This window comes from Zootermopsis nevadensis, unplaced genomic scaffold (genome assembly GCF_977971745.1).
Source record: "Zootermopsis nevadensis isolate Lab colony 2312 unplaced genomic scaffold, Znev_1.0 Znev_ptg000025l, whole genome shotgun sequence".
Lineage (NCBI taxonomy): Eukaryota > Metazoa > Arthropoda > Insecta > Blattodea > Termopsidae > Zootermopsis > Zootermopsis nevadensis.
In genome coordinates this window covers 968,844-1,087,276 of record NW_028259157.1, presented here as the reverse complement: position 1 = coordinate 1,087,276, position 118,433 = coordinate 968,844, and the positions used below count along the sequence as shown (strand labels likewise).

The window sequence follows — 118,433 nt, the reverse complement described above, 5'->3', positions numbered from 1 at the left end:
CTACTTCCTTCATTTCTTCTCTTGTCCAAGCCACTCTTGTTTTTCTTGATTGATTTTCTTGTGAGCCTTGAGCTTGTTGGCTGTGCGTGTCCATGGTTGGCCTGCGTTGAGTTGCCTCGTTGCCTTAACCCACCTCAGCCCTTGGAGTACCTAGGCGACCTGTACTCCAGATCTTTGTCTTTCCATTCTTCGGTAGTAGCTGCTGATCATTTATATTTTTTGGTTTAAAATGATTTTGTTTCTCTTCCATCGTTGTCCCACGAGTAGCTAGGGATTCAATAGACTATTATTATTATTATTTTTACATCTGTCTGTCTCACTGTCAGTCACCATCTGGGAATTACAGAACCACTGCACGTTCCCCAACGGATAAAGGAAATCCAGGGGTCTGCACTATGAGGGCCTTCCCCCACTAGAGGCTTCCACCCTACAACATTCCCCCAGAACCCATTTTCCTCTCTTGACCTGTGCCCCATTTAACTTGCCCCGGAACTATGAGGATTCCCCCAGAAGGCCAGCCACTCAAGGAAGCAGGGCATATCTGGGGACTACCCTCAGTAGGGACACCGTCAGGTAATTCCCCAGGAAATTAACAATGGTCGAAGAATAGAGCCCTAAGGAACAACAGAGAGTACAATGGAAGACGACAAAAATTGCTATAAAACAAACGCAGCACTGCCTGTTACTTTGGTAGCTAGCTGCGGAACCAATTTACACAACCAGTGGACTAACCATAATTGCCAAGATTGTCTAAAAGTAAGACATCCAAAACCAAATCAAAAACACTACTTCATTCAAAACAGAATATAACATATTGAGAACACACAACTGTCAAGGTATGCCACCAAAATAACAACAGGATATTTTCACAGCATTATTAAACGTAAAAATGGTTTTTTGTGTGTTTGTTGTGAGCTGGCTCAGGATTGTTTCCTGTGCCAGGCGTTGTTAAAGTAGTGTTCAGTCTTCAGGCCGAACACCTGATAATAGTGTGACGAGTCGCCGTGGGTGCCGCGGACTCGCGCTCGAGGGGAGAGACCGCCTGACTTCCAGGCTTCCTGGTCTGGATCTTTCGACAGTTAGGAGGAGATTATAAGCACGGTCGCCTGCCTGGGTGCGACCGAGTTGTGATTAGCCCTTTATTGTCAACCCTGATTGCTGCCTCCATCATCAGGGTTGACAATAAAGGACGTAACTACCAACTTACGTCACAAAAGTTTTATTATGTTTTCCTCCATTCTGCTGATGCACCTTTGAAACCATAGGTTACGATACAAATTAATTTTTTTGTCAGTATTAGTGGTTTAAAATATCTCACATTTATGGAAATGTGCACGACTGATATTTCATCGCTTTTTGCAACATAGATGCAAAGTGATATATGTAAGTGATTCATCCTGAATACTGTAATGGATTGTTAATGCTGAAAATTTCAATGTAGAGCCCTTCTTTGGAGACCAGTAGCCGTTAACTTGTACAAAAATTTCCTGCCTTGTACGAGGTCCGATCGGAAAGTTTCAAGACTGCGCGTATAAAAACCCGTACACTTATCTCAGGTATTAAATTCATCTATCACCCTCGAAGTAGTTCTACTGGGAGTGAACACAACGATCCCAGCGCCGCTGCCAAGCCTGGAAGCATCCCTGGAAATCTTTCTTTATCAGCCTGTCAAGCACCATCTGCGATTCTGCCTGAATCTCTTGCCAAAGACTCGCCAAAACGGCTACGGAAACCTATGAAATGCTAAAGCAAGCATTTGGGGAGTCCGCAATGGGTCGTGCACAAACTTTTGTGTGGCATTCACGTTTTAAAAATGGCCGAACCTCTGTCGATAATGACGAGCGTTCTGGACGACTAATTTCGAGCACAACGCCCGAAAATGTTACGAAGATTCGGCAGGCCATTCACGAAGGTCGACGTCGTACCATCAACGACTTGTGCGACATTGTTGGGATAGGCTATGGGACCTGTCAGCTGGTTCTAAAGGAAGAACTCCACATGCGACGCATCATGACAACGCGCCAGTTCGGCAGTTTTTGGCCTCAAACACCATGGCCGTCATCCCGCACCCTCCTTATTCGCCGGATTTAGCTCCGTGTGACTTCTTCCTCTTCCCAAAGATGAAAATTCAGCTAAAGGGGAGGAGATTTGAGACGATAGAAGAGATTCAGACAGAATCGCAGATGGTGCTTGACAGGCTGACAAAGAAAGATTTCCAGGGATGCTTCCAGGCTTGGCAGCGGCGCTGGGATCGTTGTGTTTACTCCCAGGGGAACTACTTCGAGGGTGATGGATGAATTTAATACCTGAGATAAGTGTACGGGTTTTTATATGCGCAGTCTTGAAACTTTCCGATCGCACCTCGTATAAAAACTGAGCATGTTCATCACAGTCAGAAACCGGTCCCTATCCTGAACCATATGGATCCAGTCCTCATTCTTCAACTCTAGTTCTAGACACTTTTGTCTCATTCTTTTTGTACCATCGGGTCGGAGCCGACCTCTGGTGACATTATGAACAAGTTCCCTCTGATAGGGATTTATTCATATGTTTCCTTGGTAGATGATCCAGAAGTGGTTTGCCATTGCCTTCTTCTGTGTGTGAATGGAGTAATTGTTGGGATGCCACGGAGAAACCGGAGAAACCCCGGAGCAAAACTCCGTGTTACCTGGACTACGGCCTTGCCCAACACAAGTTATAAACCCGGGACCCCAGGATTACAAGCCCACCGTTCCAACCGCAAGACCACCGTGGATAATTACATTAATGAATAATGTCTATGTAATTGACACAAGTTATATTTTTAGGTCAATAAAGCAAAGCAGGTAAGAGAAACAACTCAACTCTGATGATGATTTGAAAGACAAAATTCTTCTGAACATATGAGGAGTCTAAAGCAAAGTAAGCAATCTCCAGTTTCCCAAAATTTGAGAAAAATGCAACAAAACCACTAACATCATTTAATTTAGAAGTTTCTTTTTTACTCAGCACAAAATTCGCTATATTTATCAGAAGATGCATATTTCAAATTTGGAATATTGATTATTTGCCTGAAACTAAGTTCTTAAATATGAACAATACTGTCCTTGTTTGCACTCAAGGATAAAGATGGGTTTGAATTGTTCACACAATTTATCATGAATAAGAGGCCAGACACTTTCCAATGATTGTAGAGTTCTTACTCTGACCATGGCATCCATCCACGAAAGGTGAACTGTTTTCTTATTGGCTAAGTTAGTTTTGATAAGTCTGTCATGAAGTGCAGAGGCTATTTAAAAATACTCTTTCACGGAATCGTCTGTCCAAAAAATCTGTAGCACTATCAGGTTGTTTTCTGTGGAAGAACCCTGAACAATGATAAAATTATACAAATATAGCTGGCAGCTGTAGTAAACCAAGCTTAAGAATCAAAATTGAGTGTAAAAGAAGTCTGGTCTTTGCTCTTTAACAAGAGAAAAAGTTGTCAGTGGAACGACGATTCCGGAGAATCAGACGTAAATACGTCTTTGTATTTAAATTATATTTAAGTAATAAATACAATTGAAGGGAGTTCATATATTAGGTTTATTCTAAATATTACCTTTATACATGCTGTACAATTGAGTAAATAGTTTGATTAAGACAATGATTATTTGACTATCCACGTTCATCATTGGTTTTTGGTATTTTTTTTGGAACTTCAGGTTCATTATTTAATACTTCAATTTTTTACGTTTTCTGTATTGTCTCATTTATTCTGCACTACGGACTATTTTAGCTTCAATGTCATCCATCTTGTTATGTCTACATAGTATGACGCAACACACAAACACAACAGTAGCGTGAAATGCGATGCGCCTTTATTTTTATAAATAAATGTTTGTAGAACCTAAACCATTTGTGGCATGTAAAATCTGAAAACAGATATGGAAAGCTCAAGAGGTAATACGTATTTCGTACGCGATATATCCGATCCATCTCTTACGGTTTTCGAGAGGCGGGCACTTAACGCGCCAGATGTGTTGAAAATTGTACACATTCCTTCATTAAAATTACAATAAATGTAAAACAATTATAATTACAATAAAATACATTAGATTCTTAAAGGTATTTATTTACTGATCTTACCATTCCTGAGAAATGAACGTTTAAAGGTGACTCGGCGCTGGATCTTACACAACTTCGTAACTAACGCTGTTTTGGCCGAATGACCCTTCCGTATAGACGTATTTAAGACTTGAGGTTCTCACAGCGGTGAGTATGAAGATTTCTGTCTTCTGGGCAATAACCCAGAAGACAGAAATCTTCAGACGTATTTACGTCAAAAAATAATCCTGTTTTAGTTAATCATCACATCTTTTGAAGATATTGAAAAAATCTTTGCTTCACTGACAATTTGGTACACTGAAAATCATCTCGTTTGTGGTTCATGGACTATCAGACCATATTCACAGCCCAAACATTCGCTATTTAACCTTCCCACACAACATTTTATGTCAGTGTAGGCTCAGAATCAAGTTCGTGGATACTGGCGACATCTTTCGTGCGTAGTGTTTACTTCATTCAAGTAACTCGACTCGTAGCTGGCGACATCTTTCGTGCGTAGTGTTTACTTCATTCAAGTAACTCGACTCGTAGCTGGCGACATCTTTCGTGCGTAGTGTTTACTTCGTTCAGTAACTCGACTCGTAACGGAACTATGCAGAGAATGCTCCGTAATTGTTAAGCTGTTGTGTCAACAACCGACACAAGATTTGTTGCTCTCAGCCATTGTTGATATCAACAACTTCGTTTCCATGGTGTGCGATGTGGTGCGAGAGCAGGAAGACGTTTCAAAAGTCAGAGTGAAAGATTCAATAGAACTGCATACAAAGAACAGAATAAAATATAATACGGTGCATAAAAGAATTCCATATATTGTGTGATGTATTGACGACGATGAACGCAGTAATCCATCCTTGTACGCCATCCCGCCGGATTCCCGTAAGTTATAATGAAAGAGCAGCCTTCTGTAGATTCTGTTAAGCTAGAAGTGCCTACAACATTGCTGCATTCACTCCTATAAATGAATTTTACAGCTCCTGTATTTATAACACGCTTATATGTGTCTGTATACATTCTCTTTGTGGCTATAACAGCTTCTGTATCATCAGACTGTACAACCACAAGGAAACAACAGAGAAGTGGGAGGAAAAATGTAAATATAAATTTTAGTATTTAACAAACTCTATTACAGTGATGGAATGGGCGGTGAATGTAGCACACTTGGGAGACCTAACTGAAAATTACAGATTATTATTAAAATGGGGCTTCAGTAGACAGAACGCTGGAATCATCAGACGTAGGATGGGAAGCAGTGACCAGATATTTTGAACTGAACATCGCCGTGAGTCAGCGGAACGAATCATGGGTTATGACAACAAATTTGAGTTACCTCCAAAGCTGTAATACTTAAAGCTAAGAGGAAATACGAATTAAATCTGGTTTCAGTTTCTCTAAACAATTTAAGTTCGGTACAATATTTTTGCATGATAAATGTTTATCGAGATACAATCGAGATTCGTATAGACATGTATGTACATATTCACGTGAAGTAGCCATTAATGTTGCCAGAATTTAACTAAATTTGGAATTATGTTCAGATATTTTAGTCAAGCTCATCACATTAAAGTCTAAGTAAATTTCCTACATCATGACTTACCTTCATGCATTGCTCTAGGACACAAAGCTCAGACGAATGCAGTAGCTTCACAACCATTCGCACACATAGGTAATTGTTATTTGCGAAGTTTTCTCAATTACCGTGTAGATAACAATCCCATGACATGAGAGCACATGTTTCAATAGCCCATCTACGGGTTAGCAATTAAACAAATTACAGCACAAAATGTGTCCTTCAAAGTGTGATCGTGGTTAGGTTTATTTCTTGTAGGTTATGTAACTTTATCGACATTTACATTCAAGTTTATTTATGAAAGTTAATATGGGACAAAATTGTCATTTATGAAAGATAACATGGAACAGAAGGTCGTTAATAAAACATGAAATGAAACAAACTGTGCGTTACTGCCTTGATATCGAAGATAAATGGCTTGTCGCTCAACAACAGAAATTAGTTTTTTTTTCTGCAACAATCGTAAATGTACAACTACGTTTACATGGATATAGCGACCAAACAACATAGAGCGAGAGCAGGAAGACATTTGAAACAGCAGCGCAAATATAAAACGAAATAAATCTTCCTTGAGTAGTGTCCATTATGTCCGTATATGCTTCGCGCATGCGCGTTCTTAGCGCCCCTAGTAGACTGAAAAAGAAATTACCGTGTCATATCATGTACTGCTCCACGTCAGCTTAGTAAAATAATTCAGACGATGTGTGAAGAGAAGTGTATGAATTTAACTACAGGCTTTGTATACGTAACATTGCCATATACAATTTCCCGTCTTCGCTAGGTTGTAATTATTTACCAAGAAATAATATTACATGTCGAATTAAAAGGCATGTTGTAATCGTATCTCCAGATAAACTTAACGCGTATCTTTCCATTTTGCATTGGTTTATTATTATTATTTATTATTGACTGCAAATTGGTTTTTACCCGGTGGCAGTGGCATTGGTTATGACAATCATACCGAATGCAGAATTTATGCAGAAATTATTACTTCTTTCAAATTCAACTAAAAAGAGGTTCCAAATAGTATTATAATAATAAATCAAGCAGGATAAGACGGGCAGAACATGCAGCATATACAGAAGAGATTATAAATGGGAGATCACTTGCGAGACGACGCACAAACTGGAGGGTAACATTAAAAATGATGTGTGGAGGGGATTCAGGTGGCTCAGGAGAGTTATTAGTGCTGGAAAATTTAGTGAACGTTGGACTTTCACTACAGCTAGGCGACTATTAACTTCTGAAGGAAGGCTGTACTGGACATTTCACACGCATTAGGGATAACGATGCTCTGCTGGGTATTGGCGCCATGTGAACTAGCCGGTGAATGCTAACGTTTCGTAAAACCCCTGAAGATGAAGACAGTACGCTTCTCCGAAACATCAGTATCTACTGACCAGTCCACACGGCGCCAGAACCCACCAAGTAACAAAATCAATATTGTCACCGCCGTGATAACCTCAAATCTTGCATGAAGGACTTCTTGTAGCGCGTCCCTGGATACGCAAGGACTCGAAGATGGCGGTCGTCCTATTTATCTGTTGTTTACAACTGTTGAACAGCCCAAACGTCACGGTTAGAGTTCCGTAACTCTGTCAGTGCGATAACTGCGCATGAGCCGTGTCTGTGGGTGACTAATGCCAGACATCCTCCTCTTTTCCAGGATCGCGCTAAGCCTGGCGACAAGAAGTTCCAGGACGCCGTCAAAGATGATCAGAAACACCGGGCACTGATAAAGCATCAAATCAACAAGAAACCATTGCAAAAAGGTGAAGAGGTCAAACTAATTAGACCCCCAGGTATGAGCGCTTCTAGGAAACGAGGTATTAATAAACCGCTGCGGCATGAATTGACTCATGAGAGACACGCAATAAGATGTTTGATATCGGGCCACTTCGTTCCTTGTGCCAACAAGACCTGAGCTAATTGGCTTTATAGTCTATTAGTATATTTGTCTATACACATACATTTGTGTTCTATGTAATGGGCAGTTCTCTGTAGCATAAAAGATTTAATTTTCGTTATATTGCATGAATTACGTGAACATGCTTACTACTAATTACGTGACGCACTTTGGGAACGTTTGCTATTGACTGAGTATCAACGAAATATATCAATGTGGGAGAACAGAGCAATATTTTCGTATTCATAATTCTTTATTTCTAAAGCATTCGTCTAGTATAAGAGGAATGGCTGTGAACTGAATTTGTTTATAAACAAACACTTGAGGAAAATGTTACTACAGGATAGTAACTTTCGACTGAAGCTATTTCTGGCTTGCTTAAATCTGCAAAATATTAATTTCACTCGCATTCTGTAGAGGCACCTTTAAACATTGTTTTAAAATATCCAGAAGTGCTGTAAACGTGCATGAATGTCTAATATTACATTGCTTTTGCACATTTAGATGCTAGAAATGTATATAAGGGAGACTACAAGAAGTTCCAGGACGCCGTCAAAGATGATCAGAAACACCGGGCACTGATCAAGCATCAAATGAACAAGAAACCATTGCAAGAAGGTAAAGAGGTCAAACTAATTAGACCCCCAGGTATGAGCGCTTCTAGGAAACGAGGTATTAATAAACCGCTGCGGCATGAATTGACTCATGAGAGACACGCAATAAGATGTTTGATATCGGGCCACTTCGTTCCTTGTGCCAACAAGACCTGAGCTAATTGGCTTTATAGTCTATTAGTATATTTGTCTATACACATACATTTGTGTTCTATGTAATGGGCAGTTCTCTGTAGCATAAAAGATTTAATTTTCGTTATATTGCATGAATTACGTGAACATGCTTACTACTAATTACGTGACGCACTTTGGGAACGTTTGCTATTGACTGAGTATCAACGAAATATATCAATGTGGGAGAACAGAGCAATATTTTCGTATTCATAATTCTTTATTTCTAAAGCATTCGTCTAGTATAAGAGGAATGGCTGTGAACTGAATTTGTTTATAAACAAACACTTGAGGAAAATGTTACTACAGGATAGTAACTTTCGACTGAAGCTATTTCTGGCTTGCTTAAATCTGCAAAATATTAATTTCACTCGCATTCTGTAGAGGCACCTTTAAACATTGTTTTAAAATATCCAGAAGTGCTGTAAACGTGCATGAATGTCTAATATTACATTGCTTTTGCACATTTAGATGCTAGAAATGTATATAAGGGAGACTACAAGAAGTTCCAGGACGCCGTCAAAGATGATCAGAAACACCGGGCACTGATCAAGCATCAAATGAACAAGAAACCATTGCAAGAAGGTAAAGAGGTCAAACTAATTAGACCCCCAGGTATGAGCGCTTCTAGGAAACGAGGTATTAATAAACCGCTGCGGCATGAATTGACTCATGAGAGACACGCAATAAGATGTTTGATATCGGGCCACTTCGTTCCTTGTGCCAACAAGACCTGAGCTAATTGGCTTTATAGTCTATTAGTATATTTGTCTATACACATACATTTGTGTTCTATGTAATGGGCAGTTCTCTGTAGCATAAAATATTTAATTTTCGTTATATTGCATGAATTACGTGAACATGCTTACTACTAATTACGTGACGCACTTTGGGAACGTTTGCTATTGACTGAGTATCAACGAAATATATCAGTGTGGGAGAACAGAGCAATATTTTCGTATTCATCATTCTTTATTTCTAAAGCATTCGTCTATTATAAGAGGAATGGCTGTGAACTGAATTTGTTTATAAACAAACACTTGAGGAAAATGTTACTACAGGATAGTAACTTTCGACTGAAGCTATTTCTGGCTTGCTTAAATCTGCAAAATATTAATTTCACTCGCATTCTGTAGAGGCACCTTTAAACATTGTTTTAAAATATCCAGAAGTGCTGTAAACGTGCATGAATGTCTAATATTACATTGCTTTTGCACATTTAGATGCTAGAAATGTATATAAGGGAGACTACAAGAAGTTCCAGGACGCCGTCAAAGATGATCAGAAACACCGGGCACTGATCAAGCATCAATTGAACAAGAAACCATTGCAAGAAAGTGAAGAGGTCAAACTAATTAGACCCTCAGGTATGAGCGCTTCTAGAAAACGAGGTATTAATAAACCGCTGAGGCATGATTTAACTCATGAGAGACACGCAATAAGATGTTTGATCAATTGAACAAAAATTTTCTTGGATATTATCCATCGTCTAGTAAATATAAAACGTAAAACGACGTTTCGGAGATGGGACTCTATCTCCGTCTTCAGGTTCCTACATAGTTGGGCCCACTAGATAGAGCTAATCCCTATCTCCGGAGATAGACAAATTTTTATTCAATTGGCTCTTCACCATCTTCAAGAAGTTTTAGATTTGATAAGATGTTTGATATCGGGCCACTTCGTTCCTTGTGCCATTAAGACCTTTGCGAATGGTAGAGATCACGAGCTAATTGGCTTTATGGTCTATTAGTATATTTGTCTATACACATAAATTTGTGTTCTATGTAATAGGCAGTTCTCTGTGGCATAAAAGATTTAATTTTCGTAATATTGCATGAATTACGTGAACATGCTTACCTCTAATTACGTGACGCACTTTGGGAACGTTTGCTATTGACTGAGTATCAACGAAATATGTCAGTGTGGGAGAACAGAGCAATATTTTCATATTCATCATTTTTTATTTCTAAATCATTCGTCTGTTATAAGAGGAATGACCGTGAACTGAATTTGTTTATAAACAAATACTTGAGGAAAATGTTTGTTCCTAAGAACAACGAATTAAGAAGGCAAAAAAACATAAATCTTGTCTGGTTATGAAGATCTCTTGGTATACTGGGGGGATTGAAAGGTAGGTTAGGTTAGTTTAGGTTATGTTACACCTGACCGGGCATGTAATTAGGACGTAAGACCGAGGTGGACGTCAGATAATAGAATAAATACGGATTTTAGGAAAATATTTATGTGAGCCTGTAACATGAATGCAACTGGTTCAAGATGGTTTCCTAAGGACGGCGTCACTACTAACGGTGTTCAATCTTCGGGCTGCAGGCTACTACAGGAGAGTTACTTTCAACTGAAGCTATATCTAGCTCTCTTAAAACTGCAAAAAGTACATTTTCACTCGCATTCTGTAGAGGCACCTTTGAACATTATTATAAAGTATCTAGAAGTACTGTAAACGTGGATGAATGTCTAATATTACATTGCTTTTGCGCATTTAGATGCTAGAAATGTATATAAGGGAGACTACAAGAAGTTCCAGGACGCCGTCAAAGATGATCAGAAACACCGGGCACTAATCAAGCATCAAATGAACAAGAAACCATTGCAAAAAGGTGAAGAGGTCAAACTAATTAGACCCCCAGGTATGAGCGCTTCTAGGAAACGAGGTATTAATAAACCGCTGAGGCATGAATTGACTCATGAGAGACACGCAATAAGATGTTTGATATCGGGCCACTTCGTTCCTTGTGCCAACAAGACCTGAGCTAATTGGCTTTATAGTCTATTAGTATATTTGTCTATACACATAAGTTTGTGTTCTATGTAATGGGCAGTTCTCTGTAGCATAAAAGATTTAATTTTAGTTATATTGCATAAATTACGTGAACATGCTTACTACTAATTACGTGACGCACTTTAGGAACGTTTGATATTGACTCAGTATCAACGAAATATGTCAGTGTGGGAGAACAGAGCAACATTTTCATATTCATCATTTTTTATTTCTAAAGCATTCGTCTATTATATATATATATATATATATATATATATATATTATATATCTATGAACTGAATTTGTTTATAAACAAACGCTTGAGGGAAATGTTACTACAGGACAGTAACTTTCGACTATAACTATCCTTCCTCACTACTTTTACCTTCTCTGTTCTTGCAGAAAGAGATAGTTATAACAAGGATCACCTCATGGTTGACGTGGTAATTTTTATGTACATCAATAAATACAGGAACAACAGATTTAAGAAACCGAACAATTTTATTTTGAAATTAAAGAAAATCTTATACACTATTTACCTAACTGGTACAAAAGTTTGGTTTACTGGCTGAAAGCCCGCTGTCGACTATATCCACTCGAGTAATGCCATGTGTTTTGACCTGCATACCAGATCCCTTGCTGGCGAGGGAACCACCACATATGGCTTGCTAGCGGGGGGGGGGGGCCCTTCACCCATGATCTTCTGGCCAGTTCAAATTTCAAGTCAAACAGTTACAGGGGTTCTGGATTGGTATACGACTGAAGCTATTTCAGGCTTGCTTAAAACTGCAAAAATTTCATTTTCACTCGCATTCTCTAGAGGCACCTTTGAACATTATTATAAAGTATCTAGAAGTACTGTAAACGTGGATGAATGTCTAATATTACATTGCTTTTGCGCATTTAGATGCTAGAAATGTATGTAAGGGAGACTACAAGAAGTTCCAGGACGCCGTCAAAGATGATCAGAAACATCGGGCACTGATCAAGCATCAAATGAACAAGAAACCATTGCAAGAAGGTGAAGAGGTCAAACTAATTAGACCCCCAGGTATGAGCGCTTCTAGGAAACGAGGTATTAATAAACCGCTGCGGCATGAATTGACTCATGAGAGACAGGCAATAAGATGTTTGATATCGGGCCACTTCGTTCCTTGTGCCAAAAAGACTTTTGCGAATGGTAGAGATCATGATCTAATTGGCTTTAAAGTCTATTCTCTTTTTATAAAGTAATTTGTGCTGTATACATTGAGCATTAAACTTCTCTGGTTACGTGGGTGCCTGTAATTTTTGCATAATGAAAGCACGTGGGTTAAAACGGGCTCGGCACTAAATTAGCATGTAGAGGCAAGGAAAGCACAGAGAATGTTTGTGAGAATTCCTGTGGTAAATAGCCACTTGGAAGACAAATGATAACATTAAGATGTGTTTTAGGGTCATACGTTATAAGCCTGTGTGGATTGGTAGTGACTGAGGATGGATTCTTTACGCAAGAGCTGTTATTAGGGACGTAGGCTACCGCCGGATTTTTAGTTGTAAATCAGGGAATTTATAGATCGTTTCATATTGTAAAAAAATATTTTTTCAGATTTTTGTTGAGTTACCTTCAGTGCTTTAAAGCAGTGGCAATCAACCTGAGGTACGCGTACTCCCGGGGGTTCACGGAGACATCTTAGGGGTACGTGAAATTTAAAAAAAAAATTATTTTATGATAAACCCTCATTAATCAGTAATGTAATTTATTTAACTTATTATAGATGTAGATTATATACTATGTATATGTTGAATTAAACACCAACAACTTTGGGGGTACAAGGTTGAAGAGAAATTATATCTCGGGGTATGCGAACAAAAAAGATTGAATACCACTGCTTTAAAGTATCTAGCAGTCTTATATATTTCATACATAATTTTTATTCCATTGCTCTTGGTACAATTGAATGCTTGATCGTGAGCGCTGTAAAGGGATGTTTAATTTGACAACTTCAGCGTAGCCCTTATCAGGAAGCTAGTAGTTGCTCAGCCAGCAGTGAAATATCCTGTGTTTCATAAAACTCGATCATTCATAGTCGTGTTCACCAAATCTAAATGCAGTCCCTGTCCTGCACCACACAACTCTCCTTCCTTAAGATCTGTATAATAATATCTTCCGCATCTACGCGTATGAGTCCATTTATCCCCTCAGGATTCCCAAAGAAAAACTTTAAATGCATTTCTTATAGTCCCATCTGTGCTACATGCTCCACACTCCTCATCCTATTTGATTTTGTAAGCCTAATATTAATTATTGAAAGTAATTATGAAGCTCCTCATTACGCAGTTTTCTCCAGTTCCAACGGCTTCATCCCTATCAGCTCCAAATATTTTCCCACGCACCCTGTTCTCAAACACCTCAATCTGTGTTCTTCTCTTTCTGAGAGAGACCAAGTTTCGCACCCACAGAACACAAATGTTCGTATGTTTCAGTAATTAGGTTTTCAGATAACAAACAGAGAGACAAAGAAGTTTCTGATTACAGTTAAACAAACCACGTGGAGATCCTATAGACTTTGATTTCATAGATCGGGATCGATACCACCATTTGAGGCGGTGTTCCTCCCTGATCAAAATGGACAATCCGTTCAGTGGCGAATTACGTCGTTTACTGCATAAATTGCTACATTCACTCATGAAGAACAAAGACAGGCCAATTAGATCATGTCTGTAACTGTGATGCTTTGTTACAGTCCGACTTTCTGGGCCTCACCTTCCGAAATTACGGGACTTCAAGCCGCTCATGCGTCTGGGAAAAGGAAGTGAGTACAAATTCTGCTAACTCTCGGCAAAAATGTTATGCATTTTTCTGTCTATAACCAACTAACTTACTCAGACTTAGAGGTTTAATTGGTGTAGACCCAAACGGTATTCAGTTGAAAAGAATTCTTTGTATCTGAATGTTAACTGAACCGCGTCCGCCTGAAGCCTGTTAACAATGAATTGTGTAGTGACAAAGTCGCTTATTAACGAAATCCTGAATAGAGTTCGTGTGACTTTGACACATAACCTCCAAAGAGGTTTCAAGTACAATTTGAGTTATAATTATGAATGAAATGTCGCAGAGTTAAGTGGGATTACGTCCTGTTCGTGTCACGCTCTAGAGCCGTTAATAGCAGCCTCAGAAAATTACGTGCTCTAATCAATTCGAACGTCAAATGCCATCACCTGTGGCGTGTGCTTCAACTGCCTCTTGAATACTGGGCCCACACGAAACGTGTATTGACAACTTTCTTTTAGAAGATGGCTGCCTTCTGGTTTGTTGCGCCGTGTAGTTTACCGACGTTTCAGAGGTATTTGCTCCCTCCATCATCAGGACAACAAACGAGACGACAGCAATCTTCAGTCTCTCCGCATTCAAAATCTTAAATCCTAAAAATTCTCTTTTAGTTATCAATCTCTGATAGTACAAACAATTCTAACCTTTGTTGAGGTAAAGTTTACAAATATTAGGGCCCTTTGTTAAGCAGATAGCAGCATGTAATATAACTGTGCACTGTAACACTGACGTCGAAATTTATTGAGCGACTGGTTTCAGTAATGTTGGAAGTGCCTTCCTGATCTTATGTCCAGTTCTAAATATATTTACATTTAATAACTGTATAATTTTATAGCGTTTGGAGAAGTTTACCTTGCTCAGAAGAACGGCGGTGTAGACAGCGGGGCACTATACGCCATGAAGATGATAAATATCTCCCGGAGCATGGGTGAAAGAAATGGTCCTCAAAAGTTTAGAACAGAATATGCTGTGCATGAAAGAGTTACGAACGTCCCGTTCCTAGTGGGACTCCACTACACCTTCCAGAGAGAATCAAATCTGTGGCTCGCAGTGGGTAAGTATGTTAGTAAGTAATCTTCCACGATATCTGAGAAACGAAGTAGAGAACAAAATTGCGGTGGTCGGTCAGTGCAACGGGAGAGGAGAGTTGCCGGAACAGAGCACATTGACAGTACTTTAATTGTTATGCATTGCTTGCACGAAGTGCATGGCGAGAACGAATTATGGATTAGTCATGTCTGTACTTCAGTCTATCTGTCAAGTTGATTCCACTCGAGAACCACCGGACAGATTGAGAAATTTTTTTATATAGATGCTGTGCCATTCTGCACGACCTCAAGATCGCACTTTTGAATATCCCACAAGCGGTGATAACAAAATTACAAATGAGGAAGGTCGTGAGGTGGACACTGAGTTGATGCCATCTCTTGCCAAAAGTGGGAACTATCAAAGTCCTAATTTGTTAAAGATGGTTGCTATGTTTAACATTGGCGGCCATTTCTATGAGTTCTTTGAATGTTTGTCATGGATACTATGATAATCGTGGTTCCTCTTGATGTAAGTGAAAAACAGCTGGTGTTCTGGGGTCAACTTCTTTTCTTACGTTGTTCTGTGATCTAGCAAAAGCAACTGACTAAGTAAATCATGAAGTCTTATTGTTTAAATTACATTTGAGCAGTATTCAAGGACAAACTGGAAACTGATTCAGCAAGCATTATTGCGAATAGCATTTACCAACTTTATTAATTTTTTTATGTAAACTTAGGAATAGATTTTTCACAGTATTCAATTTATTCTTATGAGAGAACCGAATTACTCAATGTATAGGAATCATCAAACTTTTATTAAGAAATATGGCACTAGTGACATCAATGAATATGATTGGTTCTGATAAGGTTTTAATTGTTCACGGAAGGTCCTTTATGTACGTTTTGAAAAGTGAAGTCCATGAAATTTAGAATTCCATGTGTCATTGCTCACCATTTGGAGTAGGAAGTTCAAGGTACAGTAGATGGTTTCCGTCTCACTTCTACTTTATTGCTTGTAAGATTTGATGTAGGCATTGGATGTAATGGAGAATGTACAGAACAGTCATCAAATAAAAATTCCTCGGCCTACAGAATAATAACAACCTACACTGGAAGAATAATATTGATTAAATGAGTCATATTAAGTAGGGCATGTTATATCATTGGACAAATGTTTCATATTATCACCATTTACACACTGCAATCAATGTAATTCACATTGATTCGCTCTATATTGAAGCATACAATCATTTTTGGAGATGATCCGTCTAACTACAAAACAATTTTCTTATAAAAGAAAATCTTTAGAATCATGGCCAGTCACAAAAACCAAGAAATTCGTCTAGAAGTCCATTTAAGGCTAGAAATGTTACCTCATCCTTGTGAATAAACATTCTGTTAAATTACCTAAAGGTTTCTCAGACAAATTGAAAAACAATCGATATTAACACAAGTTATAAAAACCATCTTCATAGACCAACTGCCAACCTAAACGTGCACAAATAATAATACACGTATTACCTGAATTTAATGGATTTATATCATAATCACTAACATTGGCATACCTACTCTATATCATTGGATTTAGTAAAACATATTTATGTTCAATAACATTTATTATTTGAGAAACGTAATTGGTGGTTAGCGCGCTCGCCAGTGGACCGAAGGTTCGCGGGTTCAATCCCGGCCGAGATCGATTAATTTTTAAGGGTGATAAAAATCCGTAGCACAACTTCCTTCGGAGGGAAAGTAAAGCCGGCGGTCCCATGTCGTAGATTTATGGCATGTAAAAGAACCTTACGAGCATGATACGAGATGTCTCGTGAGCAAAATTCAGCGGTCATTTCTCACCTAATTCTCTCCTGATTTACTGTTTAACTGATAGATGACTCTGGCAGTCAAATCAGGAGTAAATAGAATTCGTGCAGAGTCAGTGAGCTAGTCATTCACTATTCTTAAATGCACGCCTTAAAGACTGTAAAACGTACGGAATGAGGCCCTATGCTGCACTTAGGAGTTACAGGAAATATCTATCTATCTAATTGATATTTTAAATCATATTATCGATAGGACTTGCATTTTTATCCATTCCACTTTCTTTGGTCAATCTGATTTACTGTTGGATCCGTGAAAAGTAATTACAAAATGGTAATTTTATTCACCGTCTTTACACAAGCTTATAGATTTTTGTTAAAATCACATAAAATTATAACATTTCTTCATTTGATATTGTTACATTTTAAAATGACTCTTCATTTGATATTGTTACATTTTAAAATGAAGAAATGTTATAATTTTATGTGATTTTAACAAAAATCTATAAGCTTGTGTAAAGACGGTGAATAAAATTATTATATTGAAGAACACAAGCAAGACGCAATTAAGATATAAATTATACAAAATGGTGTCTAAACAGCTATTTGACTCGACTTCGAAAGAGATGTACCGACCTGCGCAGGCGCAGAGCCGTTCTTATGTGCAATATCGAAGCATCTGTTAGCACTTAGTTCGCCATTACTTTGCTAACTTTGTAATATTTCGTCTCATTCTGATTTTATTAGTCTGGGGGGAAAAATCCGTTGCTTCTTTGTGAACATTCTTTCAGTTTTCAGCCTTCTGCAGAGCGCCATTTTCAAGCAACACTGATGTCAAATCGAATATGCAACGCACTGATCTTCATTGACCTGTAGTAGCAGTAACAGTCCTTACTCTAATGAGGATTCATTATTATTGTTCCAGACTATTATCCAGGCGGCGATTTACGGGATCTGTTAAACTGGAAGAGAAAACTTACAGAGAGCACAACTAGACTCTACCTCGCTGAGATAGTCTTGGCCGTAGACCACCTGCATAAGGTAGGCACTCAAACTATCCCAATATAGTTATTTCCAACAAATTCCATAATATGTCTGTGTAAACCCAAGTACGTAAATTGTGCAGCCACAGAAATTTTCCATTTAATTCAGTACTTCATTTCTTCACTATAAGTAAAATCATTTTAATTTCTGTAAAATATGTCTAAAGTAATGACAAAGGATAATTGCATCTGTGTATCTGTGCGCTTTCTCTCCCTCGCTCTAACGCTGACGAAATTAAAACTCTGCGCAGGATGAGAGTACAGGGCTTCTCCCCGTGCTACCGCCGCTCCATCTGGGGCCTTTATATGAAAGATCTGATTGCAAATGGCAGCCGACAGCCAGGGAACTTAGATGGTTGTATTCGTTAAACATAATTAATAATTCCTTACGAGGTGTCTCAGAAATTCTTCCTGGGTGAGACAGCAGATTTTCTGTTCAGACGGCCACTCTTACCCACGCACAAAGTGAGTTATTGTCCGATTAAGGGAATTGAGATAAATCCAATAATTGACACTTTTGCTTTCCCTTTCGAAAGGCAACCGGGCACCGTGGTCGGGCGGTTAACTCTCCTGCAGCGTACGACAGCTTAGCTAGAGCGAGCGACACGTGACAGGAGAGCAAAATAGGGGAACCACATCTCAGTGCCACAGTAACAACGCCACATGTCCCAGTTCTTAAAACCCAATGCTTAAGGAGCTTGTTAATTTTTTCTTTTAGATTGGAGTAATCCATCGGGACCTTAAACCAGAAAATATACTGATCGACTCTGAAGGTCATATAGCGGTCACGGACTACGGACTGTGCAAAGAATTTCCACCCGACGCAAAGGTACATTTAATATCGACTTTGAATTTTGTTCAGTTTACTTACTTGATGTTTTTTGTATGTGGACCGCTGTCTGTCTGGCAGTGCCCTTCATTTGAGGAAAATCCAGGCACAAGAGAGGCCTCGTGTGCCTGAAATTAGACCACACATTTTCAGGCGTTTTCTTTTGTACCAACATTTCATTGAAAGTAAATCTCAATCACGTTCAATCAGGTTCTTAGAGTCTGACGGGGTGAACCGAGAAGTTCAGAACTCTAATAATTATAGTTTTTTAGGAGTTTCATAAACAGTTGCTATTCTTCAATTCAGAAACCATTAACATACTTTGGGGGAAGAATTTCAGTCACAAGTGTTAAAAAATGGCAATACTGGAATGTCAAGGGGATAAAACAAGGGGCAATGTCAGATATTATATTACGAGAAAATATGTAGTTTGTACAGCTCCACACTTATTGTTAGGGCAGTCAAGTTAAGGGCCAGATGTGTAAGGAGAGAAGTAAAGTTACAAAATATACGTGGGGAAAACCTATTGGAAAGTGTGAACTTGGAAAATCAAGAAGAAGAGGGTAATACAGCATTAAGAGATGGATGACAGAAGTAATTTGTGAAGAATGGGGATAATGCATCTGGCTCAGAGCTGTGTCCAGTGGTCGTCATTGTTATTGGCCATGCCCAAAGTTTTGTTTGTGTTTGCTGGAGAGATAATTTCTAGTTGCCTCGTGTCTCAAATTCCTGTAAAAGTTAAATAAAATCTTGCTTTCATCAACAGATTAAACGTGCTTATTCAGTGTGCGGCACAAGTGACTACATGGCTCCAGAGATGATTCAGGGCAAAGGTTACAGCATGGTAAGTATCTTATACCATTACAGTATAATGAAAATGATTTCTTTGTTTTAGACTAGTATAAAGAAGCGTCAAATTATGAAAATCAGTGGGTTTCGAGCCACAATTAGTAACTCCATGGAGTTCATAATGACACATGTGTAGGCAGAACCATTAAACTGAAATTGATTCACGTGCGCGATGACTGATACACATTTGTCAGAAATGGTAACCGCAGTCACTACATAACTTATCCTCCCAGCAAGTTCTAGCAAATTGGTGGCACTTATATAGCATTTTTGATGTAACCCAAAATTATAAATCAAGGACAGTAAAGCCAGGCTAACGATGTGGCCAATGTTAGACCAACCCCTAATATTATAGTTCTCTGTAAACTTGCTATTTCAGACAATCACCACGTCCTTGTGGAAAAGTAAAGACTTGTTCAAACAGCATGTCATTGGGACTGTGTTCTTCCAAAATAGGAATGAAGAATTCCCTTAGCATGTCTAGATACACATTGTTAGTCACAGTCTGGAAAAGGCCAAAAATATTATGTTTGTATAAAGTACTTGCTCAAATATAGACAGTCTCTTGTATGGTAATTGGATTCATGTTGCCCCCCCCAATTCTTAGCTAATGTCAGTTAAATTTTCCTGACAAATGAAAACATTGTTGGTCGAAAATTTTTTGTCGACTTCAAATCTTTAAAGAATGTCACACCAAAATTTATAGCAAACTACTTTTTCCTCAAACAGTTACATAATGCAAAAGTCAGTTCTTATATATTTTTTTTAAATTTCAGGCAATACCACACATTTATATGTAGTGTTGAGTGTTGTTATGTGTGAGGTATTTAGTTGTCAGCTACCACACCAGGTGGATTTGCGTGGCCTGCAAACGAAACTCTTATGAGTTGTATCCACATGAGTCCCACTGACTATTGGTCTCTCGGGGATCCTTCCTTTACGATTGTAGCAAGTCTGATCAAAGAATTGATATCACTTCTACATCGACACTTTTATTCCACATTCTCTTCCAAACTTTGTAGAAAATCTCCTTTGTACTGAAACCGGAAACATGTACTCCAGAAGCTACGGAAACCAACCAACCAACCAAAAAGCTAACTGAGGGCGGAGGCCTGCGCAAGCGCAAGACATCGTCCCTACCTAGGTGACACCATTCCTGCGCTCAAGGCGCATTGCTGGAAATGGTAAACGGTCTTAATATAAAAAACGGAAATTTTGCTGACGCTAACTGGGTTACGCCGTGGCTGGAGCCTCGACCATTCAAACTGGGATCTGTTGCTGCTGATGGGAGGTTATCCCGTCAGGCAAGTTGTCCAAAGGAATTTGGTTGGTTGGATCTCTGGGGTTTGAACCCAGAGAGGGAGGGGCCGTTTCGGCTGAAGGCCTCTGCGGCATGGGGGGTAGATCACTTCAGCTGATGGCCTCCATGATCGGGGGGGGGGGTGGCGGGCCGTGCCCCTATTAAGTTATACCCTGGCATTCGCTTTACAACTGAGGAAAAGCACGGAAAACCTCAGTCAGGGTAGCCGAGTAGTCTAACCACTCGTTGTGCCGACTTGGCCGTCTTTTGGGGACGGCCTCGGCTGGCCTGCTGAACATCGGTCGCCCTCGGTTGCCCTTGGGCGACCTCTGGCAGCCCTCGTTCGGCACAAGTGCCTCCCGAGTTGCCGAACTAAGGGGTTCCCCACACCAGCTAACCTCGAGTCAAATCTCTCGGTCAGTGCTCTGGTGTGGTCGGCAAAGAACGGGACCCCCAGACCCTCATGTATTTGCCTGTTACTAACGTACCAGGGCGCGTTAGTAACAATGCGAAGACACTTGGATTGCAGAACTTGCAGCTTCCGGACGTGGCTGCGGGCGGCTGACCTCCAGATTGGGCATGCGTAATCCATCATGGGACGGATGAGCTGCTTATAGAGCAGCACACCGTTCCTGATGGACAGGCCACTTCTCCTATTGATGACACGCATTCATTGTCTTTTACCTAAGACGCCATTTTAAGAACTGTGAGTGTTGCACTTCAGACATAAAGATTTGGAATTTCAATCTGAATGAATTAAATCTGATCATGTAACCCACTGAAATTCATGTAGTTTTCTGCCTGTTGATTCATGAGCATTATTATAGTATGATGGAAAACAATTTATGTGTGCACACTGCATATGAAGAGCTGGTGAACTAAAATGAGGATAAATATTTGCAGTAACTTGTTACAAATAAGTGTCAATGAACTCACACAAATTCAGAACGTATAACGCAAACATAGAGGAATCGCAGGCTCCTTTTCAAAACTGAACCCTGGAGAAAATGCTTCCATTAGCTTTACCATGTCTGTCTGCCAACATGCAATAGTTTGAGAACTTTTAGAATTTGAGAATTTTGAGAATTTTGAGAATTTGAGAATTTTGAGAATTTGTTAAATATCTTGACTCAGATACTGATGTCTCTTAATGTCACATGAAGCAATAGTTTTTTTTAGTGTTCTGTCTGACGACACGTCCTTATGAACCGAATCCCTCCACCCCCTTCAGGTTGTCAGGAACCTGTTCATATACGTTCTTGGTAGATGATCCAGAAGTGGTTTGCCATTGCCTTCTTCTGTGTGAGTGGAGTAATTGCTGGAATGCCACGGAGAAACCGGGGAAGCCCCCGGAGGAAACCTCCGTGATGCCTAGACCACTGCCTTGCCCAAGACAAGTTATAAATCTGATCACCACCGTGAATTGAACCCGGGACCCCAGGATTACAAGCCTAGCGTTCTGACCGCTAGACCACCGTGGTGGCTGAAGCAATAGTATGACTATATAATGTAAATTGTAAACAACAGTTAATAAAATTATTTTTAAGGTTCTTAATGAGCCTAGGAATCAAACTGACACCTACGAGGAATAGGTAAATGAAGACAGAGTACTAATCACACATAGGAATAATTACATATAAACCGGGAGCCAAAACATGGACAATACAATTCATACAAGAATGTTTATATTTCTGGTGACCCTCTTAAGTGTGATAGTGTGAAGATTTTAAAATGACTGACTGCAGCTGTTTCCTCCATATTTAATTGTTGCAGGAAGTGGACTGGTGGAGCGTAGGGGTCATCGCATACGAAATGATGGCTGGGTTCAGACCCTTTGTTACTGCACGCGACGAAAGCAAGACGAAACTCAGACAGTAAGTGTGTAGCATTTGGAAAGAGATCCACATATGTGCTCCTTTTCATCATAATTTTGCTTTTCATAATGTCGTATCAAATTTGGTTTATGGCTAACAAATGACTATCCATTTTAATGGCAGTATGGCACGTGCACAAATTTGAATCCTGCATAGAATATATCTTAGGCAAACAAACAATATATAAGCACAGCCATGATTACAGTCACTACAACAGAGGTGTTTGGCAGGATGCCAACTTAATGCGAGAGACAGGGAAGAAAATGATTCCAAAAGATAAGAAATGCTTCATAACCATCTACATTCGTTCCTGTATAACCTATTTCAGAGGTGTGCAGGCAAATTAGATATTATATAGGCCAATTATAACAAGTTGTGAAAGTGTATTCCATAATGATATACACATAATATCCTCACACATTCTTTGCAACGAGCATTTAGAGGTATTAAAACCACCACTAATTTTTAAGGGTGATAAAAATCCGTATCACAACTTCCTTTGGAGGAGAAATGAAGGTGGCGGTTTCATGTCGCAGATTTACTGAATATAAAAGAACCTTAGAAGCATGAGTGAGATGTTTCATAAGCAAAATTAAGTGGCCATTTCTCACCCACGTCTCTAGTGATTCACTGCTGGATGGCTCTGGCAGTCAAATCATGATTGAGTAGAAATTGTGCAGTGTCAGTGGGTTGGTCACTCAAACACTAGGAAACCTCCGAAAAGGAGGCGGTAAAAACACTCAGTTGGGTTGTAGAACCAAGAAACAACAACAACAACGAATCCACCACCTACCTTAGGCACCACATTTTTCTCATCCATCATTTTTCTATCACTGCTCATAGGATATTAGAGTATTATATTGAGGTCATGGAGAATGGACAACCTCCAAAATAAATTTCATCCAATTCCGTCCAGTGGGTTGAGTAGCGTTGACTGGACACACGTGATAAGCCCATTATGCATTCTCCATTTGCAGTTCGAGCAAAGAACGCATAACAGTGAGTGGCATTATACAGATTGATTTTGAATGTATGTTTTAATGGCAAAATGAAAAATGAATCTATCTTTTACAGAAAAATTGTGCAACAGACGCCAGCGATCCCTAAGAATTTCACATCCATAGGGTCACGTTTTGTCAGAGGCCTTTTGGAGAAAATGCCATTAAAGCGGTTAACATCAGGGAAGACCATCAAGCAGGACATCATGCAGCATCAGTTCTTCAATGTGAGTTCTTTCCCATGTCTGTTATCACAGAATACTAGGCTGTATGTACATGTTTCACTTTTAAACTCTGCCTTGTACACTAAGAGACTGCCCCAAAACGGCAACGAGTACACAATTTTAGACCCTTCAAGCTATTTCTAGATGAATTCATTCTTTCAAAACTTGAGTAAGTGAAAAGTTTGATTTTAATTCCCAGAGAGCAACTCGTGTGTAATAAATGTCATAGGCCAAAGAGTCTGAGGACAGTAAAAGGTTAGGATGAGAGTGCATTATGTACTGTGACATGAAACCTTAAAGGCGTGATGAGGTTTTGTCAAACGTCCCACCCAGCAAATGAAGTATTGTTGAATAACTTAAAGCACAGACTAACATTTATAGCCAAACAGATAACACCATTTCAAAATTCTTGTACTTTCTGCACAACTGAAGGATCTTTCAAACTGGGGTGTTCTGATTTCTTGCCACAAACGGCTTTATCGTCCACATGAGTAAAGCTTGATCTTCTTATTCAACAGGGTATCAACTGGGATAAAGTTGCTAGCAAAAAGCTATGGATGCCGTATGTTCCACAGTGTAACAGCAGCAAAGATATTCATCCTGTCCAGAATCTGAAAATAGAGCTTCTAGCTCATACAACTGGTTGCAAGAGAGCTGAGGTCAGTACCAATAGTACTCTGCCCCTCGTCTTATTATGTGGTGCATAGGAACAAGTATTATTTTTGGCACTTAAGTTACCTTTAGATCAGACGTTGGAAGCTGAGTTCTACATGGCCTTGAAGGTGTTATAGCAATTAAGAACGTCGAGGTGGTCCTTTGCCAATATTTGAGCATAATATTCATACAGCCACTTTCATGTGGGTTTATAGGAATAAATGGCAGTATCTGTCATAATAATGGTTGTCAGGGTAAAATGCAGACAAAAAAATTGACAGTGGAACCACGGTTTCGGAGAATCTGACGTAAATACGTCTTTGTATTTAAATTATCATTATCGGACTCTTTTAGCTTCAATGTCATCCATCTTGTTATCTTAACATAGCATGACGCAACACACAAACGCAGCTGGATCTTACAAATCTTAGTAACTAACGCTGTTTTTGCCGAATGACCCTTCTGTATAGACGTATTTACGTCAATAACAAGATGACGGCTGTCAATATATATCCTGGAATTTTTTAAAGTAACCTAACCTAAAATAATGCACTTGCTTATTATCACTGACCAAAATAACTTTCTGAACGTGTCCATAATCAAATAAGAAGACTGTGGAAAAATAAACATAAAGTTCAGTACAAATAAAAAAAGAAGTAATTCGCATCGTAGCAACGACAAGTTTTCACGCTGGGAAAATATCCTTTGTGAGTTCGAGCACGTTCCATTTTCAGAATTTCCTCTTGGAGTACAAAAATAATTGCAAACGCTCAGATTACTTCCTATAAGTCTCTATAATAAAGCCATAGATGTAGGGAATTTCAGTTTGTCTGAACATAATTGTGACATAATGCATATATCATAAAATTGCTACATGACAGATTTAGTAAGACTAAATATTCAGATGCCTCGTCACTAGCTTAGCAAGACATTTACAAGCTGACCTCAGGACACTTATTCATCTGTATTGATTAATGTTATCTGCCACATAATTGAAAACAAACATCTTCATTGCTATTTCTCAATTCTTTGAGCATGTACTTGAGACATATATGTATATTACTTCATTCTCACAGGGATCTTCAGATTCACGAAAGTCATTATTAACCACCGATCACCAGCCTTTCTTTCGGATGGGAGGTGGGGTGTATAGATTAGATTTATCTCTCTCAGGACAGTGTCCAGTGGCTGACTTGTGAACACAATTAAGAGCCTTCCGGTTCCATAAATAATTTATTAGGTTAGCAACAATTAGTCAGTGAGCTGGTCACTCACTACTAATAAATGGACGCTTCAAAGACCATGAAACCTCCAAAAGGAGGCGGCAATGACTCGCTACTGGGCAAAACTATTAATAGAATAGAGCAACTATTAGTTTCTCAGAAAAAGTCTGTTCCCTACAGTCTGTTATATTATCCTAATTAGAAACAAGATAAATCCGTAAATTACAAGAGACTTAAATGAAGAAATTCATTGATGCCACATGAACAAAATAAACATTTACAAATTTACCTCTTCCAAGCGCTTGAAAGAAGACTGGCATAAGAGAATGTAAAAGGTTGTGTAAAACTGCATCCCACAAATTTTTAAGGCACTGAACATTCCATCTGTGTGTGGAACAGATTCAAGAAAGATAGGCTTCATATACATGTTTTATGTTAGCAGATCCCATGAGTATTTAGGTTTATTTATGCAGCTGATCAGGAATGTCAAATCTAAGATTGAGGTACAGGGGAACAGAGATCACTTACAAAAGGTATGAGTACATAGCGGCACCTCACTGATAGTCTTTTCCCTTAAGAATATGCACATTTGAGGTGATTCATTCCTTCTACCAAGGAATTGTTTTAAGAAAATCTACTGAAAAACCAAGTTGAATATTTGCATAAACATTGAACTCCACGGAACAGATTCTATTCAAGAAGCTGACAGCATACTCCACTAGTTAGATGATTGGCAGTATGTAACTTTTTTAAACAAGAATTGTTAGCATCCTGTCAAATTCCCAGCTACCCTCCACATCTCCTCCCGCTCCAGAGGAAGCACCAGGCGGTGGAGACGAGTGATTGCAGTAACACACGGCTTAATAGACTGGTGTTGATTATGCGGATCACATTGATCTAACTCAGGGGTAGGTTCACTGATGTACTTTAACATAAGGCATTTTCTACCTTCAGATTCTAATACAATACAGATACATTTTTAGTTTTTATGGGCGTAGTCTGAGTTCAACCACGAAGATATATTCTTATCACCACGTTCCAACGAAACATTTTTGTATCTTATAAATACCAAATGAAATAAGTTCCTCTGCAAATTAATTTACTTACATGTGACTGTAATCTTTATCGCAGGCATGCTTATATGTAGCACCATCCCTGATTCCAAGCAATGAATAAGGAACAGGAACTTCAAAGGAGTGCCCAAACGAAGTAAGTGATATTATTTTAAGTTGTGACACTTTATTAGAGGTCACGTCTTACAGGCAGATGTGTTGAAAATTAACAAAATTAATGACCATTCCTTTTAGTTTTATTATGGAACAGACTGGTAAAGCTACAGCCGTGTCATAACTTGATTGTCACAATAATATAAACGAATACAGACAAATATGTGACATAAATTTGAAATTAACAGGTTAAGAAAACAACCCATCTCAGACAGTTTGGACACAACTGAATTATCACCGGAAGCATTAATTCGTCGATGTGAAGTGATGTACGTTCGACAAAATGTCAGTGAAGGTTATAGCATATAGTTATGGCATTTCAGCACGTGGGAATCATGGTGGATGAAGCGGCTCTCGGATGTGTCCTTATCAGAGATTTTTAGTTCTCCAATGTCAACATCATTGCACTGCTGCTTCGCATTTGCTCATGTATCATCTGGTTCGTTCCTTTCTGACCTGACTGCGTTCTCTTTGAATCTTACCACTTTATTGCCCATCACAGAGAAACAAAATAGTCCTCAGGGTCAAGAGGAGCGGTAGCTCAGTCAATGTAGGGTCTGATTATGTAATGGGCAAAATGAGTGAGGTTATTGAAAATGCACGAGAAGAATGATTATTTGTGAAAATTACTATACAGCCTATTTAATTTAAACATTTTAATTACCTCAATTAGTTTCAAAATTACATTATATTCAATGATAATACAGTAATTCTGCAGCATATCAGAGTACAGACAGCCTACAGGATAAGTGACATATTCTAAAAACTTGATGTTCAGTAGCTAATGAGGTTCATTATTTTCAGGATGAAATTCTGAATGAGCAACTTGTAGTCACAGCAAAGTAATGGCGTGACAGAACGGAAAATTGCTGGTGGTGACTAGCATGGTCACTGGTTTTCAATTGGAAGTAAACAAGCCCACAGGAAGAATGAGACCAACGCATACCATGACACAGAGGGAAGTGGACCTCTACATTCAGCACAAAAGCATTTGCTGGGAGTTGGTCAGAATCGTGTCCGTTATTGAGTGGGAGCATCTGTGTCTCCAAAGATTCGAAGAAATTGGGCAAAAGTAATGGGAGAATGTATGTCGGATTGTGGAAAAACTAGTATAAATTTATTACGAGCAAGAAGGTAAAATCGAAGTCGCTATTGAACGCATTATAATTGAAGATAATGGAGTGAACAGTGATGAATCGAGTTATATGTCAGAAAGCGATGGTCTGTGAGGAGTGGAAGAATTAGAAGAGGACCAACAGTTGTGAAGAATATAAAATTATCTAATACTCTCTGCAGTGTTAATTTTCTAGTGATGTGTAGTGTAGTGAAATCGACTTTCCTGTGTTACATACCGTGGTAATATTTTATTTGGAGTGTGCTGTACGCGAACTCCTGCCATCCGTTCCTGGAAACTTCTGTTAAGTAAACAGATCCGAGGTTTCAATTCACAAAACGCAGGGGCAGAAAATGCTGGAACCAAGTATAACTTCCGAATGAAGGCTATGTTCCATGTAGAGCGTTACATGGGAGTTCTCTAGCGGATACTCGTGTATACAAGAACTCAAAAATGGCGGGCGTTCACTTTTTCTGTCGTACATAACCTCACATAAAGGCCTCTTAACAAATAAGTCGTTGGTATACTGAGTTTATATAATCTTTCAGAATAATAATTACTTTCTCACACAGGAAAAGATATTTTATTATTTGATCTGGAAGAAGATAGAAAAAAAGCAATGATTTAATAAATCTGCTATATATTTCATCCATTTTTTCTATTTACAGTTTATACAAAATAATGTTATGAAACAGATCAAAACTGCAGTTTTGTCATCACTTAATTGTCATAATAATATACAGCAATAAAGCGAATTTGATATTGACAGGGGAAAACCAAAAACCTCTCAGAAGAATCGATCACAGGGCTACTTTGTCTACCACAAATTACACATGTCCACCATTCATAAAGTCATTAATTCCCTTTCTGTATTATTATAAAACTTAAGTAATGACACACCTGGAAATATAACAGTTTCATAATAATATTTTTGGTAGAGCCTGATATGACAAAAATGGTCAACATATGTGTGTTTATCATCATTTTATGTTTCAAGCATGAATAATAAAATATATTTTACTGTATGAAATTAAAATAAACTTCATTAATCAATAGTTTTTTAATTTGGAATATGTATATTCGAAAGACACATCTGATAAATTAATGCGACCAAAATATTATATCAAATACTGAGCTTGAATACATCTGAGAAGTTTCTCTTCTACATGGTCATTATGTCTCAGTTGTGAGACTAGATATCGGCATGCAAAAGTAAGTGATTAAATTAATATATATTGCAACTTGTTATTGATTATAAGATAAAAAGATTGTTATGTGGAAACATGGTGATGAAAGTCTTCATTATAGAATGCAGACCAGTCTAATAAAAATTAAAAATCTCTTTGTTAAGAAAAGTTACAGAGGGTCAAATTTTTAACCACCTTAGCAGCCTACTATCAGCTTAATGAAAAGACCGCTCAGTGGAGTTCAATATTTTATGCACATCTTCAACAATAATATTCATCTGATTTCCTTAAAATTCTGTATACGCACATTTGTGTGTTTAGAATATGACAAAACAAATTAACTAGAAAGTTCAGACTTACATAAGACAAACACAAATTTTATGCTCTGTCCTAAATAAGATTGCTTTGAAAATTTTGGGAAACCTTAAATAAGTTCTTCAGATGAATAAAACACATATAACCATTGGACAATATTCGTACTGTCAATATATTTTATCATATAAAATTCCATTACATTATGTCATAAAGGTGAGATGATGGACAGACAGAAACATTTTTCACATGAGTTCATTATTGTAATTTTATTTATGAAATTCTTGAAAGGGTTTTTTTGTTTTCTTGTCATCATCATCGTCAAGGATTAGGCACTAATGCCTATTCAGGCTTCAAATTGATCTTTCCATGTTCTTCGTGGTCGACCTCGATCTCTTTTCCGGCTAGGTTTGTAACTGAATGCAACATTAGGTAGTCTTTCCTCAGGCATCCGTTCAACATGTTCTTTACATTCTCCAATTTTGTCGATTACATTAAAAATATTAAATTGTTTCCTAATGTCTTCATTTCTTATTCTATCTATTAAGAGATTAATTTAGTTTGCAGGAAAGCGTTTGCTGATAAAACTTCATTATGTGTAGTTCTACTAGGAAATAAAAGTTTGATTGTTTCATAATGTTACTTTCCTGAATTCTGCTGTTTGATATGAAACATTTTGAGTTGTATAAACCTTTCTATATTTTGTTCATACATATATAACAGTAATATTCATACATATAACTGCATTAAAGTCATTAGAAGTTTTCTAGATTACTTCTTCCGTGTAATTCATAACCATTAATATGTCGTCTGATAAAATTAATTAAGCTCTAATCTTTTAGAATGAGAATGCCTTCAGTTGTCAAATCGTTGGCATCTCACAAAAATCCAGCTATCTTATAATAAGTTTATTTTTAATAGTGGAAAAGTTTGCATTAATAAATGTTTAACGTTTCTTTTCATAATTTCCGGATATGCTACAGAAAGTTTTTTCCCCTTGTCTATATCCATGTTCATTGTATATCTGCAGTTCTTATTGTGGTTTGATATTCTGTGAACAAACAAATCTGAGAAACATTGGTCTGTAGCAAAATCAAAACATTCTGCTTATTTTTGCTCCTGAAAATGACATCAATGAGAATTGTTACTTTGTTTGACCTATGCTTTATTGCAGTACAAGTCAAAGTATTTTAAATAAGTCACTTTACATTTCTGTACGCATCACCAGAAGAAGCAGCATATTTAAGTGGATGACCAAATAAATGCGCACATGAAGAAATGCCGCACGAAAATTGCGCACAGAAAAGAACCCACTGTCATAAATGCTCACACAGAAAAATACGAACATAGAATAATTCTCACATTATTTTTAGTTTACAAAAACAAATGTGGCTAACGAGGCAAAGGGTAGGTTAGGTTAGGTTAGTATGTATAGTAAGTTTGAACTAAACATCACAGCATGCACATTACGCTTTATTAAGACTGTATTACTTGATAGTATTATGAATGTGAGAGTTTTTCTACGTGCGCATTTTTCTGTGTGAGAATTCGTCCGTGTGAGCATTTATCTTTGTAAGCAATTATCCGTGTGATTATTCGTCAGTGTGAACATTTTTCACGTTTGCATTTATGACTGTGGGTTTTTATCTTTGCGGAATTTTCATGTGGGCTTTTGTCACGGAACCATTTATGTGTTTGTCAAGAGCTATTTATTGCCGACAAACACTGTAAGAAGATCAAAGCGTAATTCACTTGTGTTTTGCAAAATAAATTATGTATCAATGCCCTGCAAACCGTAATTTTGGACTTGGCTGTTTTGCCCAGTGCTAGTTTTCATTTATTATGAATCATCTGTATTACTCTGTCCTTTTCTGAGTTATTCACTTGCATTAGATGCTCTGGAAACATCGCTCTTTAAAAAGGAAAAGACAAATAATATGTTACAGTTTATTCTTCAACATCATGCAGAGAAACAGACAATAACTCATTTCCATACACGAAATAAATTCTCCGTTCCTGCAAGATGAACATCAATCACTTTGTTTTCTGAATATGTTGAATATTTGTACATTATTTTTGTACTCCTACGTCACGAAGAAAATTTCATTTAAATGTGCTAAAAGCTGGATAACATTACAATCAATAATTGCATGCTCATCTTGACTTTTATCAGATTGACAAAACAATGTATTTAAAAGAAAGATTATGATGATGGTGCCTGGCTCAGCACATTATTAAATCATATAAATTTTTGAGCAAAGAAATTAGTTTCATATTTTTTTATATGCAGGTAACTTATGTGTTTGTTGAATAATTTACCAGCTGTTAAAGAAAGGCCTGGCACAGTAGACTTGGTCACTTAAGTTCATAATACCTCCACACCTTACGTCTCCAAATGTTTCAGAATAGATTTTGTAACTATTTCTGAAGCCAAGGCAGTACATCTCTGCTCCACACCTAATATGGCCACTGTCTGGATTCCAACAATTGAGGATTATGTACACCGATTATTACTGGTGCAAATTCAGGTCTGTAACAAATTAATATTAACACAAGTTTAAAGGAAAACATTCTTTTACACATTAATATTTAGTTTGGCAGACCGTCTACAGAACAAGTTTCTTATTAAGGTTTTAGTGCTTATTAATGCGGCACACGAAATATTATCAGAACAAAATGCACAAACAATTTAATTTTCATAGCTACTATTTTTGTCCACTTAAATGGAACCACTTGTAAATTACCTGTCAAGGTAAAAGCATGAAGTGGTATATGAATAAAAATTCAGATTAAAATCATAAAACATATTGCGTAGAACAAATTTCAACGTAATAGAGCATTGACACTCATTCATAATCAGGATATTTTCCATTCTGTGGTATTTACCCGCAGAAGTCAAAACACGGAAATTTCAGAACACAGACTGTCCTATACGACATCAATAAAGTTTATTAATCCATAAACATGATTTAGTAAATTTCTTACCGTAGTTTATAATGTCCTTGTCCTTCTGTTTTCATCACCTGGGATCCCTGTAACAAAACAAAACAATTTCAATACGTTATGGCATTAATTTGTTTTACAGCTTGTGAGTGTGAGCTGTCTCTCCTGCAGGGTGTTAAATGGAGGATAAGGATCAATGTAAATACTGCGAGATGCAAAGACAGAAATGGCCTAAGTGGCAGTCTATTTATGACCTTTGGGAAATTATTCACAAATTCATTGTCCATCAGTATTCGTCATTGGTGTTAATGCAAATATTGTAGATAAAAAATGTGATTCAGTAATTTGTATCAATATATTCTTGACGAAAATTCCAGTTAGAAATATTCTATCACCTTGGGTGGTGTTATTAGTGGCTATAAAGTTATGAGTATGTGAAATTCAAGAATTAATTTTACATTAGTAAGCTCAATTACTAAACAAGTTCTTACAATTTGCAATTGACTTTATAACATATGTTTCAAGTATCCACAATCAGCATGGATACCCATATTTCTACAAAATGTGTAATCCTCAAGAATTTGAACACAACCATTTACGTATCTTCCAACATGCATAATTTTATAAAGTTGTCTGTTCTATTTCTGATTATCATTTTCACGCATGATTTCGCATAACCCTACGGACATAAATATAGAAGGTTCAGGTCTATTGATCTGTAGCGGCCAAGTCTCCAGACATTGCTACGTGGCCAATGCACTTATGATACACATATTTATGTAACTTCATCGCTTGTCAATTAAAAAATGGAGGCATCACATCATGCTACAGATACATATATAACTACCTTCCAAGAGGTGGGAAAAGTCATTTGGCAGAAATATAACAAGATTGACACCTATAAGACGACCATAAAATATTAATTATCGATAAGTTGACTGCCAACAGAACAACACGGGTTTAAAAGAAATAAACTATCTTCTATTTTTCTTAATTTCAAGAGTTTCATGAAGTTTCACAAGAAACGATAAATGAATTAATGTGAAATTATTCACTCCGTAATGTTTAAAATGTAGACAATTATATTACTCTAAAGAAAGTCCATGAATTTATTGTATCTTACTTTTCTTAAAGTGACATCTTTAGTGTAATTTTATTTGATAGATCTTCGATCAATCATGACATTTGTTGTTACAGGTACATAACGTAGCGTAAGATGATCACGTGTTATGCTGATAGACTTATTTCGTTAGAACTTAAAAAATAAACTACAGACAAATGATATAACTGTGTGCTAAGGAAACACAGTGACATTAAATTGGCTAAATGTGAATGTGGCTTAGCTCTCCTTCCTCGATTCCACTACAAAATTCATCCCTCACAAATGAAATTTTAACTACCGACAACAGTGCTGTTGAAGACTGAATGTGTTAGACATGTACGTACGCTTTTGAATGCAACACACATGCAGATTCCATAAGCAAACAGTTCAGAAAATTGATGGATTTACTTTACAAGTAAACTTGATAATATCTATACTCACTGGTGTGTGGCAAAGATCCGACGTGGTGATGGATTGTGAATCCTTGCATACATAGGTATAAAACTGACCCTCCTCCAGTATTGAAGCACCTTCAGCAGCAGTATTAGATATTGATGTCCCGTTTACCTGCCCAGGCTGTAGCTGTTGGCATACTCATACATTGTTTATGCTCTATTTTTCACTTTGCTATCAGTATTTGTTAGGAGCATTATGATTTTTTTCAGTAACACAGAATTTGAATAATGTAATATCAAACTTTCTTGCATGTATGATATGTCATTCTTAAGTAACCTCAACCGTGGGTCCATAAATGCAATTTAATGCAATAGAAAGTTAATAAAACGCATTCATTATATTTTGACAGTATGCAAGCGATTAGTTGCCTGAGACAAAGCATGGCATTAATCTGCAAACTACAAATATTTCACACCTTCAAGCTCTGTTACAGTAACCGAAGATTCCAAAGGCAGCTGTCTTTAAGCATTTAACAAATTCAGATTATGAAGATGGGAAATAATCAGTTTTAGGATTTTCTCAGCATCGAGATTTAATTCATATTTTAGTATACGCAGATGAGTTGTGTTGTGTCCGGTGAATAATATGGTGAGTGATCAAGAAAGGCCTAGTAACATAGTTTATTAGGTTTTTAATACCTCCACATTCTTTTCGAGAATAGATTTTCTTAATGAATCTGAAGCTTCGACAGTCCTTTCCTGCACCATCTCGTTTTCATAACGGAAACTACAGACATTGAATTCCAAACCCTGAAGGCTGGTTTCATCATATACCCTTGGCTGCATCTTAGTTCTGTAACGAAAGAGTAATAAGTCACAATCATAATCTGGAAAATTTACTTTCTGTTATATTTATCCGCAGAAGTCCATTTAGAAAAAAACGCAACTTTCAGAACACATACTGTTCTATGGGACATCAATAATTTTTATTAATCCATAAAACATGATTTAGTAAATTTCTTACCTTGGTTTAAACTGTGTTTGCTCATCTGTTTTCATCACCTGAGATCTCTGTAATAATACACAACAATTTCAATATCTCATGAATTTAATTTATTTTTGCAGCGTGTGATTGTGAGCTTTCTCTACTGCAGTAGTGTTAAATGGGATATGAGTGTCATCGTAAATAGTCCACTATGCGAGATGTAAAGACAGAAATGGCCTTGAGGGCAGTCTCTTTATGACCTTTGTCAAATTATTCAGAAATTCATTGTCCATCAGTATTTGCCATTGGTGTTAATATAAACGTTGTTGATACACAATGTGATTTAAGAATTAGTATCAATTTTTTTCTGATTAATTTCCAGTCGGAAACATTTGGTCTTCATTGGTTGCATTCTTAGTGATTATAAAGTTGCGAATATGCGAAGTTCAAGATTGATTGGTATTTACGCAGAATTATTACTGCGTGTTCAGAACACACAGTAAAATTAAATTAGGAAAATGTTAATGTGGCTTAGCATTCCTTCCTCGATACCACTACACAATTCATCACTGCCAAATAAAATTCTAACCACCGACAAAAGTGCTGTTGAAGTCTGAATGTATTAGACATGTACGCACGCTTTTAAATGCAACACACATGCAGATTCACTAAGCACAAAAAAATGGATTTACTTTTCAAGTGAACATGATAATATCTATACTTATTGGTATGTAGCAAAGATCCCACTTGTGACAAAGATTAATATTTTCGCAGGAGTAATTTGCCAGCGTGTGGACTATCTTGGTCAAAACAGCTCTGTCTATTTAGCAACGTATAATTCTAGATTCAAGATCTTCGCTGATAATGTCAGGCTGTGCTTAAATTCGCATCGACTGAGCTCGCCTCTTGTTGTATGAAACCCAATATGTCAGCCTTTGCACGTCTCGCTAATTAAAAAACGTCGGAGGACGACGTCGTACAGCTAATTATTCTGGTTCACCTGGTGAGCACTACGAACCCCGAGGAAGAAGACGTTGTGGCCGGGTATTATATTTTGACCGAAAAGTGACATTCATTTCATGTGGAAGGAATTCTAGACGGACGCTATTGAAATTCAAAAACAATATTCAGTTATACATAATTATTACTTTACCATACCCTAGAAAACTCTGACTGGTCTTGCGTTCTTAATGAAAGCTCGGTTGATGCTGCAGTTAATAATCTCACGGCTACTGTGTCGAAGGCCATCAACCTAGCTATTCCCCTTGTAAAACCCAGAAATTCTGCATTTCCTCATTGGTTTTCCAAAACTCTTGTCTATTACATTAGAAATAAGAATGCATCTCTTAAGAAATTCAAAAAATCTAAATCTGATTATCATTATAGCGTTTTTTCCCACTATCGTAAACTAGTTAAATTGACTATTAAATCAGATAGATTGGTTTGGTTAAAAACTATTGAAGAAAATTTGAAAACCCAACCAAAGCACTTTTGGAAATATATTTCTAATTTCAAAAAGAAAGACCAGTCGATTACACAAATTAAAGTTGGAGACAGTTTTATCACGGAACCCCAGGCAATCGCTGAAGCTTTTGCTGACCGCTTTCGTTCTGTTTTTAACTCCCCTTCTTGCGTTAATGTTACGACTAGTTCTGACTTCGCCTATTCTGATGTTTTGAATATTCCTCGTATCTCTGTTGATGATGTTACGCGGGCAATTAGTCGTCTCCGTTCGACGAAATGCGTCGGACCCGATGAAATCCCGACTTTCGTCATAAAAGGTTGTTCTGAGATTTTAACTCCTCTTTTACGCCATATTTTCAACCTTAGTTTATCTAGTGGGAACTTTCCTTTGTTATGGAAGCGAGCGGCTGTTGTGCCGATTTTTAAGAAAGGCAACAGCGCCTTAGTATCTAACTATAGGCCTATTTCGATCCTTAATAACCTCTCCAAAATTTTTGAAAGTATTGTTCATGATCACCTTTCCTTTTATTTCAAATTCAAATTTCATCCCAGTCAGCATGGTTTTTGTAAATCAAAATCTACGGTAACTAATTTAGTTACCTACCTCAATGATGTTCAGCCGTCTGTTTGTTCACAGGGACAGATCGACTCTGTGTATTTTGATCTTAGGCAGGCCTTTGATTCAGTCCCGCATTCTATTCTTTTGAAAAAGCTCAATAAATTTGGACTATCTTCTCCTTATGTCAAGTGGTTCCAAAGTTATTTATCATCCAGATCTGCCTTTGTTCGCATTTTAGGACAGTCCTCTTCTTTCTACGCGGTGTTATCTGGAGTTCCACAAGGCTCTACCTTGGGACCTCTCTTATTTAATATTTTCATTAACGACCCTTGCGACAAAATTAAGTATTCAAAATTTCTCTTATTTGCTGATGACTTGAAACTATATCGTGATATCAAATCTGTGGATGACTGCAGAGTTCTTCAAGCAGATATCCATTCCGTACATGAGTGGTGTGATAATAACAATATGGAACTTACCATTGAGAAAACCAAAATTATATCGTTCACACGTAAAACCAACAGTATCCATTTTAATTACATTGTTAGTGACTTTTTAATCTTGCGTACTAATTGTATAAATGATCTCGGTGTTTTGTTAGACAGTAAACTGTATTTTCACTGTCATGTAAATTGTGTTCATTCCCAGGCACTAAGGACCTTAGGGCTTATTCGTTTTATTACTTATAATTTTTCCTCTTTAGACAGCCTTGTTGTTTTATATAATGCTTTAATTAGGTCAAAGCTTGAGTATGCCTCGGTCGTTTGGAATAATCTTACACAGACAGATTCTAATAAATTAGAAAATATTCAAAGAAAATTTGCCAGTTTATGCAATTACCGATTTTTCCAGTTTAATATCCCCCGAAAATATGAACTGATCCTATCTACTTTAAATTTTAGAACTCTTTATTCCAGACGACGACATCTCGATGCGTTATTTCTTATTAATGTATTTAAGGGCAAAATAAATTGCCATTCCATTATGGACGCTGTTGGTTTACGTGTGCCGGCGAGGCAAATAAGAAAATTTTCTACTTTTAGTGTGAGCAGTGCACTAAGACATAGTCCTTCAGCCAGGTGCGTCATCGCTGCAAATGACGTATGTAAATCTTTGGACGTATTTAGCACAAACATTGTCTCCCTTGAGCGAACGTTCTCAACAAGGGAAATGATCTAGCTTGGTTATCTGTCTTTTTATATTTTTTAAAGTTTTACAATTATATTAGTGTTCCCTATGTGGATTATTTGTTTTTATTTATATTCCTTCATTTTTTGCTCTGTGTTAATATTGTTTCTATTTTGGGTTTGCCTGAACTTGGCAGTTATATTTAATACTGTATATTTATAAGTTTAGTTAATCCGTTTGTGTAATATTTTTAATTTTTATTTCACTATTATTGTATATATTATCAGTGTTTGCCTGTTATTGGCTTCTTGCTGTTGGCAAACACGTAAATAAATTAATTGAATTGAATTCAATTCAATTGAATTGAATAATACAAAGTAAAAGGAGTAATGTAGCGAGAGTGAAGATGACATTCTCCTGGGGTACTTCGCCGTGTAGGAACGTAGAAGTTAACGACGTTTCAGAGGTGTTTATATCAGAGCGATGAGTTCGCGGTGTGATACATATCTCAGGTTGATGTAATCATGATGCTCACCGCTGTGGGAATGTGAAATCTTACTGTTGTGATAAGAAATTGAAAATAAGTATTACGACGATTATTAACGTTTTGCAAAAATATCTTTCAATATTCAAATCGTGATTCTCTTTCATACGCAGAAACAAACAGAGCAGCGAGGATGCTTCCGGAAATAATTAAGAGCGGCTAGGGAACGTGTAGGAACAGATATCTAAGAAAAACTAGTCAGGTGCTTTGAATTTCATTTTACAAAGGATCTATACCTTATTTCGTAACATAGACGCTTTCTGTTGTGAATAATCCATCTTCCAAATTAACAGGTAAGGAGGTATTTCAGCAAGTATGCCATATTTTGCATTTAATTATCAATACGTAAATAGTTGAAGTCGTTTGTGTCTATGCTAATAAGTTTCCGAAACACGAATGAGTTAGTCAACAAAAAAGAAAAATTTAAAACGCATATTTATGCATTTTAATGGCCACTGCAGAAAACACGTAAACTAGATTACAAATGCCTCCAATTTTAGAGTGCTAAAACAGACGCATCATTTTTTGTGTCGTTTATGAACAATGGAAAATTTTAATGTAATAATCATAACATATTATGTGTTGTGGTCTACAGACATTCAATTACAAAATTTCGAAACGTTTGGAACTATGTGTTTTGCGGCATGGATTCTTCCTTTTCTGGAATGTTTTATAGTGACACAAAAAACTAACCTCTTCCGCACAAATTACGACTGGCAGCGACCATTCTTCGGATTTGTATCCATCTTTGCTGTCCGCGATCATATCGCTTGGTAGTTGCCAAAAAATAGATTGGAAGCCATGAACAATTCGTCTTGCAAGCAGAAACATTTTCTCCAACACGAATCCTGCCATTTTCGTCACTAATACTTGTGACACTGGAAATGGGAACAATTCAATTCCTGTTTCGAAAGCAACAATGCTCTTTTCAGTTGCACTGCACGTGTTACTGGTATTGTTGTGATTGTTGAAGAAAATTAATCGTAAACAATGTAAACAAAACGTTTGAAGCAGCGGTGGAGGGGGAGGGGTGTAGGACGCCCAGGGCCTCGCGCTGGAGTTGCCTTTTTCACTTTAATTATTGCCGTATTTTTTGTAAGACCAAGAATAACGAAGTACAAATTGAGGAAATTTTTGTTAAAAGCCTGAGGAAAATAAGTAATTTTTAAATGCCTTCCATGAAAAGATGTTGTTGACGGCAGACTGTGTACTGTTGGGTCTCATTGTCACTATTAAACTCTGGTGTTAATTCGGTAATTACCAGTGATAAGGATTTGCAACTAAAAGAAAAGAGACTTACGTGAATTTGTGGTCAGTATTAGCTAGAGAAATACAATGCTTAAGAACACTAAAAATGCATTTCGTGTATTTTACTCTTAAGAGTCTTCGCTAATGTATGTCAGAAAGGGCCTCACGAATGGTTCAGCCGAAACTAAAAGGGAAACATACTTAAATTTATTTAAGTATAAATTTGAATTTTACTTTGAACCTAATATTATCAAGATTTCTGTCTTCTGGGTTATTGCGCTGTGTAGTCTGGTCGATGTTAACCAACGTTTCAGAGGTCATACTGCCTCCGTCATCAGGGCGATCGCCCTGATGACGGAGGCAGTATGACCTCTGAAACGTTGGTTAACATCGACCAGACTACACAGCGCAATAACCCAGAAGACAGAAATCTTCATATTCACCGCTGTGAGAACCTCAAGTCTTACATAATATTATCAAGTTTACTTGAAAAGTGAATCCATCATTTTTCTAAACTATTTGCTTATGGAATCTGCATGTGTGTTGCATTCAAAAGCGTACGTACATGTCTAATACATTCAGTCTTCAACAGCACTGTTGTCAGCAGTTAAACGTTTATTTGTGATTGATGAATTGTGTAGTGGAATCGAGGAAGGAGAGCTAAGCCACATCCAAATTTTGCTAATTCAATTTTACTGTTTTTCTTGAGCACACAGTGTATCATTTGTCTGTAGTTTATTTGTTTAAGTTCTAACATAATAAGGCTATCAGCATAACACGTTGTCATCTTACGCTACGTTATGTACCTGTAACAACAAATGTCATGATTGATCGAAGATCTATAAAATAAAATTTCACAAAACTAGTAGCTTTAAGGAAAGTAAGAATCAATAAAATTTATAGCCTTTCTTTGGAGTAATATATTTCTCTACAATTTACACAATAAACAGTGAATAACCTTATATTCATTCATTTATCGTCTCTTGTGAAACGTCGTGTTGTTCTGTTGGCAGTCAACTTATCGATAATTCATATTTTAGGGTCGTCTTATAGGTGTCAATCTTGTTATATTTCTGCCAAATGACTTGTCCCACCTCTTGGAAGGTAGTTATATATGTATCTGTAGCATGATGGGATGCCTCCATTTTTTAATTGACAAGCGATGCAGTTACATAAATATGTGTATCATAAGTGCATTGGCCATGTAGCAATGTCTGGAAAAATGTCCTCTACAGATCAATAGGCCTGAACCTTCTATATTTATGTCCGTAGAGTCATGCGAAATCATGCGTGAAAATGAAAATCAGAACAGAACAGACAACTTTATTAAATTATGCATGTTGGGAGATACGTAAATGGTTGTAATCAAGTTCTTGAGGATTACACATTTCGTAGAAACATGAGTATCCATGCTGACTGTGGATACTTGAAACATATGTTATAAAGTCAATTGCAAATTGTAAGAACTTGTTTAGTAATTAAGCTCACTTATGTAAAATTAATTCTTGAATTTCACATACTCATAACTTTATAGCCACTAATAACACAACCGATGGCGATAGAATGTTTCTGGCTGGAATTTTCGTCGGGAAAAAATTGATACAAATTCTTGAATCACATTGTGTATCAACAATATTCTATCTATCTATCTTCTATTATAAAAATTTGTGATTTCGTCGTCGTCAATAAATTACGTCATCAATCAACAATGTCAACAAATAACGCTTCACAACAAATAATCAAAAAATCCAAAAATGTCGTCATCAACAATGTCAACAGATATTTGTTTATTCGACATTGTTTTGGAACACAACAATGCCGTGTAAACAAATTTCTGTTGGCATTGTTGATGACGACACAACAATTCAGAATAAACAAATAACGCTTCACAACAAGGAAATCAAAAACTCTCAAGCCAGTCGCATTATTACTCTTCCAGAAGCAGCACATCCCATTTTTCAATATTGACTGACAGTCGGCCTAAAACATTAGGAAAGTGAAAGAAGAAGTTATCAAGTATTTGAAGTACCAACTCCAACAAGGTAAACTGATACTCATTCGATATATTATGATTACGAAAATATTATGAAAAGTGACTTCATGATCGATTTTGAGACGAAGATTTGCAGGGGTGGGGCTGGACGTAAAAGGTTGACTGAACAAGAACTGTTGGCCTCTGAACAGCGTCGTAAAGAACTACAACATCAGACCGATTTAAGAAATAAAAAAACGAAAGAAGACTTACATTGATAAACGAGACTATATTAACGACACACGTAGAAAAACAAACGAAGATTTGCAAGGGTGGGGTTGGAAGTAGATAGTTGACTAACCAAGAACAGTTGGCCTCTGAAAAGCGACGTAAAGAACTAATCCATCAGACCTATTTAACAAATAAAAAAACGAAGGGAGAGTTACATTGATAAGCATAGAAAAACGTATACAACAAGAGCAGAAGAGAGAGAAAAAAAAATCAGACGAAGATTAGCAATGGTGTTGCTGGACGTAGAAATTTGACTGATCATGAACTGTTGGCCTCTGAACAGCGACGTAAAGAACTAAAACATCAGAACTATTCAACAAAAGACAGAAGAGAAAAAAAAAGAAGATTTGCAAGGGTGGGGTTGGAAGTAGATAGTTGACCAACTAAGAGCTGTTGGCCTCTGATCAGCGACGTAAAGAAGTAAAATATCAGATTACAGGAAGCGCTCCGAAAGGATTAGCCATCCTTGTCGTCAAAAAATGACGTCATCAACAATATCACCTTATATTTGTTTATACACGGGGGTTAGTTTAGTGTCTTACTCAAGATTTTAAAACGCAACCAACCCCCTTCGGGGGGTTGGTCAAGTGTTTAAACCCCCCATTCGGGGGGGGGGGGTTAGTTTAGTTTCTTACTCAGGGGTTAAACACTAAACTAACTCCTCTTTGGGACTAACCAAGGTTGGTTGCGTTTACAAACATGACCAACCCCAGCTAGGAGCTCCGAAAGGAGCGCCCTGCTCTAGTTGTATTAAAACCAATGACGAATACTGATGGACAATGAATTTGTGAAGAGTTTGCCAAAGTTCATAAAGGGACTGCCACCTAGGCCATTTCTGTCTTTGCATCTCGCAGTATTTACGATGATCCTTATCCCCCATTTAACACTACTGCAGGAGAGACAGCTCACAATCACACGCTGCTAAATAAATTAATGTCATGACGTATTGACAATGTTTTGTTTTTTTACAGGGTTCGGAAAGTCATGAAAACAAAAGAACAAAGACAGTATGAATTAAGGTAAGAAATTTACTAAGTCATGTTTTATGGATTAATAAAGATTATTGATGTCGCATAAAACAGTCTGCGTTCTGAAAGTTGCTTATTTTTTATGTACATACGTCTATACTGTAGGGATATTCGGCAAAAACAGCGTTAGTTACGAAGATGTGTAGGATCCATACCAACAATGTGTAAATGTGGATCGACAATTATTAGCTTTCATATGAACTCCTGCTTGCATAACAATGCAAGAAATAGGATTGGAATTTCTAAAACACGCCTGCAACAATATTGACTTAACGTGCCGTAAGGCTCTTTTCTCATTTATTATGCATGCTGTATAATTACCTGAATAAATCTTATTACAATCCACTCCTTTATCTAGGAAACTAATTGTTACGTCATCTGTTTATTCGGCATTGTTTTGTTTAATAAATAAACAAAATAATACCGAATACAATAATTATTATTGCCGTCAACAATCCGATTTCTTCAGTGTGGAAAGAGCTAAGCTGTGAATCGCTTGTAGAAGAAGTGCGTCGTAGAGTAGACAATTTTGTGATGGTGAAATCCTTTTAAAAATCACAGGTACTTGTCTTATATAAGAATTATTAAGAAATCTGTGAAACTGCCCTCAAATCTCTCCATTTTATTTTCGATTAAACTGATCATTGCCCGTGGACATCGTGGTCTCCTACAATTAAACAAAGTTTAAGGTAAGGGATTCCTATTTATTATTATTGTTCATTACATTTAATTTTTGACGTAAATACGTCTATACAGAAGGGTCATTCGGCCAAAACAGCGTTAGTTTCGAAGATGTGTAAGATCCAGCGCCGAGTCACCTTTAAACGTTCATTCCTCAGGAATGGTAAACGTAAGGGTAATATAACCTATATAATAATAATAATATATTTGGTTTAGACTATATACAGAGATCTGTGGCCGCCTAACACCAGGTTTTCACGGCCACAGTCCTTACATACGTAGCACTATTCGCACTACTGCTTACTACAACTATTCACTAATGCTACTCTACATGACTATTCCTTAATCCCTAATACTATTTACATAACTCATCCGTATTGTTCTCGTGCCTTCTACCCCAGTGGCAGTTCTAAATTCCTAATTTTGACCTGTCTTTTACATCTTACTTTGTACAGAAATTTCCCTACATCCCTGACCTCCGTGTCATTCGTAGTGCTTAAAATTTTCTTGACGGCCAACTCTTCGGCAACGGTGAACCACTTGTTCCTCAGGAGCTGTTCCCTCCACCTCCCGGTTTCCGTACACTTTAATAGTATGTGAATCTCGCTTTCTGTCGCCCCACATAAAGGGCATATTTTCCCATCCATGTCCCCCCTCATCCCTCTCAGCTTCCAAATACCCGCTCTGAACCATGCCCATCCCTCCCTCTCCGCCCTCGTACAGCAACCAATGTAGCCCTGTCTACCCCACCCTGATTTCATCTCCCCGTACAACGCCAGAGATCTCTTTTCTCTAATTTTAGCAAAAACGTTCTGTCGTTCTATGGCGTTGCACCTTTCCTTTAAAATTTCCCACGTCCTGCCCACACTTCTTCCTTGCGGATCCTGCCAAATATACCCCAACCCTAATTTATCTAATTCCTCTTTTACCCCCTTAGCCCATCCCCCAATTTTGTTTTGCGGTAGATCGAGTAAAGACCGAATGTGTAATGAGGAAGGAAGGAAGCTCGTCGATTTCTGTGAAAGGAACCTTCTAGAAATGCTGAATGGAAAATACGGCGAGGACACGGAGGGGGACTTTACTTATGTCAGCCAGCTGGGGAAGAGTGTCATAGACTATGCTCTGTTGTCGGAGGGGTTGGTAGGGGAAGTGGTGGATTTCAGAGTAGGGACGGAAATTCTTAGTAGTCATATGCCGTTAACCATATAACCTATATGTAAAATGATCAGTAAATAAGGACCCTTAACAATCTGTAATGTATTTTATTGTAATTATAATTGTTTTTACATTTATTTTAATTTTAATGAAGCAATGTGTGCAATTTTCAACGCATCTGGCGCGTTAAGCGCCCGCCTCTCGAAAACCGTAAGAGATGGATCGGACATATCGCATTAGAAATACGTATTACCTCTTGAGCTTTCCATATCTGTTTTCAGATTTTACATGCCACAAATGGTTTAGGTTCTACAAACATTTATTTATACAAATAAAGCCGCATCGCATTTCACGCTACTGTTGTGTTTGTGTGTTGCGTCATACTATGTAGACATAACAAGATGGATGACATTAAAGCTAAAATAGTCCGTAGTGCAGAATAAATGAGACAATACAGAAAACGTAAAAAATTGAAGTATTAAATAATGAACCTGAAGTTCCAAAAAAATACCAAAAACCAATGATGAACGTGGATAGTCAAATAATCATTGTCTTAATCAAACTATTTACTCAATTGTAAAGCATGTATAAAGGGAATATTTAGAATAAAGCTAATATATGAACTCCCTTCAATTGTATTTATTGCTTAAATATAATTTAAATACAAAGACGTATTTAAGTCAGATTCTCCGGAACCGTCGTTCCACTGTAATTTTTTTTTCTAAATGAACTTCTGCGGGTAAATATAACAGAAAGTAAATTTTCCAGATTATGATTGTGCCTTATTGCCCTTTTGTTACAGCCCTAAGATGGATCCAAGGGTATATGATGAAAGCAGCCTTCAGGGTTTGAAATTCAATGTCTGTACGATCCATTATGAGGACGAGGTAGTACGGGAAAGGACTGCCCAAGCTTCGGATTCATTAAGAAAATCTATTCTCGAAAAGCATGTGGGGAAGAAATATGTGGAGGTATTAAAAATCTTATAAACTATGTTACTAAGCCTTTCTTGAACAGTCACCATATTATTAACCGGACACAACACAACTCATCTGCGTATACTAAAATATGAAAATGTCGATGCTGAGAATATCCTAAAACTGTTTATTTCCCATCTTCATTATCCGAATTTTTTAAATGATTAAAGACAGCTGCCTTTGGAATCTTCGGTTACTGTTACAGAGCTTGAAGATGTGGAATATTTGTAGTTTGCGGTTAATGCCATGCTTTATCTGAGGCAACTAATGCGTTTTATTAAGTTTCGATTGCATTAAATTGCATTTATGGACCCACGGTTGAGGTTACTTAAGAATGACATATCTTACATGCAAGAAAATTTGATTATTACATTAATGAAATTCTGTGTTACTGGAAAAAAGCATAATGCTCCTAACAAATACTGATAGCAAAGTGAAAAATAGAGCATAAACAATGTATGATTATAATACATATATTTATTTTGGCCGTCTATACACAAACTTATTAAAATGAGTTGTTAAAATATTATAACATTCACAATATAAATATAAAATATGTTATGTTATGTTTTGATGCTCTTATTATCGTATTTCGAGTTTACATTCTATGGCATCTTCATATTAGAAACGACATGTTTCGATGTACTAAGACATCATCTTCAGGTTATCAATTCTATTAATTTTATAAACTATTATATACTAAGCTGCGTTGCATTTATTGATTTTATGCGGTTGTGAATCCATCCATCTTCATGATTGAATTGGTGTTAATGTTTCGCTGTTTATTGTCATGTTGTAATGTGTTGTATCATGTCTGACACCGGGAGACGATAACCTGATACTCTTATAACCTGATGATTATGCCAACAGCTACAGCCTGGGCAGGTAAACGGGACAGCAATTTCTAATACTGCTACTGAAGGTGCATCAATACTGGAGGAGGGTCAGTTTTATACCTATGTATGCAGGGATTCACAATCCATCAACACGTCGGATCTTTGCCACACACCAGTAAGTACAGATATTATCAAGTTTACTTGAAAAGTAAATCCATCAATTTTCTGAACTGTTTGCTTATGGAATCTGCATGTGTGTTGCATTCAAAAGCGTACGTACATGTCTAACACATTCAGTCTTCAACAGCACTGTTGTCGGTAGTTAAAATTTCATTTGTGAGGGATGAATTTTGTAGTGGAATCGAGGAAGGAGAGCTAAGCCTCATTCAAATTTTGCTAATTTAATGTCACTGTGTTTCCTTAGCACACAGTTATATCATTTGTCTGTAGTTTATTTTTTAAGTTCTAACGAAATAAGTCTATCAGCATAACACGTGATCATCTTACGCTACGTTATGTACAACAAATGTCATGATTGATCGAAGATCTATCAAATAAAATTACACTAAAGATGTCACTTTAAGAAAAGTAAGATACAATAAATTCATGGACTTTCTTTAGAGTAATATAATTGTCTACATTTTAAACATTACGGAGTGAATAATTTCACATTCATTCATTTATCGTTTCTTGTGAAACTTCATGGAACTCTTGAAAATAAGAAAATTAGAAGATAGTTTATTACTTGTTAACCCGTATTGTTCTGTTGGCAGTCAACTTATGGATAATTCATATTTTATGGTCGTCTTATAGGTGTCAATCTTGTTATATTTCTGCCAAATGACTTTTCCCACCTCTTGGAAGGTAGTTATATATGTATCTGTAGCATGATGGGATGCCCCCATTTTTTAATTGACAAGCGATACAGTTACATAAATATGTGTATCATAAGTGCATTGGCCATGTAACAATGTTTGGAAAATTGTCCGCTACAGGTCTATAGACCTCAACCTTCTATATTTATGTCCGTAGGGTTATGCGAAATCATGCGTGAAAATGAAAATCAGAAATAGAACAGACAACTTTATAAAATTATGCATGTTGGAAGACACGTAAATGGTTGTATTCAAGTTCTTGAGGATTACACATTTCGTAGAAAAATGAGTAACCGTGCTGACTGTGGATACTTGAAACATACGATATTTTATAAAGTCAATTGCAAATCGTAAGAACTTGTTTAGTAATTGAGCTTACTTATGTAAAAATAATTCTTGAATTTCCCATACTCATAACTTTATAGCCACTAATAACACAACCGATGGCGATAGAATGTTTCTGACTGGAATTTCCGTCAGGAATATATTGATACAAATTCCTGAATCACATTTTTTATCTACAATATTTGCATTAACACCAATGACGAATACTGATGGACAATAAATTTGTGAATAATTTCCCAAAGGTCATAAATAGACTGCCACCTAAGCCATTTCTGTCTTTGCATCTCGCATAGTGGACTACTTATGACGACCCTCATATTCCATTTAACACCCTGCAGGAGAGACTCACAAGCTGTAAAATAATTGAAAGTCATAACGTATTGAAATTATTTTGTTTTGTTACAGGGATCCCAGGTGATGAAAACAGAAGGACAAGGACATTATAAACTACGGTAAGAAATTTACTAAATCATGTTTATGGATTAATAAACTTTATTGATGTCTTATAGGACAGTCTGTGTTCTGAAATTTCCGTGTTTTGACTTCTGCGGGTAAATACCACAGAATGCAAAATATCCTGATTATGAATGTGTGTCTATGCGCTATTAGGTTGAAAGTTGTTCTACGCAATATGTTTTATGATTTTAATCTGAATTTTTATTCTTATACCACTACATGCTTTTACTTTGACTGGTAATTTACAAGTGGTTCTATGTAAGTGGACAAAAATAGTAGCTATGAAAATTAAATTGTTTATGCATTTTGGTCTGATAATATTTCGTGTGTCGCATTAATAAGCACTAAAACCTTAATAAGAAATTTGTACTGTTGACGGACTGTCAATTTAAATATTAGTGTGTAACAGATTGCATTATTTTAATATTGTGCCAATATGATTTATTACAGGCCTCAATTTGCACTCGATGTAGACCTTCAAGAGTTGAAATCGGGACCATGCATGGGACACCAGGGCAGAACGGGAAACTTAATCTTTGGAGGCACGTAGAAGGGACAATAATAAAGATAATCTGATGGAGGAACGTTGTATGTGTTTATTGTCTATTTGAAATTTATAATGAATTATTAGTTTAGTTTTAAGAGTTACAGTTTCTTTAAATATTAAAATCTTTACAAGAATGTAACCTACCCCATTTTGCCCTGAACCCGGGGCAAGACGGGGTGTGGTTGATATGTATTTTAAAAGTTGTAAAAAGATTATCTAATAAATATGACGTAGGATATAAAAATGATTTAGTATACAATGCAAAATGTCGAAACTTTACGCATTCGAAATACACTTAGCCCTAATGCAGACGACACACATGTGCACCTTTTCATCATCGTGACTATCAATACCTGCAGATGAGTTATGGGCCCATTTAAAGCAAGACGAATACCGGATCCACCCTTCAATTGACTGGGGATAGACATCGCCACAATACATGCAATTCTCATTTTATTCTCTTCTCTGGGTACCCCATTCAGCCCTATCCCATCCTGCCCAGAGTTTACTCTTTCAAATTAGGATTGCCCCAACAAAAATTACAGCATAAAAATAAATAAAATTATTTTGCATAAGACTTTCAAGACAACACCTTGTAACATGCAGAATTCAACAAATTCAATTCAATTCAATTAATTTATTTACGTGTTTGCCAACAGCAAGAAGACAATAACAGGTAGACACTGATAATACATACAATAATAATGAAATATATTACATAAACAGATTAATTAAACTTATACATGTACAGTATTAAATATAACAGCCAAGTACAGGGAAGCCCAAAAAAGAAACAATATTAAACACAAAGCAAAATATATGAAGAAATCTAAATAAAAACAAATAATCCACATAGGGAACACTAATATAATTTTAAAACGTTAAAGAAATACAAAAACAGATTAACAAGCTACCGGGTCTACAATTTATGCTGTAACGGCCTTGCTTGCATTGCGTGCTCGGCCGAGTGCACTGTTAGTGTGGGATAGAGATAGCGTGTTATTCCCGTGAGTCACAGGCGAATCAGTTTCATTGCGTCTCTCGTCGCGGATTGACGTTGATAATATGGTGTACAGTATTAAGCAACGTGTGTTCTTAGTCGAAACATATGCCAAATATTCATCCTACGGAAGATGCCGCCGTAAATATCGCAGACATTTTCCCGGTGAAAGTGTTCCTAGCAGGCCCACGATAGAGAGATTAATAAAAAAATTTCGTAGTACGGGATCAGTTTTGGATAAAAAGAAGAACAGGAAACGGAGTGTATTGACGGAAGAGAAATTGGATGAAATTGGGGCTTTCTTAGAAAAAAGTCCAAGGAAATCTTTGGCACGTTTAGCTGCACAATCTGGCGTGTCATTGGGATCTGCTCACACAGCAACGAGACTTCTGAAATTGCGACCATATAAGACCACTGTTGTTCAGAGACTCACACGACGCGCGGTAACCTTTCTCACGAAAGTGTTCAACGCGGTCCTCCGCAGGCAGCACTTCCCCTCGGCATGGAAACACGCTCGCGTGGTGTCCATACTGAAACCGGGGAAGGACCCCACGCTACCTTCTTCCTATAGACCCATCAGTCTTCTCGACACGGTCGGCAAGCTCTGCGAGAAGATCCTCCTAACGAGGGTCCTACACGAGGTCAGCGAACGCGGGCTGCTGCGCGACGAGCAGTTTGGGTTTCGACCCAGACACAGCACGTCGTTACAGCTGGCTCGCCTCGTCGAAAGGGTCAACAGAAACCTTGATGAAACCATGGGTTTTACGTGAATACGTCTGCGTTAGCGGGTAATATTTTCTTTGGGATATGGGAATGAAATGAAGGTAACGAAATGGATATATGGCTTTTATTTAGCATAAGAAATATACAGAGTCTTAGCTAGTAATCGATGACAATTTTGATTAGCATTGGTCTATAGTAAGATAAGTAAGACACGAAAGGCATAACTGAGTGTGAGCCCAGTGTTGTAGGCGTCGTTGGCACATACTGCAGACGGAACTCGCGTTGCATGAATTCAACCAGAGACTGGTTGCGTCGTACGTCGATATTGAAGTCCCCCGTTTAAACGATTGAAGTTTCCGTATCGGGTTCGAAGTTGGGAAGGAATTTCTTAACGCTCTCCGAATATTGCATGAGCGATCGATACAGACAGAATTCAACATCAGAGACCGCCCTTTCCGATGAGGTACGTTGCTTATATTTCCGCTGGGCTTTTCGGTGAGTATGGGCCGACATCAGAAAGTTTAAATTTTTCACGAATTATTTTTGATTTGTCACCAACAAATATTTTACAAAGTTCACTTTTTAAATCTATAGATCTAGATGAGATCTTTCGTTTGGCACAAAACCAGCGCGCTAGCACATCGAAGTCGCGAGATATACTGCCCGGAAATTTTCGCTCACGCCCAAAATATCCGCCAGTCGCCGCGGGCCCCCACCCGCGCCCCGCGCATGAGCGGCGCCAACTAAAGATAATGCTCGCATCGTAGTTGTGTACCCGATCGAACGAGACCACATTTATTTCAATCGTGTTATTAGTCACGAAGTTATAGTGTCGGAATGGATCACCCTGCAAACGTTACATCGCCGTTTCCGTCCTGGTACCCCATATGTCGGTCTGATTTTAAAGACGTATTCACGTCAAAATCAGTGACGAACAAAAATAAAATGTCATGGGAGGAGAATTAGGAGGTGGCATGTGTTTAAGTCCAGTCAATTCTTGGAATTGGAAAGGGAGGGAATGAGGTTGCTCAGGTGACAGAATCTCCCTGTAGTCGTCATCATTCATGTCATCCTCTTCACTGTAGCACATGGTGTGCGCAGGTGGGCCTGTTGTTTCTCGATCACTTTCAGTGTAATCGTAGTCACTTTCAGGAACAAAGTCACTATCACTATCTATAATACCTAAATAATCCAAAATATGAAGATTTCTGTCTTCTGGGTTATTGCGCTGTGTAGTCTGGTCGATGTTAACCAACGTTTCAGAGGTCATACTGCCTCCGTCATCAGGGCGATGAATATGCCAATAGGGTGTGAGGAGTTGGATTTTATAGGCAGGGACGTGAAAGGTGTAGCCTGCCCCGAGCCAATGGGAGCCCATTGGCTCGGGGCAGGCTACACCTTTCACGTCCCTGCCTATAAAATCCAACTCCTCACACCCTATTGGCATATTCATCGCCCTGATGACGGAGGCAGTATGACCTCTGAAACGTTGGTTAACATCGACCAGACTACACAGCGCAATAACCCAGAAGACAGAAATCTTCATATTCACCGCTGTGAGAACCTCAAGTCTTACAATCCAAAATATCTGTGTTATCCATCCATGAAGTTGGACCAGTCATTGCCCAGGCGAAAATTCTGAAAACAAAACACTTATATATACAGTAAAACCTCTCTAACTTGGAAGCTTGCGGTTCCAGGATAATGTGTCCAACTTACAGAGGTGTCCAGGAAGGAGGGAAAGGAGAAAATTATCCTTTCAAATTGATGTGTAATGACAATGCGGTAATTGTAATGTATTATGGAGCCCTTCCCCTTAAGGAAATTATTAATAAGAAAAACCGAAAGGGTGAATTAAATTTTTACAAATTTTGTTTTCATTAAATTAAACTTGCATGGATAAGCTCAAAGGGAAGGGCACCGATACCTAACGTTTACCGACAATGTAATCTATTTACTTACATAAATAGGCTTGCTCGAATTAAGAATTAATGACAATAAGAATAATCTTTTGAAACCCACTCTCATGGTTGCACATTACACCCCAGCCTCAATGAAATTTTAAATGTTCAGAATGTATTTTTTTAACTATGCTTACAGCATGCATGCACCTTTACAAACTAACAACAAAAGGGGTGTTCAATATATAGGGTATTGTGGATATGTAAAATTATAGGATATTCGCCGGTTGCAATTAAAAGTGCCGAATGTAGAGGGGTGTCCAGGATATAGAGATGTAAAACTTCAGGAGTTTTGCTGTATAATAAAGTAAAGAAAACAACGAAAATTACAATAAACACCCTAAAAATTTAAATAAAAACAAAATTAGGAAACAAAACACTTATCTTAGCAAATAATAAAGCGAAAAATACGAGCCAAATTCCTCAGGATGATACGAAGTCAACTTATGAACTCAAAGTATTTAATTTGTTATTCGAAAGATATTTTTGTTGGCCTACAGGAGCTATCTGTTAAGGAAAACATGAACAAAATTTTAAAATATCTGATACAAACTTGTATTGCCATCTGAGAGCCTTGTATGTAATTAAACATCAGATTTAATCAGGGCTGTCGGATTTTCGCTCTGATCGTTTCAGCCACTACTGCTTCGGCCGGCGGAACGGCCGGTTGAACCATTAAGAGTAACTACTTATATCAGAATCTCATCTCGTGTCTTATTATGTACTCTTAAAATGTTTATCTGTGATTCTTCTGTGTACAGACATTAAAATTTATATAAAATGAAGAAATTGTGCATATGAAAATCAATATGAACACAATTTATGTATAGTTCCAAAGTATGAAAGTGATTCAGATCTGACCTGGAATTTTGATCAGTGCATTTCAACATATAATTTTACCAATTTTTTATTTTTTCGTTATCAGGACAAGTGTATATAGTTCCTGGAAACTTTCTAGCTCGTTCAACCATCCCTCTCCCGAAGCAATATGTCCACCACTTCTCCCCACATTTTCACTTTGCTTCTGCTATCTTTCTTAATTCTGTCTCTGTGAACTAATTGCGTTACATTTGGTTCCTTAATAGAAAAAAGCTGTAGTTTTTATTTTACGTACTGTTCTACAAATTATAAGTTAAACATGTACCACTTGGATGATAAAATATGAAATACCTTGCCTCATCTATGGTGTTATTTTGGTTTCCAAATAAAATTAAACCTAGGATTATACAAAGCACCATATACTGAAAATTATCTAAAATATTTTTACTATCCATTCATACAATCCATGGTTTGATTTCACTTCTCTTGTGATGGCATGTTTTGGATTATAGCCTCATCTTCAGGGCATCACCACCTTCTTTGTATTACTATAATAATAATAATAATAATAATAATAATAATAATAATAATAATTTATTTACATTCCATGGATCCATAAGACAGTCAGATGGCAATAGGATGTGGAAAGAGCCATAATAATAATACAATACATATTATAAAGTACAATTCATAATATTATATACATTTCACATAATACGAAACAAAGGGTTCAACTAAAGAAACTGTAAGCTACAAATTGATGTGCCCATTACATATAAAAGAAAATTTTTCACTTATTTGTAAATATCATAAATTCATTGACAGAGTAAAAGGAGTGTGTAATTAAGTACCTTTTTAATGCTACTTTAAATTTCTCCTTCTTATTTACAAGACTTGTGAGATTTGATGATAGACTGTTGAAAATTTTGATTCCTGCATAATATGCACTCTTCTGAAAGCATGAGAGGTTGGCAATTGGTCTATGAAGCTGATTTTTATTTCTTGTTTTGACACTGTGTACAGCAGAGTTAGTTTGAAAGAGTTCTTGGTTATTTACAATAAAGTTCATTAATGAGAATATGTATTTGAAAGGTAGAGCTAAGATCTCTTATCTCTTAAACAGACATCTACATGAATTTCTAGGTTTTACATCAGCCAATAATCTAACAATTTTATTTTGTAAAGTGAATATTTTTTTAGTGTTTGATGAATTACCCCCAAAAAGTATTACACAATTCATTATAGCGTGTAAATAGGCAAAATATACTGATCTGAGTGTTGCTGACATGCAACAGACATCTAACTGCATAACATGCTCCACTTAACTTAGGTATCACATGTAGATCAGAAATCAATACGCAATTCTCAGTGTGTTGCCTTCATAATGAGGTTTTTGTAAATGACGTTCATGAAGCAAAACATTTAATCTTCCCCTAATACCATGAAGGTTTCGTAACTCGAAACATGTCGCCACATGTGGATTTTTTAATACAAGACGTAAGGTGAAACTGCTGTGTGTTCATGGATGGTAATACTCTAGATAAAATTAAAAGTCTGTAAAATAATTAATTTCAATAAGACTTATTGAGCAGAAAATAACGAGGAGAAATAATATTTCCTTCTTTGCTGCAAATAATATTTCTCTTTATTTTTTTTGTAGTTCCTACATCAATTCAAATTCGTACATTATTTTCATAAGAAAAGTAATTAAATTTAATGTATCCGTCCTGGTTGTAATCAACTGCAGACTACTGAGTTTCCCAATCCAACATTTTTTTACGTTTCTAAGCACCTAGCACTTAAACGACCCGTTCTTCAGCTTGCGCGCGGGCCCGGGTCATTTAAGTGCTAACTTCTAAGTGCTAAGAAACATAATAAAACGTCCGAACAGGCAACCAATCGGATTAAGTTTTAGGAGTAATCGCTTGCATTCGGTAGGTTCTTGATGACACAAGTTGACATCAGGGTTCTACGAACATTTACGTTTGTCACCGGATTCCTGCAATTTCAAATATTAGAAATTAGAACAACCAATCTTTAATCATCCATCAGTATTATCTACACTCAAGACAATTTTTATCACATTTCACTGACACAGTTACAGAAAATATGTAACTCAACATGAGATGATGTAACTCACGAAGGAATGCGTCTTCTACCATAAATAATTTATTTAATATAAATTAATAGAAATGTGCATTTATGTAAAGTAATATAATTTTTCTTTTTGGGTTCTAAAATATCAGAGATTTCTGTGTAGAATAAGTATAAAAGAATTATCTTTATGAGTCGTAAAATGTGTTGCCCTAAAAATATCCATGTCTGATGGGCTGGCTCTGTCTTTGGGTAGAATGGAAAACTGCTTTAAGGTAAGGAAACAGGCTTCCACCGAAATGTCGTTGATTATAATTTGTTTCCAGACAATCTTAACAAAAACTCCTCCAATCGGAATGCAATGTACGATTGCCACACCATATTTCAGAACAGTTCACACGTGATTTTTTTTTTCACTCATGCACATAGAACCCCGGCCACCGTGCTATTATAACGTAATACAATTTCATTACATCAAAGTGGAGGGAGAGATTATGACTATTTTAAAACGCTGTCAAATGGCTTGTTTTCTGCGCTAACTAAGTTTGGTACACTTCATTAGGCCATTACCTTAGGTCATAATAATAAATTTCATCACACACTTTCTTTGGAGAGATAAGCGTGTCTTGTTTGAGACGTGCGCCCATGATATTATTTCCTTCTTTTGGCAATATATTTTCAAAACTTTTTCGTCCCACCACAAATAGTTCATGATAGGTTGTGCTGGACGTAAAACAGACAAAAACCAAAATCAAATGAATTGCTGTGGGATTCCTGGATCCTCAACAGTCGAGTATGAAGAAAGTTGTCTTCTGGGATCTTTTTGGAGCTGCTTACTCACTCCGTCAACAGATGGCAGGAGACTGCATGGTCAAACACGCCAAGAGACAGACTTTTCCAAATAAACACTAATCAAAAATAGGAACATGAAACGGATAGGCGTCGTTAAACCTGAAACTGGCCTGACACTTTTATAAAAGCCGAAGATTATGGCGATGCTGATATACTGAACGCCAGAAACATCCTGCCCAAGAGAGTGCCACTGATCAAAGAAACTTAGTCAAAGAGCTTTGAAGACGGACATAGAGTCCCATCTCCGAAACGTCGTTTTACGTTTTATATTTACTAGACGATGAATAATATCCAAGAAAAATTTTATTCAATTGTTTCTTATTAATGCAGTTATAATTTACTTCTGTTTAGAATTACCAAGTCATTTGCCCTCTGCTTTAACGATTCAGCTTGACCGCAACATAACTCTGCCTGCTTTCATTCTACCCCCTACTTCTCACCCTCTTTTGCGCGCTACATTCAATGCCCTGAATAAGCAGTTAGAACCTCTGAAACGTCGGTCAGTTTCTACGACACTAGAAGTTGCAGCACCCGCAAGATCGCGGTTATGTCGACCGGAAATGATTCATTTCTAGTGCTTTTCGAAAGTAACAGTTTATGATTATATAGCCCTGAACAATCATACAAAGAAACAAACAAAGAAACAAACCATTGATTTTCCTTGTCATTGAAATATTTGACACCGAAGTTGTTCGCTTCGTAATATCCGCCGATGACGAAGATCTTATCGTTGATCACTTCTGCGTTTAAATCACTTGAATAGGCGTCCATGCTAGGGAACTTGATCCACTTGTTTTCTGTAGGATCATACTTTTCGGTAGTGAGCTCGGATGATGTCGTGTTGTGTCCTCCTGCACATACACATCCACACATTCCGTAATAGCTCACAGTATATAAAAAACCTGCCAAACGAAACTTATTCTAACCCCATTCAGCGGGTCCCTTCTTGATATTTGTAACTCTGTCACATGGCCACGAAATATTTGGCCTTTATAGAGCCACAAGATTCATTACCTTATTCACAAAAGTCGGTAGTTGAACTCTTCTGACATACTCTAGATCCTTAAAAACATTTTAATATTATCCTTCCTTTCAAGGATATGTATCACTACAATAATTTTATTCACCGTCTTTACACAAGCTTATAGATTGTTAAAATCACATAAAATTATAACATTTCAATATTTGATATTGTTACATTTTAAAATGACGACGTTTCGATGTTCACTCCATCATCGTCAGGTCTATCAATCAAAATTAAAAACTGTTGCATCTGCTGCTCTGCGTATACTGATTTGTTCTACCCATTAGAGTTGCAGTCTACCGTTCCGTAATATCGGACACGCACCTCACACACAACCCGATTTAAGGCATCTAGACGCAGCCTCCAAATTTAATGGAAGAAGCCTGAAGGTTAAACAAATAAAATCTAATGGGTAGAACAAATCAGTATACGCAGAGCAGCAGATGCAACAGTTTTTAATTTTGATTGATAGACCTGACGATGATGGAGTGAACATCGAAACATGGAGTGATGGAGTGATGATGATGATGGACCTGACGATAATTTTGATTGATAGACCTGACGATGATGGAGTGAACATCGAAACATGTCGTCATTTTAAAATGTAACAATATCAAATATTGAAATGTTATAATTTTATGTGATTTTAACAATCTATAAGCTTGTGTAAAGACGGTGAATAAAATTATTGTATTGAAGAACACAAGCATGACGCAATTAAGATATAAATGTATCACAAGTGGTATCTTACTTTAAAGATTACCAATTATAACTTTCTAGATGTTTGTATTTCTCGAAACTTCAATGCTTCACACTCCGCCCGTCTTACCCCCACGGACTTTACACTCTTAAAATTTATAATTCCTTAAACGGAACGAATGAATGAAATACAACGAAGAAAATTCATTCCCTTTTGCAGTGTTAATATTAGTATAAGGAACGAAATTAAGGATGAAATAGCTACAATATTATTTTCGTAATTGTAGCATCAGGAAATTGCACCTGACTTCTGTTTTCTGCTTCATGAAACTGCGTGCGAAAATAATGTCCAAGAATAGACACAAGATTAACTGTTGAAAACTACGTTACCCAAAAAAGTGACGAAAAGCAAAGAATGCGAAGGGACTGCTTTAAACCATCGGATTAACTAACTCTGCAATGACAGGAGAATAATGCTGTTCATAAAATCTCAGTCACTAGAAGAAAACCAGGAAAACATTTCACAGTAGCAAGTTCTGTAAGAAAGATAGAGGGGCATCACTCAAAATATCCAGAGTTCTCACCTAGGGCGTACAGACAGCCGTTGAAGGCGACGAAAGAAAAATTGGCACGTCCAGTAATCATTGGTGCAACGAACGTCCATCGGTTGATGTCCGGGTGATAAACTTCCACCGAGTTTAGGACATTGCAACCATCACATCCACCAGCGAAGTATATTTTGTCTGTAAAAACAAATTAGCTACATGACACGAACTCTACACATATTTCATGTAGGCAGGGGCATTAAACTGGCCCTTTCGAAGCACAAACATGGGACAATCCGTACTTAAATTTGTAAATCTATTAATGATATTGTATTTAATGTCCCCCTTCGTGTCATAGCAACTGCACGGACACGGCTGTCTCTGTTCATCTGTTTCTTTGTTTCGAATGCAGACAATCAGCGTGTCAAAGAAAAAGAGTTTAACTGATAAAATTTAATATAAACAGCATAAAGTGCTTAAATTAGTGCATAATGGAAATGATGGTAAGTTACTACTTCTGTGAAATGAATTTTACCTTACTTTACCAGAGATGTATGGTACGAGCTACCAAGCTGTGCTCTAAATTTATAATATAATGTGCAATGTACAAGAGATTATTAACAGTCTCAAAACCATATTACATCTGTATTATATGAGAACAAGTTTGATAGTTTTATAGTTGTTTACACTCACTCCTAGTGTACACTACAAAGACAGAAGACGATGTACAGGGACAGTTTACAAGAGCAGAAGAAACCATCACGCACTCAGAACTTCAAGCCTTTGTAGCCATCTTCGTACTTTCCACCGAGACAACCTCAAATCCTCCGATTTCTTCAACCGTTCTTGCGTTGTTACACGCGGACAGACAGACAGACAGACGCCTCGCCTTCTGTACTAATCCACAAATTCCTATTTCACGGCATTTACGTACCATTCAGCACAGCAGCACATGCATTGGATCGCGCTGTATTCATGGGAGCGATCCACAACCACTGGTTTTTCTTGCTGTCGTATCTTTCAGCCGTTCTGTGATCCCGATGTTCATCGTATCCGCCCATGGCGTACACTGCACCTCGCAGAACTGCCACACTTAAATTGCGTCTGAAACGATAAAAGTACAGACTCTGCTGTGCTCATTTTTTGCTGATTATGATGCATTTCCTCTCGCAGAACGCAATTGTTCGCTCGCCATTGTTAAATCATAATTCAAATGAATTAACAAGCAAGTCGTATTCTTAAGACCAACATTGTCGCAAAAGTCCTCTTGTATGTAAGTGGTACAATTTTACATCCCCTGCCCACATTTATATTTTGACTAACGGAGCGACTATCAGCTTTTGTTTCAAGGAGTTCCATAGTTACCGATATGCATCTTACCTCCGGACATTCATAGGCGCCACCTCGCGACATTTCTTCGTAACAGCGTTGAAGCAGTGACATGAGCTTAAATATTCAGAGCCGTCGGTACCACCGATGACGTAAATGTCGAAACCGACTACTGCCGTGCCGTGTTCGGATCGCGGACCGATCGAGTCGACCCCTTCTACCTGCAGGAACGACAGGTTATGGCTTTAGGTTTCTTTGGGTCATTCGGTCTACTGATGTGAAGTCCTTACCTTAAGAGTCCAAGCCACCAACCACTGGAGCAGAAGTGCAACCCCCAACAGTGGACCGAAATTTCTAGACCGTGCTGGGTGGCACTCGACAAAACCGTGAGAATTAACTTGGAGCAATGGTGGAATTATAAGAGAGACGGAGGATCCAGGAAGACCCGAAGAGAAGCTCAAACATTGCCAGTGCTCTCGTCAAGTACGACAGACAAATGTAAGATTTTTGATCAACAGCTGACATTTCAAATTCGTACGATGGTAAAGACAGATGTTGGTGTTTTGGGTTTTATCGACGCAGAGCAGGAGTCAGTACGTCCCCCACCCCACCCCAAAGCCTTCTAATTCACGAGGCGTTACCACGCAGATGGCCGACATCGACACTGATCAGTGCTTCATTTATTACGTTGAAATCCACTGACGATCAACGATGATTTCGTTTTATGTTGAAAATCAGCAGACAGGTTGCCATGACAGTTAATGTAAATGGTATTTAAGGCAAATTTCATATCCTTCGTCGATTCCTATTAGAACTTGCATTGTACATGAGACTCGGCATTTGTGTAATTTATGAATTTATTCTTTTTAATTCATGTATTTGGAGCTTCACTGCAATGGAAATAAACGAACACAAAATAAAGAGGAAAGGAGGTGCTTGTAATTAAACTTAAATAAACAATTACTTGGTATAAATAAGCAAAAGTGTGGAAAAGTAGTTTTTCTCGGAGGCGTCATTTAACAAGGCACGGTAAGAGTAGAAATGCGTGCAACTCACCACACTCCATAGGTCTGTCTGTGCGTCGTACGCTTCGATTACATCTGACGGATTTCCGTCACGAAACCCACCAATAGCAAACAGAATGTCTTGTGGGATACTTGGTGTCACGAGTTCCTTGTCTTTCTTCGTCACCATTTCCGATTCGTCACATAACAGGTTTTTCCTTCTCAGCTCTTTCAGAGGGACCGATGCTTCAGTGCGCATGCCCCTGCTGCCCACTTGAAAACAGCTGCGACTTTGATTTGACTCCATGTCCTGAAAAACTGTCCAACGGTTGTTACAGGTTTTTCTTCATACTGACGCGTGTGCACATCAACTGAGAGTGACTGAGAGGGAACACGGTACTGAGAAGAGAATTTGGTCCTGCGCGAGAGTTACTGACAAAGGAATGGTGAAATTTGCGTAATATGGAGCTTTATAGATGTCACATCAAGGGTGATGAGATGGGCAAGACATGTAGTACACATGGCAGAGACAAGAAGTGCAACTTTTGACGTAGATACGTCTATATGGAAGGGTCAGTGTCATTCCGCAAAAAAGTATAATGAAAAAGTTGTCGGTGGAACCACGGTTCAGAAGAATTTGACGTAAATACGTCTATACGGAAAGGAAGTTTATATATTGGCTTTATTCTAAATGTTCCCTTTATATATGCTTTACAATTGAGATAATTTTGATTAATACATTGCTTATTAACTTGAATTAGTTACGCTTAAAATGGGTCTGTGGTAGCTGAATGTAATGAAATGTAATGTAAGGTAAGGTAAGGTAAGGTAAGGTAAGGTAAGGTAAGGTAATGTAATGTAATGTAATGTAATGTAATGTAATTAAATGTAATATAACGTTTCCTAGGTAACAACAATGCCGAGTAAATAGAGGAAGTTTCCTAGATAACAACAATGCCGAATAAACACGACGTTCCCTAGGTAAACATTGTTTGTTGATACGGATCTTACACATTTTCGTTACACTTTTTTGCCGAATAACCATTTCCTATAGACGTAATTACGTCGAAAAGAAAAGAAACGAAGATTTGCAGGGGTAGGGTTGGACTTAGAACATTTGGCCTCTGAAGAGGGACGTAATGAACTAAAACATCAGAACTATTTAACAAATAAAGAAAATCGAAGGAAGACTTACATTTAGAAACGTAGAAAATCTTAATCAACAATAACAGAAATGCAAAGAAAGTTACAGTGGAACCACGGTTCCGGAGAATTTGACACAAATATGTCTATACGGTAAGAAGTTTACATAGTGACTTTATTCTAAATATTTTCTTTATACACGCTTTACAATTGATTAAAGTTTGAGTAAGACAGTACTGCCTACCTTGAATTAGTTACGCTTAAGATGGGTCTGTGGTAGCTGAAATATGTTATAAAATTTGTACATTTTACAGTTTCAAAATATCGTGCTAACACCATATCTATACAAGATTTTGATCTAGTAGTACTACATTGAGGATTTGATATCAACATTAATTCAAACGTTTCTTCCATAAATGTGACAAAGCTTTGATTTTGCTCCTTCATAAAACAAAATCTCCTGTCAATATTATCGGCACTGTATTAGGATTTTCTGTGTCTCAAATGACTCAAAATAAGTATCTTACAATCATCAATAGGTGTATGGTTACAAATATACAGGGTTACAATTAAAACTTTTTCACCATTAACCATACACTCTGGATCTCGTTATTTAATACTTCTATTTTTTAACGTTTTCTGTAATGTCTCATATATTCTGCGTTATGGAGTATTTTAGCTTCAATGTCATACATCTTGTACATAGTATGACGCAACAAACTAACGCAACAATAGATTTCTTAATAATTCTTATATAAGATAAGTACCTGTGATATTGTAAAACGTTTTTACCAGCACAAAAGTATATAGTCTACGACGCACTTTTTATACAAGCGTTTCACAGCTCAGCTCTTTCCGGAATAACGAAAGCGGGTTGTTGACGGCAGTAATGTAACACTACAATGCCGAGTAAACAGATGACGTTTCCTAGGTAACATAACAGTGCATACAAGCTGACCATTGTTGTCAGTCCATATTTACAAATTGTTGATAGTATTTCCTAGGTAACCATGTTACACATTTTCCTGTCACTTTTTCGTTACACTTTTTCGTAACACTTTTTTGCGGAATAACCCTTCAATATAGACGTATTTACGTCAAAAAACAAACGAAGATATGCAAGGGTAGGGTTGGACGTAGAAAGTTGATTGACCAAGAACAGTTGGCCCCTGAACAGTGACGTAAAGAACTAAAACATCAGACCTATTTAACAAATAAGGGAAAGCAAAGGAAGACACATTGAAAAACGTAGAAAAACTTATTCAACAAGAACATAAGAGCAAAAAAAGAACACGCTGAAAAACTAAATATCAAAAATCAACAGAAACCGATAGACGAAAAACGCGAAATTAAAGAGAAAGAAGGACTCTAAGGAAAGCGCTCCGAAAGAAGCGAGTTGCTCTAGTAAAAAATAATGTTATGAAGTACATTGTAACTGCAGTTGTGTCATCACTTAATTGTCACAATAAACCGAATTTCATATTGACAGTGGAGAACCAAAAACTTCTCAGTAGAGAATCGATCACAGTGCTACATTGTCTAACACAAATTTCACATGTCCACCATTCATAAAGTCACTAATTCTCTTTCTGTATTTTTATAACACTTAAGTAATGACACACTTGCAAATAGTTTTGGTACAGCCTGATATGACAAAAATGGCCAACACATGTGTGTTTATCATCTTTTTTGTTTCAAGCCTGAATAATAAAATATATTTTACTGTATGAAATTAAAATAAACTTCATTAACCAATAATTTTTAAATTTGAAATATGTATATTCGAAAGACACTTCTGATAAATTAATGCGACCAAAATATTATATCACATACTGAGCTTGAATACATCTGAGAAGTTTCACTTCTGCATGTTCATTATGTCTCAGTTGTGGGACTAGATATCGGCATGCAAAAGTATGTGATTAAATTAAGATATATTGCAACTTGTTGATGATTATAAGATAAAAAGATTGTTATGTGGAAACATGGTGATGAAATTCTTCATTATAGAATGCAGACCAGTCTAATAAATTAAAAATCTCTTTGTTAAGAAAAGTTACAGAGGATCAAATTTTTAACCACCTTAGCAGCCTACTATTAGCTTAATAAAAAGATTGCTCATTGGAGTTCAATATTTTATGCACATCTTCAACTATATTATTCATCTGATTTCCTTAAAATTCTGTATACGCACATTTATGTGTTTAGAATATGACAAAACAAATTAACTAGAAAGTTCAGACTTACATAAGACAAACACAAATTTTATGCTCTGTCCTAAATAAGATTGCTTTGAAAATTTTGGGAACCCTTAAATAAGTTCTTCAGATGAATAAAACACATATAACCATTGGACAATATTAGTACTCTGTCAATATATTTTATCATATAAAATTCCATTACATTATGTCATAAAGGTGAGATGATGGACAGACAGAAACATTTTTCACATGAGTTCATTATTGTAATTTTATTTATGAAATTCTTGAAAGGGTTTTTTGTTTTCTTGTCATCATCATCGTCCAGGATTAGGCACTAATGCCTATTCAGGCTTCAAATTGATCTTTCCATGTTCTTCGTGGTCGACCTCGATCTCTTTTCCGGCTAGGTTTGTAACTGAATGCAACATTAGGTAGTCTTTCCTCAGGCATCCGTTCAACATGTTCTTTACATTTTCTTCTACATTCTCCAATTTTGTAGATTACATTAAAAATATTAAATTGTTTCCTAATGTCTTCATTTCTTATTCTATCTATTAAGAGATTAATTTAGTTTGCAGGAAAGCGTTTGCTGATAAAACTTCATTATGTGTAGTTCTACTAGGAAATAAAAGTTTGATTGTTTCATAATGTTACTTTCCTGAATTCTGCTGTTTGATATGAAACATTTTGAGTTGTATAAACCTTTCTATATTTTGTTCATACATATATAACAGTAATATTCATACATATAACTGCATTAAAGTCATTAGAAGTTTTCTAGATTACTTCTTCCGTGTAATTCATAACCATTAATATGTCGTCTGATGAAATTAATTAAGCTCTTATCTTTTAGAATGAGAATGCCTTCAGTTGTCAAATCGTTGGCATCTCACAAAAATCCAGCTATCTTATAATAAGTTTATTTTTAATAGTGGAAAAGTTTGCATTAATAAATGTTTAACGTTTCTTTTCATAATTTCCGGATATGCTACAGAAAGTTTTTTCCCCTTGTCTATATCCATGTTCATTGTATATCTGCAGTTCTTATTGTGGTTTGATATTCTGTGAACAAACAAATCTGAGAAACATTGGTCTGTAGCAAAATCAAAACATTCTGCTTATTTTTGCTCCTGAAAATGACATCAATGAGAATTGTTACTTTGTTTGACCTATGCTTTATTGCAGTACAAGTCAAAGTATTTTAAATAAGTCACTTTACATTTCTGTACGCATCACCAGAAGAAGCAGCATATTTCCGTGGATGACCAAATAAATGCGCACATGAAGAAATGCCGCAAGAAAATTGCGCACAGAAAAGAACCCACTGTCATAAATGCTCACACAGAAAAATACGAACATAGAATAATTCTCACATTATTTTTAGTTTACAAAAACAAATGTGGCTAACGAGGCAAAAGTAGGTTAGGTTAGGTTAGTATGTATAGTAAGTTTAAACTAAACATCACAGCATGCACATTACGCTTTATTAAGACTGTATTACTTGATAGTATTATGAATGTGAGAATTTTTCTACGTGCGCATTTTTCTGTGTGAGAATTCGTCCGTATGAGCATTTATCCTTGTAAACAATTATCCGTGTGAGTATTTTTCAATGTGAACATTTTGCACATTAGCATTTATAACTGTGGGATTTTTTCTTTGCGGAATTTTCATGTGGGCTTTTGTCACGGAACCATTTATGTGTTTGTCAAGAGCTATTTATTGCCGACAAACACTGTAAGAAGATCAAAGCGTAATTCACTTGTGTTTTGCAAAATAAATTATGTATCAATGCCCTGCAAACCGTAATTTTGGACTCGGCTGTTTTGGGCAGTGCTAGTTTGAATTTATTATGAATCATCTGTACTACACTGTCTTTTTCTGAGTTCTTCAATTGCATTGGATGCCCTGGAAACATCATTCTTTAAAAAGGGAAAGACAAACAATATGTTATAGTTTATTCTTCAAAATCACGCACAGAAACAAACAATAACTCATTTCCATACACGAAATAAATTCCCCGTTCCTGCAAGATGAACATCAACCACTTTGTTTTGTGAATATGTTGAATATTTGTACATTATTTTTGTACTCCTACGTCACGAAGAAAATTTCATTTAAATGTGCTAAAAGCTGGATAACATTACAATCAATAATTGCATGCTCATCTTGACTTTTATCAGATTGACAAAACAGTGTATTTAAAAGAAAGATTATGATGATGGTGCCTGGCTCAGCACATCATTAAATCATATAAATTTTTGAGCAAAGAAATTAGTTTCATAATTTTTTATATGCAGGTAACTTATGTGTTAGTTGAATAATTTACCAGCTGTTAAAGAAAGGCCTGGCACAGTAGACTTGGTCACTTAAGTTCATAATACCTCCAAACCTTACGTCTCCACATGTTTCAGAATAGATTTTGTAACTATTTCTGAAGCCAAGGCAGTACATCTCTTCTCCACACCTAATATGGCCACTGTCTGGATTCCAACACTTGAGGATTATGTTCACCGATTATTACTGGTGCAACTTCAGGCCTGTAACAAAATAATATTGACACAAGTTTAAAGGAAAACATTCTTTTACACATTAATATTTAGTTTGGCAGACCGTCTACAGAACAAGTTTCTTATTATGGTCAAAGTGTTTGTCAATGTGGCAAACGGAATATTATCTGACTGAGATGCGTAAACAATTTAGCTTTCAAAGCTACTATTTTTTACGACTTAATGGAACCACTTGTAGATGACCTGTTAAGGTGAAAGCATGTAGTGGTATAAATAAACATTCAGATTATAATTTTAAAACATATTGCGTAGAACAACTTTCAACCTAATAGCGCATTGACACTCATTCAAAATCAGGATATTTTCCATTCTGTGATATTTACCCGCAGAAGTCCATTTAGAAAAAGCACGGAAATTTCAGAACACAGACTGTCCTATAAGACATCAATAAAGTTTATTAATCCATAAACATGATTTAGTAAATTTCTTACCGTAGTTTATAATGTCCTTGTCCTTCTGTTTTCATCAACTGGAATCCCTGTAACAAAACAAAATAATTTCAATACGTTATGACTTTCAATTATTTTACAGCTTCTGAGTGTGAGCTGTCTCTCCTGCAGTGGTGTTAAATGGAATATGAGGGTCGTCATAAGTAGTCCACTATGCGAGATGCAAAGACAGAAATGGCCTAGGTGGCAGTCCCTTTATGAACTTTGGCAAACTCTTTACAAATTCATTGTCCATCAGTATTCGTCATTGGTTTTAATACAAATATTGTTGATACACAATGTGATTCAAGAATTTGTATCAATTTTTTCCTGAGGAAAATTCCAGCCAGAAACATTCTATCGCCATCGGTTGTGTTATTAGTGGCTATAAAGTTATGAGTATGTGAAATTCAAGAATTAATTTTACATAAGTAAACTCAATTACTAAACAAGTTCTTACAATTTGCAATTGACTTTATAACATATGTTTCAAGTATCCACAGTCAGCATGGATACTCATTTTTCTACTAAATGTGTAATCCTCAAGAACTTGATTACAACAATTTACGTATCTCCCAATATGCATAATTTTATAAAGTTGTCTGTTCTGTTTCTGATTTTCATTTTCACGCATGATTTTGCATAACCCTACGGACATAAATATAGAAGGTTCAGGCCTATTTATTTTTAGCGGCCATTTTTCCAGACATTGTTACATGGCCAATGCACTTATGATACACATATTTATGTAACAACATCACATGTCAATTAAAAAATGGAGGCATCCCATCATGCTACAGATACATATGTAACTACCATCAAAGATTTGGGACAAGTTATTTGTCAGAAATGTAACAAGAGTGACACCTATAAGATGACCCTAAAATATGAATGATCCATAAGTTGACTGCCAACAGAACAACGCAGTTTGACGTGAAATAATCTATCTTTTATTTTTCTTAATTTCAAGAGTTTCATGAGGTTTCACAAGAGACAATAAATGAATGAATATAAAGTTATTTACTGTTTATTGTGTAAATTGTATAGAAATATATTACTCCAAAGAAAGGCTATGAACTTTATTGATTCTTACCACGTCGATGGGTTAAATCGACTTGTTTTGAGAAATTTTATTGATAGATCTTCAATTAATCAGACATTTGTTGTTACAGGTACATAACGTAGCATATGATGACCACGTGTTATGCTGGTAGCCTTATTATTTTGGAACTTAAAAAGTTGACTGTGGAACCACGGTTCCAGAGAATTAGACGTAAATACGTCTATACGGAAAGGAAGTTTATGTATTGGCTTTATTCTAAATATTTCCTTTATACATGCTTTACAATTGAGTAACGTTTCATTAAGACTATGCTTATTTAACTTGAATTAGTTACGCTTAAGATGGGTCTGTGGTAGGTGAAATATGTTATAAAATTTGTACATTTTAGAGTATCAACATATCGTGCAAACACCATATCTATACAAGATTTTGATCTAGTAGTACTACATATAGGATTTGACATCAACATTAAGCGAAACGTTTCCTCCATAAATGTGACAAAGCTTTGATTTTCCTAATTCTTTAAATCAATGTTAAAATCTCCTGTCAATATTATCGGCATTGTATTAGGATCTTCAGTGGCCGTAACTGAAAACATCTTTGTATAATTTCTCAAATGACTTAGAATAAATCTCTTACAATCATCAATAGGTGTATGGTTACAAATATACACGGTTACAATTGAAACGTTTTTACCATTGACCATACATTGTGCCGCACAAATATCACCTCTGTTTTCAGCTGCAGCTATTCTGTAATCTGCTCCATCCTCCTTAGGTAGCTTCATCAACAGATGTGGGGTAGCCATGGTAGTTGTGTATGGTGGATACACAAATCCATTACTCCTAGACAATATACGTCTTTGCTGCTTATTTAAAGACAGCCAGCATGTTGTGCATACCTTAAATTGGGATACATTTTCATTTACAAACTCCGTACCCAATAAATTTAAATGACTATCAGTATCTTGTTTCATATCGTTTTCAAACCATAACCGATCACATACATTGCAAGCGTATCCGAATCTATTTTCATTAAAGTGCTTATGAAAATATTCTGTTGCATTGTCATACTTTGGTTGTGTGATTCTTGTAGGAACGCTTGTATTTGCTAATGTTGTGGAAGCATTAACTTGCACTAATTGCTTCTTGCGATTTCTATATTCTCTTTTACGTTCAGCAAAAGTTTTTGGTATTTTCTTTTGGAACCTTAGGTTCATTATTTGATAATATTTGATTCTTGCGAATCTTGTATTCCCTTATACGTTCAGCATCAGTGATGTAACGTTTCCTAGGTAACAACAATGCTGAGTAAACAGATGACGTTTCCTAGGTAAGAATAATGCCGAGTAAACAATTGACGTTTCCTGGGTATCAACAATGACGAGTAAACACGACGTTTCTTAGGTAACCAGGTTACACTTTTTCGTTTCCCTTTTTCGTTCCCCTTTTTTGCCGAATGACCCTTCAATATATTTACTTTAAAAAATAAACTACAGACAAATGATTTACTGTGTGCTCAGTAAACACAGTAAAATTAAATTAGCAAAATTTGAATGTGGCTTAGCTTTCCTTTCTCGGTTCCACTACAAAAATCATCACTCACAAATAAAATTTTAACTACCGACAACAGTGCTGTTGAAGACAATGTGTTAGACATGTACGTATGATTTTGAATGCAACACACATGCAGATTCACTAAGCAAAGATTTCAGAAAAATGATAATATCTATACTTACTGGTGTGTGGCAAAGATTCGACGTAGTGATGGATTGTGAATCCTTGCATACATAGGTGTAAAAATGACCATCCTCCAGTATAGATGCACCTTCAGTAGCAGTATTAGAAATTAAAGTCCCGTTTTCCTTCTTGGACTGTAGCTTTTGGCATAATCATACATTGTTTATGCTCTATTTTTCACTGTTATCAGTATTTGTTAAGAGCATTATGTTTTGACGTAAATACGTCTATAATTTAGGGTCAGTGTCATTCGGCAAAAATGTAACTAAAAAGTGTAACGTCATTGTTATGTTACCTAGGGAACGTCATTGTTATGTTACCTGGGAAACGAAAAAGTGTAACTTCATTGTTATGTTACCTGGGAAACGAAAAAGTGTAACTTCATTGTTATGTTACCTAGGAAACGTCATCTGTTTATCAACAAATAAACAACAATGGTTACCTAAGGAACATCTATGTACTCGGATTTTTGTTACCAAGGAAACGTCATCTGTTTACTCGGCATTATTTTTACCTATAAAACATTTCATTACATTACCTTACCTCACAATACATTACATTACATGACATTACATTACTTTACATTACCTTGCCTTACCTTACATTACAATACATTAACTTACCTTACACAACATTTCAATACATTACATTCAGCTACCACAGACCTATCTTAAGCGTAACTAATTCAAGTTAAATAAGGAATGTCATAATCAAATTTATCTCATTTGTAAAGCATGTATAAATGAAATATTTACAATAAAGCCAATACATAAACTTCCTTTCCGTATAGACGTATTTACATCAAATTCTCCGGAACCGTGGTTCCACTGTCAACTTTTTGTTCAGTAACACGGAATTTGATTAATGTAATAATCAAATTTTCTTGCATGTAATGGAAACTTAATAAAACGCGTTCACCTTATTTTGACAGTATACAAGATATTAATTGCCTAAGATAAAGCATGGCATTAACCGCAAAATACAAATATTTCACATCTTAAAGCTCTGTAACAGTAAACGAAAATTCCAAAAGCAGCTGTCTTTAAGCATTTAACAAATTCAGATTATGAAGATGGGAAATAATCAGTTGTAGGATTTTCTCAGCATCGAAATTAAGGTCATATTTTAGTATACGCAGATGAGTTGTATTGTGTCCGGTGAATAATATGGTGAGTGATCAAGAAAGGCCTAGTAACATAGTTTATTAGGTTTTTAATACCTCCACATTCTTTTCGAGAATATATTTTCTTAATGAATCTGAAGCTTAGGCAGTCCTTTCCTGCACCACCTCGTTCGCATAACGGAACTTACAGACATTGAATTCCAAACCCTGAAGGCTGGTTTAATCATATACCCTTGGCTCCATCTTAGTTCTGTAACGAAAGAGTAATGAGTCACAATCATAATCTGGAAAATTTACTTTCTGTTATATTTATCCGCAGAAGTTCATTTAGAAAAAAACATGCAACTTTCAGAACGCAGACTGTTCTATGGGACATCAATAATTTTTATTAATCCATAAAACATGATTTAGTAAATTTCTTACCTTGGTTTAAACTGTATTTGCTCATCTGTTTTCATCACCTGAGATCTCTGTAATAATACACAACAATTTCAATATCTCATGAATTTAATTTATTTTTACAGCGTGTGATTGTGAGCTTTCTCTCCTGCAGTGGTGTTAAATGGGATATGAGTGTCATCGTAAATAGTCCACTATGCGAGATGCAAAGACAGAAATGGCCTTGAGGGCAGTCTCTTTATGAACTTCGGCAAATTATTCACTAATTCATTGTTCATCAGTATTTGTCATTGGCGTTAATATAAATATTGTTGATACACAATGTGATTTAAGAATTAGTATCAATTTTTTTCTGATTAATTTCCAGTCGGACACATTCGGTCTTCTTTGGTTGCATTCTTAGTGATTATAAAGTTATGAATATGTGAATTTTAAGAATTATTCATATTTACGTAGAATTATATACTGCGTGTTCAGAACACATAGTAAAATTAAATTAGGAAAATGTGAATGTGGCTTAGCATTCCTTCCTCGATACCACTACACAATTCATAACTGTCAAAAAAAATTCTAACGACCGACAACAGTGCTGTTGAAGTCTGAATGCATTAGACATGTACGCACGCTTTTGAATGCAACACACATGCAGATTCACTAACACAAAAATATGGATTTACTTTTCAAGTGAACATGATAATATCTATACTTATTGGTATGTAGCAAAGATCCCACTTGTGACAAAGATTAATATTTTCGCAGGAGTAATTTGCCAGCGTGTGGACTATCTTGGTCAAAACAGTTATGTCTATTTAGCAACGTATAAATCTAGATTCAAGATCTTCGCTGATAATGTCAGGCTGTGCTTAAATTCGCATCGACTGAGCTCGCCTCTTGTTGTATGAAACCCAATATGTCAGCCTTTGCACGTCTCGCTAATTAAAAAACGTCGGAGGACGACGTCGTACAGCTAATTATTCTGGTTCACATGGTGAGCACTACGAACCCCGAGGAAGAAGACGTTGTGGCCGGGTATCATATTTTGACCGAAAAGTGACATTCATTTCATGTGGAAATAATTCTAGACGGGCGCTATTGAAATTCAAAAACAATATTCAGTTATACAGAATACAAAGTAAAAGGAGTAATGTAGCGAGAGTGAAGATGACATTCTCCTGGGGTACTGTGCCGTGTTGGAACGTAGAAGTTTAGCGACGTTTCAGAGGTGTTTATATCAGAGCGATGAGTTCGCGGTGTAATACATATCTCAGGTTGATGTAATCATGATGCTCACCGCTGTGGGAATGTGAAATCTTACTGTTGTGATAAGAAATTGAAAATAAGTATTACGACGATTATTAACGTTTTGCAAAAATATCTTTCAATATTCAAATCGTGATTCTCTTTCATACGCAGAAACAAACAGAGCAGCGAGGATGCTTCCGGAAATAATTAAGAGCAGCTAGGGAACGTGTAGGAACAGATATCTAAGAAAAACTAGTCAGGTGCTTTGAATTTCATTTTACAAAGGATCTATACCTTATTTCGTAACATAGACGCTTTCTGTTGTGAATAATCCATCTTCCAAATTAACAGGTAAGGAGGTATTTCAGCAAGTATGCCATATTTTGCATTTAATTATCAATACGTAAATAGTTGAAGTCGTTTGTGTCTATGCTAATAAGTTTCCGAAACACGAATGAGTTAGTCAACAAAAAAGAAAAATTTAAAACGCATATTTATGCATTTTAATGGCCACTGCAGAAAACACGTAAACTAGATTACAAATGCCTCCAATTTTAGAGTGCTAAAACAGACGCATCATTTTTTGTGTCGTTTATGAACAATGGAAAATTTTAATGTAATAATCATAACATATTATGTGTTGTGGTCTACAGACATTCAATTACAAAATTTCGAAACGTTTGGAACTATGTGTTTTGCGGCATGGATTCTTCCTTTTCTGGAATGTTTTATAGTGACACAAAAAACTAACCTCTTCCGCACAAATTACGACTGGCAGCGACCATTCTTCGGATTTGTATCCATCTTTGCTGTCCGCGATCATATCGCTTGGTAGTTGCCAAAAAATAGATTGGAAGCCATGAACAATTCGTCTTGCAAGCAGAAACATTTTCTCGAACACGAATCCTGCCATTTTCGTCACTAATACTTGTTTATTTATGTGACACTGGAAATGGGAACAATTCAATTCCTGTTTCGAAAGCAACAATGCTCTTTTCAGTTGCACTGCACGTGTTACTGTATTGTTGTGATTGTTGATGAAAATTAATCGTAAACAATGTAAAGAAAATGTTGGAAGCAGCGGGGGAAGGGGAGGGGTGTAGGACTCCCAGGGCCTCGCGCCGGAGTTGCCTTTTTCACTTTAATTATTGTCGTATTTTTTGTAAGACCAAGAATAATGAAATACAAATTGAGGAAATTTTTGTTAAAAGCCTGAGGAAAATAAGTAATTTTTAAATGCCTTCCATGAAAAGATGTTGTTGACGGCGGACTGTGTACTGTTGGGTCACATTGTCACTATTAAACTGTGGTATTAATTCGGTAATTACCAGTGATAAGGATTTGCAACTAAAAAAAACCAACCAACCAAAAAGCTAACTGAGGGCGGAGGCCTGCGCAAGCGCAAGCATCGTCCCTACCTAGGTGACACCATTCCTGTGCTCAAGGAGCAAGGCAGGAGGACGAGGATCGTTCTCTGCTCTCGAATTCAGATTCTCTACTGATCTCTGTTCTCGGATCGACTGATCTCTACTCTCCATGGAAGGCAACGAGTTGGCCTTTCTAAAGGCCCACCTCTCTGACCTGCTCCAGCAGGTACGGAAGCAGCTCATCGACGCCATCGCCGCCGAAAAGAAGAGGCAGCGGGCAGCAGCAACAGCCGTGGCCGGAGGGCCTCCTCGAGCCAACGCCGGCAAAAGGAAAGTCAACGAGTTGGACTTGTCCAACTCGGGCGGTTCGTTGGAACCCGCATCTAGGCGCCCGGCGTCCGGGCCTCTGTCCGGAGCCGGGTCCACTCCTCTGCCGGCACCGGCAAACGTTCATCGGCTCGATGGCCAGGCGGTAGCAGCAACCACCTCCACGAGCGAACAAGCCACCTCGTGTGGCCGGTAACTCGGCAGTTATGCTGAGGTCAGCGCGGCGTACACCGGGGTAGTGGCCGGGCGACCGGTTAAAGGGGCGACTGCTGGGGTGGATTCCTCGGCACCGCTCCCCACTAAAGCCGGGGCCTCGCAAGAGGTTAAAGGAGTGAGGGACGTGAAGTCGTCCCGCGGACCTCCCCCCGCTCACCCTGCCGCGCTGAAACCGCCAAGCGGGACAGTGAAGCCCGCAGCCAAGGGACCCGGTTCCCGGCCGGAACCCGCTTCCTCGATGGAGGAGGCACCTGGGCGCAGGTCTCCCCGGGCTGCCGGGGACCTGTCCGGGCCGCTCACTGGCATGTCATTTAACACCGCTTCTTCCTTCCACGCTCAAGTGGACAAAACGGCTCCGGGGGAGCGCCGTAACAAAACCCCGGTGTACGTCTCTGGGGTGAAGGACGTACGCGGCTTCCTGCATAGGATTCGCGCGGAGGCGGCCTGCGGGATCGTGGCGCAGATGAAGGGAGAAAACCTGACTCTTGTGCCTGAGACCGCCGACGGGTTCCGGGCCACCGATAGGGTCCTGCGGTCCCTCCTCGGAGAGGGCGAGGGTGTGAGTTTTCACACATTCTCCCTCCCCGATAATCGGTGCGTGCGCCTGGTGATTAAAAAGCTGGGCGGTCGCATGCCTGAGGCCGAGGTACGCGAGGAGCTGGCCGCCATGCACATTGCTGTGCAGGGTGTCCTGCGACTCCGATCAACGCGCCGGGCCATGGACCAGGACGGTGACCGTCCCCTTACGCCACACTTCATTGTGTCGGTAGCACGGGGCCCCGACGTGGCGAAAGTGCGTTCCCTTACTGAGATCTGAGGGTCAAGGTAGAAAAGTACGTCGCACCGAAAGGGCCCATGCAGTGCAAGAGGTGCCAACGCTTCGGGACACGCAGCGGAACTGCGGTTATGCACCCAAGTGCGTGGCCTGCGGGGACGCTCACCCATCCGGGTCGTGTGCCACCCCCAAGCAGCAGCTTAAGTGCTGCAGCTGCGGGGGCAACCACACTGCGAACTATAGAGGTTGCAGTAAGTGAAAGGAAGCCAAGGCGGCCGCTGCACAGCGTGCGAAAGGGGATCGCGGCAGAAAGGACGGCGTCTCCACGCGCCTGCCAGCGCCCAAATCGGCGCCAGCTAAGCCTTCTCTGGACCAGGAGAACTTGGGCCCTGGGTGGAACCACGTGGTCCGTGGTGGCCGCGTCGCCAAGGCTGCGGCTATGAAGAGCCCCGCCCCAACGCCATCTGGCGCCATTGCACGGACTGAGCGGCAGGCTGTCCCTAAGGGCGGCCGTGCCAAGCCCGCTCGTCCTGTGGTGCCGGTGGCAAATCCCACTGCACCTGTTCCCAACAAGCCCGCACCTGATCCCAAGAAGACAGACCCCACCCCACCCAAGGGTCAGTCACCGCTCCAGGACATCTCAGATATCCTGGAGACCCTCTCGCCACGGGTCTGCGTCGAGTTGACACGCCGTATCCTCGCCGCGATTCATTCCCTCTCACCCGGGGGATCTCGTCCGCGAGCCCTCCTCAAAACCGTTCTCCTCTTTATGGCCGACAATGACTGCACGGCCTAGAGGACACGGTGGTAAAGCCTTGCGGCTGGCTTACTGGAACGCCGACGGTGTTCGCGGCAGGAAGCTGGAGCTGGAGCAGTTCTTCGGTGACTACGGAGTCGATATTTGCCTCCTGAACGAGACGCACCTCACGTCGGGTCGGGCCTTGAGGTTCGCGAACTACGTTTGCCACCGTACGGACCGCCCGACGCTGGGGGGCGGCACAGCGATCCTTGTCCGCAGGGGCATTGATCATTACCCTGTGCCGGTCTCGGGTCTGCAGCAACTGAAAGCAACCGCCATTCACCTGGTGCTGGCAACCAGGAAAGTCAAGCTCGTGGCGACATACCTCGCACCCACCCGGCCCTGGATTGTGTCGGACCTGACCGAGTGCTTGAGCGGGGATTTCCCGGTCCTCTTGGCTGGTGACCTCAACGCGAAGCACACGGACTGGAATTCTAGGCTGATCTCAGCTAGGGGCTCGCTCCTGCGTGATTACGCCAACAGAAATTTCTGCTTGATCTACGGGCCGGATTCCCCAACCACGGCCACGCCACACCCGACGTCCTTGATATTGTCCTCATCAAGGACTTCATTCTACCGGTGCACCTGACTATATGCCCCGCACTCAGCTCAGATCACCTGCCCGTCCTCATCGACACCACGTGCCGATCGTCCTTTCAAAACCTGCCTGATCGCCCGGACTTCGCGAGAATGGACTGGGCTGCATTCCAGGCTTGCCTCGAAAGCAGACTCCCGGGGAACCCCGTGGTAAACAACGAGGAGGCAATCGACAAGTGCGTCGAGGAGCTGACCAGTGCTATCCTGGAAGCCACAGCATCGTCCGCTCCCAAGCTTCGAACCCGCGTTGACAGGCTACCGCTTCTGCCCGCTAGTATTCGGGATGAAATACGCCTGAAGAACCGGCTGAGGAGGCGGTGGCAGGTTATGAGGGACCCCGCTCTTAAGACCCAGGTCAATCGACTCCAGAGGTCGGTGACCTATCGTCTCAACGAGTGGCGGAACGAACAGTGGAGCGACACGCTCGAATCATTGGACTGCGAGGACCAGTCGCTTTGGAAGATGACTTAGCGGGTGATGCGAGTCCCCACTCCGTCGCCCCCCTTGATAGTGCCGGGAGGACTGGCTCTCTCGAACCCCGAGAAGGCAGAAGCCCTGGCCGACAGCCTTGAGGTCCAGTTCCAGCCGGTAGACAACCCGTCGGACCCGGCTGCAATTGACATGGTTAACGAGGCGATGCGAGCATACGAGTATGCCCCCGCAAATGAACCGAAATTAACCAGTCCCTCGGAGGTCGCCCAGACCATCAAGGGACTAAAGGTTGGCAAGGCTCCGGACCCCAATGGTATACCGAACAGGGTCCTGAGACATCTTCCACGACGCGCGATAACCTTTCTCACAAAAGTGTTCAACGCGGTCCTCCGCAGGCAGCACTTCCCCTCGGCATGGAAACACGCTCGCGTGGTGTCCATACTGAAACCGGGGAAGGACCCCACGCTACCTTCTTCCTATAGACCCATCAGTCTTCTCGACACGGTCGGCAAGCTCTGCGAGAAGATCCTCCTAACGAAGGTCCTACACGAGGTCATCGAACGCGGGCTGCTGCGCGACGAGCAGTTTGGGTTTCGACCCAGACACAGCACGTCGTTGCAGCTAGCTCGCCTCGTCGAAAGGGTCAACAGAAACCTTGATGAGAAGCGGCTAACCGGCGCGGTTTTCCTGGACGTGGCCAAAGCCTTCGACACAGACTGGGTCCAAGGCCTCCTATACAAACTGACCGTCCTCAACATCCCGTCGTACTTGGTGAAAACCATCTCTTCCTACCTCGCTGACCGGACATTCCAGACGTCCTTCCAGTCGGCCACGTCCACACGTCGTGCCATGCGGCCTGGACTTGTGCAGGGCGGACTTCTCTTTCCTGTTCTCTTCAGTCTGTATTTCAACGACATACCCACACCGTCCCGCCACGTCGAGTTAGCACAGTACGCGGACGACACGGCTCTAGTAGCCACGTCCCGTAGCCCAACGCTTCTCGTCAGGTTTCTGGAGACCTACCTCAGTAGACTTGAGCTCTGGCTCAGGGCCTGGAGGATTGCTATCAACGTCTCAAAGAGCACCGCGGTTCTCCTCGTTTCGGCGAGAAGACGCATCCAACAGCCCAGAGCGGTGCAGTTTCTCGGACAGCCGATCGAATGGGTCAAAACAGCTCGGTATCTGGGGGTCACCCTTGACGCCGGGCTTACCTGGTCGGCGCACGTCAACCAGGTGGGAAAGAAGGCGGCGCAACGATTAGGTTTTTCTAGGCCCGCTCATCAATAGGAGAAGTGGCCTGTCCATCAGGAACGGTGTACTGCTCTATAAGCAACTCATCCGTCCCATGATGGATTACGCATGCCCGATCTGGAGGTCAGCTGACCGCAGCCACGTCCGGAAGCTGCAAGTTCTGCAATCCAATTGTCTTCGCATTGTTACTAACGCGCCCTGGTACGTTAGTAAAAGACAAATACATGAGGATCTGGGGGTCCCTTTCTTTGCCGACCACATCAGAGCACTGACTGAGAGATTTGACTCGAGTTTAGCTGGTGTGGGGAACCCCTTAGTCCGGCAACTCGGGAGGCACTCGTGTCGAACGAGGGTTGCCAGAGGTCGCCCAAGAGCAACCGAGGGCGACCGATGTTCAGCAGGCCAGCCGAGGCCGTCTCCAAAAGACGGCCAAGTCGTTACAACGAGTGGTTAGACTACTCGGCTACCCTGACTGAGGTTTTCCGTGCTTTTCTTCAGTTGTAAGGCGAATGCCAGGGTATAACTTAATAGGGGCACGACCTTCCACCCTCCCGCCCCCCGATCATGGAGGCCATAAGCTGAAGTGATCTTCCCCCCATGCCGCAGAGGCCTTCAGCCGAAACGGCCCCTCCCTCTCTGGGTTCAAACCCCAGAGATCCAACCAACCAAATTCTTTTGGACAACTTGCCTGACGGTATAATCTCCCATCAGCAGCAACAGATCCCAGTTTGAATGGTCGAGGCTCCAGCCACGGCGTAACCCTGTTAGCGTCAGCAAAATTTCCGTTGTTTATATTAAGACCGTTTACCATTTCCAGCAATGCGCCTTGAGCGCAGGAATGGTGTCACCTAGGTAGGGACGATGCTTGCGCTTGCGCAGGTCTCCGCCCTAAGTTAGCTTTTTGGTTGGTTGGTTAATGCCGGTAAGGCGCAGAAGAATATATCGAAAACTGACAAAAAGAAGAAGCGCAAGAGGAAGGAAATTTACGCTATCTATATCTACAAGGTGTTGAAACAGGTTCACCCAGACACCGGTATCAGCTGTAAGGTAATGAGCATCATGAATAGTTTCGTGAATGATAATTTTGAGCGAATTGCTGCTGAGGCTTCGAGGTTGGCTCATTAAAATAAGAGATCTACGATAACAAGTCGTGAGATACAGACTGCTGTTCGACTGTTGCTACCAGGTGAACTGGCTAAGCATGCGGTGAGTTAGGGGACCAAGGCAGTCACTAAGTACACTAGTTCGAAATAGACTTGCTTTAAGTAAAGTTGGCCCTTTTCAGGGCCCAATATGATATCAATGGTGGTTATGTTTGTCTTTTCACATTTAGTTTTGCTTGGAGTTCTTTTTTAAGCGTGTGCTCGTGTTGAGACATTTTTCCTTTCTTCTCATGACCGCATTTGATGTTCCATATTTGTTTTCCATTATTTTTGGATGTTCATTTCTCTTCGCATCTTGCGTTCTTAGTATAAGTGATCCTTGGGTTACGTATTCCAATGATTCGTGGTATTAACTAGTTGTTCTTCCTGGACGCATTAATATCGACATTGCGTCTGTTTTATATAAATAAGCATACATATTACCACTGTAAAGAAGACTGGCAATAGGGTCTTGGTTATAGTGTTATTAGTTTGTGTGCTTATTTATATTCTAATACACTACACGGCATGCAAATTTTAAGATTGCATCTATTTTGTTAGACACATCAAGACGAATCGGCAGTTATCAACCTCCGTCCACCACCAATCGCCAAGTATATGCGCGTCATCACAACCTTGAATATTCTTGCTTTTTGTTACGTTCTGTACACTAGGCAAGTGAATTTTATAATATTAATATTGATTCACTTTCATAGCGTTCTATAAATTTAAGTACTTGCTACCGAATGGTGGGCACTATTACAACCAACATTTTTCTCTCAAATCGGTGCTGATTTTCAGTCAGCTACTACGAATACGCATGCTATGGCCCAAAACACGTACCGACTGACTAGTGCCCATTTTGAAGCTTGGGAATAGCTTCAACTCAATGATGCGATATAAGCTCTCGTTTTACACAGGAAAAAAAATTATTTGCCTAAAATGGATCCTTCATAGTCAAAAACCAAGCATGTAAAAGTTATCATGTAGGACTTCCATTCTTGTATTTTATCTATGCACCTCACTTCTAAGATTTCTCTCCAAACTTGGTTGACACAGCATGGCTGATGTTTACCTGTAGGTCTTCTGTCTTCTTTGACTTTGACACATATTCGTTTCCAATAATCTTGCTTATTCCGTGCTCATCAACTCATTTATTTGGTTTTTAATTTACTCTGCGTATATTTTCTACTTTTCCCTACTGTTACTTCCAGGAATTTTATTTCCACGATAATGTGTCCAACTTACAGAGGTGTCCAGGATAGAGGAAAGGGGCAAATCATCCTTTAAAATTGTGGTGTAATGACAAAGTGGTAATTGTTAAGTATTATGACGCCCTACCCAAAAAGGAACATATTGACAAGAAAAATGAAAAAAATCCTTGCCTTGCCTTGCGTTGCCTTGCCTTGCCTTACATTACATTACCTTATGTTACCTTACATTACATTACGTTAACTTACATTACATTACATTGCCATGCCTTGCCTTGACTTGCCTTGCCTTGCTTTGGCTGGCCTTACCTTACCTTGCCTTGCCTTGCCTTGCTTTGCCTTGCTTAACCTTGCCTTGCCTTGTCTTGCCTTATATTACCTTACAATACGTTACCTCACATTTCATTTCATTGACTTGCCTTTCCTTGCCTAGTTTTGCCTTGCCTTGCTTTGCTTTACATTATATTACCTTAAGTTGCCTTACATTACATTGCCTTGCCTTGCCTGGATTTTCCTTGTTTTGCCTTCCCTTGCCTTGGCATGCCTTGGCATGCCGTGCCTGCCTTGCCTTTTCTTGCCTTGCTTTGCCTTGCCTTACATTACATTACCTTACGTTACCTTACATTACAATACATTGATTTGTCTTCCTTTGCCTTGATTTGACTTGTCTTGCCTTAAAATACATTACCTTAAGTTACCTTACATTACATTACTTTGCCTTGCCTTGCCTTGCCTTGTTTGCTTACATTTCATTACGTTACGATACCTTACATTACAATACATAGACTTGCCTTACGTTGCCATGCCTTGCCTTGTATTTCCTTTCCTTTTCTTGCCTTGTCTTGAATTGCAATTGTCTTCTTTTGCCCTACCTTGCCTTGCCTTGCCTTGCCATGAATTTACTTGCCTTGCCTTATATTACATTACATTATCTTACGTTACATTATATTACATTACATTGCCTTGCCTTGCCTTGATTGGCCTTGTCTTGCCTTGCCTTACCTCACATTACATTACCTTACGCTACCTTACATTACATTACATTGCCTTGCCTTGCCATGATTTGACTTGAATTGCCTTGCCTTGCCTTATATTAAATTACCTTACGTTACCTTACATTACTTTACATTGCCTTGCCTTGCCTGGATTTGCCTTGTCTTGCTTGCTTTACAATACATTACCTTACGTTACCTTACATTACAGTACATTGCCTTGCCTTGCTTGGATAAATGTAGCCTTGCCTTGCCTTGCCATGCCTTGCTTTGCCTTGTCTTGCTTTGCCTTGCCTTACATTACATTAACTTATGTTTCCTTGCATTATATTACATTGTCTTGCATTTCTTTGCTAGATTTGCCTTGCCTTGCCTTGCTTTGACTTTCATTATATTACCTTACGTTACCTTACATATCATTACCTTGCCTTGCCTTGCCTGGTTTTGCCCTTTTCTTGCGTTGCCTCTCATTATATTTCCTTACGTTACCTTACATTACATTACCTTGCCTTGCTTTGTCTTGCCTAGCCTTGCCTTGCCTTGCCTTTCCTTGCCTTGTCTTTCCTTGCCTTACATTACATTATCTTAAGTTACCTTATATTACATTACATTGTCTTGCCTAGCCTGGCTTTGCCTTTCAATACATTTCCTTACGTTACCTTACATTACATTACATTATCTTTCGTTACTTTGCCTTGCCTTTCCTTGCCTTGTCTTACATTACATTACCTTACGTTACCTTATATTACATTACTTTGCCTTGCATTGCTTGGATTTGCCTTGCCTTGATTTGCCTTACATTACATTACCTTACGTTAACTTATATTAATTTACTTAGCCTTGTCTTACATTGCCTTGCCTTGCCTTTCCTTGCCATGCCTTGCCTTGCCTTGCCTTGCCTTGACTTGCCTTGCCATGCCTTGCCTTGCCTTGCCTTGCCTTGCCTTGCCTTGTCTTGCCTTGACTTGCCTTGCCTTACATTACATTACCTTATGTTACCTAACAAAACATTACTTTGTCTTGCCTCGCCTTGCCATGAATTATATTAAATTACCTAACGTTACCTTACAATACACTACACTGCCTTGCCTTTCCTTGCCTTGTTTTGCCTTGCCTTGCTTTGCATTGTTTTGCCTTGCTTTGCCTTGCCTTGCCTTGCCTTATATTAAATTACCTTACGTTACGTTACATTACATTACATTGCCTTGAGTTGCCTTGCATTTCCTTGCCTTACATTACATTACCTTACGTTACCTTACATTATATTACATTGCCTTGCATTGCCTTGCCTTGCCTTGATTTCCCTTCCCTTACATTGCCTAACCTTGCCTTACATTATATTACCTTACGTTAAATTACATTACATTACATTACTTTGCCATCCCTGAATTTACCTTGCCTTCCCTTGCCTTACATTATATTACCTTACGTTACCTTACCTAACATTACATTGCCTTGCCTTGCATTCCCTTGCCTTGAATTAAATTTCATTAACTTACGTTACCTTATATTACATTACATAGCATTGCCTTATCTTGCCTTGCCTTGCCTTGCCTTGACCTGCGTTGCCTTGCCTTGCCATGAAATGCCTTGCCTTGCCTTGCCTTGCAATGCCTTGCCTTGCCATGCCTTGCCATGCCTTGCTTTGCCTTTCCTTGCCCTGCCTTGCCATGAAATGCCTTGCCCTGCAATGCCTAGCCTTGCCTTGCCTTGCCTTGCCTTGCTTACATTTCATTACTTTACGTTACCTTACATTACATATATAGCCTTGCCTTACTTTGCCATGCATTGCCTTGCCTTTCCTTGCCTTGCTTTGTCGTGCCTTGCCTTGGCCTGCGTTGCCATGCCTTGCCTTGCCTTGCCTTGCCTTACATTACATTACCTTACGTTAACTTATATTTCATTTCATTGCCTTGCCTTTCCTTGCCTTGTTTTGCCTTGCCTTGCCATGCCTTGCCTTACCTTGTCTTGCCTTGCTTTGCCTTGATTTGCCCTTCCTTGCCTTACATTACATTACATGACGTTATCTTATATTACATTACACTGCCATAACTTGCCTTGCATTGATTTGCCTTGCCTTGCCTTGCTTACATTACCTAAGCACGGCAAGGCAAGCCAAGACAAGGCAAGGCAAGGTAAGGCTAGCCAAAGCACGGTAAAGCAAAGCAAGGCAAGGCAAGGCAAGACAAGGCAAGGCAAGGCAGGGCAAGGCAAGGCAAGGCACGGCAAGGCAAGTCAAGGTAAGGCAAGGCACGGCAAGGTAAGGCAAGTCACTGCAAAGCAAGGCAAGTCAAGGCAAGGCACGGAGAGGCAAGACAATGTAATGTAATGTAAGGTAAAGTAATGTAATGTAATGTTGGGCAAGTCAATACAATGCAAGGCAAGGCAAGGCAAGGTAAGGCAAGGCAAGGCAAGGAAAGGCAAGGCAAGTCAAGGTAAGGCGATTCAAGGCAATGTAAAGTAATCTAAGGTAAAGTAAGTTAATGTAATGTAAGGCAAGACAAGGCAAGGCAAATCAAGGCAAGTCAAGGCAAGGCAAGGCAAGGAAAGACAAGGCAAGGCAAGGCAAGGCAAGGCAAGAGAAGGCAAGGCAAGGCAAGGCAAGGCAAAGCAAGGCAAGGCAAGGCAAAGCAGGGCTAGGCAGGGCAGGCAGGACTGGCAAATCAGGGCAGAGTAGAGAACTAGAGGGTAACGCAGGGCAGGGTAGCGCATGGCAAGGCAAGGCAAGGCAAGGCAATGAAAACAAGGCACGTCAAGGCAAGGCAAGGCAGGGCATGGCAATTCGGGGCAGGGCAGTGCAGCGCAGGGTAGGGCAGGCAAGGACAAGTCAAAGTAGCACAAGGCAAGGCAAGGTAAAGCAAGGAAGGCAAGGAAAGTCACAGCAGGTCATGGCAATGCGATTCAGGTCAGGGCAGGGCAGGGCAAGGCAGGGCTGGGCAGTGCAGCGCAGAAAAGGCAGGGCAAGGCAGGGCCGGGCACGGCAGGGCAGGACAGTGTAGGGCATGGCAGAGTATGGCAGGGCCAGCCTGGGCAAGATAGGGCAGGGCAGTGCAGGGAAGGGCAAGGCAGGGAGGGGTAGGAATGGAAAGGGCAGAGAAGTGCAGGGCAGGTTAGGGCAGGGCAGTTCGGTGCAGGGCATGGCAGTGAAGGGCAAGGCAAGGCACGGCAGGGCAAGGCAAGGTTTGACAAGGCAAGTCAAGGCAAGGCAAGGAAGGCAAGGAAAGGCAAGGCAGAGGAAGGCAGGGAAAGGCATGGCAAGGCAGGGCAAGGCAGGGCAAGGCAGGGCAAGGCAGGGCAAGGCAGGGCAAGGCAGGGCAAGGCAGTGCAAGGCAGGGCAGGGCAGGGCAAGCCAAGGCAAAGCAGCGCAAGTCAGGGCAGGGCAGTGCAGAGCAGGGAAGGGAAGGGTAGAGTAGTGCAATGCAGGGCAGGACAGGGCAAGGCAAGGCAAGGCAAGTCAAGGCAAGGCAAGGCAAGACAACGCAAGGCAATGCAAAGAAATGCATGCCAAGGCAAAGCAAGTTAAGGCAAGGCAGGGCAAGCAATGAAAGACAGGGTAAGGCAGGCCAAGGCAGGGCAGGGCAGGGCAGGACATGGCAGGGCAGACTGCCCTGCTGGGCAAGGAAACGCAAAGCCAGGCAAGGCAGGGCAAGGTAGGAAAAGACAGGGCAGTGCAGGGCAGTTAAGGGCAGAGCACTGCCGGTCAGGGCAGGGCAGTGCAAAGCAGTTCAAAGCAGGGCAAGTCAGGGCAGGGAAGGGCAGGGCAGGGCAATGCAGAGCAAGGTAGGGCAGGGCATGTCAGTGCAGTCCAGGCAGGGCATTGCAGGGCATGGCAGTGCAGGGCAATGCAGAGCAGGGCAGAGTTAGGGCAGGGCAGAGCAGGGCAGGGTTGTTCAGGCCAAGGCACTCCAAAGCAAGGCAAGGCAAGGCAAGGAAAGGCACGCCAATGGAAGGCAAGCCAGGGCCAGGCAAGGCAGAGCAAAGCAGGGCAAGGCAGGGTAGGGCAGGGCAGGGCAGGACAGGGCAGAACAGGGCAGGGCAGAGAAGATCAGGGCAAGAAAAAGCAAGGCAGTTGAAGGCAATGCAAAGCATGTCAAGGAAGTGCAAGGCAGTGCACGACAGGGCAGGACACAGCAGGGCAGGGCACGGCATGGCAGGACAAGGCAGAGCATGGCAGGTCAGGGCATATCAGTGCAGGGCAAGTCAGGGCAAGTCATAGCAAGGCAGGTTAAGGCAGGGTAAGGAAAGCAAGTCAAGGCAAGTCAGGGCAACACATTGCAGTTCAACACAGGGCAGGGCAATGCAGGGCAGGGCAGAGGAGGGCAAGGCAGGCCAGGCCAAGGATGGGCAAGGCAAGGCAAGTTAAGGCAAGGAAAGGCAAGGAAAGGCAAGACAAGTCAAGGCAAGGCAAGTCACGGCAGGGCAGGGCACGGCAAGGCAAGGCAGGGCAAGGGAGGACAGTTCAGGGCAGGGCAGGACGGGTCAATGCAGGGCAATTCAGGGGAAGTCAGGGCAAGACAGGGCAAGTCACGGCAAGGCTGGGCAAAGCAAGACAAGGCCGGTCAAATCAGGGCAAGGCAGGGCAAGTCAGGGCAAGTCAAGGCAGGGCAAGGCAGGACAAGGCAGGGCAAGGCAGGGCAGGGCAGGGCAGGGCTGTGAATGGCAGGGCAAGGAAGGGCAGGACAGGGCAGGCAGTGCAGGGCAGTGCAGGGCAATGTATGGCAAGGCAAGGCAGGGCAAAGCAAGGCAGGGCAAGACAGTGCAAGGAAGCGAAACTCAGGGCCGGACATGTCTGGTCAACTAAGGGCAGGTCAGGGCACGACAAGGCAAGTCAATAAAGGTAAAACAGGGCACGTCAGGGCAGGGCAGGGCAGGTCTGGGCAGGGCAGGGCAGTGCAGGGCAGTGAAGGGCAAGGCATGGGAAGACAGGGCAGGGCAGTGTAGGGCAGAGAAGGGCAGGGTAGCGCAGGCAATTCAGGGCAAGGCAGAGCAAAGCAAGGCAAGGCAAGGCAAAGCAAGGCAAGGCAAGGCAGGGCAAAGCAAGACAAGGCACGTCAAGGCAAGGCAAGGCAGGGCAAGGCAAGTCAGGGCAGGGCATTGCAGCACAGGGCAGGGTAGGGCAGGGCAAGGATGGGCAAGGCAAGGCAAGTTAAGGCAAGGCAATTTAAGGCAAGGCAAGACAAGGAAATTCAAGGAAGGGCAGGGCAGGGCAGGGTAATACAGGGCAGAGAAGGGCAGGACAGGGCAGGGCAGGGCACGTCAAGGCAAGGCAATCAAGGCAAGTTTTGGTACTTCTTGGCAGGTCTGGGCAGGGCAGGGCTGGGCAGATCAGGGCAGGTTAGTGCAGGGTAGTGGAGGTCAGGGCAATGCAGTGAAGGGCAGGGAAATGCAGGGCAGGACAGGGCAGGGCATGGCAGGACAGGGAATGGCAAGGTATGGCAAGGCAGGGCAAAGCGGGGCAGGGCAGGTAGAGCAAGGCAGGGCAAGGAAGGGCAAGGCAAGTCAAGCCAGGGTAAGACAGGGCAGTGCAAGGAAGTCCAATGCAATGCAAGTCAAGTCAAGGCAAGTCACGTCAAGGCAAATCTAGGCGAGGCAAGGCAAGGCTGGGCAAGTCAGGGCAGGGCATTGTAGGGCAGGGCAGAGTAGGGCAGGGCAGTTCAGGGCAGGGCACGGTAGGGCAGAGAAGAGCACGGCAGGACAGAGAAGAACAAGGCATATTAAAAAAGGTCAGGGCAGGGCAGGGAAGACAGAGCAGGGCAGACTAGAGCAGGGCAGGGTAGAGCAGGGCAAGATAGGGAAGGGCTGACCTGGGCAGGGCAGTTCAGCGCAGTGCAGGGCAGTAAGGGCATATCAGTTCAAGGTAAGGCAAGGCAGGACAAGGCAAGGCAAGGCAGGGCATAACAAGGGAAACAAGGAAAGACAGGGCACAGCAGGTCAGGTCAGGGCAGGGCAGGGCAGGGCAGGGTAGTGCAGGAAAGGGCAGGGCAGGTCATCAGAGGGCAAGGAAGTTCAGAGCAGGGCAGGGTAGGGCAGGGCAAGGCAGGGAAAGGTAGGGCAAGACAAGGCAAGGCAAGGCACGTCAAGGCAATGCCAGGCAAGTCACGGCAAGGCAAAGAAGGGCAGTTCAGGGCAAGTCAGGTCAAGTCAGGGCAAGGCATTTCAAGGCAGGGCAAGGCAAGGAAAAGCAGGGCAAAGCAGGGAAGAGCAATGCAGTGCAGGGCAGGGCATTTCAGGGCATAGCATCACAGGGCAAGGCATTGCAAGACAGGCAAAGCAAGGCAAGGCAGGTCAAGGCAAGGCAAGTCATGGCAAGGCAGGGAAAGGAAGGGCAGGGCAGAGCAATGCACGGCAGGCCAAGGAAAGGCAACGCAACTCAATGTAAGGCAGATCAAGGCAGGGCGAGTCAACGCAAGGCAAGGCAGGGCAAGGCAAGGCAAGGCAAAAAAATCCAAGGCAACGCAAGGCAAGGCAAAAAAGGCAAGCCAGGGCAAAGCAAGGCAAGGCAAGACAAGGCAGGGCAAGGCAAGGCAAGGCAAGGCGTGCAAGACACGGCAAGGTAAGGCAAGTCAAGGCACGATAAGTTGATTCAAGGCAAATCAACGCAAGACAAGGAAAGGCCAGGCAATTCAAGGCAAAGCACGGCAAGGCGATGCACGGCAAAGGCAACGTAAAGCAATGCAAGTAAATGCAAGGCAATTCAAGGCAAAGCACGGCAAGGCAAGGCAAGGAAAGGCAAGACAAGTCAATTCAAGGCAAACAAGGCAAAGCAAGGCAAAGCAATGCAAGGCAAGGCAAGGCAAGGCAAGGCAAGGCAAGGCACGGTAAAGCACATCAAGGCATGGCAAGGCAAAGGCAAGGCAAAGCAAGGCAAGGCAGGCAAGCCATGGCAAAGCAAGGGAAGGCAGGCAATGTAGTGCAAACAAGGCAAGGCAAGGCAAGGTAAGGTAAAGAAAGGCAAGGCAAGACAAGGCAAGACAATGCACGGCAAGGCAAAGGCACGGCAAGACAAGGCAAGGCAAAGCAAGGCAAGGCAAGGCAAGGTGAACAAGGCAATGTAAAGTAATGTAAGGTAACGTAAGTTAATGTAAGGTGAGGCAAGGCAAGGCAAGGCAAGGCAAGGCAAGGAAAGCACGGCATGTCAAGGCAAGGCAAGGCAAAGCAAAGAAAGGCAATGCAAGGCAAAGTAAGGCAAGGCAAGGCAAGACAAAGCAAGGGAAGGCACGGCAAGGCAAGGAACGGCAAGGCAAATCAAGACTAGGCAATGCAAGGCAAGGCATGGCAAGTAAATGTAATGTAATGTAAGGTAACGTAAGTTAATGTAATGTAAGGCAAGGAAAGCAAGGCAAGTCAAGGCAAGGCAATCTAGTAAAGGCAAGGCAAAGCAAGGAAAAGCAAGGCAAGGCAAACTAAGGCAAAGAAAGACAAGGCAAGGCAAAGCAAGGCACGGCAAGGCAACACAAGGCTAGGCAAGGCAATGCTAGGAGGGCTAGGCAAGGCAAGGCAAAGAAAGGCAAGGCTAGGCAAAGCAAGGCAAAGCAAGGCAAAGCAAGGCAAAGCAAGGCAAGACAATGAAAGGCACGGTAAGGCAAGTCAAGGTAAGGCAACACAAGGCAAGGAAAGGCATGACAATTCAAGGCAAAGCATATCAAGGCAATTCAAGGCAGGGCAATACAAGACAAGGCAAGGCAAGACAAGGACGGCAAAACACGGCTAGGCGAATCAAGACAGGGCAAGGAAAAGCAAGGCAAAGCAAGTCAAGGTAAGGCTAGGCAAGGCAAGTCAAGGCAAGGCAAAGTAAGGCACGGCAATTTAAGTCAACGCAAGGGATGGAAAGTCACGGCAATTCAAGGAAAGGCAATGCAAGGCAAAGAAAGGCAAGACAGGGCAAGGCAATGCAATACAATGCTAGGCAAGGCAAGGCGAGGCGAGGCAAGGCAATGTAATGTAATATAAGTAACGTAAGTTAATGTAATGAAATGCAAGGCAAGACAAGGCACGGGAACTCAAATCAAGGCAAGGCAAGGGAAGACAAGGCAAGGCAGGGCAAGGCAGCGCAAGGCAAGGCAAGGAAAGACAGGGGAGGCAGTGAAAGACAGATCAAAGCAGGACAGACCAGGGTAGCGAAGGACATTGCAGGGCAAAGCAGGGCAGCCCAGTGCAGGGCAAGGCAGGGCAGGGCAGGACAGAGCAGGGAAGGGCAGAGAAGGGCGGGGAAGGGCAGGGCAGGGCGGGGAAGGGCAGAGCAGGGCAGGGCAGGTCACGGAAAGTTAAGGCAAGGCAAGCCACGGCAGAACAAGGCACGTCAAAACCATGCAAGGCAAGGCACAGCAAGGCAAGACAATTCAAGGCAGGGCAAAGCAATGCAGGGCAAGGAAGGGCAAGGCACGGAAATGCAGGGCAAGGCAGGGAAAGGCAGAGCTTGGCAGGGCAAGGCAGGGAAAGGCAGGGCTGGGCAGGGCATGTCAGGGCAAGGCAAGGCAAAGCAAAGCAAGGCAAGGCAAGGCAGGGCAAAGCAGGGAAAAGCAGGCAAGGCAGGGAAAAGCAGGCAAGGCAGGGCAAGGCAGGGAAAGGCAGCGCAAGTTAGGGCAAGACAGGGTAAGGCAAGGCATGGCAACTCAAGTCAGGGAAAGGCAGGGCAAGTCACGTCAAGGAAAGGCAAGGCAAGGCAGTGCTATTCAGGTAGGACACTGCTAGGCAGGGCTGTCAGGGCAGGGTAGGGCAGGACAAGGCAGGGCAGGGCAGGGGAGTGACGGGCAGGACAGGTCAGTGCAAGGCAGGGCATGGCAGGGCAGGACAGGGCAGGTAGTGGCATGGTCGGGCAGGTCAGGGCAGGACAGATCAGGACATGGCAGAGAAGGGCAAGGCAGGGCAAGGCAGGGAAACGCAAAGGAAGGCAAAGCAAGGCAAGGCAAGACAATGTAAGGCACGGTAACGCAAGTCAAGTTAAGGCAACGCAAGACAAGGAAAGGCATGACAATTCAAGCCAAAGCACATCAAGGCAAGGCACTGCAAAGGCAAGGCAAAGCAAGGCAAGGCAGGCAAGCCAAGGGAAGGCAAAGCAAGTAAGGCAATGAGGGGCAAACAAGGTTAGGCAAGGCAAGGAAAAGTAAAGCAAGGCAAGACAATGAAAATCAAGGCAAGGCAAAACAAGGCACGTCAAGGCAAGACAGGTCACGGCAAGGAAAGGCACGGCAAGACAAGGCAAGGCAAAGCAAGGGAAGGCAAGGCAATGCAAGGCGAGACAAGGCAATGTAATGTAATTTAAGGTAACGTAAGTTAATGTAATGTAAGGCAAGGAAAGCAAGGCAAGGCAAAGTAAGGCAAAGCAATACAAGGCAAGGCATAGCAAGGCACGGCAAGGCAAGACAAGGCTAGGCTAGGCAAGGCAAGGAGGGCAAGACAAGGCAAGGCAAAGCAAGGCAATGCAAGACAAGGCAAGGCAAGGCTAGGCAAGGCAAGTCAAGGCAAGGCAGGGCAAAAAAAGCTCGTCAAGGCAAGGCACGGCAAGGCAAGGCAGGGCAATGCAAGGCACAGCAAGGCAAGGCAAGTCAAGGCACAGCAAGGCAAGTCAAGACAAGGCAAGGCAAGTCAAGGCAAGGCAAATTCAAGGGAATACAAGGCAAGGTAAAGCAACTTAAGACAAGGTTAGACAAGGCAAGCAAATGAAAGCAAGGCAAGGCAAGGCATGGCAAGGCAAGGCATTGCAAGTCAAATCAAGGGAAGGCAAGGCAAGGCAAGGAAAGGCAGGAAAGTCACGGCAAGGCAAGGCAAGGCAAAGCAATTCAAGGCAATTCAAGACAAGGCAATACAAGACAAGGCAAGGCAAGGACGGCAAGGCACGGCTAGGCGAGGCAAGACAGGGCAAGGAAAAGCAAGGCAAAGCAAGTCAAGGTAAGGCAAGGCAAGGCGAGGCAAAGAAAGGCAAGGTAATTCAAGTCAACGCAAGGGATGGAAAGGCACGGCAATTCAAGGAAAGGCAATGCACGGCAAAGAAAGGCAAGACAGTCCAAGGCAATGCAAGTCAATGCTAGGCAAGGCAAGGCGAGGCGAGGCAAGGCAACGTAATGTAATATAAGTAACGTAAGTTAATGTAATGAAAGGCAAGGCAAGACAATGCACGGCAACTCAAATCAAGGGAAGGCACGGGAAGGCAAGGCAAGGCAGGGCAAGGCAGCGCAAGACAAGGCAAGGCAAGGAAAGGCAGGGCAAGGCAGTCTAAGACAGATCAAAGCAGGACAGACCAGGGTAGGGCAGGCCAGCGCAGTGAAGGGAAGTCAGGGCAAGGCAGGTCACGGAAAGTTAAGGAAAGGCAAGTCACGTCATAGCAAGGCAAGGCAATGCACATCAAGATCATGCAAGGCAAGGCACGGCAAGGCAAGACAAGGCAAGGCAGGGCAACGCAATGCTGGGCAAGGCAGGGAAAGGCAGAACAAGGTAGGGAAACGCAGGGCAAGGCAGGGCAAGGCATTGCAGGGCAAGGCAAGGAAAATCAAGGCACGGCAAGGTAAGGCAGGGCAAAGCAGGGCAAGGAAGGGAAAAGCAGGCAAGGCAGGGCAAGGCAGGGAAAGGCAGGGCAAGATAGGGCAAGAAAGGGAGGGGCAGGGCAAGGAAGGGCTGGGCAGGGACAGGGCAGGGCAAGGCAAGGTAAGGCAAGGCAAGGCAAGCCAGGGCAAGCGAAGGCAAGGCAAGGCAAGTCAAGGCAAGGCAAGGCAAGGCAAGGCAGGGCAAGGCAGGGCAAGGCAAACAAGGCAAGGCAAGCCAAGGCAAGGAAAGGCAAGGCAAGGCAAGGCAAACAAGGCAAGGCAGTGCTAGGAAGGTAGGACTCTGCATGGCAGGGCTGTCAGGGCAGGGTAGGGCAGGGCAAAGCATGGCAGGGCAGGGAAGGGACGGGCAAGGCAGGACAGGTCAGGGCAAGGCAGGGCAAGGCAAGCAGGGCAGGGCAGGTAGTGGCAGGGTCGGGCAAGACAGGCAGGACAGGACAATCCATGGCAGAGAAGGGCAGGGCAGGGCAGGGAAAGGCAAAGAAAGGCAGGGCAAGGCAGGGCAAGGCAGGGTAAGGCAGGGCAAAGCAGGGTAAGTCAGGGCTAGGCAGGGCATTTCGGGTCTGGGCAGGGCAGTTCTGGGCAGGGAAGAGCAGGTTAGGGCAGTGCAGGGCATGGCAAGGTAAGACAAAAAAGGCAAGACAGGGCACGGCTAGTCGGGGCAGGGCAGGATAGGTCAGGGCAGAGCAATGCAGGGCATGTCAGGGCAAGGCAGAGCAATGCTAGGAAAGTTAGGGCAGGGCAGGGCAAGGCAAGGCAGGGCAGGACAGAGCAAGGCAGAGCAAGGCTGGGCATTGCAGGGCAGAGCAGGGCTTGGCAGGGAAGGGCAGGGCAGGGCAGCTAACAGCAGGTCAGGGCAAGGCACGTCAAGGAAAGGTTAGGCAGGGCAAGGGAGGGCAGGGCAGGGTAGGACAGGGCAGTGCAGAGCAGGGCTGGGAAGGCAGGGCAAGGCAAGGCAAGGCAGGACACGGCAAGGCATGGCTAGCCAAAGAAAGGCGTGGCTAGGCAAGGCAATGTGTGGCTAAACAATTCAAAGGCGTGGCTAGGCAAGTCAAGGCGTGGCTAAGCAAGGCAAGGCTTGGCTAGGCAAGGCAAGGCAAGTCTAGGCAAGGCAAGGCAAGGCGTGTCTAGGGAAGGCAAGGCTTGGCTAGGGAAGTCAAAGTGCGGTTAGGCAAGGCAAGGAGTGGCTGGGCAAGGGAAGGCGTGGTAAACAAGGCAAGGCGTGGCTAGGCAAGTCGTGGCCAGGTAAGGCGTGGGTTGGCAAGGCAAGGCAAGGCAAAGCAAGGCAAGGCAAGGCAAGGAAAAACAAGATAAGGCGTGGCTAGGCAAGGCAAGGCAAAGCGTGGCTAGGCAAGGCAAGGCATGCAAAGGAAGGCAAGGCAAGGCGTGGCTAGGCAAGACGTGGCTAGGCAACGCAAGCCGTGGCTTGGTAAGGGAAGGCGTGGCTAGGCAAGGCAAGGCGTGATTAGGCAAGGCAGAGTAAGGCAGGGCAAAGCAAGGCAAAGCAAGGTACGGCAAGGAAGCTCAATGAAAGGCAAGGGAATGTAGGGCATGGAAGCTCAATGAAGGGCAAGGCAGCGCAAGGCAAGGCAAGGCGGAGCAGGGGAAGGCAGGTCGGGGCAGGGCAGGGCAGTACGGGACATGGCGGGACAGGGCGGGGCAGAGAAGGGCAGGGCAGAGCAGTATTGGTCAGGCTGGGCAGGCAAACACGGCAGGGCATAGCAGGTCATTGAGAACAAGGCAAGTTAGGGTAGGGCAAGGTAAGGCAAGGCAAGGCAAGACACGGCAGGGGAGGGCAGATCGGGGCCGGGCAGGGCATGGCGTTCAGGTCGTTGCAAGGCAACGCAGGGCGGGACAGGCGGGGCAGGGCAAGACAAGACAAGGTAAGGCAAGGCAAGACAAGGCAAGGCAAGGCAAGGCAAAGCAAGGCAAGGCAAAGCAAGGCAAGGCAAGGCAAGACAAGGCAAGGCAAATCATGGCTAAGCAAGGCAGGGCAAAGAAAGGCAACGCAGAATAGTGGAGGGCAGGCAAGACAGGGCAGGGCAGGGAAGGGCAGGGCGGGGCAAGCGAAATAGGGAAAGGCAAGGAAAGGCAAGGCAAGCCCAGACAAGGCAAGGCAAGGCAAGACAAGGCAAGTCAAGTCAAGGTAATGAAAGGCAAGGCAAGGCAAGCAAGGCAAGGCATGGCAAAGCGTGGCAAGGCAGGGCAAGGGAGGTCAGGGCTGGGCAGAGCAGGGCAGGGCAGAGCAGGGCAGGGCAGTGCAGGGCTAGGAAGGCAGGGCAAGGCAAGTCAAGACAAGGCAGGCTAAGGAAGTGCAATGAAAGGGGAAGGCAAGGCAGGATACGGCAAGGCATGGCTTTGCAAGGAAAGGCGTGGCTAGGCAAGGCAAGGCGTGGCTAAACAAGGCAAGTCGTGGCTAGGCAAGGCAAGGCTTGGCTAGGCAAGGCAAAGCGTGCCTAGGCAAGTCAAGGCGTGGATTGGCAAGGCAAGGCAAGGCAAGGAAGTTCAAGGCAGGGCAAGGCAAAACATGGCAAGGTAAGAGAATGCAAGGCAAGACAAGGCAAGGCAAGGCTAGGCAAGGGAAGGCGTGGTTAGGCAAGGCAATTCATGACTAGGCAAGACAAGGCGTGGCTGGGGAAGGCAAGGCGTGGCTAGGCAAGGCAAGGCAAGGCAAGGCAGGGCAAAGCAGGGCAAGGCAAAGCATGGCAAGGCAGACAAGGCAAGGCAAGATAAAGCTAGGCAAGGCAAGGTAAAGGAAGGCAAGTCAAGGCAGGGCATGGTTTGGCAAGGCAAGGCAAGGCAAGGCAAGGCAGGGCAAGATAGGGCAATGAAAGCCAAAGCAAGGCAAGGCAAGGCAAGTCAAGGCAGGGCAAGGAAAGGCAAGGCAAGGCAAGGTGTGGCTTGGCAAGTCAAGGCGTGGGCGAGGCAAGGCAAGGCGTGTCTAGGCAAGGCAAGACAAGGCAAGACGTGGCTAGGCAAGGCAAGGCAAGGCAGGGCAAGACAGGGCAAGGCAAGGCAAGGCAAGGCAAGGCAAGGCGTGGCTAGGCAAAGCAAGGCAATGCGTGGCTAGGCAAAGCAAGGCAAAGCATGGCAAGACGTGGTTAGGCAATGCAAAGCGTGGCTAGGCAAGGCAAGGCAAGGCAAGGCGTGTCTAGGCAAGGCAAGGCGTGGTTAGGGAAGGGAAGGCGTGGCTAGGGAAGGCAAGACGTGGGTAGGCAAGGCAAGTTGTAGCTAGGCAAGGCAAAGCGTGGCTAGGCAAGGCAAGGCGTGTCTAGGGAAGGCAAGGCGTGGCTATGGAAGGCAAGGTGCGATTAGGCAAGGCAAGGCGTGGCTAGGCAAGGGAAGGATTGGCTATGCAAGTCAAGGCTTGGCTAGTCAAAGCTAGGCGTGGCTAGGCAAGGCAATCCAAGGCGTGGCTAGGCAAGGCAAGGCGAGGTGTGGCTAGGCAGGCAAGGCAAGGCAAGTCAAGGCAAGGCAGGGCAAGGCAGGTCAAAGGATGGCAAGGCAGGGCAAAGCATGGCAAGGCTGGGCAAAGCAGGGCAGCGGAAGGCAGGGCGGGGCAGGGCAATGCATGGCAAAGCAAGCAGGCAAGGCAAGGCAAGGCATGGTGTGGCTAGGCAAGGCAAGGCGTGGCTAGGCAAGGCAAGGCAAGCAAGGCAAGGTAAAGCAAGGCAAGGCAAGCAGGGAAAGCAAGGCATAGCATGGCGTGGCTACGCAAGGCAAGGCGTGGCTAGGCAAAGCAAAGCGTGGCTAGGCAAGGCTTGGCTAGGCAAGGCGTGGCTAGGCAAGGCAAGGCAAGGCAAAGCGTGGCTTGGCAAGGCTAGGCAAGGCAAGGCAAAGAACGCTAGGCAAGGCAAGGACAGATAAGGCTTGGCAAGGCAAGGCGTGGCTAAGCAAGGCAAGGCGTGGCCATGCAATGCAAGGCAAAGCGTGGCTAAACAAGGCAAGGCAAAGCAAGGCAAGGCAATTTGTGGTTAGGCAAGACAAGGCATGAAAGAAGAGGACAGAGCGGGGCAGGCAGAGAAGACAATGAGAGGCAAGGCAAAGCAAGGCAAGGCAAGGTAGGGCAAGGAAGCTCAAAGAGTATTCAAGGCAGCGTAAGGCAAGGCAAGGCAGAGCAGGGGAGGGCAGGGTGGGGCAGGGTAGGGCAAGACGGGGCATGGCAGTACAGGGCGGGGCAGAGCACGGAAGGGCGGAGTAGGGTTCGTCAAGCGGGGCAGGCGGGGCAGGGCAAAGCACGGCAGGGCATAGCAGGTCATGGAGAACAGGGCTTGGCAGGTCATGGAGAACAAGGCAGGGCAGGGCAGGGCAAAGCAAAGCAAGTAAAGGCAAGACAAGGAAGGGAGGGCAGGGCGGGGCAGGGCAAGATAAGACAAGGTAATTCAAAGCAAGACTAGGGAAGGCAAGGCAAGGTAAAGCAAGGCAAGGCAAGGCAAGGCTAGGCAAGGCTAGGCAAGGCAAGGCAAAGAAAGACAAGGCAGGGTAGTGGATAGCAGGCAAGTCAGAGCAGTGCAGGGCAGGGTGTTCAGGTCGTTGCAAGGAAACGCAGATCGGGACAGGCGGGGCAGGGCAAGACAAGGCTAGTCAAGGCAAGGCAATGAAAGGCAATTCAAGGCAAGCAAGGCAAGGCAAGGCATGGCAAAGCGTGTCTAGGCAAGGCAAGGCAAGGCAAAGCAAGGCAAGGCAAGGCAAGGCAAAGAAAGGCAAGGCAAGGTAAGGCGTGGCTAGGAAACTCAAGGTGTGTCTAGGCAAGGCAAGGCGTATCTAGGCAATTCAAGGCGTGGCTAAGCAATGCAATTTGTGGCCATGCAATGCAAGGCAAAGCGTTTCTAGGCAATGCAAGGAAAAGAGTGGCTAGGCATGGCAAGGCAAGGCTAGGCAAGGCGTGGCTATGCAAAGAAATGTAAGGCAAGGCAAGGCAAAGCGTGTCTAGGCAAGGCAAGGCGTGGCTAGGGAATGCAAGGTGCGGCTAGGCAGAACAAGGCGTGGCTAAGCAAGGGAAGGCGTGGTTAAGCAAGGCAAGGTGTGTCTAGGCAAGGCAAGGCGTGGCTAGGCAAGGCAAGGCGTGGCTAAGGAAGGCAAGACTTAGCTAGGCAAGGCAAGGCGATGCCATGAAAGGCAAATCAAAGCGTGGCTAGGCAAGGCAAGGCGTCGATATGTATAGTAAAGCAAGGCAAAGCGTGGCTAGGCAATGCAAGTCAAGGCAAGGTATGTCAAGGCAAGGCAAGGAAAGGTAAGGCGTGGCTAGGCAAGGCAAGGTGTGTCTAGGCAAGGCAAGGCGTGGCTAGGCAAGGCAAGGCGTGGCTAAGGAAGGCAAGGCGTGGCTAGGCTAGGCAAGGTGCGGCTAGGCAAGGCAAGGCGTGACTAGGCAAGGCAAGGCGTGGCTAAACAGGGCAAGGCGTCGCTTGGCAAGGCAAGGCGTGGCTAGGCAAGGCAGGTTTGTCTAGTCAAGGCCAGGCGTGGATAGGCAAGGAAAGGAAAAGCGTCGCTAAGAATTTCAAGGAAGGAATGGCTAGGCATGCAAGGCAAGGCAAGGAAAGACAAGGCAAGGCAGGGCAAGGCAAGACATGATTATGCAAGGCAAGGCGTAGCTAGACAAGGAAAAGCGGGCTAGGCAAGGCAAGGCAAGGCGTGGCTAGGCAAGGGAAGGCAAGGCTAGGCAAGGAAAGGCAAGGCAGGGCAATGCAGGGCAAGGCAGGGCAAAGCAAGGCAAGGCAATATAGGGCAAGGCAGGGGCAGCGGAGGGCAGGGAAAGGCAGGGCAAGGCAAGGCAAGGCAAGGCAAGGCAATTAAATGCAGGTAAGGCAAGGCAAGGCAAGGCGTGGCTAGGCAAGGCAAGGCGTGGCTACGCAAGGCAAAGCGTGGCTAGGCAAGATAAGTCGTGGCTAGGAAAGGCAAGCAAGGCGTGGCTAGGCAAGGCTTGGCAAGGCAGGGCGAGACAGTGCAAGGCAAGGCAAGGCAAGGCAACGCGTGGCTAGGCAATGCTAGGCAAGGCGTGGCTTTGCAAAGCAATGTAAGGCAGGGAATGGCAAGGAAAGGCAAGGTGAGGGAAGGCAAGGCAAGGCCAGGCAAGGCAAGGCGTCGCTAGGCAAGGCAAGGCAATGTGTGGCTAGGCATGGCAAGGCAAGGCGTGTCTATTCCAGGCAATGCGTGGCTAGGGAAGGAAAGGTGCTGCTAGGCAGGGCAAGGCGTAGCTAAGCAAACGAAGGCGTGGCTAGGCAAGGCAAGACGTGGCTAGGCAAGGCAAGGCGTAGCTAGGCAAGGCAAGGCGTTGCAAGGCAAGGCAAAGCGTGTCTAGGGAAGGCAAGGTACATCTAGGTAAAGCAAGGCGTGGCTAGGCAAGGCAAGGCGTGGCTAGGCAAGGCAAGGCGTGGCTAGGTAAGGTAAGTCGTATCTTGGCAAGGCAAAGCATGGCTAGGCAATTTAAGGCGTGTCTAGGCAAATCAAGGCGTGGCTAGTGAAGGCAAGGCAAAGCTTGGCGAGGCAAGGCAAGGGAAGGCACTGCAGGGCAAGGCAGGGAAAAGCAAGGCATGGCAAGGCAGGGCAAGGCAGGGCAGCGGAAATTAGGGCGGGAAAGGGCAAAGCTGGGCAAAGCAGGGCAAGGCAAGGCAAGGCAAGGCAAGGTGTGTCTAGTCAAGGCAAGGCGTGGCTAGGCAAGGCAAGGCGTGAATAGGCAAGGAAAGGCAAGGCGTGGCTAGGCTAGACAAGGCAATGCAAGGCAATGCAAGGCAAAACAAAGCAAGGCAAAGTAAAGCTAGACAATTCGAGGCAAAGCTAGGCGTGGCTAGGCAAGGCAATGCGTGGCTAGGCAAGGCAAGGCGTAGCTTTGCAAGGCGTGGCTAGGCAAGATAAGGCAAGGCAAGGTTAGACGTGTCTAGGCAAGGCAAGGCAATGCAAAGCGTGGCTATGCAAGGCAAGGCAAGGCAAAGCAAGGCAAGGCACGGCAAGGCAAGATAAGGCGTGGCTAGGCAAGGCAAGATGTGGCTAAGCAAAGCAAGGCGTGGCCATGCAAGGCAAGGCAAGGCGTGACTAGGCAAGGCAAGGCAAAGCGTTTCTAGGGAAGACTAGGCAAGGCAAGGCAAGAAAAGGCGTGGCTAGGCAAGGCAAGGCGTGGCTGGTAAGGCAAGGCGTGGCTAGGAAAGGCGTGGCTAGGCAAGACAAGGCAAGGCTTGGCTAGGAAATTCAAGGCAAGGCGTGTCTAGGGAAGGCAAGGCGCGTCTAATTAAGGTTAGGCGTGCCTAGGCAAGGGAACCCGTGGCTAGGCAAAGCAAGGCGTGGCTAGGCAAGGCAATTCGATGGGTAGGCAAGGCGTGGCTAGGAAATTTAAGGCAAGGCGTGGCTAGGCAAGGAAAGGCAAGGCAAGGCAAGGCTAGTTAAGGCAAGGCAAGGCAAGGCAAGGCTAGGCAAGGCAAGGCAAGGCAAGGCCAGGCAAGGCAAAGCAAGGCCAGACAAGGCAAGCCAAGGCAAGGCAATGAAAGGCAAGGCAAGGCAGGGCAAGGCAGGGCATTTCAAGGCAAGGCAATTAAAGGCAAGGCGTGGCTAGGCAAGGCAAAGCGTTTATAGGCAAGGCAAGGCGTGGTTAGGCAAGTCAAGGCGTGGCTAGGCAAGGCAAGGCAAATCTAGGCATGGCAAGGCAAAGCAAGGCAAGGAAAGACAAGGCAAGACAGGGCAAGGCAGGGCAAAGCAAGGCAAGTCAAGGCAGAGCAAGGCAAGTCATTGCAAGGCAAGACAGAAACAAAGATGTGTTTGAATATATACGTTGCAATGTTATCTACAGACTGACACGTGTTTTGATGGTTTTTTGATGACGTCTTATCATATACATATTTTATATTAAAATCTCATTTCTTTTGAGGTAATAAAGCTTGACATACCTCGAACATTGTTATCCTTCTAAATAACATATAAACATTAAAATACAAACACAATTTAGTGGCACAAATATCAGATCGCAAAAATCAAAACATGAGACCATCCGTACAATACAGGTAGTACAAAGGCTGTTAGAAGTTGTTGTTAATAAAGTTGAAGGGAAATATTTCCAATTATTATAAACATTATCACTTAGAATAGAGATTAATTGCTCTAAAGTAGCACCTTTGTCCGATTAATATTATGTAAGTTAGAAGTAGATTAATGTTTTGTCATATTAAGCGTTTTCAGCTCTGAATAGCACACAATTCTGTATCAACGAAAAACGTCGAACAGCGACCACAGAGTTCGTCGGCGATTATCGCAGAAACACAGATGTGTGTGAATTTATACGTTTCAATGTTATCTACAGACAGACATGATTATTGAATGTTGTTTGAAGACGTCTATCATATATATGTATTATATAAAAAACACTATTCTTTTAAGGAAATAATGCATTATGTTCATCGAGCATCGTCATCCTTGCAATGATACGTACAATAGTGATAAGAATTTAGTGGCACAAAGATCAGAACGCAAAAATCAAAAATTTGACCATTCGTACATTACAGGTAGTACAAAGACTGTTAGAAGTAGTGGTTCATAAAGTTGAAGGGAAATATTTTAAATTATTATAAACATGTATATTTAGGATAGATATTAATTGCTCTAAAGTATTACTTTTGTCCGATTAATATTATGTAAGTTACAAGAAGGTTAGTGTGTTGTCAAATTTTGCGTTTTTAGCTCTGAATAGCACACATTTTTGTATCAATAAACATCGACGTGCAGCGACCACTGAGTTCGTTGGGGTTTATAGCAGAAACACAGATGTGTGTGAATATATACGTTGCATTATTATCTACAGACAGACATGAGTTTTGAAGGTCGTTTGAAGACGTCTTAATATATACATGTCTTATATAAAGAAACACTATTCTTTTAAGGAATTAATGCATTATGTTCATCGAACATTGACATCCTTGCAAAGATACGTACAAACGTGATAATACAAACAGTATTTAGTGACACAAGGCTCAGTACGCAAAATTCCAACTTTAGTCAAACCATACATAACAGGTAGTCCAATAATTGTCAGAAATAGTGATTCATTAAGTTGAAGGGAAATATTTCAAATTATTATAAACATGTATATTTAGGTTACATATTAATTGCTCTAAAGTAGGACTTTTGTCCGATTATTATTATGTAAGTTACATTAGATTAATTTGTTGTCATATATATGCGTTCTCGGCTCTGAATTGTACACAATTATGTATCAACGAACATCGGCGTCCAGCGACCACAGAGTTCGTCAGGGATTATCGCAGAAATAAAGATGTGTGTGAATAAATACGATGCAATATTATCTACAGACAGTCTTGAGTTTTGATGGTTGTTTGAAGACGTCTTATCATATACATCTATTATATTATAAAAACTATTCTTTTGAGATAATCAAGAATGACGTACCCCGAACAATGTTAACCTATCAAAATTACATACAAACGTAAAATTACTAATAGTATTTTGTGGACACAGCCCAAACGCAATATTCAAAACATTAGTACACCCGCATATTTCAGGTCGTACAAAAACTGTCAGAAATGGAGATTCATAATGTTGATAGGAAATGTTTGCAATATCTATAAACATATATATTATGGTTAGATATATATTTATTTAAGTAGCACTTTTGTCCGTTTAATATTGTTTTAGTTAAAGGCAGAATGTTGTGATAACATAATATGCGTTTTAAACTCTGAATAGATCACTATTCTGTATCTACGAACATCAGCGCACAGCAAACACAATGTATTTTGAAGAATATCTCAGTTACAAAGATATGTGTGATTATAAACGATGAAATGAAGTAGTTAGACAAATTTGAGTTTTGATGGTAGTTTGAAGACGACTGATCAAATACATATCTAATTTTAAAAACTCTATTCTTATGGGTAATGAAGCATGATGTACCTCGAACAATGTTTTAATTTTAAAAACACATATAAACGTTAAAATACAAAAAAGAATTTAGTAGCACAAAGATCAGAACGCAAAAATTAAAACAAAATACTATCCGTACATTACAGGTAGTACAAAAACTTTTAGAAGTTGTGGTTCATGAAGTTGTAGGGAACTATATCCAATTATTATAAACATGTATATTTAGGATAGATATTTATTGGTTTAAAGTAGCACTTTTGTCCGATTAATATTATGTAAGTTATAAGCAGATTAGTGTGTTGTTATATTATACTTTTTTAGCTCTGAATAGCACACTATTCTGTATCAACGAACATCGGCGTGCAGCTACCACAGAGTTCGTCGGGAAGTATCGCAGAATTAAAGATGTGTGTGAATATATACGTTGCAATAATATCTACAGACAGACTTGAGTTTTGATGGTTGTTTGAAGACGTCTTATCATATACATGTATTTTATATAATAAACATTATTCATTTGAGCTAATCAAGCATGATGTACCTCGAACAATGTTATCCTTTCAAAATTACATACATACGTAAAAAAAAAATACTATATTTTGTGGACACAGCTCACAACGTAAAATTCAAAACATTAGTCCACCCGCATATTTCAAGTCGTCCAAAAACTGTCAGAAGTGGAGTTTCTTATTATTGACGGGATTTGTTACCAATTTTTATAAACATATACTTTAGGGTTAGATATACATTTATTTAAAGTAACAGTTTTGTCCCTTTAATATTATTTAAGTTACATTCAAATTAGTGTGTTCTCATTCTACTCGTTTTCAGCTCAGAAAAAATCACAAATATGTATCAACAAACATCGCCGAACAGCGACCACATGTATCGTTTGAGAATATTTTACTTACAAAGATATGTGTGATTATCTACGATGCAATGAAATCTACTGACAAATTTGAGTTGATATTAATTGTTCTAAAGTAGCACTTTTGTCCGATTAATATTATGTAAATTACAAGTTGATTAGTGTGTTGCCATATTATGCTTTTTCAACTCTGAATAGCACACAATTCTGTATCAACCAACATTGGCGTGCAGCGTCCACATAGTTCATCGGGGATTATCGCAGAAACACACATGTGTGTGAATATATACGATGTAATGTTATCTACAGACAGACATGAGTTTTGACGGTTGTTTGAAGACGTCTAATCATATACGGCTCTAATATAAAAAACACTATTCTTTTAAGGAAATCATCATTATGTTCATCAAAATTCGGTCATCCATACTTGGAAATCCCCTGTTCCATTAATCATGATGAGAACAATGCCACATGTGATCATCATATGGTGTGTTCATAGCCTTAAGACATATGTGATAGTGGAAACTTTCTAGCAAATACAGACTTCTGACATACAAAGATTTCGTTCATTGCACGTCGCTCTTTAATCCCGGCCTTCAGCGATTTGATGAGACATCACACTTTGTCTCTCTTGAGCTCATCGTTCACCTCGAGCTCGTCATCCACCATGAGGTCATAATACATCTCGGGGTCATCATCCACCGCGGGGTCATCGTTCTCCTCGAGCTCGTCATTTACCTCATGGTCATCATTCTCCGCGGAGTCATCGTCCACCTCGAGCTCGTTGTTGTGATATTAGGACCAGAATGATAACATTTACACTGCAGCTGGCAGCTTTCAGTGCAAGCGGGAGGGATCTTTTTCATAGGGGAGGTGTTGCTCAGGTAATCATGTAATAACATATGATTCCCCGTATGGATATGGGAATACATTGATATTCTCTACACAGTCACTGCCACTCGTAGAAATGGATGTAATTAGTCCTATGTATTGTTAGCTATTGTTTGCTTTTAACAAATTTGTGCTGATAACGCGAAAGTCGTGGGTACGTTCCCCCCACGGGCCACAAAGCAAAACGTGGATAGCCAAGGCTAGGCGTGGCTAGGCAAGGCAATGCGTGGCTAGGCAAGGCAAGCCGTGGCTAGGCAAAGCAACGCATGGCTAGACAAGGCAAAGCAAGGCAAGCAAGGCAAGGCAAGGCGTGTCTAGGCAAGGCAAGGCAAGGGAAGGCAGGGCAGGTGAGGCCAGGGCGGGGAGGCCAGGGCAAGAAAAGGCAAGGGAAGGCAAGGCAAGGAAGTGCAGGGGAGGCCAGGGAGGGACAGGGCAGGGCGTTCAGGGCGTTGCAGGGCAAGGCAGGGCGGGACAGGCGGGGCAGGGCAAGGCAAGACAAGAAAAGGCAAGGCAAGACAATGCAAGGCATGCAACTCAAGGCTAGGCAAGGCAAGGCAAGGCAGGGTACTGGAGGGAAGAGCGGAGGAAGACAAAGCAAGTCCAGGCAAGGCAAGGCAAAGCAAGGCAAGGTAAAGCAAGGCAAAGCAAGGCAAGGCAAGGCAAGGCAAGGCAAGGCAAGGCTAGGCACGGCAAGGCAAGGCAGGGAAAGGAAAATCAAGGCAAGGCAAGGCAGGGCAAGGCAGGGAAAGGAAAATCAAGGCAAGGCAAGGCAGGGCAAGTCATGGAAACACAATGTAAGGCTAGGCAAGGCAAGACAAAGCGTGGCTAGGCAAGGCAATGTAAGGCAGGGCAAGGCAAGGAAAGGCAAGGTAAGGCAAGGCAAAGCAAGACCAGGCAAGGCAAGGCAAGGCGTGGCTAGGCAAGGAAAGGCGTGGCTAGGCAAGGCAAGGCAAGGCAAGGCAAGAAGTGGCTAGGCAAGGCAAGGTAAGGCTAGGCAAGGCAAAGCGTGGCTAGGCAAAGCAAGGCAAGGCGTGGCTAGGCAAGGCAATGTAAGGCAGGGCAAGGCAAGGAAAGGCAACGTAAGGCATGGCAAGGCAAGGCAAGGCGTCGCTAGGCAAGGCAAGGCGTGTCTAGGCAAAGCGTGGTTAGGCAAGGCAAGGCGTCGCTAGTTAAGGCAAGGCGTGGCTAGGAAAGGCGTGGCTAGGCAAAGCAAGGCAAGGCGTGGCTAGGTAAGGCAAGGCAAGGCAAAGCGTGGCTAGGTAAGGCAAGGCAAGGCAAGGCAAAGAACGCAAGGCAAGGCAAACAAGGCAAAACAAGGCAAGGTGTGGTTAAACAAGGCAAGGTAAGGCTAGGCAAAGCAAGATAAGGCTAGGCAAGGCAAGGCAGTTCAAGTTAAGGCAAGGGAATGCAGGGAAAAGCAAGGCAAGGCATGAGAGTGGAGGGCAGAGCGGGGCAGGGTAGGGCAAGACACTGAGAGGCAAGGCAAAGCAAGGCAAGGCAAGGCAGGGAAAAGAAGGATAATAAAATGCAAGGCAGAGCAAGGCAAAGCAAGGCAGAGCATGGAGGGCAAAGCGGGGCATTGCAGGGCAGGACGGATCATGGTGGGGAAGGGCGAGGAACGGCGGGGCAGAGCAAATCGGGGCAGTGTGGGTCAGGCGGGGCAGGGCAATGCATGGCAAGGCATAGCAGGTCATGGAGAACAGAGCATGGCAAGTCATTGGGAATAAGGCAGGGTAGGGTAGGACAAGGCAAGGCAATTCAAGGCAAGACACGGCAGGGGAGAGCAGGGCGGGGCAGGGCAGGGCAGGGCAGGGCAGGGCGTTCAGTTCATTGTAAGGAACGGCATAGCGGGACAGGCGGGGCAGGGCAAGACAACACAAGGTAATGCAAGTATAGGCAAGGCATGGCTATTCAAGGCAAGGCGTGACTCAGCAAGGCAAGGCGTGGCTAGGCAAGGCAGGGCGTGATTAGGCAAGACAAGGCGTGGCTAATGGAAGGCAAGGCGCGGCTAGGTATGGCAAGGTGTGGCTAGGCAAGGGAAGCCGTGGCTAGGCAAGAAAAGGCGTTTCTAGGCAAGGCAAAGCGTGGCTAGGCAAGGCAAGGCAAGGCGTGCCTAAACAAGGCAAGGCGTGGCTAGGGAAGAGAAGGCGTGGCTAGGCAAGGCAAGACGTGGCTAGGCAAGGCAAGGCGTGGCTAGGTAAGGCAAGACGTGCCAAGGCAATTCAAAGCGTGGCTAGGGAAGGCAAGGTGCGGCTAGGCTAAGCAAGGCGTAGATAGGCAAGGCAAGGCGTGGTTAGGCAAGGCAAAGCGTGGCAAGGCAAAGCAAGTCGTAGCTAGGGAAGGCTAGGTGCAGTTAGGTAAGGGAAGGCAAGGCAAGACACGGAAGGGAGGGCAGGGTGGGACAGGGCAGGACAGGTCGTTCAGGTTGTTGCAAGGCCACGCAGGGCGGGACAGGCGGGGCAGGGCAAGACAAAACAAGGTAAGGCAAGGCAAGACTAGGCAAGGCAAGGCAAGGCAAAGCAAGGCAAGGCAAGGCAAGGCAAGGCAAGGCTAGGCAAGGAAAGGCAAAGAAAGGCAACGCAGGGTATTGGATGACAGGCAAGTCAGGGCAGGGCAGGGCAGGGCGTTCATGTCGTTGCAAGGCAGGGCATAGTGGGCCAGGCGGGGCAGGGCAAGACAACACAAGGTAGGGCAACGCAAGTCTAGGCAAGGCAAGGCAACACAAGGCAAGGCAAGTCAATCAAGGCAAATCGTGGCTAGGCAAGGCAAGGCAAGGTTAAGCAAGGCAAAGCAAGGCAAGGCAAAGAAAGGCAAGGCAAGGTCAGGCGTGGCTAGGAAGGCAAGGTGTGTCTAGGCAATGCAAGGCGAATCTAGGCAATTCAAGGTGTTGCTAAGCAAGGAAATTTGTGGCCATGCAATACAAGGCAAGGCGTGGCTAGGCAAGGCAAGGCAAAGCGTGGCTAGACAAGGCAAGGCAAGGCAAGGATAGGCAAGGCGTGGCTATGCAAAGAAATGTAAGGCAGGGCAAGGCAAAACAAGGCGTGTCTAGGCAAGGCAAGGCGTATCTAGGCAAAGCAAGGCGTGGCTAGGCAAGGCAAGGCGTCGCTAGGCATAGCATGGCAAGCCAAAGCGTGGCTAGGCAAGGCAAGTCAAGGCAAGGCAAGGTAAAGCAAGGCAAGGCAAGGAAAGGTAAGGCGTGGCTAGGAAGAGAGAGGCGTGGCTAGGCAAAGCAAGGCGTGGCTAGGCAAGGCAATGCAGGGCAAGGCAAGGCAAAACAAGGCAAGTTAAGGTAAGGCAAGGAAAGACAAGGCAAGGCAAGGCAAGGCAAGGCAGGGCAGGGCAGGGCAGGGCATATCAGAGGAGGGCATGCCAGGGCAGGTCAAGGCAGGGCAAGGCAATGCAAGGCAAGGAAATTCAGGGCAAGGGAGGGGAGGGCAGGGCAGGGTAGGGCAGGGAAGGGCAGTCCAGGGCAGGGCAGGGCAGAGCAGGGCAAGGCAAGGAAAAGCAAGCAAGCCAAGGCAGGGCAAGGCAAGGCAAGTCAGGGCAGGGCAGGGCATAGCAGAGCAGTGTAGAGAAGGGCAGGGCAGGGCAGAGCAGGGCAGGGCAGGGCAAGGAAAGTCAATTCAGTTCAGAGCAGGGCATGGCATGTCAGGGAAAGTCAGGGCAAGGCAAGGCTAGGGAAGGCAAGGCAAGCCAAGGCAAACCAAGGCAAAGCAAGACAAGGGAAGGTAAGTAAAGTCAGGGCAGAGCAGGGCAGATCAGGGCAGGCCAGGGCAGGGCAAGGCAAGGCAAGGCAAGGCAAGGCAGGGCAAGGCAGGGCAGGGCACGGCAGGGCAGGGTAGAACAGGGTAGGGCAAGCCAGGGCAGGGCAAGGCAGGGCAAGGCAAGGCAAGGCAAGGCAGGGCAAGGGAGGGCAGTGCAGGGCAGGGCAGGGCAGTGCAGAGCAGTGCTGGGAAGGTCGGGCAAGGCAAGTCAAGACAAGGCAGGCCAAGGAAGGGCAATGCAGGCAAGGCAAAGCAGGACACGGCATGGCATGGCTATGCAAGGAAAGGCGTGGCTAGGCAAGGCAAGGCGTGGCTAAAGAAGGCAAGGCGTGGCTGGGCAAGGCAAGGCATGGCTAGGGAAGGCAATTCGTGCCTAGGGAAGTCAAGGCGTGTCTTGGCAATTCAAGGCAGTTCAAGGCAGGACAAGGCAAGCATGGCAAGGCAAGAGAAGGCAAAGCAAGACAAGGCAAGGCGAGGCTAGGCAAGGGAATTCGTGGCTAGGCAAGGAAAGGCGTGACTAGGCAAGACAACGCGTGGCTAGGGAAGGCAAGGCGCGGCTAGGCAAGGAAAGGCGTGGCTAGGCAAGGCAAGGCAATGCATGGCTAGGTAATTCAAGACAAGCCGTGGCTTGGCAAAGCAAGGCAAGGCAAGGTATGAAAGGCAAGGCCAGGCAATGCCAGGCGTAGCTAGGCAAGGCAAGGCGTGGCTAAGGAAGGCAAGGCGTGGCTACGCAAGGCAAGGTGCGGCTATTCAAGACAAGGCGTGGCTAGGCAAGGCAAGGCGTGAGTAATCATGGCAAGGCGTGACTTGGCAAGGCAAAGCGTGGCTAGGCAAGGCAGGCGTGGCTAGGCAAGACAAGGCGTGGATAGGCAAGGAAAGGCAAGGCGTGTCTAGGCAAGGCAAGGCGTGGCAAGGCAAAGCGATGCGTAGCTAGGCAAGGCAAGGCGTGGCTAGGCAAGGCAAGGCATTGCAAGGCAAGGCAAGGCAAGGCCAGACTAGGCAAGGCAAGTTAAGGCAATGTATGGCAAGACAAAGCAAGGTAAGGCAATGCACGGCAAGGCAAGGAAAGGCAAGGCAAGGCAAGGCAAGGCAAGGCAGGGCAGGGCAGGTTAACGCATGCCAGTTCAGGGCATGCCAGGGCAGGGCAAATCAGGGCAAGGCAAAGCAAGGCAAGGCAAGGCAAGGGAGGGCAGGGTAGAGCAGCGCTGGGTAGGGCAGGGCAGGGCAAGCTAGGGCAGGTCAGTGCAGGGCACAGCAGGGGTAGGAGGGTCAGATCATGGCAGAGTAGAGCAGGGCAGGGCAGGTCAAGGCAGGGCAAAGCAAGGCAAGGGAAGGCAAGGCAAGTCAAGGCAAGGCAAGGCAAGGCAAGGCTACGCAAGTCAGGGCAGGGCAGGGTAGGGCAGGCCAGGGCAGGGCAAGGCAAGGCAAGGCAAGGAATGGCAAAGCAGAGCAGGGCAGTGTAGGTCAGGGCAAGGCATGGCAGAGCAGAGCAGAGCAGAGCAAGGAGGGGCAGGTCAGTTCAGAGCAGGGTTGGGCAGGGCAGGGCAAAGCAGGGCAAGGCAAGTCAAGGGAAGGCAAGGCAAGCCAAGGCAATGAAAGGCAAGGCAAGGCAAGCAAGGCAAGGCAAGGCAAAGCGTGGCTAGGCAAGGCAAGGCAAGGCAAAGCAAGGCAACGAAAGGCAAGGCAAAGCAAGGCAAGGCAAGGCAAGGTATGGCTAGGCGAGGCAAGGCGTGGCTGGGCAAGGCGTGATTAGGCAAGACAAGGCGTGGCTAGGGAAGGCAAGGCGCGGCTGGTTAAACAAGGCGTGGCTAGGCAAGGGAAGTCGTCGCTAGGCAAGGCAAATCATGGCTAGGGAAGGCAAAGCGTTTCTATGCAAGGGAAGGCGTTGCTAGGCAAGGCAAGGCGTGGCTAGGCAAGGCAAGGCGTGGCTAGGCAAGGCAAGGCGTGGCTAGGCAAGGCAAGGCGTGGCTAGGTAATTCAAGGCAAGGCGTGTCTAGGCAAGGCAATGTAAGGCAAAGCAAGGCAATTTATGGCAAGGCATGACATGGGAGGGCAGAGCGGGGCAGGGCAGGGCAGAGCGGGGCAGATCAAGGCAAGACAATGAGAGGCAAGCCAAAGCAAGGCAGGGCAAGGAAGAGCAATGAAAAGGAAGGCAGGGCAAGGCAAAACAAGGCAGAGCAGGAGAGGTAGGGCAGAGCAGGGTAGGGCAGGACGATGCATGGCGGGGAAGAGCGGTTCAGAGTAGTAGTTGGATCAGGCGGTGCAGGGCATATTTACGGCAGTACATAGCAGGTCATGGAGAACAGAGTATTGCAAGTCATGGAGAACAAGGCAGGGCAGGGCAGGGCAAGGCAGGCAAGGCATGGCAACGCAAGACACCTCAGGGGAGGGCAGGGCGTTAAGGCCGTTGCAAGGCAGGTCATAGCGGGACAAGCGGGGCAGGGAAGACAACACAAGGTAGGGCAAGTCTAGGCAAGGCAAGGCTAGGCAACGCAATTCGTGGCTAGGCAAGGGAAGGCGTGGCTAGGCAATGCAAGGTGTGGCTAGGCAAGGAAAGTCGTGGCTAGGCAAGGCAAGACGTGGCTAGGCAAAGCAAGTCGTGATTAGGCAAGACAAGGCGTGGCTAGGTAAGGCAGAGCGTTGCTAGGCATGGCAAGGCGTGGCTAAGCAAGGCAAGGCGTGGCTAGGCAAGGTAAGGCAAGGCGAGGCGTGGTTAGGCAAGGCAAGGCGTGGCTAGGCATGGCAAGGCAATACAAAGCGTTTCTAGGCAAGGCAAGGCAAGTCAAGGCAAGCCAAAGTAAAGCAAGGCAAGGCAAGGTAAGGCGTGGCTAGGCAAGGCAAAGCGTGTCTAGGCAAAGAGAGGCGTGGCAAGGCAAGGCAAAGCGTGGCTAAGCAAGGCAAGGCAATGCAAAACAAGGCAAGGCAAAACAAGGCAAGGCAATGTAAGGCAAGGCAAGGCAAAGCAAAGCAAGGTAAGGCCAGGCATGGCAAGACAAGGAAAGTCAAGGTAAGGCAAGGCAAGTCAAGCAGGCAAGGCAAGGCATTCAAGGCGTGGCTAGGCAAGGCAAGGCGTTGCTAGGCAAGGCAAGACGTGGCTGGGCAAGGCAAGGTGTGGCCATGCAAGGCATGGCAAGGCGTTGCAAGCCAAGGCAAAGCATGGCTAGGGAAGAGAAGGCGTGACTAGGCAAGGCAAGGCGTTTCTAGGCAAGGCAAAGCGTGGCTAGGCAAGGCAAGGCGTGTCTAGGCAAGGCAAGGCGTGACTAGGCAAAGCAAGGCAAGTAAAGGTAAGGCAAGGCAAGACAAAGCAAAGCAAGGTAAGTCAAGGCAAGGCAAGGCAGGGCAGGGCAGGGCAGGGCATACCAGAGGAGGGCAAGCCAGGGCAGGGCAAGGCAGGGCAAGGCAATTCAGGGCAAGGGAGAGGAGGGCAGGGCAGGGCAGGGTAGGGCAGGGAAGGGCAGGCCAGGGCAAGGCAGGGCAGAGCAGGGCAGGGCAGGTGTAGGAGGGGCAAGACAAGGCAGAATAGGCCAGGCCAGTGCAGGGCAAGGCAGGGCAAAGCAAGGCAAGGAAAGGCAAGGCAAGCCAAGACAATGCAAGGCAAGGCAAGGCAAGTCAGGGCAGGGCAGGGCAGTGTAGAGAAGGGCAGGGCAGGGAAGAGCAGGGCATGGCAGGGCAAGGAGAGTCAGGTCATTTTAGAGCAGGGCAGTGCATGGCAGGGCAAGGCAGGGCAAGGAAAGGCAAGGGAAGGCAAGGCAAGCCAAGGCAAAGCAAGACAATGGAAGGCAAGTAAAGTCAGGGCAGAGCACGGCAGGTCAGGGAGGGTCAGGGCAGGGCAAGGCAAGGCATTGCAAGGCAGGGCAAGGCAAGGCAAGGCAAGGCAGGGCAAGGCAGGGCAGGGCACGGCAGGGCAGGTTAGTACAGGGTAGGGCAAGCCAGTTCAGGACAAGGCAGGGCAAGGCAAGGCAAGGCAAGGCAGGGCAAGGGAGGGCAGTGCAGGGCAGGCCAGGGCAGTGCAGAGCAGTGCTGGGAAGGTCGGGCAAGGCAAGTCAAGACAAGGGAGGCCAAGGAAGGGCAATGCAAGGCAAGGCAAACAGGACACGGCATGGCATGGCTATGCAAGGAAAGGTGTGATTAGGCAAGGCAAGGCGTGGCTAAAGAAGGCAAGGAGTGGCTAGGCAAGACAAGGCATGGCTAGGGAAGGCAATTCGTGCATAGTCAAGTCAAGGCTTGTCTTGGCAAGGCAAGGCAAGGCAGTTCAAGGCAGGGCAAGGTAAGAATGGCAAGGCAAGAGAAGGCAAAGCAAGACAAGGCAAGGCGAGGCTAGGCAAGGGAAGGCGTGGCTAGGCAAGGCAAGGCGTGACTAGGCAAGACAAGGCGTGGCTATGGAAGGCAAGGCGCGGCTAGGCAAGGAAAGGCGTGGCTAGGCAAGGCAAGGCAATGCGTGGCTAAGTAATTCAAGGCAAGCCGTGGCTAAGGAAGGGAAGGCGTGGCTACGCAAGGCAAGGCGTGTGTAATCAAGGCAAAGCGTGTCTAGGCAAGGCAAAGCGTGGCTAGGCAAGACAAGGCGTGGATAGGCAAGGAAAGACTAGGCGTGGCTAGGCAAGGCAAGGCGTGGCTAGGCAAAGCGATGCGTAGCTAGGCAAGGCAATGCAAGGCAAGGCAAGGCAAAACAAGGCAAGGCAATGTAATGCAAAGTAAGGCAAGGCAAAGCAAGGTAAGACAATGCAAAGCAAGGCAAGGAAAGGCAAGGCAAGGCAAGGCAAGGCAGGGCAGGGCAGGACAGGGCAGGGCAGGGCAGGGCATGCCAGTGCAGGGCAAGGCAAAGCAAGGCAAGGCAACGGAGGGCAGGGCAGGGCAGGGTTGGGTATGGCAAGGCAGGTCAGGCCAGGGCAGGGCAGTGCAGGGCAGAGCAGGGCAGGGCAGGGTTAGGAGGGGCAGATCATGGCAGAGTAGAGCAGGGCAGGGCAGGTCAAGGCAGGGCAAAGCAAGGTAAGGGAAGGCAAGGCATCTCAAGGCAAGGCAAGACATGGCAAGGCTAGGCAAGTCAGGGCAGGGCACGGTAGGGGAGGCCAGGGCAGGGAAAGGCAGGGCAAGGCAAGGCAAGGCAAGGCAAGGCAAGGCAAGGCAAGGCAAGGCATGGCAAAGCAGAGCAGGGCAGTGTAGGGTTAGGGCAGGGCAGGGCAGAGCAGGGCAGAGCAGGGCAAGGAGGGGCATGTCATTTCAGAGCACTGCTGGGCAGGGCAGGGCAAATCAGGGCAAGGCAAGGCAAGGGAAGGCAAGGCAAGCCAAGGCAAAGCAAGGGAAGGCAAGGCAAGGTAAGGCAAGGCTAGGCACGGCAGGGCAAGGCAGGGCAGGGCACGGCAGGGCAGTGAAGAAAAGTGCAGGGCAGGGCAAGGCAAGGCAAGGCAAGGCAAGGCAAGGCAGGGCAAGGGAGGGCAGGGCAGGACAGTGCAAGGCAGGGCAGTTCAGAGCAGGGCTCGGAAGGCAGGGCTAGGGAGTCAAGGCAAGGCAGGCCAAGGAAGGGCAATGTAAGGCAAGGCAAGGCAGGTTACGGCAAGGCATGACTATGCAAGGAAAGTCGTTTCTAGGCAAGGCAAGGCGTGTCTAAACAAGGCAAGGCGTAGCTAGGCAAGGCAAGGCTTGGCTAGTCAAGCCAAGGCGTGACTAGGCAAGGGGAGCCCTGGCTAGGCAAGGCAAGTCGTGGCTAGGCAAGGCAAGGCGTGACAAGGCAAGGCAAGGCAAGGCGTGGCTAGGAAATTTAAGGCAAGGCGTAGTTAGGCAAGGCAAGGCAAGGCAAGGCAAGGCAAGGCAAGGCTAGGCAAGGCAAACAAGGCAAGGCCAGGCATGGCCAAGCAAGGCAAAGCAAGGCCAGACAAGGCAAGCCAAAGCAAGGCAATGAAAGGCATGGAAAGTGAAGGCAAGACAGGGCAAAGCAGGGCATTGCAAGGCAAGGCAAGTAAAGGCAAGGCGTGGCTAGGCAAGTCAAGGCGTTTCTAGGCAAGGCAAGGCAAATCTAGCCAAGGCAAGGCAAGGCATGGCAAGTCAAGGCAAGACAATGCAATCAGGCCAAGGCAGGGCAAAGCAAGGCAAGGCAAGTCCGGGCAATGCAAGTCATGGCAAGGCAAGACAGAAACAAAGATGTGTGTGAATATATACGTTACAATGTTTTCTACAGACTAACACGTGTTTTGGTGGTTTCGGATGACGTCTTATCATATAAATATTTTATATTAAAATCTCATTTCTTTTGAGGTAATAAAGCTTGACATACCTCGAACATTTTTATCCTTTTAAAATAACATATAAACGTTAAAATACAAACAGAATTTAGTGGCAAAAATATCAGACCGCAAAAATCATAACATTAGACCATCCGTACATTGTCGTTAATAAACTTGAAGGGAAATATTTCAAATCTTTCTTTTCTTATTACTATAAAAATTTGTGATTCCTCGTTGTCATAAAAAAATGACGTCATCAACAATGTCAACTTATATTTGTTTATACTCGGCATTGTTGTGTTTCACAACAATGCCGATTACAACACAACAATGCCGAGTAAACAAATAACGCTTCACTACCAAGCCAGTCACATTATCACTGCTCTAGAAGCAGCACGTTGCATTATTAAAAATTGACTGACAGTTGGCCTAAAACATCAGAAAAGTGAAAAAAGAAGTTATCAATTACTTGAATTACCAAATCCAAGAACTGCAACAAGGTAAAGTGATACTAATAATACTACTCATATACTCTATATATTACGATTACGAAAACTATTATGATCGATTTTAAGACGATGATTTGCAAGGGTGGGGCTGGACGTAGAACGTTTACTGACCAAGAACAGTTGGCCTCTGAACAGCGACGTAAAAAACTACTACATCAGACCTATTTAAGAAAGAATACTTACAATGATAGACGAGACCATATTAACGACACACGTAGAAAAACTGATTCGGTAAGAACGGAGGAGAAAAAAAACAAGACGCTGAAAAAGAAGGGGGGGTTGGTCAAGTGTTTTAACCCCCATTGGGGGAGTAGCTTAGTTTCTTACTCAAGGGTTAAAACACTTGAATGAGACACTAAACTAATCCCCCCAAAAGTGGGGTTGGTTTAGTGTGTTACTTAAGATTTTAAAACGCAGCGAACTTTTAGAACACTTGAAACTAACCCCCCCGAAGGGAGGTTGTTTGCGTTTTAAACACTTGACCAACCCAACGGAAGGGAGGGTTGGTCAAGTGTTTTAACCCCCATTCGGGGGGTTAGTTTAGTTTCTTACTCAAGGGTTAAAACACTTGAATGAGGAGGGATAGTTTAGTGTCTTCCTTAAGATTTTGAAACGCAACCAACCCCTCCGAAGGGGGGTTGGTTGCGTTTTAAACAATTTACCACCACCCCGGAGGGTGGTTGGTCAAGTGTCTTAACCACCATCCGGGGGGTAGTTTAATTTCTTACTCAAGGGTTAAAACACTTGAATGAGACACTAAACTAACCCCCCTCGAAGGGGGGGGGTTAGTTTAGTGTGTTACTTAAGATTTTAAAACATTAAAACACAACTCAATTCGGGGGGGGTAGTTTAGTGTATTACTTAAGATTTTAAAAACGCAATCCCCCCCGAAGTTGGTCAAGTGTTTTAACCCTCCATTCGGGGGGTTAATTTAGTTTCTTACACAAGGTTGGTTGCATTTTACAAACTTTACAAGCTCCGAAGATTTGAAAGGGTGGGGTTTGACGTAGAGTTGACTGACCAAGAACTGTTGACCTCTGAACAGCGACGTAAAGAACTAAAACATCAGAACTATTTAACAAATAAAGAAAAGCTAAGGAAGACATACATTGATAAACGTAGAAAAACTTATTCACCAAGAGTAGAAGAGAAAAAACGCAGATATGTTTGGATTGGGTTAGACGTAAAAAGTTGGCTGAGCAAGAACAGTTGGCCTCTGAGCAGCGAGGTAAAGAACTAAAACATCAGAACTATTTAAAAATGAAGGAAAGCGAAGTAAGACTTACATTGATAAAAAAAGTAAAACGTATTCAACAAAAACTGAAGAGAAAAAAATCAGACGAAAATTTTCAAGGGTGGGGTTGGACGTAGAAAGCTGACTGACCAAGAACAGTTGTCCTCTGAACAGCGACATAATGAAGTAAAAAATCAGATTAGAGAAACTGCTCCGAATAAGACACTAAATTAACACCCCTAAGGAGGATAGTTTAGTGTCTTACTCAAGATTTTAAAACGCATCCAACCCCCCGAAGTGGGAGTTAGTCAAGTGTTTTAACACGCCTATTGGGGGTGAGAGTTAGTTTAGTTTCTTACTCAAGGGTTAAAACACTTGAATGAGACATAAACTAACACTTCCGAAGGGGGTTTAATTTAGTGGCTTACTCAAGAATTTTAAACGCAACCAACCCCCCCGGAGGGAGGTTCGTCAAGTATTTTAACCACCATTGGGGCGGTAGTTTTGTTTCTTACTCAAGGGTTAAAACACTTTAATGAGACACTAAACTAACCCTTCTGAAGTGGGTTAGTTTAGTGTATTACTCAAGAATTTAAAGTGTTTAAACCCCCCCATTTGGGGGTTAGTTTAGTTTCTTACTCAGGGTTTAAAACACTTGAATGAGTCACTAAACTAACCTCCCGAAGGGGAGTTAGTTTAGCGGGTTACTTAAGATTTCAAAACACAACTAACCCCCACGAAGGGGGTTTGTCAAGTGTTTTAACCACCAATTCGGGTGGGTTAGTTTAGTTTCTTACTCAAGGGCTAATACACTTATATTTGACACTAAACTACCCCCCCGAAGGGGAGGTTAGTTTAGTGTCTTACTAAAGATTTTAAAACGCAACTAACCCCCCGAAGGGGGGTTGTCATGTGTATTAACCCCCCAATCTGGTGGGTTAGTTTAGTTTCTTACTCAAGGGCTAAAACAATTGAATGAGACATTAAAATTCCCCCCGGAGGGGAGGGTAGTTTAGTGTCTTACTAAAGATTTTAAAACGCAACTAACCCCTCTGATGGGGGGTTGTCAAGTGTTTTAACCCCCCATTCGGGTGGGTTAGTTTAGTTTCTTACTCAAGAATTTAAAACACAACCAACCCCTCCGATGGGGTGTTGTCAAGTATTTTAACCACCATTCGGGGGGTTGTTTAGTTTCTTACTCAAGGGTTAAAACAATTGAATGACACACTGAACTAACCCTTTCGAAGGGGTTTATTTTAGTGTCTTACTCAAGATTTTAAAACGCAACGCAATGTTTAAACCCCCCCATTCGGGGGTTTAGTTTAGTTTCTTACTCAGGAGTTAAAACACTTGAATAAGTCACTAAACTAACCTCCCGAAGGGAAGTTAGTTTAGCGTATTACCTAAGATTTCAAAACTCAACAAACTCCCCAGTAGGGGGGTGGTAAATTGTTTTAACCCTCCATTCGGGGCGGTTAGTTTAGTTTCTTACACAAGGTTGATGGCGTTTTACAAACTTGATCAACCCTCCCTAGGAGCTCCGAAAGGAGCGCCCTGCTCTAGTTATTATAAAATGTATATTTAGGATAGATATTATTTGTTCTAAAGTAGCACTTTTGTCCGATTAATATTATGTAAGTTACAAGCTGATTAGTGTGTTGTCATATTATGCTTTTTCAACTCTAAATAGCACACAATTCTGCATCAACGAACATTGGCGTGCAGCGTCCACAGAGTTCATCGGGGATTATCGCAGAAACACAGATGTGTGTGAATATATACGTTGCAATGTTATCTACAGACAGCAATGAGTTTTGAAGGTAGTTTGAAGACGTCTTATCATATACATGTCTTATATAGAAAAGAAACTATTCTTTTAAGGAAATAATGCATTATGTTCATCGAACATCGTCATCCTTGCAAAGATACGTACAAACGTGAAAATACAATCAGTTTTAGTGACACACGGCTCAGTACGCGAAATTCAAACATTTTTAAACCCGTACATAACAGTTCGTCCAATAATTGTCAGAAATGGCGATTCATATAATTGAAGGGATTATTTCGTATTATTATAAACATATACATTAGGGTTTGATATCATTGGTATCAAGTAGCCCTTTGTCCGATTATTATTGTTTAACAAACAGGCAGAATGTAGTGTTAACATATTATGCGTTTTAAACCCTGAATAGCTGACTATTCTTTATCAATGAACATCGGCGCACAGCAACCACATTGTATTTTGAAGTTAATCTCAGTTATAAAGATATGTGTGATTATATACGATGAAATGAAACTTACAGACAAATTTGAGTTTTGATAGTTTTTTGAAGACGTCT

The 118,433-nt window shown here is 42.3% G+C and overlaps 4 protein-coding genes and 1 long non-coding RNA gene across 15 annotated transcripts; 2 read left to right on the top strand and 3 right to left on the bottom strand.

Moving 5' to 3' along the window:
- The first annotated feature begins 4,771 nt into the window (after positions 1-4,771).
- On the top strand, positions 4,772-29,057 carry LOC110829098 (RAC family serine/threonine-protein kinase homolog). 8 transcript variants are annotated; one of them, XR_015537045.1, is made up of 18 exons: positions 4,772-4,962; positions 7,320-7,455; positions 8,064-8,207; positions 8,816-8,959; positions 9,568-9,711; positions 10,849-10,992; positions 12,031-12,174; positions 13,850-13,918; positions 14,771-14,989; positions 17,703-17,818; positions 18,539-18,649; positions 19,416-19,493; positions 22,572-22,672; positions 23,747-23,897; positions 24,413-24,553; positions 26,903-26,980; positions 27,186-27,282; positions 27,802-28,706. XR_015537045.1 is itself a non-coding variant. In XM_087355700.1 (17 exons), exons 1-16 carry the CDS (start codon positions 4,918-4,920, stop codon positions 26,945-26,947), a joined length of 1,902 nt encoding a protein of 633 aa, XP_087211826.1. In that variant the 5' UTR covers positions 4,772-4,917; the 3' UTR covers positions 26,948-26,980; positions 27,802-28,705. The 8 variants fall into 8 exon arrangements, 6 of the variants coding, with proteins under 6 accessions (XP_087211826.1, XP_087211824.1, XP_087211825.1 ...); XR_015537046.1 differs by having other exon boundaries at positions 27,186-27,266; positions 27,802-28,705; XM_087355700.1 differs by lacking the exon at positions 27,186-27,282 and having other exon boundaries at positions 10,849-10,962; positions 27,802-28,705.
- Positions 29,058-31,543: 2,486 nt separating this feature from the next.
- LOC147872598 (uncharacterized) lies at positions 31,544-39,614 on the bottom strand. The gene is made up of 6 exons (XM_087355703.1): positions 39,424-39,614; positions 35,075-35,121; positions 34,750-34,903; positions 34,097-34,237; positions 32,596-32,642; positions 31,544-32,140 (listed from the first exon to the last, which is right to left on the bottom strand). Exons 1-6 carry the CDS (start codon positions 39,583-39,585, stop codon positions 32,068-32,070), a joined length of 624 nt encoding a protein of 207 aa, XP_087211829.1. The 5' UTR covers positions 39,586-39,614; the 3' UTR covers positions 31,544-32,067.
- Positions 39,615-41,916: 2,302 nt separating this feature from the next.
- Positions 41,917-49,174, top strand: LOC147872597 (uncharacterized). 3 transcript variants are annotated; one of them, XM_087355859.1, is made up of 6 exons: positions 41,917-42,020; positions 43,213-43,260; positions 45,908-46,076; positions 46,953-47,093; positions 48,544-48,590; positions 49,045-49,174. In XM_087355859.1, exons 2-6 carry the CDS (start codon positions 43,226-43,228, stop codon positions 49,142-49,144), a joined length of 492 nt encoding a protein of 163 aa, XP_087211985.1. In that variant the 5' UTR covers positions 41,917-42,020; positions 43,213-43,225; the 3' UTR covers positions 49,145-49,174. The 3 variants fall into 3 exon arrangements, with proteins under 3 accessions (XP_087211985.1, XP_087211986.1, XP_087211987.1); XM_087355860.1 differs by lacking the exons at positions 41,917-42,020; positions 43,213-43,260 and adding an exon at positions 43,669-43,958; XM_087355861.1 differs by lacking the exons at positions 41,917-42,020; positions 43,213-43,260 and adding an exon at positions 43,670-43,830.
- A 6,092-nt stretch (positions 49,175-55,266) lies between these two features.
- LOC147872596 (uncharacterized) lies at positions 55,267-63,187 on the bottom strand. Its single transcript, XM_087355719.1, has 7 exons — positions 63,102-63,187; positions 61,244-61,509; positions 60,239-60,408; positions 59,793-59,962; positions 58,898-59,056; positions 57,240-57,441; positions 55,267-55,643 (listed from the first exon to the last, which is right to left on the bottom strand). The coding sequence occupies exons 2-7, from the start codon at positions 61,496-61,498 to the stop codon at positions 55,556-55,558; spliced, it is 1,044 nt and encodes a 347-aa protein (XP_087211845.1). The 5' UTR covers positions 61,499-61,509; positions 63,102-63,187; the 3' UTR covers positions 55,267-55,555.
- A 3,260-nt stretch (positions 63,188-66,447) lies between these two features.
- Positions 66,448-74,057, bottom strand: LOC147872595 (uncharacterized). 2 transcript variants are annotated; one of them, XR_015537051.1, is made up of 5 exons: positions 73,851-74,057; positions 71,882-71,928; positions 71,647-71,708; positions 67,537-67,583; positions 66,448-67,075 (listed from the first exon to the last, which is right to left on the bottom strand). It is a non-coding gene; the product is annotated as an uncharacterized LOC147872595 (long non-coding RNA). The 2 variants fall into 2 exon arrangements; XR_015537052.1 differs by having other exon boundaries at positions 66,455-67,075; positions 71,555-71,708.
- Between the last annotated feature and the right edge of the window lie 44,376 nt (positions 74,058-118,433).

Bases quoted from the DNA above. Each gene is read 5' to 3' on its own strand.
- LOC110829098 (XM_087355697.1), top strand. From the start codon at position 4,918: ATGAACGCAGTAATCCATCCTTGTACGCCATCCCGCCGGATTCCC. The intron at 9,712-10,848 runs GTATGAGCGCTT...TTGCGCATTTAG, and splicing joins CAAACTAATTAGACCCTCAG to ATGCTAGAAATGTATATAAG. The intron at 23,898-24,412 runs GTGAGTTCTTTC...CTTATTCAACAG, and splicing joins TGCAGCATCAGTTCTTCAAT to GGTATCAACTGGGATAAAGT.
- LOC147872598 (XM_087355703.1), bottom strand. From the start codon at position 39,585: ATGGCAGGATTCGTGTTGGAGAAAATGTTTCTGCTTGCAAGACGAATT. The intron at 34,904-35,074 runs GTAAGAAATTTA...CTTTCGTTACAG, and splicing joins CAAACACAGTTTAAACCAAG to AACTAAGATGCAGCCAAGGG. The intron at 32,643-34,096 runs GTGAGTATAGAT...GTTTTGTTACAG, and splicing joins CGGATCTTTGCCACACACCA to GGATCCCAGGTGATGAAAAC.
- LOC147872597 (XM_087355859.1), top strand. From the start codon at position 43,226: ATGAAAACAAAAGAACAAAGACAGTATGAATTAAG. The intron at 46,077-46,952 runs GTATTAAAAATC...TTATGCCAACAG, and splicing joins TGGGGAAGAAATATGTGGAG to CTACAGCCTGGGCAGGTAAA. The intron at 47,094-48,543 runs GTAAGTACAGAT...GTTTTGTTACAG, and splicing joins CGGATCTTTGCCACACACCA to GGATCCCAGGTGATGAAAAC.
- LOC147872596 (XM_087355719.1), bottom strand. From the start codon at position 61,498: ATGGAGTCAAATCAAAGTCGCAGCTGTTTTCAAGTGGGCAGCAGGGGC. The intron at 59,057-59,792 runs GTACGTAAATGC...TTGTTTTTACAG, and splicing joins ATGTGCTGCTGTGCTGAATG to ACAAAATATACTTCGCTGGT. The intron at 57,442-58,897 runs GTGAGAACTCTG...GTGTATGTGCAG, and splicing joins CGGCTGTCTGTACGCCCTAG to GAGGACACAACACGACATCA.